The sequence below is a fragment of the Lepus europaeus genome, chromosome 19 (assembly GCF_033115175.1).
Source record: "Lepus europaeus isolate LE1 chromosome 19, mLepTim1.pri, whole genome shotgun sequence".
In the NCBI taxonomy this organism is placed as follows: Eukaryota; Metazoa; Chordata; class Mammalia; order Lagomorpha; family Leporidae; genus Lepus; species Lepus europaeus.
Window position 1 is genome coordinate 15,841 of NC_084845.1, and position 135,659 is coordinate 151,499.

At 53.7% G+C, this 135,659-nt stretch overlaps 9 protein-coding genes and 1 pseudogene across 24 annotated transcripts in view; 6 read left to right on the top strand and 4 right to left on the bottom strand.

Annotated features, from left to right (window-relative positions):
- Window positions 1–216, top strand: part of LOC133748558 (myeloid zinc finger 1-like) — an 8,225-nt gene extending 8,009 nt beyond the window's left edge. For all 3 annotated transcript variants that reach the window (XM_062177445.1, XM_062177446.1, XM_062177447.1), the window contains one exon: window positions 1–216. This exon is cut by the window's left edge and continues 1,926 nt beyond it. The gene's annotated coding sequence lies outside the window, so the exon portion shown is untranslated.
- A 4,553-nt stretch (window positions 217–4,769) lies between these two features.
- UBE2M (ubiquitin conjugating enzyme E2 M) lies at window positions 4,770–7,088 on the top strand. Its single transcript, XM_062177512.1, has 6 exons — window positions 4,770–4,945; window positions 5,673–5,767; window positions 5,899–5,937; window positions 6,038–6,141; window positions 6,421–6,484; window positions 6,572–7,088. Exons 1-6 carry the CDS (start codon window positions 4,837–4,839, stop codon window positions 6,710–6,712), a joined length of 552 nt encoding a protein of 183 aa, XP_062033496.1. The 5' UTR covers window positions 4,770–4,836; the 3' UTR covers window positions 6,713–7,088.
- A 538-nt stretch (window positions 7,089–7,626) lies between these two features.
- Window positions 7,627–10,339, top strand: CHMP2A (charged multivesicular body protein 2A). 2 transcript variants are annotated; one of them, XM_062177508.1, is made up of 6 exons: window positions 7,627–7,758; window positions 8,839–9,052; window positions 9,516–9,695; window positions 9,783–9,913; window positions 9,996–10,057; window positions 10,140–10,339. In XM_062177508.1, the coding sequence occupies exons 2-6, from the start codon at window positions 8,885–8,887 to the stop codon at window positions 10,265–10,267; spliced, it is 669 nt and encodes a 222-aa protein (XP_062033492.1). In that variant the 5' UTR covers window positions 7,627–7,758; window positions 8,839–8,884; the 3' UTR covers window positions 10,268–10,339. The 2 variants fall into 2 exon arrangements, with proteins under 2 accessions (XP_062033492.1, XP_062033493.1); XM_062177509.1 differs by lacking the exon at window positions 7,627–7,758 and adding an exon at window positions 7,766–7,824.
- Window positions 10,340–10,984: 645 nt separating this feature from the next.
- TRIM28 (tripartite motif containing 28) lies at window positions 10,985–16,298 on the bottom strand. Its single transcript, XM_062177433.1, has 17 exons — window positions 15,971–16,298; window positions 15,628–15,740; window positions 15,283–15,415; window positions 14,045–14,180; window positions 13,854–13,970; window positions 13,666–13,780; window positions 13,407–13,553; window positions 13,196–13,310; window positions 13,013–13,119; window positions 12,883–12,919; window positions 12,750–12,795; window positions 12,421–12,673; window positions 12,016–12,335; window positions 11,819–11,942; window positions 11,644–11,730; window positions 11,425–11,562; window positions 10,985–11,340 (listed from the first exon to the last, which is right to left on the bottom strand). Exons 1-17 carry the CDS (start codon window positions 16,296–16,298, stop codon window positions 11,167–11,169), a joined length of 2,490 nt encoding a protein of 829 aa, XP_062033417.1. The 3' UTR covers window positions 10,985–11,166.
- An 888-nt stretch (window positions 16,299–17,186) lies between these two features.
- ZBTB45 (zinc finger and BTB domain containing 45) lies at window positions 17,187–43,896 on the top strand. 5 transcript variants are annotated; one of them, XM_062177479.1, is made up of 4 exons: window positions 17,187–17,498; window positions 29,559–32,617; window positions 39,743–41,021; window positions 41,647–43,896. In XM_062177479.1, the coding sequence occupies exons 2-4, from the start codon at window positions 32,591–32,593 to the stop codon at window positions 41,901–41,903; spliced, it is 1,563 nt and encodes a 520-aa protein (XP_062033463.1). In that variant the 5' UTR covers window positions 17,187–17,498; window positions 29,559–32,590; the 3' UTR covers window positions 41,904–43,896. The 5 variants fall into 5 exon arrangements, with proteins under 5 accessions (XP_062033463.1, XP_062033464.1, XP_062033467.1 ...); XM_062177480.1 differs by lacking the exon at window positions 17,187–17,498 and having other exon boundaries at window positions 29,095–32,617; XM_062177483.1 differs by lacking the exons at window positions 17,187–17,498; window positions 29,559–32,617 and adding an exon at window positions 36,664–36,723.
- On the top strand, window positions 43,600–55,106 carry SLC27A5 (solute carrier family 27 member 5). The gene is made up of 10 exons (XM_062177448.1): window positions 43,600–44,465; window positions 44,795–45,004; window positions 45,322–45,480; window positions 52,094–52,218; window positions 52,996–53,190; window positions 53,280–53,370; window positions 53,918–54,116; window positions 54,323–54,420; window positions 54,561–54,691; window positions 54,774–55,106. Exons 1-10 carry the CDS (start codon window positions 43,694–43,696, stop codon window positions 54,948–54,950), a joined length of 2,157 nt encoding a protein of 718 aa, XP_062033432.1. The 5' UTR covers window positions 43,600–43,693; the 3' UTR covers window positions 54,951–55,106.
- Window positions 55,107–65,824: 10,718 nt separating this feature from the next.
- ZNF446 (zinc finger protein 446) lies at window positions 65,825–71,973 on the bottom strand. 6 transcript variants are annotated; one of them, XM_062177492.1, is made up of 7 exons: window positions 71,487–71,611; window positions 70,506–70,886; window positions 70,230–70,431; window positions 69,846–69,928; window positions 66,756–66,837; window positions 66,470–66,559; window positions 65,825–66,346 (listed from the first exon to the last, which is right to left on the bottom strand). In XM_062177492.1, exons 2-7 carry the CDS (start codon window positions 70,845–70,847, stop codon window positions 65,829–65,831), a joined length of 1,317 nt encoding a protein of 438 aa, XP_062033476.1. In that variant the 5' UTR covers window positions 70,848–70,886; window positions 71,487–71,611; the 3' UTR covers window positions 65,825–65,828. The 6 variants fall into 6 exon arrangements, with proteins under 6 accessions (XP_062033476.1, XP_062033473.1, XP_062033474.1 ...); XM_062177489.1 differs by lacking the exon at window positions 71,487–71,611 and adding an exon at window positions 71,925–71,973 and having other exon boundaries at window positions 65,825–66,559; XM_062177490.1 differs by lacking the exon at window positions 71,487–71,611 and adding an exon at window positions 71,841–71,925 and having other exon boundaries at window positions 65,825–66,559.
- A 3,434-nt stretch (window positions 71,974–75,407) lies between these two features.
- Window positions 75,408–120,549, bottom strand: ZNF324 (zinc finger protein 324). 4 transcript variants are annotated; one of them, XM_062177461.1, is made up of 5 exons: window positions 84,018–84,116; window positions 83,731–83,924; window positions 81,553–81,679; window positions 81,060–81,176; window positions 75,412–79,691 (listed from the first exon to the last, which is right to left on the bottom strand). In XM_062177461.1, exons 2-5 carry the CDS (start codon window positions 83,761–83,763, stop codon window positions 78,241–78,243), a joined length of 1,728 nt encoding a protein of 575 aa, XP_062033445.1. In that variant the 5' UTR covers window positions 83,764–83,924; window positions 84,018–84,116; the 3' UTR covers window positions 75,412–78,240. The 4 variants fall into 4 exon arrangements, with proteins under 4 accessions (XP_062033448.1, XP_062033445.1, XP_062033447.1 ...); XM_062177463.1 differs by lacking the exons at window positions 83,731–83,924; window positions 84,018–84,116 and adding an exon at window positions 120,460–120,549; XM_062177462.1 differs by lacking the exon at window positions 83,731–83,924 and having other exon boundaries at window positions 84,018–84,121.
- On the top strand, window positions 107,227–108,569 carry LOC133748604 (zinc finger protein 79-like; annotated as a pseudogene).
- Window positions 120,550–125,500: 4,951 nt separating the features above from the next.
- ZNF584 (zinc finger protein 584) lies at window positions 125,501–135,323 on the bottom strand. Its single transcript, XM_062177507.1, has 3 exons — window positions 135,085–135,323; window positions 133,863–134,013; window positions 125,501–128,771 (listed from the first exon to the last, which is right to left on the bottom strand). The coding sequence occupies exons 1-3, from the start codon at window positions 135,148–135,150 to the stop codon at window positions 127,780–127,782; spliced, it is 1,209 nt and encodes a 402-aa protein (XP_062033491.1). The 5' UTR covers window positions 135,151–135,323; the 3' UTR covers window positions 125,501–127,779.
- Between the last annotated feature and the right edge of the window lie 336 nt (window positions 135,324–135,659).

A 135,659-nucleotide genomic window follows, 5' to 3' on the forward strand; every position in this document is an offset into this window, starting at 1 on the left:
TGAGTACGGCTTTCTCCCAATTTAGGCCCTAAAGGGCAAAGACTATGGCCCAAGTAATTGGGTTCTGCCACTCGTGTGGAAGACCTGCATTGAGTTCCTGGCTCCAGGCTTCAGAGCCCTGACCTTTGCAGGCACTTGGGAAATGAACTGATGGGAGCTCCCTCACTGTGTGTATGTGTGTGTGTGTGTCTGCCTCTCAAATAAATAAGACAGAGCCACTGCAGAAGTTTAGCTTTTCTGCTAATCAGGTGTTAGATGTCTGATGAGTGACTGAAAATGGTAAATCTAGCTGTGGAGGAAGTGGTGCTCAGGAGGAACAACTTAAAAGCTCCAGTGAGACCCAGACTCCTGAGAAGGAGGGTGTACTGCTGGATTGGTCCAGGGGCCTGTTAGCTGGCAGTGAGGTCCTAAGGGCCTGGAACCACAGCCTTCATTAGGGGGTCGTGTCTGGTCGGTCCTGGGGTCTCTGGGCTCCGAGGAAAGGGCCTCAGGGACACAGGATGAGACTCCTGCAGTGTGGATGTCCGTGAGAGGCCAATGGACCTGTTCTGGTTTCTGGAGGTGTGTAGAAACTGCTGCTTAGGAGGACCCAATGCTGCAGGGTGAAGGGTGCTGCTGCTCTGCTGGAGGAGCCAGTTGTTGGGCAGTCCATCCTGAACAGCTGCAGGTCAAGGCGGGTGTGTTTGTAGAGTGCCTGGCCTGCGCACTTCCAGAGCCCAGAGAGCTTAACCAGCAGCCCAGCCCTTGTCTGGGAGCTCTCAGGCTCTCTCCTTGACACTGAGGCCATTCCCCATGCCGGAGAGAACAGTCTTCTGTTTTGCTCCAAGTTAACACTGATGGTTGCCAGACACCACCACTCTCCACTCCCAGCTGAGCTGTCCAATCACCCCCACCCTAACAGCATCGCACCATTCCATTCCTTTTAATGGTCACAAGCAGTGACGGCTTTCTCCCCTACCAGTGGAAGGAACCACTGGAGCGTTGGTCCTTATGGGGTCCCAGCACTGCCAGCTAAGAGTCCAGGATCCCATTTGGGTCCACCAGGACTGCAGCCAGCTCCCCAGTGTGTGGGTGTGCTGTGCCTGGCTTGTGATGCCTGCAACCTACACTCCTGCTCCCATTCTGGCTGTCCCCTACCAAGCCAACCCAATCCCCAGATGAGAGCCCAGCCAGCCAAGGTCATCAGGTGCAGCAGAAATATCAAACTGGCACAGGGCAAGCCATATCACACCTGAGGATGTGTTTGTAAAAGTCCTTTACACCTAGGAAGCCATCTCCCAGGTATAAATGCTAAAGTTTTATCCGAGAATTGAGATGTTCCAGGATTTTCCTGTTCCCACATGTTTATAGCCAGTAGGCACTCAGGGTAGAGGACCCTGAAGACAGTACCCTGGCTAGTCTGAGAAGCAATGCCTGTGGACTCTGGAGCCAGTTCCCCTCCTGGTGGGTACACTGGGTGCAAGTAGCACAGAATAAAATGATCCTTATGTAGTGAGGTTCAACTTGAGCCTAAACCCCAGTAAAGGTCTCACCCTAGGCAGGTGCCTGGGCCTGGGTGTTTCCAGAAACAGACTTGTAGCCTGTGTGTCCAAGCTTTTCCTGGGGTGTAGCTGGTCTTTCCCCTGCTCCTTTGAGTCAGCTTGACCCCCCCAAGACAGGGGCTCTGGCCTCAGAGAAAGAAGAGAAGGCAACCTTGGCCAGAAGTCTCTGCAAAGTGACACAGGGTAGGTTTCCTGGCCCTATGACGACACCATCTCCTAATCACCAAGGCCAGGATCCAGAGTCAGAAGACTGGGCTCCTCAGCGGGCAAATGCTACCATATATATAACCACTCAGGCCCACACAGCCATAGAAGGAATATTTGAAAGGAACATTCAAGGCCCTTCTCAGCTGGACCACCTACAACAATGTGTCTAGCTAGCCTGTCCCTGAGGTCACAGTGTTCAATCCCAAGCCCATTATTCTCACCCCAACCCCAGCCTCCCTAATTCTGTTTCTCTCTACTCCTGAGCTCTGCTTTGATCCTAACTTCCTATTTGGCCTAGTGACCCACAGCACCTCTCCTCAGCCTCCCTTCCCTGCCTGCTTCTGCCCCCTTCCTTCCAGAACCAGCCCTGTATTCTCAGTGTTCCCAAAAGCTACACTAATGCCTACTGGTGTATCACACCCAGCCCAGCCCCTGGCTTCAGTTCAGCCATCCCCTCCCCCTTCTTCCCAGAACGTACAGTTGATGGTCTTCCCTACTGCCTGGTGAGCCAGGGTTGGACACGGGTCCAACTTTGACTAATACAGCACACCTCTCTGGGAACATTCCTAGGATAGACCAAACTGGCCAGTAGCAACCACCCAAGTCTAGAATAAAACACCAGGTGGCCATCAACCACCATACAAAGATGGCTGTAAGAAACTGGTAAGCAGGGGCTGTGGTGCAGCAGGTTAAAGCCCTGACCCGCAGCGCCCGCATCCCATTTGGGCGCTGGTTCAAGACCTGGCTTCCCTACTTCTGGTTCAGCTCTCTGCTATGGCTTGGTAAAGCAGTAGAAGATGACCCAAGTCCTTGGGCCCCTGTACCCCTGAGCTCTTGGCTCCTGGCTTCAGATCAGCTCAGTTCTGGCCATTGCAGTTATTTGGGGAGTAAACCAGCAGATGGAAGACCTCTCTCTCTGGCTCTTCTCTCTGTAACTCTTGTCTAAATACATAAAATAAATCTTAAAAAAAAAAAAAAGAAATTGGTAAGCATAAGCAGTTAAGATACTACTTGATATGCCCACATCCCTACTAATGTGCCTGGGTTTTAGTCCTGGCTCTGCTTCCTATCCAGATTCCTGCTAACGTGCACTCTGGAAAACAACAGCTGATGGCCCAAGCAGTTGGGTCCCAGCCTCCAGGCAGAAGACCTGTGTGAGTTCCATGCTCCTGGCTTTAGTCTGACCTAGCCCAGGCTGTTGCATGTGAACACAGCAGTTCTGTCCGCCTTTCAAATAAATATAAAAGTAAAATAAACAAACAAGCACAGAGCAGGGTGGCTGGGAAGGGAGACAAAGAAGGGGTCGGAAGGGGCCTTTGAGTCCCAGAACCAGCCAGATGAGAGGCCTGAGGCAGCCGGGGTGGTAAGTCACACTGGCACCAATATCAAGCTGTTTGAGGCTTCTGAGCAGACTCCTAGCCCTGATCTATCGAGCTGTCAGCCCTCACAGGTAACGGAAAGAAAGGATGCTGGGGTCTAAGGCTGAGACAACTACAAGGCTGGGAGGGTCTATAGGGGACAGGTCCGAGATGGACCACTGAACACAAGGGCTAAAAGGAGGACCAGCAGTGGAGCCACGGTTGTGATCAGTTCCTGGGGCCAAAGGTTCCAAGGGTACCCAGAGAGGCCCAGGACCAGGTTGGACAGGGGTCAAGGCGGGTCCAGGAAGGCGCTGGCAGGGAGGGGATGGGGCCCACTCTCCCGCTGTGAGCACAGAGGGTGGACGACAGGCTGAATCCAAAGAGGCGCTGAGGAGAGGGCGTCGGGTGACTTTGCATTTGTCAAAAGGCGGGGGAGGGCTAAGGTCACACCTGCCCAAGGCCACCACGGCCTCCACCTGAGCACGATGCGACGTGGGGGGTTCATGGGCAACGACAGCGCGCGCACGGTGGCCGATGGGCAGTGCCCCGGGAGCCTCGGCCAGTCCACCGCACGCCGGTTTCTGTGGTGACCGAAGTCCCCGATCCGCCCAGCGCCTCCCCTCCCGCCTTCCGAAGCTCACCCCGCCCGCACAGCCGAGGAGCGAGGCAAGGCTGTCGTGCTACGTCCAACCCGGACTTCAAACCTCCAAGGTGCTTATCACTCTGTGGCACAAAACATGTTTTACTGTTAGTTTACCTCAGTCTCCGAGAGCGGAGATCTCTGGGTTTGCAACCGGAAGTGAGGGTCCTCGATCCCGCACCCTCTGAGCAAAACCCCTGGCTCCGCCTCACCTCCGGCCCGCCGTGACCACCCGACCTTTGCCTGTGACCGCTGGGGACAATGACCTTGTCTGACTCACCCCCGCCGCGCTCAGCACGAGTGCAACATCGGATGCACAGACCGTGGGGGAGGCGGCCCCCATCTGACCCACTCAAAGATGGCGGCCAACACTTCTTCCTTCCCGGTCCAGCGAGGGTCCCCGGAAGTGACCGCAGAACCACCGACTCGTCCTTCCGAGACGGAAACACCCGAGGCCCGCCGAAAGAGCACGAACCCCAAACCCCATCGCTGAGCAACGCGTCTGCGGCGGCTGCGCAGGCGCAGAGCGCAGGCCAGGCTGCAAAGCCGAAGCCGGCGGGCGACGGAAACAGCCGAAGCGGCGGGGCGCCCGAGGCCGTTGCCGACCTCCGCGCCGAAGTCGCTGCTGCCGCGGAGGCCGCTCCTCCGGTACTTCGCCGCCGCCCCCGTGGCTGCCGCCTCCTCCTTCCACCCCGCGCCACAGCCCCTCGCGAAGTAAACGGACGAGCGGCGGGGCCCCCAGCCCTCGCGTCCGCAGACGCAGCTGGGCCTCAGGAGACCTGAGCCGGCCAGGGGGAGGAGGGAGCAGCCGGGGGAGGTGGGGGCGGGGCCGAGAGCAGCCGAGTCCGCCCGAACGCCGCCGAGCGAAACCGAGGCCCGGGGCCAGGCCGGAGCCGGACTACGGGAGCCGACGCGGGCCGCGCGGTGGGCGCGGAGCGGCGCGGCAGGCCGGGCGGGCGGCAGCAGCTGCAGAGGAGGCCGCGGCAGCGGGTCAAAGGAGCGGAAGCGGCGCGGGAGGCGGCGGGGGCCGGGTGGCCGGGGTCCCGGGCCCCGCGGCGGCGGCGGCAGAGGCGGCGGCGGCGGCAGGATGATCAAGCTGTTCTCGCTGAAGCAGCAGAAGAAGGAGGAGGAGTCGGCGGGCGGCACCAAGGGCAGCAGCAAGAAGGCGTCGGCGGCGCAGCTGCGGATTCAGAAGGGTAGGGGTTCTGGAAGTGAGGGTGGGGACTCGGAGTCGGAAGTCAGAGCGCAGGGTGGGGTGACGCGGGGTCATGAAGTCGCCGAAGATCAGAAATGGGGGCCGCAGTTGCGTGGGGGGGGTGGTCAGAGGTCAGGGCTTGAGGGTCGGGGGGCCGGGTAATGCCGCCACTGGGCGCGAATCGGAGATGAGGGGCCGGGGAGAGCGTGTGAGCGAGGGGCGACTAGGGTATTCGGGAGGCCTGGGGTCTGGTATTAGGGACCCAGCATCCGAGGGTCAGGTGGTGGAGGGGAGGACGGGGGCTGGAGAATCTGAGGGTTCAGATAGGAATCTGAGTTTGGAATGACAGGCAGAGGGGAGGGGTGGGAGTGGGGGGACTTGGGGTCGATGTGAGGAAACGACTTAGCGTATCAGGTCCGGGGTCCTTGAGTTTGAGCAGACAAGTAGGTACTAGACAGTGGAGGTCATGGTTGAGGAGCTGGGGTCTGGGAGCATCGGACACGCAGGGAGAGGGGTGTTAGCCCTGGGAGCTGGGTTGGGTGGACGCCGGGCCAGGAAGCGGGGAAGCAGCCACAACTGGAGATGTGTGTCGGGGTGTGCTGATTGGGAAGAGCCCCCCAGGGGAGAGCAGGAAGCTGGAACTCAGGACGGGAGGAGGCCGACACTGCTCCGAGTGCCCATCTCTCTCCTCTCTCCCTCTGTCCCCTGTCTCTGCTGTTCAAACCCAGACATAAACGAGCTGAACTTGCCCAAGACGTGTGACATCAGTTTCTCAGACCCAGACGACCTCCTCAATTTCAAGCTGGTCATCTGTCCTGATGAGGTGAGAGCACACGTGGCCAGACTCACAGGAGCCGGGCAAGGATGGCCCCACTGACAGGCAGGAGACCCGCTCTGCTCCCGGGTCCTGCGGGAGCGGGACCTGACTCCTTCCTTCCTTCTCTCCCTTCCCAGGGCTTCTACAAGAGCGGAAAGTTTGTATTCAGTTTTAAGGTGAGTCCCAGGTGGGCAGAGGTGGCTCCATGGACTGGAGGGGCAGTAACTGAGGCCCTGCCAGGCACCTACCCCCCCCCCTCTCTTTTCTCGGAGCCAGGTGGGCCAGGGTTACCCACATGACCCCCCCAAGGTGAAGTGTGAGACGATGGTCTATCACCCCAACATTGACCTCGAGGGCAACGTCTGCCTCAACATCCTCAGGTGAGGGCACTGGCCCTCTGCTGCCCCCCCCCCCAGCCCTCCCTGCCCGGCCCCTCACGGCTTTGTGGTCACTACATCTGTCCCATCCCTCCTCCCATTTCCAAGTCATATTCCCAATAGCCTGACCTTGGCTTCCTCCCTGGCTTGTCCTGCTCCATGCCCACCCCTGGTCTCACATCCTCACTCACCCATGCCCCGGTCCTGACCTGTGCAGTACCACTGGGGCCTGTGACAGCCTCCCACTCACCAGCTCCTGACCCTGATGCTCTCTGCCCACAGAGAGGACTGGAAGCCAGTCCTTACGATAAACTCCATAATTTATGGCCTGCAGTATCTTTTCTTGGTGAGTAGGGTGGACATTTGGGGCTGGTGGGGAGAATGGCCTTCCACCTCTCTGGCCTGTTGACCCCCCCACCTGTACTGGCCACAGGAGCCCAACCCTGAGGACCCACTGAACAAGGAGGCCGCCGAGGTCCTGCAGAACAACCGGCGGCTGTTTGAGCAGAATGTGCAGCGCTCCATGCGAGGTGGCTACATCGGCTCCACCTACTTCGAGCGCTGCCTGAAATAGAGTCGGTGTATACCTGCCCCCGCCAGGGCCACCAGTCCTGGCGTCCCCTGCAGATATTTATTGGGGGGGCCACAGGTTGGGGGGCAGCTAGTGGGGGAATCCCCTACCTTGGCCATGCGTCCCCTCCCTGCCACCTGCCCTTAGTTATTTTTTTTTAACCACCACATGATTATGGTCGGCGCTGCCTCCCCCGACCCACTCAGCGATGGGAAATGAATTGGCTTGTCTAGCCCCCTCCTCCACGCTGGGTGCTATCCAGCCCCCCACTCTGGGCTGCGAGGTGGGTGGGCAAGGGGCCCCGGGTCGCTGGGTCCAGGCAACCCACCCCTCCACCACCAGAGGTCCCACCAGGCTATTAAAGGGGAATGTTACTGCATGGCCTCTGCCTCTTCCTTCAATGGGACGCGGGGGATGGGGGGGCAGTGGAAGGTCTGGGGGCACTGGGGGTACCGCACAATAGGCTGCCCAAAACCTGGGACAGTCCTGGAGGTGGTAGGGATTCTGGGCTCTGAGCATCGGGTTTGGAGGGATGAACTCCAATTTGGGAAGGAGTGAGGACAGAACCCAGTCGTTGGGGTCTTCCGGCCAATAGGCCAGCACAGGGGAAGCTGCTCCTTTATGCCTGGAAGGGCGCACAGGAGGTTCCTGCCTGGAGGCAGGAACCAGGGCCGGGCCCTCAGACGGTATGCGGAACTCCTGGGAGGCTGGCCGGAAGGCGCCCAAATGTGCACGCTCGCCGGAGCCGCAACCCGGGGTTGCGCGGGACTCGAACCGATGGGACATCTCCGGACCTTCCGCAGAGAAACGGGAGCTGGTGCGCATGCGTTTGGGTGCCGGGCCGCTTTGTGGCGCGTGCGCACGCGCGCTCTTGTCACCTCCCAGCATTCCTGGAGAGGGTGTGGCGTATGACGTCAGGTCGTTTGATCCGGAAGCGGCGGCGGCGGCGGCAGAGGCGACAAACCGAGGGGCTGTCGTTGGTGGGCAAGCCGAGGATTCGAGCGAGAGGAGCGTGACCCGGAAACGGAAGCAGGTCCTTCCCAGCTCTGGTGAGTGGCCCTTTGTGGGCCGCAGGTCCCGGGCGGGCGCGCGGGCGGCGGCGCACGGAGACTTGTGTAAGCCGGAGCGTCCGGTGCCGTGCTTCTTTGGGATCCTTTCCTCACCGGGGTTCCCGACAGCGCCTCGCCCTCGCTGTGACGCTCCCAGATCCTTTCCTCGGAGCCTGGGTGCCCTGTTGCCCGCGTTCTCCGAGCCCAACCCCACCCCAGTCCCAGGCTTCAGAGCACCTGCGACCCCCGTGTCACCCTCGTCCTCCCCGCGTCATGGCCACACCACCGCAGCTGGCCTGGGTGCGCAGTGTCCCCACTCAGGTTCCATCCCCCAGCACCTGTGGGCTCCTCCCCGCGTCACGGCCACACCACCGCAGCTGGCCTGGGTGCGCAGTGTCCCCACTCAGGTTCCCTTCCAGTCTGCCTGTGTAGGACTGCAGGGCCTCGTCCCTGACAGGGACCTGAGGAGCTGAACTTCCACCTGTAACACCTGTGGGCATGACCTCCGGAGTTAGGCTAGGATGATGGGGGATTTTTTTTTTTAAGATTTTTATTTGAAAGGTAGAGTTAAGAGATACCGGCCATCCTCTGATTCACTCCCCGAAATGGCCACAAAGGCCCTGGCTGGACCAGACAGAAGCCAAGAGCTCCTTCCCGGTCTCCCACTTGGGTGCAGGGCCCCAAGCTCTTGGGCTGCCCCTGCTGCTTTCCCAGGCACATTAGCAGGGAGCTGGAGATGTGAAGCAGCCAGGACTTGAACCAGCACCCCATGGCTTTACCCACTATGCCACGTCAGCCTCATGGGTTAGCAGGCACCCAGTACCTACTGTCCCCCAGGCTGCACATTAGCAAAAAGCTGGAAATGGGTTCCACGGTGTTACTCGAACCCAAGCACTCTGATGAGGGATGCTGGCATCTCTGCTGTGCCAATGCCCACCAAGACTGACCTTCAGGTCTGCCGTCTGCCCTTCTGTCACTAGGGTTGCCCCTGGCCTTTCATTCATTGTTCCTGTCTTGACCTGCCCCTCTCCTTGCCCTGTGACCAACTTCTGCTTCCTGTCCTCTCCTCACCCCCTACAGCTAGGCTTCACACCTGCCCCGGGCTTGCTGGCAGGCTCCCACTACCATGGACCTGCTGTTCGGGCGCCGGAAGACACCAGAAGAGCTGCTTCGGCAGAACCAGAGGGCCTTGAACCGCGCGATGCGGGAGCTGGACCGTGAGCGGCAGAAGCTGGAGATGCAGGAAAAGAAAATCATTGCAGACATCAAGAAGATGGCCAAGCAGGGCCAGATGGTGAGTGCTTGACGAGGAGCTGGGAGAGAGGCAGACTGCCCAATGGCAGTGAACAGGCAAGACACCAGGCGACAGAAGCTCCCTAGTTGGGCAATCTGGGAAGGGCACTTCTCCACCTCCAGGGAAGTGATGTCAGACAAGGTTTGAGTGATGAGAACGAGCCTGTGGGAGATGGGGGCAGGGAGCAGTCATGTGGAGATCACCTCAGCTTTGTCCAGGCCAGTAAGGGAGGCAGCCAGAACCAGTAGAGAGCATGAAGAGCAGAGCCTTTGATGGTTGACAGGGTTTGGGCCTAGGCAGCTCGGTGACAGCATTGGCAGAAAGATGTCTAAGTCTGAGGTGTGGCTTGTGTCAGATTAAGGAAAATGTAGACCACTTTGGCTGAGGTTGGAAACTGAGGAGTGGGAGTTAAATCCAGAGAATGAGGATAAAGCCTTGCCCTTGGTACCTGTTCATTCTATAGGATGCCGTGCGTATCATGGCAAAAGACCTTGTGCGCACCAGGCGCTATGTGCGCAAGTTTGTGTTGATGCGAGCCAACATCCAAGCAGTGTCCCTCAAGATCCAGACCCTCAAGTCCAACAACTCAATGGCACAGGCCATGAAGGGAGTCACCAAGGCCATGGGCACCATGAACAGACAGGTGTGTCTCATCCAGACCCTATTACCTCCCCTCCCACTCTGCCCCACTCCCATAGGGACCAAATTCACCCTCCCCTCTGATTTCCAGCTGAAACTGCCCCAGATCCAGAAGATCATGATGGAGTTTGAGCGGCAGGCAGAGATTATGGACATGAAGGAGGAAATGATGAATGATGCCATTGACGATGCCATGGGTGATGAGGAGGATGAAGAAGAAAGGTACTGGAGAAGTGGTCAAGGGTGAAGATGGTTGCCTGTCCCTAGCCTGTGTGTGACCCTCACAAGCCCTTCCCTTTCCTAGCGATGCTGTCGTGTCTCAAGTCTTGGATGAACTGGGACTGAGCCTGACAGATGAACTGTCAAGTAAGTACTCCAGACCAGCCTTCCCACTTCCCTTCCAAGGCCCAGTCGTGGCCACCCCTCTACTGCATTCCTCTCCTTGCAGACCTCCCATCCACTGGAGGATCACTCAGTGTGGCTGCTGGTGGGAAGAAGGCAGAGGCTACAGCCTCAGCCCTGGCCGATGCTGACGCAGACCTAGAGGAGCGACTCAAGAACCTGCGGAGGGACTGATACTGTGGAGCTGGGGCAATGGATACCCAGGGCCTTTACTATGATTCCTCTTTAATAAAGATCGGACACTAATTTCTGAGGCTGTGAGATTGCTAACCTATATGGGGCCCAGCTTACAACCCCAAGGGGCTAAGTACCAGCTTTGGTGGGGTTTAGAACAAAGGTGGACAAGCCAACCCTACCTTAGGGGCTGAAAGTCAGCCAAGTGTACAACCCAGCATGCTGCCACAGCTTCTTAACCACCAATACAGCAGTCTTCTTTTTAAACACATTTGGCCTAGTAACTTACCCAGTCTCAGAATCCTAAATTCACTGTGGTACCCCTGCTAGTAAATAGCTAAAGCCCAAAAAACACCCAGGGAACATGCATGAGGTGTGCAATGCAGCCAACACTGCAGGTAAGCCCAGATTTACCCACCCACAGGTTGCATAAGGCCCACAAAATCATTTGGTCAATAGCAGGCCAAATTTTGATAATTTTGTAATGGCTTGTAAATGATATAAATATCCCAAAGGCCCTTGACAGAAAACAGGCCTCCCACCCCTGCTCCTTTCACCCTGTGACCCTCTCAACACCAGGTCCAAGAAAGATGCTCTTCCCAACTCCACAAGCACCCAGAGTAGTTCAGACTGGGGACAAGGTTAATTGATCGGTCAGGGTTAAGATTGAAGCAACCAGGCCCCAGGACCATGGTCCCCCCACCAGCAAGGCCTGAGGAACTGGTGTAGTTTTTATTAAATCCACAGAAGTAAAAACCATTATCGTGAGGGGCTAGGGAATGGGGCCACCAGGGAGAAGGAATCAGGCCACCAGGGGTGGGGGCATGGGGGTGGGCAGAGGGTAAAGGATAGAGAACAGAGCCACACTGGGCTGGCCACGGGGGGGATGGGTCCCAGGCTCAGGGGCCATCACCAGGGCCAGACAGATCCTGGGAACTCAGGCCAGCACCAGGCAGGCTCAGTGGTGGAGGCTCCACCAGCACAGCAGAGAACTTGGTATCACCAAAGGCCTCGTTCATGCGTGTCTCGAAGAAGCGCTGCAGGCCGATGATGGACTGCACGTCCGCCTTGTCCTGTGCCAGACAAGGGTACAATGAATGGTTGGGTTCTGGCTCTTCACCTCCCTCAACCCCTGCACCCCTACTCCAGAAGCTCACCTCAGTCAACTTGTTGAACTGCTTGAACATGCGGCCCACGTCCTGGGCAAATTCCTGGGGGGAGCTGTAGGGGGGCGACAACTTCTCCTGGAGACGGGCACGGATTAGTGTCAGGTCCAGGGTGCCACCAGGCTGGTCCTGTAGGAAGGCCACACGTGGTTAAGGCGAGAAACAACAGTGCCCATCTTTCCAGCCACCCCACCCCTTTATAGGGCTCACCAGGGAGAAGGTGGAGTCAGTAGCCAGCTGGTGCAAGGGACGACAGGGTTCGTGGCAGAACAGGGCCAGCAGGACTCGCTCACATTTCTACAGTGTATGAGAGAGAATGTCAGCTGCATGGGATGGGAAGGTCAGAGCCCCTGGGTAACCACACCCGAGCAGCCTCAGTCCTCACCCGCTGATTGGCTGGGGAGAGCTTCGCCACCACACCAGTGCTGTCCGCGCCATCCAGGCTGAGGCTGCCATCCTCCTCCTTCATATCAGGGAGCACATGACAGAGCGAACAGCTCCACTCCTCCCTAGGGTGAAAAGAATGAGGTGCTGCACAGGAACCTGCCCAGCCCTCTGCACCCTGCCCAGCCCCACACGCACCCTGGCACATCCTGCAGGGCAGGCAGGTGGCAATCCAGATGGAAGCAAAACTCGCACTGGTTGCACATGACCAGGTCACCTGGCTTCTGGCAGACACGGCAGATGGTAGCACTATCATCCAGGGTGCCCGGACCACCAGATGGGGCTGAGGTGCCCTCCGGAGCCACCACCTCCAAGCCTGAGCTGGTGCTGCCACTGGGTGAGGCCAGGCGGGGGCCCTCAGTGCCAGAGCCTTCTGCCAGAGCCATCAGCACAGGCTTGGTCTCCGGGCCCTCAGTGGCAGCAGGAGGTGGTCCAATAGCAGCCTCTGTTTCCTCCTCCTGCAAAGCGGTCAAATGTTCAGTAAGGTAGACACGAGGGTGACAGGTATCATCCTCCAGCCACAGCCCTTGGGGACAGACTCACCTTGACAATAGCCATGCCAGGGAGTGGTGGTGCACCAGGAGTTCCTGGAGGTGCAGTCCCAGGCTGCCCAGCTGCTGCAGCAGCAGCACCACGTTCAATAACGATGAGGTTATAGTCCTCAGTGGTGCTGCCTGGAAACACCTTGAAGACAGGCGGCTGGCTATCAGCTGTGAGGTCCAGGTCCAGACGTTCTAGGCTGACCCGTGGCACCTTGCGCATGAGGCCGCTCACCTCACCCTCACCTGAGCGGGACCTATAAGTGCATGCTGGTGTGAGCTCCCTTTACTCTCATTCTTTCCCATCTACCACCACAGAGAACTCACACTCACCGCTTCACACCTGACACATGAGGCTCTGCACTTGAGTAGGGATCATCTGCTCAAGAGATGGAAAAAGACGGATGAAAGGTTGTTGTGTACCCAGGGCCCTGGGCTCTCCCACCCACCAGGCAGACTCACTCACCTGACCCAAAGCCATAACTTTCCTGCACCTCCATGGGCTGTACACAGAACAGAACATGCAGACCTCAGTGGGGCAGGTACAGCATGGGACTCCATGCACGTCCCCTCCCTGGGTCCATTCCCCTGCTCACCTGGCTACTGCCAGAGCCCTGCTTGCTCAGGGGCCCTGGGGCCCTTGGAGGTGCCATGGGTGCAGGGCCTGTAGAGTTGGTACCAGGACGCTCTGCCACGATCTTGCCTGCAAGAAGAGACTATGTAGGTGTACCAATTAGGGTGGCGACAAAGCAGAATAGGGACAAAAAACTGGGACCCACCAAAGGCCTCAGCACTCTTGGTCCAGGCATTGAGGTCCCACTGAAACTTCATCTCGCCATGTGGCTCCACGGGGTCCACAATCATCTTGAGGGCCCGGTGCAGCTGGAAGTAGATCTGGTGGGATAAGGGGGAAGGGGCATGAAGCAACATGGGAAATGAACAGGGCTCCAGGGTGTTGGGGTTCCCACCTGTGAACCCACCAACACATACCAGCTTCTTAGAAAGCAACAGGGCTGTGTTGTTGTCACTCTCCAGAGCCCAAGAGGCAAAGCGCAGGATGTGCTCCTGGTGCTTCTGGATCTTAGTCATGGTCCAGTGCTGACGCTCCAGACGCTCCTGCTGACCCTCAGTCACCTTCTGCAGATGGAAATGGTCAGCAGAGCAAGAAGACAGGCACTGGGATCCCTGCCCACTCAGGATGGCATCAGCAGCGGCTACCCAAGGACCCTCCCACCCACACGAGGATTACCTGGGCGTCGTTGACCAACACACGACCCCGCTTGTTCAGCTCCTTCATGATCTGCAAGATGGCCATTTTGACATCCACCTGCACACGCTTCTGCACATCAGACACCTGGCGGATCCTAGGAGAAAAGACAGGTCAGGGCAGGCAGGATCTCGCCGAGAGAACCCCTCAGTCTTGGCACCCACACTTACGAGCTGCGAACCTCCTTGGTGCTCTTCTGCAATGTTGCATGTTTGTCCCCAAGGCGCTTCACCAATGAAGCCAGGAGCTTGCGCTGGTTCCTCACTGCATCCTCCAGGAACTGGTACCTGAGAACAACCAGAGAGGCTGGGTGCTGAACCTGGGGAAGGGTAGCACCCCCTACTGTGCCCTGGGGACTCACTGGTGGTCCTTGTGAGCGTTGAGTTGGCAATCCCGACAAGTCAGAGTGTCGCAGCTCTCACAGAACAGCACGAGGGGTTCATGCTTGTGCACGTTGCAATAGACAGTACGCTCACCATCCCGGGACTTAGCTGGCCCTGCAGAGTAGAAACCAGGAGGCTGGACCTTGCTCTTGAGCACCTCAGGTAGCAGTCAGAGCTTGAGGCCTCATTTCCTACCTGTCCTGGGACCCTAGGCCATGTACTGATAGGACCTCGAGAGCCCCGGGTCCTTGCTCCCAGAATCCTCCGCCCCAATCAGGCAAAGATGATGTTATTCTAACTTCTAAAGTGGGAATTCCATCCCCATTACCACTGTTCCCTCTCATGGGAACTTTTACAGATAGGCATGTTCCAGTTACACATACAAACCACCCGCCCCACTGATCTCCCTGTCTCTAATAAAGCTCAACAGGCACGTGGGCCCCTTTCCTCTCCAGTGCTAATCAAATACTGGATGTATAAAGACAAGATGTGTCATATTGGAACACAGCTAAGCCAGAAATTGGATTCCCCAATTGACACTCGCCCATTCCCTCACCCTAACCTTAGCCTAGAACCTCCGGAATCTAGAATCCCTGCAGACCCCATCCCATCCCTCCTGCTTTCTCAGGCCCTAAAGCCACCACCTCTATCCCCCATCTTCCTGAAGTGCTATTCTCTGGGCTTGGAGGAACCTTAGTACCACCACCAAAATATTCCTCATGGGAGGGCTCTGGGCCAAAACCTTGGCTAGATTCAGGAGATTCTCATCAAAGCCAACAAATACCCAGAAAACGTTCAGGAGTCTACACTGCGCATTCACAGAACATTTACAGGTCTCACCAGCACAGACAGCCCAAGGGCCCAGAGCAGCTCATCATGCTGCCCTATCCTGGAAGCCTCCTTTTCCCAACAGTCTCAAGCCAGGTGCCAGAACCCCAAATTCATAGCACCCCCTCTCCCTTACCTTTCCCTGCCTACACACCCTGAAGTCTCCACTACTGGGACTCATGCTCCCCTACTGGATTTCCTTGAAAAGTCCTCAAAAACTCTGTACAACCACGGCATGCTGAGGCCCCTGCATGTGACTTCCCAGCATCCATGCTTTGGAGTCCTGGTGTTTGCAACTTGAAAACCATCTTAAGACCTGTCCACCAAATGGAATCAGCACTACAAGCAACTGAAAGCACACATAGGAAGGCAGTGTCGCCTCATGTACCAGTGGAGCGCACGGTGTGGTCCTTGGTGTACTTCACCCGCTGGTGTGCCTCCACGCATGTCTCACACAGTGGCTCAGAACACTCCACGCAATAGCTGGTGGCTGGGGCATTATCCTCACAGCTAGTGCAGCACTGTCAGGAAAAGACAGGGTCAGAACAATCCAATAGAGCCTGACAGATCTGCATTTGCAACGCAGAAAATACAAACACGTTCATGTGGATACCTTGACCCACCCCAGAGCCTTGAGAAATGTCGAGAATAGTGCCTAATAATGGTCCAGGCTCCTCCACGGCACTGCCCCCTCCCCATGGCCAGAAACCTACTGGGCTGGGGTAGGACGCACCTGGTTTGCATCTTGGGCGTCGGAGGCAGCCTTGCTGCCGCTATCGCGCATAAAGTAATTCTCCACGATGTCTTTGGAGAAGCACTGCTGCTTGCACACAGGACAGTCCACCACTGTTGGGAGACGGGATGTGAGCCCACCGCCGGCCAACATCCTTTCCTCCCTGTGCATTATTCTCTCCAAGCTAAGCCTCCGCGAAACCCACAATGGGTCTTCCACGGAGGGCCCAGAACCCGTTCCTCAAGCCCTACCCGTGGCCTGGCGGGCCCCCTCATCTCCTCCCAGAGTCGGGATAAAAGGCGGCGGGGAGGGGGAGGGGCGCCCCCAGCCACTACGTACTCACCGGCGCCGTCGCCCGCCGCGCCGCCATCTCCAGAGCTGTTGGCGGCGCCGGGCGCCGCGGGCCCGAGGCAGGCGCTGCAGGCCGAGTGCAGGCAGGGCAGCAGGCGTGGTTCCCTCTCCGGCCGCAGGCGCTCCCGACAGACGCCGCAGTGCTCCAGCAGCTCCAGCGCCTCCCCGCCGCCCCCCGCGGGCGACGAGGCCGAGGCCGAGGCCGAAGCCGAGGCCGAAGAGGCGGTGGCGCGCTTCTCGCCGCCCGCCGAACTCTCGCCCGCGCCTGGGCTGCCCGCCGCGGCCGAGGCCGCCGCCGCCGCCGCCGCCGAGGCCGCCATTCACACGCCGCCGGGGGCGCCCAGGGGGGAGGAGGGGCGCGGGGCCCGCCGCGCAGGCGCAGACGCGCTCGCCGCCAACGGCTGGGCCGCCGCCGCCGCGAGACCAAGCGCTGCCACGCGTCTCCTGGGCCGCTGCCCGCCACGCGCGGGGCGGTACCGAGGCACTGCGGGCTGCTGCTTCCTCGCCTTCCCGCTGCAGCACCCGCGCTTAGACCAGCCGCCGCCGCGACCCGAGCCACGCGCCACGCGAACAACCGCCTGCCCGCGCGCCCGCTCTCAGAAAGAGCCGCGGCCTGGGGGCGGGACAGAAATAACTGGCGCCGACGCCGCCGCGCACGCGCGTTGAGAGCCGCACGCCCGGGGGCGGGACCTGGCCGGTCGCCGCGGGCGAGGCCAGGAGTACGCACGCGCCCGCGCCGGGCCCTCCCACCACTGCCAACCTCACCTCGGCCGGTTAGTGAGGTGAGGGGCGGGGCCTCTGTGACGTCATAGTCGAGCCCTGATTCGCGACGGGGCGTGGTCTCGAGTCCTACAAACGTGACCCGCCCCCGCCCCCGCCCCGGACTCCGCCTCCAGAACGCGCCGAGGCGGGCGGCCGCACACCCTGGAGCCGGTGCGGGGCGACCTCCACCTCTCCTGGAGTGTGGTTGTCTTCGGCCGCTGCGTCACCCGCAGTCCCGGAGAGGGCACGGGGTGTGATGGAGTGGGCAAGGCCAAGGCTAGGGGAAGGCTGAGCCCGGGGAGGGGCGAAGGGGCGTCGTGAAAGCTGCGGTTTGAGCGCGGAGCCTTACTCCGGGGTTTTTAACGTTTTATTGTTAAACTTGAGGAACAAAACTTGCTTAAATTGCGAGGTGCAAAGCCCCCAGTTCATAAAATCTCGCTTAGCCTCCCATGTTTTGCCCTGCCGCTGCCCTGACTCCAAGATGTCCCAGGTGGACGAACTGAATCTGAGAAGTGCGGAATCCTCAGAGGGAGACAGGGTCTGTGGGAAGAATCCCGAGAGAAGCAGGGGCGGGGAGCCGGCAGGAAGCCTGTCTGAGGGGGAAAGCAGAATGGGCGGAGGAATCCTGTCTGAGGGAGGAAGTAGAATCGGGAGAGGAATCCTGAGAAGGGAAGCAGGGTGTGGGCGGAGGAATCTTGTCTGAGGGGAGGTCCTGTCTGAGGAGGAATCAATCCTGTCTGAGGAGGGTCCTGTCAGAGGTGAATCCTATGGGGGGGGGGGGCCTGTCTGAGGAGGGAAGCAGGGTGTGGGTGGAGGAATCCTGTCTGAGGGGGGTCCTGTCTGAGGAGGAATCCTGTGGGGGGGGGGGCAAGTCTGAGGGGGAATCCTGAGGGAGGTCCTGTCTGAGGAGGGTCCTGTCTGAGGGGGAATCCTGAGGGGGGTCCTGTCTGAGGAGGAGTCCTGTCTGAGGGGGTCCTGTCTGAGGAGGAATCCTGTCTGAGGAGGAGTCCTGTCTGAGGAGGGTCCTGTCTGAGGGGGTCCTGTCTGAGGGGGAATCCTGAGGGAGGTCCTGTCTGAGGGGGGTCCTGTCTGAGGGGGAATCCTGAGGAGGGTCCTGTCTGAGGGGGAATCCTGAGGGGGGTCCTGTCTGAGGGGGTCCTGTCTGAGGAGGAGTCCTGTCTGAGGAGGGTCCTGTCTGAGGGGGAATCCTGAGGGAGGTCCTGTCTGAGGGGGTCCTGTCTGAGGAGGAATCCTGTCTGAGGGGGGTCCTGTCTGAGGGGGAATCCTGAGGGAGGTCCTGTCTGAGGGGGTCCTGTCTGAGGAGGGTCCTGTCTGAGGAGGGTCCTGTCTGAGGGGGTCCTGTCTGAGGAGGAATCCTGTCTGAGGGGGGTCCTGTCTGAGGAGGAATCCTGTGGGGGGGGGGCCAAGTCTGAGGGGGAATCCTGAGGGAGGTCCTGTCTGAGGAGGGTCCTGTCTGAGGGGGAATCCTGAGGGAGGTCCTGTCTGAGGAGGAGTCCTGTCTGAGGAGGAGTCCTGTCTGAGGGGGGTCCTGTCTGAGGAGGGTCCTGTCTGAGGAGGGTCCTGTCTGAGGGGGTCCTGTCTGAGGAGGAGTCCTGTCTGAGGGGGTCCTGTCTGAGGAGGGTCCTGTCTGAGGGGGTCCTGTCTGAGGGGGAATCCTGAGGGAGGTCCTGTCTGAGGGGGTCCTGTCTGAGGGGGTCCTGTCTGAGGGCGTCCTGTCTGAGGGGGAATCCTGAGGAGGGTCCTGTCTGAGGGGGAATCCTGAGGGGGATCCTGTCTGAGGAGGAATCCTGTCTGAGGGGATCCTGTCTGAGGAGGAATCCTGTGTGAGGGGGTCCTGTCTGAGGGGGATCCTGTCTGAGGGGGAATCCTGAGGGAGGTCCTGTCTGAGGGGGGTCCTGTCTGAGGAGGGTCCTGTCTGAGGGGGAATCCTGAGGGAGGTCCTGTCTGAGGGGGTCCTGTCTGAGGAGGAATCCTGTCTGAGGGGGAATCCTGAGGGAGGTCCTGTCTGAGGGGGGTCCTGTCTGAGGAGGGTCCTGTCTGAGGGGGAATCCTGAGGAGGATTCTGTCTGAGGGGGTCCTGTCTGAGGGGGAATCCTGAGGGGGGTCCTGTCTGAGGAGGAATCCTGAGGGGGGGTCCTGTCTGAGGAGGAATCCTATCTGAGGGGGTCCTGTCAGGAGGAATCCTGAGGGAGGTCCTGTCTGAGGAGGAATCCTAAGGAGGGTCTGGTCTGAAGGGGTTAGCAGAATCGGGGGAGGATTCCTGATGGGGAAGCAGGATGTTGGGGGGAGGAGGAATCCTGAGGGGAGGAAGGAGGGTCTGGGGGAGGGGAGGTAGGAGCTGGGAAGGAGAGCGGAATCCGCCCCCTCAAGACAGAAAACCTGACAGCTGGGCACCTGGCACAAGTCCAACACCCTGTTTCGTGGCCTTCCGATCCCGACGTCTCGGTTCCCAGACCACTAGAGACGGGGCGGGAGGCCGCGAGGGCTGGCGCGTCCAGAAGTGGACACCCCCTGCCGTCTCCCGGGAGCGCACAAAGGTGGCGAGCCGGGCAGCGAATAGGGGAACCAGGCCCGGCACCTCCCACCCCAGCCCCAGGTGCTCACACGTGCTGCAAAACCCTGTCGGGCCCTACAGCCGGGGTGGCCGCGGGACTTTGTCCCCGCCCTGCCTTTGTTTCAAATGCTGCGCGCGGCCCCCCAAATCCAAGCCCCGCCCCCTTCGCGGCGGCGACCTCCGAGCACACCCCTCCCCCTGTGGGAACACGCCCCTTCCATCTCACCACTCCCCCACGGCCCTAGCCCGGGACGATCACTTCCTTCCCTAGAAACTGAAATGAGTGCCTGGCTGCGAACCCAGTGATATGTGGGCGTCCTTTGCTGAGCAGTTTCCACAGCCCCACCCCCTGCTACTCCTCAAAGTCAGTCAGGGTAGAGGGTGTGTGACCCACACCCACCTTGGTCCCTGGGCAGACACTGAGGCATCAGGATCAGAAGATCAAAGTAGGTGCTGGCAAAGAGTGTATAAGTGGCTCTCTTAGGGGCCACCCCCAAACACCTAATAAAGAACAGTTCAGGTAGAAAATGCAAAGACCCTGAGGCAGAATAGGCAACAAAGGAGCCATTAAGTGAGGCATAGTGGGAGGTGCCCAGACAGGTGACTGTACAGCCAACAGGGTCTGGGGGCTGGATCCCTGCATGCCACCCTACCTTCTGCTTGTTACATGCTTTTCCCGGAGGTTTCTGTGGCCTATCAAGGCCTATGCACTCTGCTTTGCAATGGTTGTTGACGCCACCCTTCCTCCCCCAGTGTTCAGGACCTTCATCCTCAAGTAAGAGGCAGCCACACATGCAAGTGCCACTCAATGCCAGCAACAGGCAGTAGAACATCTGTCTCTTCACCACAAGGCCCTACATCACTGTTGGCATCATAGGGAAATGAGGCTTCAGGAAGTACCAGCAGCAATGGGGGGAAGGGTGAATCAATGGCAGCCAGACTCAGACAGACCTAAAGAAAGCCAGGGGATAATCGGACTGAGTAAGATATAGTGGTTATATAGGAGGGTGAGGCCAGGGCTGAATCCTCTTCACTCAGGGGTCCTCTCTGAGTAGCAAGCTCATCCAGTAGTATATGGAGGGCATAAATGTACCTTGGCTTTCCCTCTCCCCACCCCCTGCCCTCGAATCCCCCTGTGTTCCATTGCTAAGTCTTTACAAAGGCTCTACCCAGTTCTAGAACACTGGAAACCATCTATCTTCTGCCTTAGCAGACAGGGCTTGGAGGGTAGAGCAACCTGGTTGGACACCTGTCCACAGCCAGCCACCTTCACCCTGTGTTCCTTCCTCAAATTTCATACCCTATAATCACTTTATCCTGTCCTTGTTGTCACTTCCAAAGCCACTTTCTGAGCAAGTCTTGTGGCTGTATCACTCCAATCTCTCAGGCTCTGTTTTCACATTGCATTCTTTTCTCTGTGTCTTCTGTGTTTTATAAGGACATTTGGGGGGCCAGGATTCTGGAGCAGTAGGTTGGTCCACAACTTGCTGTGCCAGCATCCCATATGGGGAGTCCCGGCTGCTCCTCTTCCAATCCAGCTCCCTGCTAATATGTCTGGGAAAGCAGCAGAAGTTGGCCCAAGTAGTTTGGCTCCTAGCTTTGACCTGGCTTAGCCCTGGTCATTGTGGCCATTTGGGGAGTAAACCAGCAGATGGAAGATCTCTCTCTCCTCTCCAACTCTACCTTTCAAATATATAAATAAATCACTAAAAAATAATAATAATGACATTTGTCATTGGATATAGGGCCCACCTGCGTAATCTCATCTTTTTATGTATGCATTTTGAGAGGCACAGAGACAGATCTTCCATCTACTAGTTTACTCCCCAAATGCCTGTAATAGCTGGAGATGCGCTTATCCCACATCAGAGTACCTAGGTTCAATACCTGGCTCTGGCTCCAGCTTTCTGCTAATGTGGACCCTAGGAGGCAGTAGTGATGGCTTCAGTAATTAAGTTCCTGGCTACCAGTATAGGCCCCATTGGCTGTTACAGGCATTTGGAGAATAAATCAGTAGATAGGAATGATCTCTTTCTCAATCCCCCATCCTCAAGTAAATTTATTTTTAATTAAGATGATGTCACACTGTAGGGTATGGTCCTAATTCAGTGGGGGGGAGGGGGGACAGGCCCTTGGTGCAGCTGCTTGGGATGCCCGTATCCTATATTGCATCCTATATCACAGTGCCTGGGTTTGAGTCCCAGCTCTATTTCTAATCCAGTTTCCTGCTAATGCACACCTTGGGAGACAGCAGGTAATGGCTCAAGTACTTGGGTCCCTGCCATCTACTTGGGAGACCCAGATGAAGTTCCTGGCTCCTGACATCAGCCTGGCCATCTTCAGCTGCTTCAGACATTTGGAGAGTGAACGAATGGATGGAAGATCTTTCTTTGTCTTTGTCTCAGTCCATGTCTCTCTCTTATTACTCTGTCTTTCATATAAAAAATTTTTTTAAATCAAATAATTTTTTAAACTGGAGGAAAAATTAAAATATACACACTAACACAAAAAGACTGACCTCTCCCAAGGAAGAGGGAATTCTGCCAACAAATTGCCTTCAGATTCAAATTGTGATAGCAACTTTTCCTTGGGTCTCCAGCCTGCCAATCTATCCTGCAGATTTCAGTCTTTGCCAGCCCCTCCAGTCATTTACCTTCCAGTGGCCCTATTTAGGTTCAGAATAAAAGTCAGGTTGTTCTGGAATTAGATAACTGATGGTTGCACAACACTGTGAATGTACTTAGTACCACTGAATTATACACTTTCATCTGGATAAAATGGAAAAAAAAAATTTTTTTTGACAGGCAGAGTGGATAGTGAGAGAGAGAGACAGAGAGAAAGGTCTTCCTTTTTGCCATTGGTTCACCCTCCAAGGGCCGCTGTGCTGATCTGAAGCCAGGAGCCAGGTGCTTCTCCTGGTCTCCCATGAGGGTGCAGGGCCCAAGGACTTGGGCCATCCTCCACTGCCTTCCCAGGCTATAGCAGAGAGCTGGCCTGGAAGAGGGGCAACCGGGATAGAATCTGGCGCCCCAAATGGAACTAGAACCTGGTGTGCCGGTGCCGCAAGGCGGAGGATTAGCCTGTTAAGCCACGGCGCCGGCCTTAAAATGGAAATTTTTAAACATAGCTTTAAGTTTGCTCACTTGAAACAGAACAACGAAGAGAAAATTATGTGTGTATGTGTGTGTGAGAGAGAGAGAGAGCTTCTATTTTTTGGTTCACTTCCCAAGTGCCCCAAGAGCCAGTGTTGGACCAGGCCAAAGCGAGTAACCAGGAACTCTATCTGGGTCTCTCACATGGGTGGCAGGGACCCAAGCACATTAGCCATCACCTGCTGTCTCCCAGAATTTATCACTAGGAAGCTGAATTGGAAGCAGAGTTGCCAAGACTTGAACTGGCACTCGATATGCGGTACCTCAAGCAGTAGCTTAACCTACTGTGCCACAATGTCTGCCCCCAAAATATAAATTTTATATATGTTTTGCTGCAAATACAAAAAAAAAATAATACTTACAGTTCGGAAGCGTGCCCTGGAATGTGACTCTGCTGGCCTTTCACATCATCACTCTTTCAGCACAAGAGACACTGTCTGTCCCAGCTCCTTTGTACTTAATATTCCTTTTGCCTAGAATGCTCTCTGCTCTTCTAGTCAACCACTTCTCTTCCCATTTTAACTAGAGAGACTTCTAAGAACAAGAGATCCTAATCGTGCTCACTACTGCTTTCACTATGTCTACCACTAAGCAGGTAGGCAATCAGTAAATGTGTAAAAAGACAAAATCCATTAAGCCAGTGACGATCTTGACCTGGCCAGTTTTGTAGGTCACAAGATGAAAAGATTTATTTGTTTGAAAGACAGAGGAGGCCGGCGCCGCGGCTCACTAGGCTAATCCTCTGCCTGCAGCACCGGTACTCTGGGCTCTGGTCCTGGTCGGGGTGCCAGATTCTGTCCCGGTTGCTCCTCTTCCAGTCCAGCTCTTTGCTGTGGCCCGGGAGTGCAGTGGAAGATGGCCCAAGTCCTTGGGCCCTGCACCCACATGGGAGACCAGGAGAAGCACCTGGCTCCTGGCTTCGGATCAGCAAGGTGTGCCAGCCGCAGCAGCCATTGGGGGGTGAACCAACGGAAGGAAGACCTTTCTCTCTCTCTCACCGTCTAATTCTGCCTGTCAAAAATAAAAATTTAAAAAAAAAAAGAAAGAAAGAAAAGAAAAAGAAAGGCAGAGGTACAAAGCGACAAGGAGAGAGAGAAGTCTCCCATCCACTGGTTCACTTCCCAAATGGCCACAATGGCTGGAACCAGGAGCTTCCTCTGGGTCTCCCATGTGGGTACAGGCACCCAAGCACTTGGGCCATCTTCCACTGTCTTCCCAGGCACATTACCAGGGAGCTAGATCGGAAGTGGAGCAGCAGGGACTTGAACCAGCACCCATTTGGGATGCCAGCACTGAAGGCAGAGGCTTAACCTAAGCCACAGTGCCAGCCCAAGGTTTTTTCATAGAAGGCAGGCTTTTTGGCACAGCAGATTAAGCCTCCGCTTAGAATGCCTGCATCCTGTATCAGACTGTGGGTTTGAGTGCTGGCCTTAGGAGGCAGAGGATGATGGCCCATCCTGGGGTCCCTGCTACCCATCTGGGAGACCCAGATCAGTTCCTGGCTCCTAGAAGCCCTGGCCATTGTGGCCATTTGGGAAGTGAACCAGTAGTTGGGAGTCTGTCTCTCCCCTCTTCTGTACCTCTGCCTTTAAAAATCAATGAATATTAGGCCAGCACTGTGGCACAGTAGGTTAATCCTCTGCCTGTGGCACTGGCATCCCACATGGGTGCCAGTTCCTCTTCCAATCCAGCTGCTCCTCCTCCGATCCAGCTCCCTGCTGCAGCCTGGGAAAGCAGAAGATGGCCCACGTCCTTGGGCCCCTGCACCCGCATGGAAGACCAGGAAGAAGCACCTGGCTCCTGTGCTTCAGATCGGCTCAGCTCCGGCCATTACGGCCATCTGGGGAGTGAACCAGCAGATGGAAGACCTCTCTCTCTGTGTCTGCCGCTCTCTGTAACTCTGTCTTACAAATAAATACATAAAAGACAGAAAGAGAGAGAAAGAAAGAAACAATGACTGTCATTGACACATAATGAATCCACACTATTCATGAGTCCTAACGGTTCTCAAAAATAAAAGAGAGCCAGAAAAATATTCCCATCTGTCACCACATGATGCTACTTTTAAGCCAGCCCCTGACTCTGAGAACTTGGCATCTACCCTGCTTTTTGAAAGGGAACTGTATTTCAAGGGAACACATGGCCACTGTTCTTGCTTATAACAGAGCACCCACCAATAATCAGATGCTAGAATTTGAAAAACATCATTTTCCAACCTGAAGTGAAATCCCTACGCAGGCCAGGATTGTCTGTTTATGTTTGTACTGAGGTTCCTGGAGGGTGGGTAATGTACAACATGGCTGCCTTGGGTGAGAAGGTCAGTCAGGTTGTCTCTGTCCCACAAGATAGTCAACAACACTGAAATTCTACATGACATGCAAGGGGTACCACCCAGCCAGCAGTGTTTGGCTGGAAGTCCAACAAGTATTTAGATATGATTTCCCATCCATGGGAGCTACAGGAACTGTTGGAGAGAGTAAGAGAGGTCACCACAAGGCAACCAATGCACTCGTCTATGAGGGGGAAATAAATCTTAATGTGGAAAATGTATCTATTATATACAATGATGTTTATCATAATATAGACTCATTTTAAATACATGTGTATTATAAAATGAAGTACTGCTATTCACTAGCATGCCAATGTGATTAATTTCTGAGGGACTCAAAGCACTGGGTATGTTGCAAAGTTTAATTCTCTTGAGTCTAAGGAAATGTGATAAATAACTGAGAATATGTCTGTGTAATTGCTTTCTTTTTTATTTTTATTTTTTTTTAATTTTTGACAGGCAGAGTGGACAGTGAGAGAGAGACAGAAAGGTCTTCCTTTGCCATTGGTTCACCCTCCAATGGCCGCCGCGGTAGGCGCGCTGCGGCCGGCACACTGCGCTGATCTGATGGCAGGAGCCAGGTGCTTCTCCTGGTCTCCCATGGGGTGCAGGGCCCAAGGACCTGGGCCATCCTCCACTGCACTCCCTGGCCACAGCAGAGAGCTGGCCTGGAAGAGGGGCAACCGGGACAGGATCGGTGCCCCGACCGGGACTAGAACCCGGTGTGCCGGCGCCGCAAGGCGGAGGATTAGCCTAGTGAGTCACGGCGCCGGCCTGTGTAATTGCTTTCTAAAATAATTGTCTATTTTGTTTTGACATTTGGCAGATGTAGATATTTCTTCTCTTTATTTTTATTAATATGTTCTCTCTTTGTCTTTGTTCAACCATACTTACAATTGTAGTTAACTTATATTGAGACATACTAAATATACCTGCCTTTGGGCTAAGTACTTTAATTATGTTTATTCTGCAGTAGGTGGTATTATAATCCTCATTTTACTGTGAAAGCCACAATCTAGTTAGTGTTGGAGTAGTTCTTCCACCTAGGTTTCTTTGACTAAAATGTCAGTCCTTTTTATACCCATTATTTCCTTATTAAAGATATATGACAAATGACAATTGAGACAATTTCCACAATGTATAATTGTTTTAAAAACTTGTGTGTAGTATTTGTGAGCAACCTGTCCCGGTTGCCCCTCTTCCAGGCCAGCTCTCTGCTATGGCCCAGGAAGGCAGTGGAGGATGGCCCAAGTCCTTGGGCCCTGCACCCGCATGGGAGACCAGGAGAAGCACCTGGTTCCTGCCTTCGGATCAGCGCGGTGCACCGGCCACAGCAGCCATTGGAGGGTGAACCAATGGCAAAAAGGAAGACCTTTCTCTCTGTCTCTCTCTCTCTCTCTCACTATCCACTCTGCCTGTCAAAAAAAAAAAAAAAAAAAAAGAAAGAAAGAAAGAAATGTGTGGTAAATGATTATTCTTTCACTATCTTGTTTGTATTAACATCTGTATTTTTTCACTAGGTTACAACATTCTCATTCTGTGTGTGTGAGAGTGTGTTCAAAAATTGAAAGTCAGTTAGATGGCAACATCAAAAATATAGCTAATATGAAACCTTGTCTACTTCAAAAATTGCCAGAAATAATTAAAACCAGAATTAAGCCAGAGTTGACTTTCAAAAATTAAATATATAGCAGATCTTGAGATGAAGAAATGTCTTATGACATTATAAACAGAGCAAAAGCCAGAGTGAGTAACTTTTGCGGTGATTCTGTGGTGGTTTACAGGGAATATGGTTTTGCAGCTCAATGAAGTTCAAAGCTGGAAGTGTAGACTCAAAACTCTTGATTTTTCCATTAGTATAAGAAAGAGTAGAAATATCATCCTGAGGAATCAACTTGAGAACTTGTCTCTGTGTAGGAAAAAATTCTCTTAGGAGAATTGAAGGACCAAGCCATAGTTGCATACTAGTGTAAAATTCAAATTTCCACTATCCACATAGTGAAGGGGGTCTCAAACTGACCAGTTTATGGACTGGTCTCAGTTGAATGAAACCTGGGGTTTTAACCTGCTGTGCCACAGAGCAGGCCCCATGAGATATCTTTATCTCTTTCCCTCTGCCTTCCAATAAATAAACTTTCTGAAAGATTTATTTATTTTATTTGAAAGGCAGAGTTACCGAGAGAAAGGGAGAGACAGAGAGAGATCTTCCTTCTGCTGATTCATTCTCCAAATGGTTACGATGGCCAAAGCTGGGCCACACCACAGCCAGGAGCCAGGAGCTTCTTCCAGGTCTCCCACATGGGTGCAGGAGCCCAAGTACTCAGCCATCCTCCGCTGCTTTCCCAGACTCATCAGCAGGAAGCTGGATCTGTAGGGGAGCGGGCGCCCATACAGGACGCCTCCCATACAGGACGCCTGCACTGCAGGCGGTGCCTTAACCTGCTCTAGCAGCTATGCCACAGCGTCAACCCTAAATCCTTTTTTTTTTTTTTTAAGTTAATTTACCATAAATTATTGAATTATGCATGTGAAATGGGGAACCTGTAAAAGTAAGTTGGTGTCTGGAGGCGATGAAGGCTGCACCTTGGGCTCACAGCTTCTTTGGGTGGCAGCAGTTCCCAGGGGAGCAGCAGATGCACTGGGTGGGAACTAAGAAAGGCCCTTCCCAAGCTGTCTACAACAACAGAAGGTATCCTTTACTTGTTACAGGTCATTAAATCTTTTCTCTTGCAAACATCCCCACTCCACCCCATTTTGTTGAGGGCTCTTAATCTGCTTCATTGTTACTTTTTTGGTAATTCTTTAAGGCACTTTGCCTAGACCCACGCATTGCCTCTCCAGGACTTGGGTTCTTCGTCTTCCCTCTAGACTTCTCCCTAAGCTAAAGCCTCCGAGGTCTTTCTGCAGTGTAGACAGGTCCTGCCACTGCCCTCTCCCCACTTCCTGTGGCTCCTTTCCTCTTTTCAGACAGGAAAGCTCAGCCCCAACAGCTGTTATCTGCCTTGACACCCCTATCCGCTGGGCAATATTTCTGAGTGTTATGCTTAGTGCCTGCTCTCTGGGCTGAATGGAAGATCCTGGTAGGCTAAGGTGTGTGCTTGTATCCCACATGACATGGGCACCTGAATACTAGTCTTTAACCCAAGAGCAGGGATGGGGAGGGCCATACAAAATTACCAACTTAAAAAATAATTAGCTTGCTACATTTGGTCAAACATTTCATTAACTCACCCTTAATGTGATGGCTGGTAATGCTTTTCTTTGGTGAGGCATGGGATGTTAGCTGGTATTCATAATATTGCTACTTGGCAATTGCTTGGAGCTCAGCTTGACACTTGTGAGGCAAGCCTTTAAAAGAAATGCTCCTCCCCCGCACCCACGTGGGAGACCCAAAGGAAGCTCCTGGCTCCTGGCTTCGGATGGGCACAGCCCTGGCCGTTGGGGCCAAACTGCGGGGTGAACCAGCAGATGGAAGACCTCTCTCTCTCTGCCTCACCTTCTCTCTGTGTAACTCTGACTTTCAAATAAATAATTTTTTTTTTTTTTTGAAAAAGAACTCAAGCAGTGGGAAGTTGTACTTAGCTTTCAGCTCATCATTGCCGTGGAGCTGAGTGATTTCATGTTGTAGGTTATGTTGTAGGTTAAGTTCAGGCACATGAATGGTTCCACATTGGACAGCGTAGGAAAGATGTTAGATTTCACTTGTTTACTTTTCACATCCTGAATCTTTCATGCAATGCCCCAACTAGTTTCACACATTTACCAGCATATTCAAATGTCATAAAAGGGTTTTGTCCCAGAACGTCACTGGGTCAGGTCCTCCACTACCATCTTTACTGCATCTTCCAGGCCTCTTCCCTCAGGGCAGAGACTTCTGAAGCTACCTATGCTCTCTCCTTCCGACCCTGAATCCATCTCCTGCCATTTTTTTGCTAAGATCAAAGCAGCCACTGTGACCTGAGCCTCCTGCATTTGCTACCCCAACAGGTCCACTGTCTTCCCAATTACCTTTTCAAAGATTTATTTGAAAGGCTGAATTACAGAGAAAGGGAGAGATGGAGAGAGATCTTCCTCTGCTGGTTAATACCCCAAAGAACTGCAATGGCTAGGGCTGGGTTAGGCTAAATCCAGGAGCCTGGAACTATCTGGGCAGAGTTTGGAATGCTTAGTGTCATGTTGGTAGCAGGGGCCCAAGCACTTGACCCATCTTTTGCTGCTCTCCCAGGTGCATTAGCAGGAAGCTGGATTAGAACCAGAGCAGCAGAGAATTGAACTGGCATCACAAGTGGTGGCTTGACACACTGTGCCACAACACCAGCCCCTCTTTGCCCTCTGCCCACTGAATTCCATTATGTGGCCTCCATCTTCAAAGGCTCTGTAGTGGAATGAGAAGGCCATGCCAAGGTGGCCACTGGCAAGCGAGCGTCAGTTAGTCAGGAATGGCTTTGAAACTGCCTGGCGACAGGCTGTGATTGGATGGCTCTGGAAACTGCCTGGCGACAGGCTGTGATTGGATGGATTTGAAACTGCCTGGCGACAGGCTGTGATTGGATGGCTCTGGAAACTGCCTGGCAACAGGCTGTGATTGGTTGGGGTATAGACCGCCCCTTGACCAGATTGGCTGGTCTTGGCTATATAAGCTATTGCACCAACTATAATAAATGAGTCTGCAGGCTGCTCGCCTCAAGCCTGCTCTCACCGGACTCCCGGGGTCTGTGTGTTGACTCCGCGCCTCTTGCCCCCACCACGCTGCTCTTCTCAGAAACGAACCCACTGCTACATTGTGGAGAACTCAACGGCAACATCTGGCGCGCCAACGTGACTGGGAAAGAGACAGTGTGTCGGACTCGGCGAGGTCCCCCCTGGATTTCGGCAAGTAGGCCCCTCGGTGTTTGGTGTGCTGTTCGGTTCTGTGAGGGTGAGCACAGAACCCCCTCCTACGCCCCTTTCTTTGTCCTTGTCCTCGGTCTAAGTGACCCCAGGTTAGCACACACCGCCCTGAAGCGTACGTCGCTTCTCGGCTCCTCCTTTTACTTTCGGTTCGCCCGGCGAATTCACATAAGGGACTGATCATCCCAGAATTTGGAACCAAGTCATCTTCCCTCACTCGAGAGAGGTGACGCTCCGGAGACACCGTGTGGGCATACGGCCTTGACCTAACAATCAAGGAAGTCCCCCACTAAGCACAGGACATACGTACGATCTGATACACCACTATCTGTTTGTCTAGCATAGGGAAACCTCCTACAAAATGCCATCCACAGTTGAGGTGCTAGGAATTTGCTTTGTTACGGTAGCAGTGCTATACGTGTCTTTCCTCTGGCTAGAGTTGGCGTACTGTGCCGCTCTTAAGCGCTCAGACATGGGAAAGATACCCCCCTCTCAGAATCCTGTGCAGATTATAAAAGATAGTGAATCTGTGAGTGATAGGAGCCTGACACTCCAGGTCCCTGTCTCACAGACAACGGTTGCTGACTTAGGGAGAGAGAACTCGGACAGTGAAAAAAACAACGTAGCAAACAAGGTAGCAATGCCTAGTCAGCTACCCCCCACATACCCGTGGGATGAACTAAGAGGACCTCTATGCAATAACTCATACAATGTCATCCCATCTGCACCCAGTGAGGATCCCCACATTTGTGGCAGTACTCGGACACCCCAAGCTCTCAGGGCAGCCGCTAGATCCCATGCCATCAGCATGTTTGCTGCTAATGTTGAAGTGTACGCAAAATTCAGACCCTGGATTCCAACGCCTGTAAAAAGGCTTCTATTAACCAAGGGTCGAGGATATGCTTGTGTCTTTCCAGAGAATGCGGAACAGCCCATTTGGGTACCAGCCAGAAACATCAAGCCTGCAATTGACAGCCAACCAGAACCAGCTGAACAAGACCAAGACTCCGCCTTGTTAGCAGACGCACCTGCCCTATCATCCTACCCTGAGAAACTGCCCAAAGCCACATCTGTTACCATTGCGTACCCCACTAGCTCTGGTCAGCCACTCCAATGGCCCACAGCCTGTGTGCGGTCATGCCATTCCTGATAACCATTATTCCTCATTCCTACCCCTATCTGAGCAAGCAATCCTGTGGTCTCTCGATTTGAGCGCTGGTTAGTCAATGACGGGTAAGATCCCCTGGGGGACAACCTAAGACAGGCACAGCTGCGTACGGAGACCACATGGAAACGGGGTCAACAATGGTATGGCCAAGAATCATGCCTCCCGTTGCTCAAAAATAAACGAAAAGGGGGAAATGTAGTGGAATGAGAAGGCCATGCCAAGGTGGCCACTGGCAAGCGAGCGTCAGTTAGTCAGGAATGGCTTTGAAACTGCCTGGCGAAAGGCTGTGATTGGATGGCTCTGGAAACTGCCTGGCGACAGGCTGTGATTGGATGGATTTGAAACTGCCTGGCGACAGGCTGTGATTGGATGGCTCTGGAAACTGCCTGGCAACAGGCTGTGATTGGTTGGGGTATAGACCGCCCCTTGACCAGATTGGCTGGTCTTGGCTATATAAGCTATTGCACCAACTATAATAAATGAGTCTGCAGGCTGCTCGCCTCAAGCCTGCTCTCACCGGACTCCCGGGGTCTGTGTGTTGACTCCGCGCCTCTTGCCCCCACCACGCTGCTCTTCTCAGAAACGAACCCACTGCTACATTGTGGAGAACTCAACGGCAACAAGGCTCTAGACTCTACATTCCAATTCCAGTCTTTCTGCCTTTTTTTATTTTTTATTTTTTTTTTATTTTATTTTTGACAGGCAGAGTGGATAGTGAGAGAGAGAGAGAGACAGACAGAGAGAAAGGTCTTCCTTTTTGCCATTGGTTCACCCTCCAATGGCTGCTGTGGCCAGCGCATCGTGCTGATCCGAAGGCAGGAGCCAGGTGCTTCTCCTGGTCTCCCATGCGGGTGCAGGCCCAAGGACTTGGGCCATCTTCCACTGCCTTCCCAGGCCATAGCAGAGAGCTGGCCTGGAAGAGGGGCAACCAGGATAGAATCCGGCGCCCCAACTGGGACTAGAACCTGGTGTGCCGGTGCAGCAAGGCGGAGGATTAGCCTCTTAAGCCATGGCGCCAGCTGTCTTTCTGCCTTCTTCTACCTTTAAGGAACCTTTTGGATTACTTTGGGCCTACCCAAATAATCCAAGATCATCACTTTTTAAGATCAGCTGATTAATAAACTGTGGAGAATCCCACAGGAGTCCCAAAAGAGTTACAGAGCACCACTAACCCAAAAAGAAAGAGAAAAAGCAAAACCAAAATGGAGTTACTTAAGCAAAGGCCACTAAGCACCAGGAACTGCCTAGACCATCTGTCAGAACAGACTGCTGGTGAGGCTGATAAGGACTGGGGGACATTACATTAGAAGAAGCCAAGCAGCTGGCCACTGCACTACTTCACCCACACTGTGCACCACGATTGGCCACACCCAGAAGACCCCCAAAACACCACTGGTCACACCCAGATACCCATATCTGGTTGGTGACACCCCAAAAGATGAGCTTGTGGATGGTGACACCTCAGGACACCTTCACCGCCCACCTACCTCAGAGCGGGGATGAAAAGGTAAACTTCACAACTGCTCTGCATCCCCTAGGGGACCACAGCTCAGTGCAAGTGAAACTCTGGCCGTGTCTCCACTGCCTGAGCTCTGCCTGCCACCCTGCTGGAGCCACCTCGCCTGGACACCTCAGCTGCCAGACCTGACATCGGACCCAACCGCACCACTCTTCAGGTGACCTCTCCAACCCTTCACCTTGCCATCCATCTTGGAACTTCGAGCCTACTGCCCAACATGCCAGTCATCCCACGACTCCTGCCTGTAAGTACTGTTCAGAGATCCGTCTCTCTGAGTGGTAATGGAGACTTTGGACTCTGGACTTTAGACTTTGACCTTTCGTGACATTGATAGGAACCTTGAGAACGCAGCATTCATATTACACCCTTAGCCATGAGTGTTTAGATTGGTTATACTTTTATGCTTTCTATGTGTTATACTATTGCTGGATATTTCTGGAAGTTGCCTTACTCCTAGATGTGTGTTATGACCTGTGGACTAATGACATATTGAGTGATACTGACCTTTAGATGTGTGCCTTGAATATATGTATATATATATATATATATATATATAGAGAGAGAGAGAGAGAGAGAGATTATTGAATAAATTATATTAAAGACTATCACAATTCTGTGTGATTCTTCCCCATGCTCTGACACGTTGCATTAGACTTGTCAAGCTATGTGACAAGTGGCACTCGTGACATAACCTTAATCACATTTGTCTGTAAAAGCCCCTTTGTGGGGGCCAGCATTGTGACGCAGCAGGTTAAAGCCCCGGCTTGAAGTGCCAGCATCACATGTGGGCACCAGTTCGAGTCCAGGCTGCCCTACTTTCAATCCAGCTCTCTGCTATGGCCTGGGAAAGCAGTACAAGATGGCCCAAGTCCTTGGGCCCCCGCACCCATGTGGGAGACCCAGAAGAAGCTCCTGGCTCCTGATCGGCTAGGCTTTGGCCATTGCAGCCATATGGGAAGTGAACCCTTGGTTGGAAGACCTCTCTCCCTCTGTCTCTAACTCGCTCTGTAACTCTCTTTCAAATAAATAAAATCTTAAAAAAAAAAAAAAAAGCCCCTTTGACTATGCAGTGTAACTACTCACAATTCATTATATTTACACCTTCTAGAGGTCTTGGCATATAATCTTGGAGTGGAAAGTTTTTCAAATTCTGCCTCCCTGGGGCTGGCACTGTGGCATAGGTTAGGCCTCCTCCTGCAGCACTGGCATCCCATATGGGTGCCAGTTTGAGTCCCAGCTGCTCTACTTTTGATCCAGCTCCCATGATGGCCTGAGAGCAGTGGAAGATGGCCCAAGTGCCTGGGCCCCTGCACCCACATGGGAGACCTGGAAGAAACTGTGGTCTCCTGGCTTCGGATTGGCTCAGCTCTGGCCACTGTGGTCATTTGGGGAGTGAACCAGTAGATGGGATGGAAGACCTCTCTCTCTCTCTCCCTCTCAAATAGATAAAATAAATCTTAAAAAACAAAACAAAGAAACAAACAAACAAAAAAAACTGCCTCCCCGTATCAGACTGACTTGCAGTATTCCAGAGCTCTCCTGGGCCAACTTCAGTGGCGGCCCAAGGTAGAGTGAAATCGCTATCCCTGTCTGTGTTGCACAGAAAGTACCAATATGAAAGACACAGAACCCTCCCCTTTAACAAACCTGATGACAGAAGACGGGGGAAGGCACTTGAGGTCCCAGGGTGACAGCATATAAGCTGTGTGACAGGGTACTATACAAGAGGAAACTGCATGGGCCCACCTCAAGGGAGGTACACCAAGGGGCCCACAAGGCTGGAAAGAAATGAACAGAGAAGAGATTGTCAGGGTTGGTGAAAGCAGACCCAGTGGGCCAGAGTACGGGGCTCAGAGTCTAAAAAACAATGAAGCACGACATTAGCTTTGCTTTTTGTTTTAAAACACACACATACACACACACACACACCACACCTTATTTCAGAGAGACAAGCAGAGGGGACAGCACACTGCCCCATCTACTGAGTCATGCCCTCAATGCCCTTATTGGCCAGGGCTGAGCTCATGGGCCAGGAACTCAACCCAGGTCTTCCCCAGGGGTGGCAGACACCAGTTACTTGAGCCATCACCACTGCCTCCCAGTGCCTGCATTCTCAGGAGGCTGCAGTTGGGAACTGGAGCGACACTGACCTCAGTCTAATATGGAACACAAGTGTCTTACCAGCATGCCCCTAGAGTTTTTTTAAAAAGACAGATTTACTTATTTGAAAGGTAAGGTACACAGAGAGAAGAGACAGAGAGATTCTTCATTCTCTGGTTCACTCCCCCAAATGGCCACAACAGCTGGGGCATCTAGGTTTCCCACTGGGTGCAGGGGCCCAAGGACTCGGGCTGTCCTCCGCTGCTTCCCCAGGAGCATTAGCCAGGAGCTGGACTGGAAACAGAGCAGCCTGGACTCGGATCAGCACTCATGCAGGATGCTGTTGTCGCAGGCAGCAGCTTAACCCACTGCATCACTACACTGGCCTCACCAACTTTTAAAAATATTTATTTCTAGGGGCCAGCGCTGTGATGTAGCAGGTAAAGCCGCCATCTACAGAGCCAGCATCCTATATGGACGCTGGCTTGAGTCCCGGCTGCTCCACTTCCGATCCAGCTCTCTGCTATTGCCTGGGAAAACAACAGAAGATGGCCCAGATGCTTGGGCCCCTGCACCCACGTGGGAGACCTGGAGGAAGCTCCTGGCTCCTGGCTTTGGATCAGTGCAGCTCTGGCTGTTGCGGCCATTTGGGGAGTGAACCAGTGGAAGGAAGACCTCTCTGCCTCTGCCTCTCTGTAACTCTGCCTTTTGAATAAATAAATATACTGTAAAAAAATATTTCTATTTATTTGAAAAGCAGAGAGAGAGATCGACCTATCTAATGTTTCACTCCCAAATGCCTACAACAGCGGGGGGTGGGCCAGGCTGAGGCTGGGAGTGGGGAACTCAGTCCAGGTTTCCTATGTGGGTGGCGATCACTCACATCATTTGTCACCTCCAAATGTATGCATGAGCAGGCAGCTGGAACAGGGAGTAGGGCTGGGACACGAACCCAGGCACCCCAACATGGGATGCAGGTCTCCCGAATGATGTGTGAACCACTGTGCCAGACATCTGCTCCTAAAGTTGGATTTTTTAAATTTTTTTTTAAATTTATATAGCTTCATTTATTTTAAAGGCAGAGAGACAGAGAGACATTTTACATCTGCTGGTTCACTCTCCAAATTCCTGCAAAGGGCAGGGGTGGGAGGATGAGCCAGGCCCAAGCCAAGAGCCCACACCCCAATCCAATTCCCCCACGAGGGTGGCAGAGATCCGGCTTCGTGAGCCATCACTGCTGCCTCAGTTTCTCACCTGGCACCCGTGCTCCCCTCCCTGACCTTCAAAGCCCACGTCTGATCTCGTCTCCTTCCCGGGGCGCAGGCATACAGTCCACTTAAGCCCTTATTCCAGCCCCATCACTGCCTGCCCTCACACAGTGGCCACAGGGCAGGCTCACCACCTCCCTGGCCTGGCTCACGAGCGGCTTGGACAGGCAGTCCCACTTCAGGGCCCTTGTGGACCTAGGTTGCTCTGTCTGCTGGGACAGCTCTTCCCTTGTGTCTGGCCTCCACACCCCCTTTTGTTCTAAGTGTTGGCCTGGGGGTGTTGAGCAAGTCAGTGGCCATCTCTTCCTCTGTTGACACCTCTCCTGGGGCAGGTGGGCCCTGCGGTTTGCAGTGTGGGGGTCAGGCTGCTTCCACCTGGCGGTGGGACCCAGGCCCAGGGGCGGAGGGTGGGAGCCAGGGCTAGGGTGGGTCCCCTCGTTCCCGTCCACCCCGCGGACGGCGGTCCTGCGGGCGGCTGAAGGGCCTCAGGCGGGGCTGGGGCCCGGCCGAGCAGGGGTCAGTCCTCCTGCTGCGCCCACCTGCGTTGTGGGGGGAAGGCTGCCGCCCCAGGTTGCAGCGGGGATGAAGCCAGCCGGCGGGGATCGGGGAGCCCCGGCCGCGAGCGGCCGACCCATCCTCCTCCGCCTCCAGCCCGGTGTCCCGCGCTCGGGGGTGTGGCCCGTTGAACGACGGCTCGAGCCCGCACTCCGCCGGGGTCACTTCAGGCTGGGGGAGTCCTCGCGCTGCAGCCGTCGGAGCCTTTGCGAACCTGGGTCCGACTCTACCCAGGGCGGGAAGCACAGCTCGGCGGCCGCTAATCTCTATGGAAACACCGGAAGCGTGCTTTGTCCTAATGCGCCCCCCTGCGCCGCAGCGGCCCCGGACTTGGGTTCCGCCGGCGTAGCGGCCCGGAAGTGTGGCCTTGGCGTTGGTGAGCGGGAGGCGGCCGCTGCGGGGCCTGGTGCCTGAGGAGGAGCCGGAGGTGGGGTCGGGCGGGCATCCCCTGCTGCAGGGCCGCCGAGAAGGCCTGGCCTGCCAGGGGTGTGGCGCCCGCGTTAGCCTCGGAGGTCCTGCGGAGAACGCGAGAGGGCGCTACAGGATCGGGGCGCCGAGCGGGCCAGGGTACCGAGGCGGGAAACCCAGGTCGGCGGGGCTGGAGCGGGTGCTGCGGCAGCGGGTCAGAGGCGCTCTCGGGGTGGGGCCCGGTCGATGACGTAGAGTATTGCACAGGGTGTCTGGAGCCAAGTGCATGGCGTGGGCGAAGCCGTGGCGGCCAGTGTTGGGCGCCAGACCCGGGAGGGTCGATCTCCAAGGTGGGCCTTTGTTCGTAGGCATCCAAGAAGGCCCTACTGTATCCGGACTGTGGGACCGGAGTCCTCCCGGGAGCAGGGCGAGGGAGGGTCAGCAGAGGAGTCCAGATAGGGCCGTGCCCGGCGTCTGGGCCCGGACTTGAAGTCCTTTGGGAACCGGGTGGACCAGGATGGGGAAGGGCGCTGTGGGCAGAGGTCAGTCTTTGCGCATGCAAAGGCTTGGCCGGTTCCAGGAATCAATTCATTGCCATGGAGGCCTCTGAGCCGAGAAGGGTCCAGACCTGTTCCGTCCGGACAGGCTCCCTCTGGCTGCTGCATGGCGAATAGACCCGGATTCGGGGCGGTCCAGGCCTGCGGTAGCCCGGCCACTGCAGGTGTGGGGCCTGCGGGGCAGAGGTGGGACATGAAAGAGGAAAGGGCCGGCTGGGGGCAAAGAGAAGGCGGAGCCGCAGGGACGGAGCCTGAGACCCCAGTGGATCCTGAGGGTTAAGTGGGGCCCCTCGCCGGGGGCCGGGTGGAAAGTGGACCAGTCTCAGGGTGCATCCTGTGTCCCGATTCTTCTCCCTGAGACTGTGGGTACGGGCGTTCTGGGTGGAGGATGAGCCCAGTGGATCCTGAGGGTTAAGTGGGGGCCCCTTGCTGGGGCTGTGTAACTGCACAAGATAGCCGGGTGGAAAGTGGACCAGTCTCAGGGTGCATCCTGTGTCCCGATTCTTCTCCCTGAGACTGTGGGTACGGGCGTTCTGGGTGGAGGATGAGCCCAGTGGATCCTGAGGGTTAAGTGGGGGCCCCTTGCTGGGGCTGTGTAACTGCACAAGATAGCCGGGTGGAAAGTGGACCAGTCTCAGGGTGCATCCTGTGTCCCAATTCTTCTCCCTGAGACTGTGGGTATGGGCGTTCTGGGTGGAGGATGAGCCCAGTGGATCCTGAGGGTTAAGTGGAGCCCCTCGCCAGGGGCCGGGTGGAAAGTGGACCAGTCTCAGGGTGTATCCTGTGTCCCAATTCTTCTCCCTGAGACTGTGGGTATGGGCATTCTGGGTGGAGGATGAGCCCAGTGGATCCTGAGGGTTAAGTGGAGCCCCTAGCCAGGGGCCGGGTGGAAAGTGGACCAGTCTCAGGGTGTATCCTGTGTCCCAATTCTTCTCCCTGAGACTGTGGGTACGGGCGTTCTGGGTGGAGGATGAGCCCAGTATCTCATCCCCGGTCTTTATTTTTATTTACTTACTTATTTAAAGGCAGAGAGAGAGCTCCTTCATCTGCTAGCTCACTCCTCAAGTGCCCATAACAGCCTGGGCGAGGCAGAAGCTAGCCGCTGTAAACGCCATCCCAGCCTCTTATAAGGAGGGATGGGGTGCCCAGGGACCCAGGGACTTGAGACATCATCTGCTGCCTCCTCATGAGTGGAGCCAAGCCAGAGCTCAGCCCCAGGCACTCAGCTATGAGATGTGGGTGGGGTATTTTAACTACCACGCCCACCGCTCATCCCTGCATCCTTGTTGACAAATGGTCGCTTGCTTCATGGGTGAAGAGGCAGAGTTTCCTAGATTGCCAGCCTTCTCTGTGGGGCTTTCCTCTGTGGTGCAAGACAGGACAGTGCTGGGATTACGTGGCCACAGGTTCCCAAGACGCACAGGGATGGTTCAGCCATGCCTGTGGACTGTGCTGCTCTGCTCTTGTCCAGCCAGCCACACAGCCTTGCAAAGTCCACACATGCCCCCATCCACGCCGTGCTCACACCTGGGTCCCGCAGGCCCCATGGAGATGCCAAGCAGAGCTGCCTGATGGACTAAAGCGTGCTCCGAACCATGTATGCCTGCAAGGCTGATGCCCACCCTTCTACCTTAGTCCTTTGTCCCAAATAGCTCTGTCCAGGAGGCAGATGTGTCCCCTACCACCTGTGATGAACTCCATATACCCTAGTTAATGTACCCCTATTTTTTTTAAAAGATTTTTATTTTATTTATTTGAAAGTTAGAGGTAGAGAGAGAGAGAGGTCTTCCCTCTACTGGTTCAATTCCCAAATGGCAGCAACGACGGAGCTGAGCCGGCCTGAGCCAGCAGCGGAGAGCTTCCTCTGGGTATCCCACTTGGGTCATCCTCCGCTGCTCTCCCAGGCGCGTTAGCAGGGAGCCGGATCGGAAGTGGAGCAGCCGGGACTCGAACTGGCGCCCATCTGGGATGCCTGAATCACACAGAGTTTTAGATGCTCTAAGCTGAGAGATGTGATGAAAAGAGACCTCTCCCCCAAAAAAGTCAGGAGCGGCAGCAGTCACAGCTAGTTGGTGGAGATGCGGACCAGTGTTCCTGACATGAGATCTGCTCTGGGTGGGATGGGGCAACCAGCTCTTTGTGCGGGTCCCTGGCCTCACTTAGAGTTGGGGGTGGAGGGGAAGCCCTGGGTGCCCTGAGGGGCCCTGAGTAGGGCTGGGGTTGGGGATAGACCTTTAGTATTCCCACCCTCTTTTAGGGGTTTCGTCGTGGCTGTGGAGATGGCAGGCACTGCAGGGTGGGGCGTGTGTGGGAGGGGTCCTGGTGTGTCCTGTGTTGGGAACTGGGGGTGCTGGGCAGGGATGGGGTTGCTGAGCCAGGAGAGGAGAGGACCCCTGGATCCTCTTCTGTAAGGTCCGAAGGGACGGGAACCTGGGGCGGCCAGCACTGACGTCTCCCCGCCCCACCCCTTCATCCGTGTAGATGGCGGCGGCAGAGGCGGTGCACCACATCCACCTGCAGAACTTCTCCCGCTCCCTGCTTGAAACGCTCAACGGCCAGAGGCTGGGCGGGCACTTCTGCGACGTGACCGTGCGCATCCGGGAGGCCTCGCTCCGCGCGCACCGCTGCGTGCTGGCCGCCGGCTCGCCCTTCTTCCAGGACAAGCTGCTGCTGGGGCACTCCGAGATCCGCGTGCCGCCGGTGGTGCCTGCGCAAACGGTGCGCCAGCTCGTGGAGTTCCTGTACAGCGGCTCGCTGGTGGTGGCGCAGGGCGAGGCGCTGCAGGTGCTCACCGCGGCGTCGGTGCTCCGCATCCAGACCGTTATCGATGAATGCACGCAAATCATTGCTCGCACTCGTGCCCCAGGCGCCCCAGCGCCTGCACCCCTGCCCGCGCCCGTGCCCCCACCGCTTGCTCCCGCGCAGCTGCGCCACCGTCTGCGCCATTTGTTGGCAGCGCGCCCTCCGGGGCACCCCGGCATCGCGCACAGCCGCAAACAGCGCCAGCCTGCGCGCCTGCAGCTGCCTGCGCCTCCGGCGCCAACCAAGGCGGAAGGACCGGACGCCGACCCCGCGCTGCCTGCAGCCCCCGACGACCGAGGGGACGACGACGAGGACGAGGAGGAGACAGACGAGGACAGTGATGGCGACGATGGCGAAGGCGGCGGGCCGGGGGAGGGCCAGGCACCCCCTTCCTTTCCGGACTGTGCTGCCGGCTTCCTCACCGCCGACAGAGCGCGTGAGGAGCCCCCAGCACCCACCGGGCTCACTGACTACGGCAGTGCTGGAAGGGACTTTCTTCGAGGGGCCGCGGCGGCTGAGGATGCGTTCCCGGAGAGCTATGTGACTGCTTGGCACGAGGAGGACAGCGTGGCTGCGGAGAGTTGCCCCGCGGAGACCCCGGTCCCACCCGACTGCGTCCTGACTGCACCCCGTGCTCCCAGCGTGAAGACCCCAGGGCCGCCCGTCCCTCTCTTCCCCTTCCACCTGGGCGCCCCTGGGCCGCCCACACCTACCCCTCCCACCCCATCGGGGCCGGCCCCCGGCCCGCCCCCTGCTTTCTACCCCGCGCTCCAGCCAGAGGCTGCCCCCAGCGTGCAGCTCGGGGATGCCCCAGCTCAGCCTGCCGCTCCGGCTGCCGCCCCTCCAGTCACACCTGTTCGAGCTCCGGGTGCGGAGCCGCCGGCCTACGAGTGCAGCCACTGCCGGAAAACCTTCAGCTCCAGGAAAAACTACACCAAGCACATGTTCATCCACTCGGGTGAGCAGGGGCGGGGGGGTGGAAGAAGCCAGGGAACAGTCCCCTGAGAGTCAAACCTGGGGAAGGGCTGGGGACTGGTGGAGAGACACTTGGTGGAGTTCTCTTGCTTTTGTGGTAACTCCAGGGAGCCAGGAAATGGAATTCCCGATGTGCCAGGCTTATGGGCAAGGAGGAACCCCCGAAGTGGGGTCCTCACTTTTAGGGGGGTATCTTGAGGCTGGATTGGGGAGCAGGAACGTGCTCAGAGCCTTTGGAGAGCTGACGCTGAGTCTTAACAGAGGGATGTGGCTGGGTTGGGGAACAGTGCCCCAGGGAGTCTTCCGGCTCTCCAGGTGCCGGTGGGTCCGGTGGCAGTCAGGGAAGATCCACGTGGGCAGTCTAGATGGGCAGAGATCCCTGCTGGGAGCGTGCCTGTTAGATTGGGGGGGGGGGGAGGCGCTGCCAGTCGGTGTCTGGGAGAGGGGCACCCCTATGGGGGGAGACGCACCGGGGTGTATATGTGTGAGTTCTGTCGGGCAGGGGATCCCAGGGTGGTGGGTGGTTGTGGAGGGAATGGAAGCCCCTGCCAGACGCAAGCTACCCGGAAGAGCCGGGCCGTCTAACGGACGCACGCTGTCATCCGCAGGGGAAAAGCCGCACCAGTGTGCCGTGTGCTGGCGATCCTTCTCACTACGCGACTACTTGCTCAAGCATATGGTCACGCACACTGGCGTGCGTGCCTTCCAGTGCGCGGTCTGTGCCAAGCGCTTCACGCAGAAGAGCTCCCTCAATGTGCACATGCGCACGCACCGGCCGGAGCGCGTGCCCTGCCCAGCCTGCGGCAAGGTCTTCTCCCACCGCGCGCTGCTGGAGCGCCACCTGGCTACGCATCCTGCGCCCTGACGGGGGCCCAGGGCCTGAGGATTCGGTGGGGACTGGCTACACCCACTGCGTGACCTGTCGCCTCGGTCCAGTGGAGCCTGGTTGCTGTAGCAGCGGCTCCTTGACCATATTCCCGCCCGCACACCGCGCCCTCCCCCAAGCGCAGGCTCTCCTCCTCCCCCACCCCTTTCTCTACGCTAGACCTCGAGGTCCAGCCCCCTGGATCCTCCGGGGCCGTGCCGGGCCAGGGCAGGGAATGGTAGGGGCTCCCTCCTCTGAGAACTGGAGCACCTCCCGCGTGAGCTGGACGCTGAGGTCCTTGGACCTGGCCCTGGACCTGTGTGTCTGACCCCGGTTCGCCCTGCACTATCCGTAGTGAGGTGGGATTTGGGTTGCTCCCCTGCCCCCATGTCTGGCGAGGTGAAGTCCCTGGTTCCCCATCCCGAGCTCTACCTGTCCCTCGGGGCGCTTAAGGAGGCTCAGGTGGACCTGCCCTGGCATGGGGCCGGCCTCGGGATTCCCCTCCCTGTAATAAACGATGAGGAGCCATGGGGCACGAGTGTGTGACGTGTGCACTGAGATCAGTGCTGAGCGTGATGATTGGGACTCAATGTCCCCAGCCCTGGGCAGTACCCCTGCCGCCACCCCCACCTCCCTGGGCACCATTTAGGTAAACTGGGCCTCAGTTCCGGGTACTGGGACATGCTACGTGTGTGGCTGGCATTCAGCTCTTTTGGAGCACTTGGTCCTGCGGGAGGGGCAGAGGCCAACTCCTGCAGAAGTAGGTCTTGGAGAGAGACCACAAACCCTAGTCACACTGTAGCCCTCTGTTGCTCACCAAGTCTGTTTCAATCTTCCAACCAGACTCTCAGAATCTGGATTTTAAAACTTCCCCTGCCACCTGCAGATGGGCATGATGGTTGAGCAAGTTACCTTTGGAGAGCCTGCCCTGGCCATTGGTGGCCACGTTCCAGAGTAGGTGGCTTCTCAGTGAGTGACGGCTGCGCCACCTGACCCCTGCTGTGAGCCAGTGTCACAGGGCTCCCTGACCAGCTGTCAGCCCTGGGGAGCCATTCTCCCCATCTGCCCCCAGCACATTCGCAACTCCTGACCCAGGTGCCCTATTCCAAGCACTTGGAGTGGACAGAGAGAACTCTAGCCTGGAGGGCTCATGGGACAGTGGTGACCCCTTTGAAATCTCCCTCTGACTGCCTCCCAGTGGTGAGGGGACAAGGTTTCTCAGTCCAGCTCTGCACATGAAGGCCAGAGTTCAGTCTCCATCAATGCCAAAAGTGGGACAGAGAGAGTAGGCACACGGGAGGGAACAGAGCTGCATTTAAATGAGTAGTTGCTTGGCCCCGGGCAGGAGGTTAGACTCCTCTCATCACTGGGGACAAAGGGGTGTAGCCCGGTCAGGACTGTCCCCGTGGGTCAGGTGGGTGCCAGAGGAGGGCAGAGCATCAGGCGGTGCCTGGGACAAGGATGACCTTGTCCTGTTGCTTTCCTATTTGACTTGCTGGAACATCTCTAAAGTCAGTCTCTCAAGTTCCTGTACAGAATGTGCACAGTTGGAGGCAGTTGCCAGCCCTAGGAGGGGGGACTGGGCAAACAGGACAGCAGGGAGGCTGGTGGTGGTATCCAAGGAGGAGAAAGACCTGCGGGCCCAGAGAAGAGGAGGAAAGACCTCTGGAGAAAGACAGGGCTGATAAGGAAGGTAAACAGCAAAACAGGAGAAGAGCTGGGGGCAGAGTTCTAGACCAGGAGCAGCCACTGCCAGCCGGGCCTGAGCCACCGCCTCCAGGGCGGGGTAGATGGGCTGGACATTGAGGCCAGGAGCCCCGGACAGAGATAAGCCTGTGAATGTGCAGCCATTTGTCCAGAAGGGAGTTGGGGCTATGGGTGGAAGGCAGCAGCTCACCTTTCTACTGCTGCTGTTATTTCTGCTGGGGGCCCTGGGGCAGCCCTTGTGGCCAGCAGCAATGGCTCTGACCCTGCGCTGGCTCCTGGGGGACCCCACGTGCTGTGTACTGCTCGGTCTGGCTGTGCTGGCACAACCCTGGCTCAGCCCCTGGATGCCCCACTGGCTGAGCCTTGCAGCTGCGGCCCTCACACTGACCATGCTACCCTCACGGCTGCCCCCGAGCCTGCGCTGGCTGCCCACAGACATTGCCTACTTGGCCAGGCTCATCCACCTGGGACTGAAGATCAGGAAACGCTTGAATCAACGGCCTCCCGACACCTTTGTGGATACCTTTGAGCGGCGAGCACAAGCGCAGCCTGGCCACACATCTTTGGTTTGGACGGGTCCTGGGGCCTGCTCTGTCACCTTCAAGGAGCTAGACGCCAGGGCCTGCCAGGCAGCGTGGGCTCTGAAGGCTCAGCTGGGCAGCCGTGGTGGCCCAACTCCTGAGGAGCCTGTTGCCCTCCTGGTGCTGACCTCCCATGCCATCCCTGCTCTGAGTCTGTGGCTGGGGCTGACCAAGCTGGGCTGCCCAGTAGCCTGGATCAACCCACATGGCCGTGGTGTCCCCCTGGTGCACGCTGTGCTGACTTCCGGGGCCAGGGTGCTGCTGGTGGACCCAGGTAAGGGCCCCTGGGGCCAGCAGAGGATGGAAGTAAACAGGGGCAAGGGATGGACTGCAGGACAGGAGTCCGGGGTGGGGGTGGGAGCCCTTTGCTCCCACTCATCCACCATCACAAGCAATTAGACTCAAAACGTAACGGGAAAGTAATACTTAGGTCACCAGTCTTTAAATCTTTTCCCCTCACCTGGGCTGTTTCAATCCTTCCTTGACAGAATATGCGGAAGTTTGTCTCTGCTAGCTACTTCTCTGCCCTAGCTCTGGGTCAGGCCCTCCCCCCGTGACCAGGGTGCGCCTTGCCTCAGTTTCCTCTCTAATCCATTCCTGCAGACCTCCGGGAGAGCCTGGAGGAAGTTCTTCCCAAGCTGCAGGAGGAGAACATCTGCTGCTTCTACCTTAGCCACAACTCCCCCACGCCGGGGGTGGGGGCTCTGGGAGCTGCCCTGGACACTGCGCCCTCCAGCCCAGTGCCTGCTGATCTACGTGCTGGGGTCACATGGAAAAGCCCTGCTGTGTTCATCTACACCTCAGGGACCACTGGTAAGGGCTCCCGCAGCTTCAGCCTTTGAACTCTCACCCCGACCTAACTCCAGCCTTGTCCTGTGCTTCAAACGACCTCTGAAACCCACACTGCCCTCTGACTGACAACAAGACTTGAGTGACCAGTGCCAGAACCCTGCCTCTGCCCAGTGAACAGCTACTGAAACCCTTCCTGACCTTTGGTGTTGACTTATTACTTTCCATCCACATCCAGTCTCAACCCAACCACAGATCCCCATGCTTGATGGCCCTCGGAGACTCACTCTCCCCTCTGCAATTCCCTTACCCATCTCAGCTCCCATTCTGTCATCCCTCAGGGCTCCCAAAGCCGGCCATCCTCACGCAGGAGAAGGTCTTGCAGATGAGCAAAATGCTGTCTTTGTGTGGGGCCAGAGCTGACGATGTCATCTACGTAGTCCTGCCTCTGTACCACACGATGGGGCTTGTCCTTGGGGTCCTCGGCTGCTTAGAGCTTGGTAAGCTATTCTCTGGAAATCCTTTCAATTGGGACCACTACAGCAGGTGGCCAAGGTGATGCTGCAACACAACCCCAGCACTTGTTGGAGGAGTTGCTACAGAACCCAGAACTGGGTCTGCTTGCCCAGCTCACAGAAAGTCAACCACTGACGTCAGACTGGTGGAAGAAAGCAGAGTGGAGCTGGGAAGTTACTGATGAATTCCCAGCCTCTCCAAGAGTTAAGGCTGTGAATCTTATAGTCCGGAGTTGAGATGCACACTGCATGATCAGCTCATGTGTGGGACTCAGGCTGGTCCTCAGTGTGTGGCCTTCCATGATTGGTCAGTGTTAGGGGACAGTATGTTTCTTTCAGAATGGTAAAAGGTAGGTTCCTGTCTGTCTGGGTATCCATTTATTTGATCAAGTCTTGAAGTTCCTAGAAATATTTCAATTCAAGTGTAACATGAGGGATGTTAGCAACAGGGGTGACAAGTAGATTTCAAGGTCTGTGATTGGGAGTTCTGCCTGTGGGTTCCTGCAGGAGTTCTCAGAACAGAGGTCAGCACTGAGACGTTGACTATGTTAGCATTAGGGGAAACTGTGCCGTTCCCTTGACTTAATGAGTTAAGCTTTCCAGAGGATTTTCAAATAAAAACTGCCAGGTAAGGAAAAGATACTGAGACCCAGTAAATCTACATCAAAGGCTACTAGGGTTAGGGCATGGTGACAGTAATAACACCCCATAATTTACCCAGCACACTGGGGTCTCACTTAAATTTTTTTTAGAATTTATTTTATTTGAAAGGGAGAGAAGGGGGGAGAGGGGGAGAGAGAGAGAGAGAGAGAATGAATCTCCCAACTGTTGGTTCATTCTAACAGTCAGAGTAAGGCCAGGCTGAAACTATGAGCCAGGAACTCCATCCAGGTCTCCTGTGTGGGTGGCAGGGGCCCAGCTACTTACTGGATCATACTGCCTTCCCAGGAGCATTAGCAGAAGCTACATTGAAAGTAGAGCAGCCAGAACATGAGCCAGGAACTCAGCCTGGTCTCCCACTTGGTCGGCAGGGACCCAAGTACTTGAGCACTCAGAACGAACATTAGCAGAAAACTGGAATGGAGAGCAGAGCCCAGACTTGAACCTAGGCAATCTGAAATGGGATGCAGGCATCCCAACAGTGGTTTAAATGTTCTGCCAAGTGCCTACCCCTGGGATCTAATTTTTGATAAGGGACCGACAGCAGCGATTCCCAGGCCATGTGGACAGAGGCCTGGATGAGAGTGACAAGAGCATCCAGGGAGGTGGTCAGGATGCGGGCCAATTTGTGGCACGGCCCAAGTAGGAGCTGATGGAGGAATGCTCACCATGCACTCCCTGAGGCTGTCTGCCTTGACACCTGACTCAGAATTCAGAGTGGGTGGCCATTGTTGTGGTGCAATGGGTATCTCCAGAGACCCTGCTCTTAATGAGGAGAGGCCAAGGTCAAGTTTGAATACGGAGTGCCTGGGACTGAGTCCAGCTTCTTGCTGATGTGCACTCTGGCAGTGCTAATGGCAGAAATGGTAATGGCTCAAGTACTTGGGTCCTAGTTGCCCACATGGGAGACCCAGATGGAGTTCCTGGTTGTTCTGTTTGTTTTGTTTTTAATTTGAAAGGCAGAGTTACAGAGAGAGAGAGAGAGAGAGAGGAAGACAGAGGTCGTCCATCCACTGGTTCATTCCCTAAATGGCCACAGGGCTGGGCCAGGCCCAAGCCAGGTGCCAGGAGCTTCTTCATGATCTCCCACATGGGTGCAGGGGCCCAAGCACTTGATCCATCTCCCACTGCTTTTCCAGGCCACAGCAGAGAGCCGGATCGAAGTGGAGCAGCTGGAACTCCAATCGGCATATGAGATGCCGGCACTGCTGGCGGCAGCTTAACCCACTTTGCCATAGCACTGGCCCCAGTTCCTGGCTCTTGACTTTAGCCTGCCCCAGATCCTGCTGTTGCAGGCACAATGCAGGACTCCAGGTGGAGGTTTCTTTGGTATGGAGCTTGGCCATTTGTAGTTGTGTATTTCTTCTTCAGCTGAGGTATAAGGTCTGCCATTCCAGTCATTTCCTTGCAGTTGGCTCCTGAAATTGTTAGGCAAACATTATTCACCTGTTTAAATACACATTTGGATGGCTCAAAAGATTAGTCATGGGATAAATCACAAGATGAGTAGTTTTGGCCGGTGCCGCGGCTCACTAGACTAATCTTCCGCCTGTGGCACCGGCACTCCGGGTTCTAGTCCCAGTTGGGGCACCGAATTCTGTCCTGGGGTGCCCCTCTTACAGTCCAGCTCTCTGCTGTGGCCCGGGAGTGCAGTGAAGGATGGCCCAAGTGCTTGGGCCCTGCACCCGCATGGAAGACCAGGAGAAGCACCTGGCTCCTGGCTTCGGATCAGCACAGTGCACTGGCCGCAGCAGCCATTAGAGAGTGAACCAACAGAAAAGGAAGACCTTTCTGTCTCTCTGCCTCTCACTGTCCACTCTGCCTGTCCCAAAAAAAAAAAAAAAAAAAAAAAGAAAGAAAGAAAGAAAAGAGGGGTTAACAGGGGAAGCTGCCACTGCACTGCCAGCATCCCATATGGGCGTTGGTTCAAGTCCCGGCTGTTCCACTTCTGATCCAGCTCTCTGCTATGGCCTGGGAAAGCAGTAGAGATGGCCCAAGCCCTTGGGCCCCTGTACCCACGTGGGAGACTCGGAAGAAGCTCCTGGCACTTGGTTTTGGATAGGTGCAGCTCCAGCTGTTTCGGTCAGTTGGGAATTGAACTGTTACCGGTGAATGCTAGGGTTCTTGTCTTTGCGCAAGAAAGAATTCAGGCTTGAGACAGAGAGTAGTGGAAAGCAAAATAGCAAGATTTATTAGGGAAGGGACATCTGTAAGAGCGGATGGGCACCTCTCCAGACAGAACCTGAGAGAGAGTGCCCAGTGGCTTAGACTAGGGGAGAGCGGGGTTACGTGGTTGAGTGGAGAGAGTACACCTGGGCAGGCCAGGCGGGTGGCTCAGCATAGAGGCAGAGGGCTGAGCGCGCAGTCCGGTTGAGGCCGGGGTTTTTTTTAAGGGGATGGGTCTTGCCTCCTCACCTCTATTTCTCCTGGAACTAAGGACTTCTTGGATGTAAATAGAAAAATTCCTATCTGAGTTTTCCCCTGAAGTTATCAGACAGGGGGAAGCATGGTTGGTACTGCCCCAGTTAGAGGAAGGGTGGGCAGGACCCCCTGGAGGATCAGGATCCAGAGCAGGATATTTGAAATGCAGATACTGGGCTGCACCTGAAGATTATCAGGCAGAAGGGGCGGGATCCCCACCTGGCAGGCTATCGGGTAGAAGGGGCAGGCAGGATGCAGATACTGGGCTGCCCCTGGAAGGTTACTGGGATGACTTTCAGATGCATATGCTGGACATAGATGTCCCCTTACGCCTTTGTCTCACACACACATAAGCTCATATCTGACTTCCTAACACAGCCAGCAGATGGAAGACCTTTCTGTCTCTCTGCCTCTCCTTCTCTCTCTGTGTAACTTTCAAATAAATAGTCTTTTAAAAATATGTAAAAAGAAAGGGAAGATACATTTGTTACCTTACAGTTTCAACAGGCATTACCATGTTGCCGGTTTATTACATAGGCATTCCCCTCTTTCTTCCTGTATTATTTCACAGCAAATCCTAGAAATAGTTTTTTTACTGTAAATATTGCAGTATGTACCCCTAACATATAAGGACAAGAAAGCTATAACTGCAATGGTTATCACACCAGACTAAATTAACAGTAACTCTGTAAGATCATTTGATACCTGGTTCATGTTCCAATTTCCCCACTGTCTTTTTGCAAAGCCTCCACACTCTCTTTGTTGTCAGGTCTCTGCTCCTCTTTCCGCTTGCATTTTCGGTTAGATTGGAAATTCCTCATAGAGGTGTTGTCAGATTCAGTTTCTACTGTTCTTGGGAAGAACTGTGTTCACAGAGAGGCTATGTTGATTAGGGAACCTTCTCATTGACCTTCCTCCTATTGGTTTGAGCAGTTTTTTTTTTTTTTAATTTATTTTATTTATTTGAAAGAGTTACAGCGAGAGGTAGAGCCAGAGAGAGGTATTCCATTCTCCTGGTTCACTCCCCAAATAACCACAATGCCAGAGCTGAGCTGATCCCAAGCCAGGAGCCAGGAGCTTCCTCCAGGTCTCCCACGTGGGTGCAGGGGCTGAAGGAGTTGGGCCATCCCCACTGCTCTTCCAGGCCACAGTAGAGAGCTGGATTGGAAGATGAGCTGCCGGGACTTGAACTGGCACAAATATGGGATGCTGGCACTGCAGGCTGGGGCTTTAACCCACTGTGTCACAGCGCCAACTGGGCAGCTCTTGAAGATCTTCCTCAATGAAGGAAACGTTTCCATAGAGATTAGAAACAAAGCAGACACTTTCAAGGCCCTAGGATTCCTTTTCAATAGAGGGCATTACATGTTATCTCCTCACCATAAACAGACACAGCATCAAAGAAAACACCTACTTGTTGTCTCACCAAGCACATGTGCAGGGATACTGACATTTAAGTTGGCAGGGTTTAAAAAAAATATTACTTAAATTTGAGAGAGAGAGAGAGAGATCCACCTTCCATCTGCTGCTTCACTCCCCAAATGGCCACAACAACCAGAGCTGGGCCAACAGAAACAGGAGCCAAGAATGCCATCCTGGTCTCCCACTTGAGTGGCAGGGATCCGAGTACTTGCACCATCTTCTGCTGTCCTCCCCTGCACACTAGCAGGAGTAAGATCAGAAGTAGAGTAGGCCGGCGCCGTGGCTCACTAGGCTAATCCTCCGCCTTGTGGCGCTGGCACACCGGGTTCTAGTCCCGGTTGGGGTGCTGGATTCTGTCCCGGTTGCCCCTCTTCCAGGCCAGCTCTCTGCTGTGGCCAGGGAGTGCAGTGGAGGATGGCCCAAGTGCTTGGGCCCTGCACCCATGGGAGACCAGGAGAAGCACCTGGCTCCTGCCATCGGCTCAGCGCGGTGCGCTGGCTGCAGTGCGCCTGCCGCGGCGGCCATTGGAGGGTGAACCAACGGCAAAAGAAGACCTTTCTCTCTGTCTCTCTCTCTCTGTCCACTCTGCCTGTCAAAAAAAGATGTAGAGTATCCAGGACTCAAACTAGCATCCCAATTTGGGATGCTGGTGTCACAAGCAGTGGCTTAACACACTGTGTCACAATGCCAGCCCTGGGCCTTAAATCTTATTAATCCCTGTGTCCACCCACCAGTTCTCCCATCCATCTATTCACCTACCTTCTCACTCATCTATCCATCCATGCCACCATCCACCCATCCACTCATTCATCTGTCCATCTACCCCCTCACCTTTCTACCCACCTACCCAGATGGATATTCATTTGTCATACTCAAGAATGTTTAATATTGGCTGGCGCTGCGGCTCACTTGGCTAATCCTCTGCCTGCGATGCCAGCACCCCGGGTTCTAGTCCCGGTTGGGGTGCCAGATTCTGTCCCAGTTGCTCCTCTTCCAGTCCAGCTCTCTGCTGTGGCCTGGGAGGGAAGTGGAGGATGGCCCAAGTCCTTGGGCCGTGCACCAGCATGGAGACCAGGAGGAAGCACCTGGCTCCCGGCTTCGGATCGGAGCAGTGCGCCGGCTGTAGTGGCCATTTGGGGGGTGAACCAACGGAAGGAAGACCTTTCTCTCTCACTTTCTAACTCTGCCTATCAAAAAAAAAAAAAAAAAAAAAAGAATGTTTAACATTCACAGTCCTATGGCCAGCACCATGGTGCAGCTGATTGAGCTGGGACTTGCAACACTGGCATTCCATATCAAAGTGCTGATATCAGTTCAGCTGCTCCCCTTCTGATCCAGCTTCCTGCGAATGCACCCGGGAAGGCAGCAGAACGGCCCAAGTATTTGGGCCCCTGGCACCCATGTGGGAGACCCAGATGGAGTTTCTAGCTCCTGGCACAGATCTGGCTGTTGTGGCCATTTGGGAATGAACCAAAGGATGGAAGATCTTTCTCTCTTTCTGCCTTGAAATAAATACATGAATCTTTTTTTTTTTTTTTTAATTGCATCCACAGCTCTTAGCAGTGCTCACTTTGCTCCAGGCACTGAGCTTTCTGCATATTCTGCAGACAGGATTTTAACACAGGCCTGACTGTGTTCTCCTTAGGGCCAGGGGCACAGTTCAACATTCCACTGCAGTCTTCTTTTTTCCTTTTCACTTGTTTGAAGGGTGGAGAGACAGATAGAAATGGGGCGGGGCGGGGGGGGGGGAGGGATGGTGGGAGGGAGGGAGAGAAGGAGATCGAGAGAATCGTCCAGCTGCTGTTTTACTCCACGAATGCAAACAACGGGCTGAGCCAGGCTGAAGTCAGGAGTCCAGAACTCCATCTTGGCCTCCCAGGTGGGTGGCAGGGGTCCAACTGCCTGAGCCATCACCTGGTGCCTCCCAGTGTGTGCATTAGCAGGAAGCTGGAATCGGAAGGGGAGCCGGGACTGGAACCCAAGTAGCATCTGAACTGACGTGCTAAGTGCTCTCCCCAGCTTGTGTTTCAATGAACTGCCTTCTCACAGCCCCTTGGAAGCATAACCTGTGAACCCCTCCTCTCCTTCCTCCCAGGAGCCACCTGTGTCCTGGCCCCCAAGTTCTCTGCCTCCGCCTTCTGGAATGACTGTCGGCAGCACCGTGTGACAGTGATTCTGTATGTGGGCGAGGTCCTGAGGTACCTGTGCAATGTTCCCCAGGTGAGGCTCTGCATGGTGAACATCTGGGTATGAAATCCCAGATGACATCCTAGGTAAAAGTCTCAATTCAGGTTCAGAACCCCAGCAAGGTCCTCCACCCCAGTTAAGAACCCCAGATAATGAGTTCCACACAAGCCCTCTATTAGGTTTTCCTTTGATCAGCTGTGTTACCGTGGGCAGGTGACATCTCTCACCCTCAGTGTCCTCATCTGGAAAACAGGGATAGAAACGGGTACTTTCTGTGGGAGTGACACGAAAACTGAGTTACATGTATGTAAAGTGACTCAGGATAAAGTCATTAGAGGTGAGCTGATCTCATGCCTATAAAGCAGTGAAGTGCTGTCCCCAGTGAAGGTCCTTGGTATCCCTGCAGGGAAAGCGCCAGGTAACTACCCCCAGGTAAGGCCCTCAGGCAACACCTTAAGATAGGGCTGCAAGTCACTCCAGGGAACTTCCAGGAAAAGACCCCCACATAACCCTTCTAGGTCAGGCCTGCAGGCAACCAGGTCAAAGTTCCAGGTTGCTGAGGTAACTCCCCTGGGCCAAGCGCTTGGGCAGCTTCTGCATGTAACCCTCCAGCTAAGGACTCTACTCTTAAGACTGAACCCCAGATAGATCCCTTAGGTGTCTAAGGATCCCTTAGGATCTAAGGTAGATCCCTTAGATCCCATAACTCTCCAGGGTAACTCCAAGGTGGGAAAGCCCCTCCTCCCTGAGGGAAGGGCTCCTGGGCATGCCCCAGGGTGCCTCCTCCTCATCCTTGGGGTGTCCTTGTAGCACCCAGAGGACCGGACACACTCGGTGCGCCTGGCGATAGGCAACGGACTCCGGGCAGATGTATGGGAGGCCTTCCAGCAGCGCTTCGGGCCCATTCGGATCTGGGAAGTCTATGGCTCCACGGAGGGCAACGTTGGCTTCGTCAACTACCCAGGGCGCTGCGGGGCCTTGGGCAAGATGAGCTGCTTTCTTCGAGTGAGTGGGTGGGCTGCCCGGGCTAGCGCTGGTCCTGAGTCTGGGCCCATGGGACCTCTGCCAATGCTCCCCGCCCTCCTCCGCTCTAGTTGCTGTTTCCCTTTGAGCTCGTACAGTTTGACACGGAGGCAGAGGAGCCCGTGAGGGACAGTCAGGGATTCTGCATCCCTGTGAGGCCAGGTAGGAGGCCGGGGCACTTCCCTGGGTGTGGAAGGGGTAGAGACCCTCAGTGCACCACCCAATGAGCGTCTCTATAGCTCCCATCTGGAACCCAGCCCCTGGCCTGTTTGACCGCTCTCTGGCGCTTGTTTCCCAGCTTCTTGCCTCTGCCCAGCTCCTCTGCCTCCCATCTTGCTGTAACCTGCCAGGTCTCTGGGTGTCCACCTGAGTTCTCCCGAGCTTTCTGTGGGGTCGCAGCCTCCCAGGAATCAGCCCCTTGTCCTGCATTCTCTTCTCCTGGGACCTGGCAGGGTCTAGCTGTATCCAGCCTTTGTTCCTCCATTCTTCCTTATCCTAGGCTCCTGATGTCACATTCTCTTCTCCTGGATTGATTTCTGTCTCCCTGTCCCTGTCCCTTAAGGTCTCCGCCTCTTTCTCTCTGGTTTCAGTCTCTGGCAGGCGGCTGGGTCACCAGCCACCATGTTGGAAATCTCCAACAGAGGCCTGGCAGGCTCCTGGGGCTCTTGCTCATCATTCATACCCTGCTCCTACTCCGATGCACCCCCAGGGGAAGCGGGGCTCCTGCTGACCCAAGTACTAGGCCGCAACCCCTTCCTGGGCTACCGCGGACTCCGAAAACAGTCCGAACAGAAGCTGGTGCGGCGCGTGCGGCGCGAAGGGGACGTCTACTACAACACAGGCGACGTCCTGGCCATGGATGAGGAAGGATTCCTGTACTTCCGCGACCGCCTCGGGGACACCTTCCGGTGCGGGGCGGGGCTCAGGGCGCTTCCAGACCCTCGCGGGGGGTGGGGGGGTGGGGGCTGAAGAGGCGGGGCTTCCCATCCCGAAGTGGCGGGGGGGGGGCTGAAGAGGCGGGGCTTCCCATCCCGAAGTGGGCGGGGCTGGGCGGACTGGGTTCCTGGTCTCGCTCCCACCGGGGCGTGGCCACTGTCTGGCTCCACCTTCGCAGCTGGAAGGGGGAGAACGTGTCTACCCGGGAGGTGGAGGGCGTGCTGTCCTCGGTGGACTTTCTGCAGGAAGTGAATGTCTACGGCGTGGCTGTGCCAGGTGAGGAGGGTGTGCCCCCTTTTACGCCTCCGACAGCTCCGTTTGTGGGGAGACAGACGCGCCTGCCGCTGCGCCGGGCGGGAAGGGGCGGCTGTGGCGCTGCGAGGTGGGTGGCCACGAGTGACCGGTGTGCCCCGCAGGGTGTGAGGGCAAGGTGGGCATGGCTGCCGTGCAGCTGGCCCCCGGCCGGGCCTTCAGCGGGCAGGAGCTGTACCGGCACGCCCGCACGTGGCTTCCAGCTTACGCCGTCCCCCACTTCATCCGCATCCAGGTGAGCGGCGGCGGCGGCGAGGGGGCAGGGGCGGGGGCGGGGGCGGGGATCGCCGCCTCGGGCTGACGTCACTGCCCTGCAGGACACCCTAGAGATCACGAGCACGTTCAAACTGATGAAGTCTCGGCTGGTGCGTGAAGGCTTCGACGTGGGGGTCATCACTGACCCCCTGTTTATCCTGGACAACCGGGCCCAGGCCTTCCGGCCCCTGACGGCAGACACGTACCGCGCTGTGTGCGAGGGAACCTGGAAGCTCTGACCCCCGGGCCAACCCCGGACAGCGGAGCGCAGGGGCCGAAGCGGATCGCCACCCCCGCGCGCATCTGCCCGGGGTCACCGGGCATCCGGCCTGGCCACGTCCCCAGCGGCAGGTAAATGACACTGAGGCCGTTGGCAGCGCGACAATAAACTCGCATGTGTACACAAACATTGCTTGCGTGCGTGGAGACACGAGAGGGGCGCGCAGTCCCGTGCCCCAGGGCTCGCTGTCTCCCTGCCAGGACCTCGCCACCCCGAGGGCGTGGCCGTGCGGGCAAGGCCAAGGGCGCCGCGGGAGCTGGCCGGAGAGGAGCCTGTGCCTCCACGCGTGTCTCGTGGCCTCCGGGGCGGCTGGGCCGGGGTCGGAAGGTCACGGGGAGACGCCTAGCAGGCGAGGGCAAAGGCGGGGGCAATGGCGGTCTGCCTCACTTTCCGCCTCCGACAGTCCTGTGGAGAGGGGTGCGTGTGTTTCTTACTTCCCGGGAGGGGCAGCTGACGGGCACACGGGGGAGGGCGAGCAGAGCCCGGCCGGGCGCGAGGTTCACTTACGGTCCCCGCACTGCCTCGGGGGCTGACGGGCTCCCCGAGCGTCGTGGCCACAACGCAGGCAGGGGCTTGCGGACGCCCAGCTGTCCGAGAAACGGAGTCTGCAGCAAAGCGACTCGCAGAAGCGCGCCTGGACGCCAAGCCTCGGAGCAGTTGGAGCCGGCCCAGGGGACGAAGCACTGCTCGCGGCTTAGTCCTGGAGCGAGCCGGTCCCAAGGCCGCTGGGAACTGTAGTCTGCACACTCGGGGCGGAAGTGCCTCCCAATGCATTGTGGGAGCTGTAGTCCGGGAACGAGCTTGTCCCCACGCCACTGGGGGCTGTAGTCTGCGCACACTCGGGCCTCTCAGTGCCTTGTGGGAGCTGTGGGGAGCGAATTGTTATCACCTTTGGGAACTATAGTCTGCGCAGACCCTAGTGGAAGTGCCTCCCAATGCATTGTGGGAGCTGTAGTCCGGGAACGAGCTGATCCCAACTCCACGGGGGGAACTGTAGTCTGCGCAGACTCGGACGGAAGTGCCTCTCAGTGCCTTGTGGGAGCTGTAGGCGGGGAGGGAATTGGTATCATTACCTTTGGGAACTATAGTCTGCGCAGACCCTAGCGGAAGTGCCTCTCGTTGTATCCTGGAAGCAGTAGTCGACGCGCGAACTGGAAAGTGTAGTTTGAGCCGGCCCAGGAGCGGCAGCACTGCTCTCGTCACCGTGGGAGCCACACGCGAGGCAGCTCGCGGGCCAGCTGGGCTGCTATCAGTCCCGCTGTGAGTCTGGTCGCACCCCAGGGGACGTGGTGACGATGTTACCCACGGTAGTAACACCTGGATAGGCCATGCCCAGGCGGTGCTGTAGGCCGCGCCCACACGGCCCTCGCCAAGGTCCTCGGGGAGCCGGTGATGCTTGGCTTGGCTTTGGTAGGAACGGAGTCTCTCAGAGCTACAACTCAGGGTGGACACTGCCCCTCCAGGTCGCCTGTTTAGAGGCTGGGTCCCACTATGAGAATGTGTTCATCTTCGGTGGCAGCGGTGCCGTGTTAGGCATGCCCCTGTGAGGAATGCTGCATTCCTGTGGTGCCCAGTTTGAAGGGCCCTGGCCAGAGAGGGCCAGAGAGTCACTGTCAGGCAAAGCCAGCAACTAGGATGTGGGTTAACGAACTCTACTCAGTCAACGAGTTTCCTTGGGGGCAGATATTGTGGCTCCTTTGTGAGTTAAGCCACCACTTGGGATACCTGCAACCTATTATCAGCATGCCTGGCACTGGGTCTTGCCTCCACTTCCAATCCAGCTTCCTGCTAACGTGCAGCCTGGGAGGCAGATGATGATGGCTCAAACAGTTGGGTACCTGCCACCAACATGAGAGATCTGGATGGAGTTCTAGGCCCAGAACTTTGGTCTAGCCCAACCTGGCTGTTGAGGCATTTGGGTAGTGAGCCATTAGGTAAGGCATGGGGGGGGGGGGGTGTGTGTGTGTGTGTTAAAAGTTCAAAAAATTCATTTGAAAGACAGAGTGACAGAAGGGGGAAGAAAGACCTTCCATCTGCTGGCTCACTCCTCAAATGACTGAAATGGCTGGGGCTGGATCAAGCTGAAGCTGGGATCCTGGAACTCCATCCAGGACTCCTATGTGGGTGGCAGGGGCCCAAGCACTTGGGCTATCTTCCACTGCTTTCCCAGGTGTATTAATAGGGAGCAGGATTTGAACCAGTGCTCTGATAAGGGATGCCAGCATCACAGGCAGCGGTTTAACTCGGTGGGCCACATGCTGACTCCTCACTTTGTTTCTCCCACTGTTGCTCTGCCTTTCAGATAAAAATACATAAATAAAGGACTTTCAGGGGCTGGCCTTGTGGTATAGTGGGTAAAATCACTGCCTGTGATGACAGCATCCCTTAGGGCACTGGTTTGCATCCCCACTGCCCCATTTCTTTTTTTTTAACTTTTATTTAATAAATATAAATTTTGAAAGTACAACTTTTGGATTATAGCAGCTTTCCCCCCCATAACCTCCCTCCCACCCACAACCATCCCATCTCCCACTCCCTCTCCCATCCCATTCTTCATCAAGATTCATTTTCAATTATCTTTATATACAGAAGATCAATTTAGTATATACTAAGTAAAGATTTCAACAGTTTGTACCCACACAGATACACAAAGTGTAAAGTACTGTTTGAGTACTAGTTATACCATTAATTCACATAGTACAACACATCAAGGACAGAGATCCTACATGGGGAGGAAGTGCACAGTGACTCCTGTTGTTGATTTAACAATTGACACTCTTATTTATGATGTCAGTAGTCACCCTAGGCTCTTGTCATAAGCTGCCAAGGCTATGGAAGCCTCTTGAGTTTGCCAACGCTCTTATTTAGACAAGTCCATAGTCAAAGTGGAAGTTCTTCCTCCCTTCAGAGGAAGGTACCTCCTTCTTTGATGGCCCCGTTCTTTCCACTGAGATCTCACTCACAGAGATCTTTCATTTAGGTTTTTTTTTGTTTGTTTGTTTGTTTGTTTTGTCTTTGTTTTTTTTTGCCACAGGGCCTTGGCTTTCCATACCTGAGAAACTCTCACAGGCTTTTTACCTGGATCCGAATGCCTTAAGGGCTGATTCTGAGGCCAGAGTGCTGTTTAGGGCATTTGCCATGTTATGAGTCTGCTGTGTATCATTCTTCCCATGTTGGATTGTTCTCTCCTTTTTAATTCTATCAGTTAGTATTAGCAGACACTGGTCTTATTTATGTAATCCCTTTGACACTTAATCCTATCATTATGATCAATTATAAACTGAAACTGATCACTTTAACTAGTAAGATGGCATTGGTACATGCCACCTTGATGGGACTGAATTGGAATTCCCTGGCACATTTGTAACTCTACCATTTGGGGCAAGTCAGATTGAGCATGTGCCGAACTGTACATCTCCTCCCTCTCTTATTCCCACTCTTATATTTAACAGGATGACTTTTCAGTTAAATTTAAACACCTAAGAATAATTGTGTGATAAAGAGTTCAATCAATAATATTAAGTAGAACAAAAAAAAATACTAAAAGGAATAAAGTACTAAGTGTTCCTCAACAGTCAGGACAAGGGCTGATCAAGTCATTGTTTCTCATAGTGTCCATTTCACTTCATCAGGTTTCCTTTTTGATGCTCAGTTAGTTGTCACCGATCAGGGAGAACTTATGATACTTGTCCCTTTGGGAATGGCTTATTTCATTCAGCATGTTTTCCAGATTCCTCCATTTTATTGCAAATGACTGGATTTCTTTCTTTTTTTTTTTTAACTGCTATATAGTATTCCATAGAGTACATGCCCCATAATTTTATCCAGTCTACTGTTGATGGGCATTTAGGTTGATTCCACGTCTTAGCTATTGTGAATTGAGCTGCAATAAATATTGAGGTGCAGACAGCTCTTTTATTTGCCAATTTAATTTCCTTTGGGTAAATTCCAAGGAGTGGGATGGCTGCCTCACTTCTGATCCAGCTCCCTGTTAGTGGCCCAAGTATTGGGTCCCTGCCAACACATGAAGATCTGGATGAAGCTCCTGGCTCCTGCCTGATCCAGCCCTCGCTGTTGCAGCCATCTGGGGAACGAACCAGCAGATAGATCTTTCTCTGTCTCTCTCTCTCTCTAATTTTCTTTTAAAAATTTATTTATTTGAACGTCATAGTTACACAGAGAGAGGAGAGGCAAAGAGAGAGAGAGAAAGTGAGAGTGAGAGAGAGAGAGAGAGACAGAGAGATCCCCCATCTGCTGGTTCACTCCCCAACTGGCCACAATGGCTGGAGCTGCACTGATCCGGAGCCAAGAGCCAGGAGCCTCCTCCAGGTCTCCCATGCGGGTGCAGAGGCCCAAGCACTTGGAGCATCTTCTACTGCTTTCTCAGGCCATAGCAGAGAGCTGGATCTGAAGTGGAGCAGCCAGGACTCGAACCGGCGCCCATATGGGATGCTAGCAGGGCAGGTTCTGGCCCCTCTCTGTAATTCTTTCAAATAAATATATATATATCTTTTATTAAAAAGTAGCTTGGGCCGGCATTGTGGCGCATCAGGTTGAGCCACAACCTGCAACACCCAGCAACCCATGAGTGTCGGTTTGAGTCCCAGCTGCTCCACTTCCAATCCAGCTCCCTGGAAATGCACCAGGGAAAGCAATGGAGAATGGCCTAAGTGCTTGAGCCTCCCTCACCTGTGTGAGAGACCTGACTGGAGTTCCTGGCTGCTGGCTTTGGTCTGGCCCAGCCCTGCCAGTTGCTGCTGGGAAGTGAACCAGCAGATGGAAGGTATCTCTTTCACTCACTCTGTAACTCTGCCTTTCAAATAACATAAATCTTTATATTAAAAAAGTATCCTGCCAGCGCTGCGGCTCACTAGGCTAATCCTCCGCCTGCAGCGCCGGCACCCCGGGTTCTAGTCCCAGTTGCTCCTCTTCCAGTCCAGCTCTCTGCTGTGGCCCAGGAAGGCAGTGGAGGATGCCCCAAGTGCTTGGGCCATGCACCCACATGGGAGACCAGGAGGAGGCACCTGGCTCCTGGCTTCAGATTGGTGCAGCACCGGCTGTAGGGGCCATTTGGGGGATGAACCAATGGAAAAAGGAAGACCTTTCTCTCTATCTCTCACTGTCTAACTCTGCCTGTCAAAATAAAAATAAATAAAAAGTATCCTGATTTTCTGGAGGTTAGGGGAAAGTGGGGATTCAAACCTGGGTCTTCGGATCCCAGAATTTGCAAGAGAGGTAGCCATTTTTTTTTTAAAGATTTATTTTATTTAAAAGGCATTTAGAGAAATCTTCCAGAGCTTCTCCAGGCACATTAGCAAGGAGCTGGATCAGAAGTGGAGCAGCTGGGACTCGAACTGGTTGCCATATTGGATGTTGGTGTGCAGGCAGTAGCTTAACCCACCATGCCACATTGCCAGCCCAAGAGGCACCACTTACAGGCAGTGTGACCTAAGGCAAGTCCCTAGAATCACCTACCTCTCAAGCCACAATGCCGACCCCCACCCTATTCTTTAATCAATCTGCAATGCATTATTGAGCATGTGTGAGGTGAGAATCGATTCTACTCTGAGTGGGAAGCCAAGTGTTCTAATGTTTTGTGAAAGTCCACCTTGTCTTTACTGAGTCATTTTCACAGACCAAAGATCTGTTCTTGTATGGATCCACTTTGTTCACTCGTGCACCAATACTGTCTTCTCTTAGCAATTCTTTCGATTTTAGAATCATTTTACTAAATTACATGAAAAAAATTATATTTCTGATGTTTCATTTGATTTGTAAGTTAACCTGGGAGGAACTGGGGTGAGACAGACTCCTTATACTGCATTATGATCCATGAGCACAGGACACAGCTCATGAGCGCCAGGTTTGGTGTGTGTTCTGTGCTGTGATACATGCAGACTGTCACTAAAGGTTATTAATTATTTGAAAGGAACAGAGACAGAGATCGCTCATCCACTGGATCACTCCTCAAATACCTGTAACAGTGAAGGCTGGGCTGGGCTGGAACCAGGGTCTGGGAACTCACGGGTGGCAGAGATCCCATCGCTTGAGCCATCACCTATTGCTTCCCAGGAGGTCTATTGGGAAGACTGAATTGACAGCAGACCCAGGCCTTGAACCAGGCCCTCTGGTACATAAGCATGTGTCTTATGTCCTAATGCTGTACCAAATGCCTGTCCCTGCCCATTGCTTCTTTCCATAGGAAGTACTGAAATCATTTTTTTGAAAACACATTCTCAGGGCTGGCGCTCTGGCACAGTGGGTTAAAGTCCTGGTCTGCAGTGCTGCAGGCTCTTGGCTCCTGGCTTCAGATCAGCGCAGCTCTGGCTGTTGCAATCATTTGGGGAGTGAGACAGCAGATGGAAGACACACCCTCTCACCAGCCTCTCCATAACTCTGCATTTCAAATAAGTAAATGAATCTTAAAAAAGAAAATAGCTTCTTGTTGCAGGTGGGGGCTGTGGCTCAGTGGATTACATCTCTGCTGGGAAGACTACATTCCGTGTCAGAGTGCTGGTCTGTGTCCCAGTGCTCTGCTCCTGACCCAGCTTCCTCTGGTCTGTGTCCCAGCTGCTCCTGGCCCAGCTTCCTCTGGTCTGTGTCCCAGCTGCTCCTGACCCAGCTTCCTCTGGTCTGTGTCCCAGTGCTCTGCTCCTGACCCAGCTTCCTCTGGTCTGTGTCCCAGTGCTCTGCTCCTGACCCAGCTTCCTCTGGTCTGTGTCCCAGTGCTCTGCTCCTGACCCAGCTTCCTCTGGTCTGTGTCCCAGCTGCTCCTGACCCAGCTTCCTCTGGTCTGTGTCCCAGCTGCTCCTGACCCAGCTTCCTCTGGTCTGTGTCCCAGTGCTCTGCTCCTGGCCCAGCTTCCTCTGGTCTGTGTCCCAGTGCTCTGCTCCTGACCCAGCTTCCTCTGGTCTGTGTCCCAGTGCTCTCCTCCTGACCCAGCTTCCTCTGGTCTGTGTCCCAGTGCTCTGCTCCTGACCCAGCTTCCTCTGGTCTGTGTCCCAGTGCTCTGCTCCTGACCCAGCTTCCTCTGGTCTGTGTCCCAGTGCTCTGCTCCTGACCCAGCTTCCTCTGGTCTGTGTCCCAGCTGCTCCTGACCCAGCTTCCTCTGGTCTGTGTCCCAGTGCTCTGCTCCTGACCCAGCTTCCTCTGGTCTGTGTCCCAGTGCTCTGCTCCTGACCCAGCTTCCTCTGGTCTGTGTCCCAGCTGCTCCTGACCCAGCTTCCTCTGGTCTGTGTCCCAGTGCTCTGCTCCTGGCCCAGCTTCCTCTGGTCTGTGTCCCAGTGCTCTCCTCCTGACCCAGCTTCCTCTGGTCTGTGTCCCAGTGCTCTGCTCCTGACCCAGCTTCCTCTGGTCTGTGTCCCAGTGCTCTGCTCCTGACCCAGCTTCCTCTGGTCTGTGTCCCAGTGCTCTGCTCCTGACCCAGCTTCCTCTGGTCTGTGTCCCAGCTGCTCCTGACCCAGCTTCCTCTGGTCTGTGTCCCAGTGCTCTGCTCCTGACCCAGCTTCCTCTGGTCTGTGTCCCAGTGCTCTGCTCCTGACCCAGCTTCCTCTGGTCTGTGTCCCAGTGCTCTGCTTCTGATCCAGCTTCCTGCTGATGCATCCTGAGAGGCAGCAGATGATGGCTGCAGTGCTTGGGCCACCCCCACCCACATGGGAGACCTGGTTGGAGTTCCTGGTTCCTGGCTTCAGCCAGGCTTAGCCCTGGCTACTGCAGGCATTTGGGGAGTTAATCAGCAGATGGAAACTCTTTCAAGCAGTTGGTAACAACAAACATTTTAAAAAGCAATAAAGGAGTTGTTAGGGTTTCATTTCTTACTTAAACTCTAGGAGACAGGCTGGCATGGTACAACAGTTTAAGCTGTTGCTTGTGACATTGGCATCCCAGGAGTGCTGGTCTGAATCAATGCCCTAGGAAGGCAAATGATGGCTCAAGTACTTGGGTCCTTGCATCGACATGGGAGACCAGAAGAAGTTCCTGGCTCTTGGCTTTGGCCTGGACCCAGCCCTGGCCATTGTGGCTACTTGGGGAGTGAACCAGTGGATAGATCTCTCTCCTTCTTTGTAACTCTTTCAAATATTTAAAAAACAAAAGACCTGTGTGTGTGTTAAGATACCTGTGCTGGGGCCAGCGTTGTAGTGTAGGGGGTAAAGCTGCTACCTGCAATGCATCCCATGTGAATGCCACTTTGAATCCTGGCTGCTCCACCTCTGATCCCACTCCCTGCTAATGGCCTGGGAAAGGCAGCCGAGGATGGCCCAAGTGCTTGGGACCCAGAGGAAGCTCCAGGCTCCTGGCTTTAGTCTGGCCCAGCCCCAGCTGTTGCAGTCACCTGGGGAGTGAACCAGTGTATGGAAGCTTGCTCCGTCTCTCCCCTTCTTTGTAACTCTGTCAGATAAGTTTAAAAAAAAAAAAAATTAACAATAACAAAAGATGCCTGTGTCCTGCACTGGAGTATGTAGTGTCCATGCCCAGCTCTGGCTCCCAAACTGAGCTATTTATCACAACACTGACACACATCAGGGGTTTGGAAGAAACAGTGCAGGACCACTGCTGTGGTGCAGGATAAGCCTCCACCTGCGGTGCCAGCATCCCATATGGGCACCAGTTCCAGTCCTGGCTGCTCCTCTTCCCATTCACCATCCAGCTCTCTGCTGAGGACCTGGGAAAGCAATAGAAGATGGCCCAAGTCCTTGGGCCCCAGCAACCATGTGGGAGACCTGGAAGAAGCTCCTGGCTCCAGGCTTCGGATCAGATAACTCCGGCGTTTGTGGCTATTTGGAGAGTGAACCAGCAATGGAAGACCTTTCTGTCTCTTCCCCTCCCTTTTTTTCTTTTTTAAAAATAAATGACAGTGTCATACAGAAAACGGAATTCATCTAAGCACTTAAAAACATGCTGAAATTTTAATAGCATTGGAGAATGAGGGAGTGAGAACAGCATGATTTGAAAGAACACAGCCTCCTAAGAAGTCCGTAAATGTGAAACCTGGAATGAGCACTGCTAGACACACTAGCACTATGGTCATCTTCATCTTTGTTCTCTTATATATTCCGAGTTGTTCTAAGATAAATTACACTTAAATATGAAAAACCTCATTTAGAAGCTGTTCACTCCCTCAGCACAGTGCTCCCTGTCTCTAGCCTTCCACGTGGTCTAGCATATAGTGCCTTTCACACCTCCGCTCTCTGCTGGGGTGAGGGCCTGGATTTGAGCCTGTGGGTACTGCTCTGCCATCCCCAGTACCTGCTAGCATGCCCTCTTGGCAACCCTGGAGCACATCCCAAACCCTATGGGCTAAACATAGTTAAGATAGCCTGCCTGTTATCTGATGCAATGCCTCTTACAATGTTAATATTTATTGGAAAAGTCCAGTGCATTCCAGTTAACAACAGCCTAACTGTCTATGAAGCCATTTTTCTGCTGAGTGGAGAGTCGTGTTTTCTGGCTGCCTGCCAGCCAAGGTCATCCCAGGCCCTATGGCCTCAAAAGGTAAGATAACCTATCTGTTTTCTAATGGATCATCTCTTACAATGTCAGTATTTCTTGGAAAAGTTCAGGTGCATTCCACAGACACAGGCTACGTTGTCGATGAAGATTTTTCTGCTGTGTGGAAATGTTTTCTGGCTGCCTGCTGCCCAAGAACATGCTTTTGTCCCTAAGTCACCCATATAAACTGCACTTTGTATGATCCTGGATTTACCGGCGTGTCTTCAGTCTCTGCCAACCTTTGCCAGTTCTCCTCCATGGAGTTTTCCTGAGGCAGCCCCCGAAGATTCTTCACCCTAGTCCTCTGACAAGTGTTTCACATTGCCAAAGAGACCCTGCAGGCACAGTTAAGCTTAAGGATCTTGAGATGGGAGATCATTATGAGATGCTAGGTAGGGCCTCAATGTAACTACCAAGGTCCCATAAGGAGGCAGGATTAGAGCCAGAGAGGAAGCCCAACAAAGACCTGACCACACAGTGCTGGCTTTGGGTATGAGCACCCTCCAGGAACTGGACAGGCAACAAGACGGGGTCTAACAGGAAAGTCATACAGTGCACTGCTGGGCCCAGGCCACCACACAAGGCTCCAGGAGGCACACTTGTCCTGTGTGGCCCTGTTCCTTGTCCAGCCATGCTGTGAAATGAAGTCCCCTCACCACCCACCCCAGCCAGGCTCAAGAGTTCACAGGTGACTGACGAGAGCAGCCACAACAGCAAGGCAGAGCAGGAAGGCCGGCTTTACTGGGCTCAGCTGCTCTGTGGCTACAGCTGCTGGTGAGGACAGCACATCGTTCATCTGAGCAGCTGAAGCCAGAAACAGGGATTCTTATTCAAAAACTCCCCCTTATAAAAGTTGAATTTTATAATTCAACACTCACAAGGTCTGAGGTTCCTATGGAGTGGGACAAACAGAAGCCAGCTGTGTTTTCCTGGGGTTCCTGCCACTTTCCAGGCCAAGATCTCAGGCCCAGGGCTGCAGGGTGGGCAGCAAAGGCAATTTCTCAACAGGCACCAGGGCTAGGAGGTCCCACGGCAGGGAGGACGGTCAGCCTGCAGCACGCCACGGGTGGGAGCCTGCACTAACACGAGGTCACTGTCAGCCACTGAGTCCAACCCAGGCCTCTCCCAAGAAGGCAGGGAGCAGGTTTTTCCCTCACACCCAGAAGGCCTTTCAGGAAAGGCTGACCGTGGGGGAGGGAACCTTTTGGGACCCTGGGTTCCTTTGGTGTCCCCTGCTGACTCCAGTCTCCCACGCTGAGGCAGACAGCACGGGCTGCTGGTGCTGGGAGCTGCAGCTAGGCCCAGTGGACTCTGAGGCCCCCAAGGCAGGGCCAACCTTTTGCATGGCTCAGGGGACCTCCTGCCGGTGGCTCTTCCTGTGCATGACCAGCTGTGACTTCCAGTCAAAGCCACGGCCACAGTCACCACAGAAGTGACGCCGCTGGCCAGCATGGCTCTTGCGATGGATGACCAGCTGCGACTTCCAGCTGAAGCTGCGCCCACACTCCTCACACATGTAGCTCCGGGGACCGGTGAGCGCGCGCCGCAGGAGGCGTGGGGCAGTGGGCTCCCGGGGAACCTGAGGCAGCTTCTCTGTGCTCTGCTCGCTGGCATGTGACCGGTGGTGGATGACAAACACCGACTTCCAGTCGAAGCTGCGGCCACACTGCTCGCACGTGTAGGGCTTCCTCTGAGGAGCACCTGGCTCTACACTGGCCCCTGGGGCTGTGGGTGGGGGGCATGCGGGGGGTGTCCCTGGGCTGGGCCCAGAGAGCTGGGTGGATGTGGTGGCCCTGGACAGGCCCTGGGGCAGCTGGGCCTCTGGGCAGCCAGGTGGATCCTCACGGAGGCTCTGGCTCTCACTTGCTAAGGGAAGGAGAAACGGGCAGAGCCAGGTGAGCCCTGGCACCTGTGATGTGGGCTTACCTCTCCTCCAGACCTGTGGAGTGGCACAGTTCCTCCCCTCCTGATGCAGGAAGGACTGCTCACCTGGGTGGTGGCTTCCACGGACCTCTGACTCCAGGTGCTGCGGCCCAGGCTGCGACTCGGCTTGGGCCTCCGGCTGGGGAGGCGGTAATCCTGTCGGTGCAGGGTAGGAGCTGGTCAGGCACTGAGCAAGGGGCTGGCCTGAGGGAGGGTTGGGAGGGGGCTCTGATGACATGGGTGCCCCTTTGGAAGGAGGGAGGATACAGCAGGGCACAGGAAATGGCTGCACTGTGGATGCACCACCCGGCGGTGGGGGGGGGGGGGGGAGGCAGGCAGGGGCGTTCCTCACCCAGCGAGACCACAGTGCCGTACTTCTCCAGCATCACATCCCAGTACAGCTCCTTCTGCAAAGGGTCCAGCAGCCCCCACTCCTGCAGGGACGCTGCCCGTCACCATGGGCACGTGCTGCCCACCTACTCCCACATCCTCACTCTTTACCTAAGCCTCATCTACCAAGCAAGCAGAAGGAGAAGTCAGATGGGTACTTGTGGGCGCTGGCAACATCCTTATCACACAGCAGCCCCTGCCCGCTCCATTGCTCCACTCCACATTCTGGCTCAACAACTGAAACTGCGGGTGGGCCCTGGGGGAGGCCTGGCAGGGAACGTGGCCATTGTGCCCTGGACAGTGGGTGCTGAGGGAGAGCAAAAGGCCAGGGGACGGCCACGGATCCAGTCACAGCTCTGGTTACAGGAACGTCCTTCCTGGAGGCCCAGGTTAGGAGGTGCAACAAGGCACCTGGGGCCTCACGGAAGGAGCGACAGTGGTGGCAGAGGCGGCTCAGGGGTCAGTGCTGCCGGCTCCTGTGCGCGACTTCAGCCAGGGCCTGGACAGTGAGCTTGGTGGCACCTGCACTGCCTTCACCGAGGAGTGGGACTCCCTCCCCAGGAGGTCCGCTTTTCTGCAGGTCCCAACTCCTATCACCCTGGGACCTGCTAGGTTCACAAAAATAATTCTGGAGAAACTGCAGCAGACTCAGAGGCAGCAGCCATGAGAAACCACAGCGGGGAGGGTGCTGGCCAGACGTGCAGATGCTGTGGACAGTGCAGCCTGCTCACCCCACAGCGGGGAGGGTGCTGGCCAGACGCGCAGATACTGCACCCTGCTCACCCCACAGCGGGGAGGGTGCTGGCCAGACGCGCAGATACTGCAGCCTGCTCACCCCACAGTGGGGAGGGTGCTGGCCAGACGTGCAGATGCTATGGACAGTGCAGCCTGCTCACCCCACAGCGGGGAGGGTGCTGGCCAGACGTGCAGATGCTATGGACAGTGCAGCCTGCTCACCCCACAGCGGGGAGGGTGCTGGCCAGACGCGCAGATATCGTGGAGGGGCAGCCTGCTCACCCCACAGTGGGGAGGGTGCTGGCCAGACGTGCAGATGCTATGGACAGTGCAGCCTGCTCACCCCACAGCGGGGAGGGTGCTGGCCAGACGTGCAGATGCTATGGACAGTGCAGCCTGCTCACCCCACAGCGGGGAGGGTGCTGGCCAGACGCGCAGATATCGTGGAGGGGCAGCCTGCTCACCCCACAGCAGGGAGGGTGCTGGCCAGACGCGCAGATACTGCAGCCTGCTCACCCCACAGCGGGGAGGGTGCTGGCCAGACGCGCAGATATCGTGGAGGGGCAGCCTGCTCACCCCACAGCGGGGAGGGTGCTGGCCAGACGCGCAGATACTGCAGCCTGCTCACCCCACAGCGGGGAGGGTGCTGGCCAGACGCGCAGATATCGTGGAGGGGCAGCCTGCTCACCCCACAGCGGGGAGGGTGCTGGCCAGACGTGCAGATGCTATGGACAGTGCAGCCTGCTCACCCCACAGCGGGGAGGGTGCTGGCCAGACGCGCAGATATCGTGGAGGGGCAGCCTGCTCACCCCACAGCAGGGAGGGTGCTGGCCAGACGCGCAGATACTGCAGCCTGCTCACCCCACAGCGGGGAGGGTGCTGGCCAGACGCGCAGATATCGTGGAGGGGCAGCCTGCTCACCCCACAGCGGGGAGGGTGCTGGCCAGACGCGCAGATACTGCAGCCTGCTCACCCCACAGCGGGGAGGGTGCTGGCCAGACGCACAGATACTGCAGCCTGCTCACCCCACAGCGGGGAGGGTGCTGGCCAGACGCGCAGATGCTATGGACAGTGCAGCCTGCTCACCCCACAGCAGGGAGGGTGCTGGCCAGACGTGCAGATATTATGGAGGGGCAGCCTGCTCACCCCACAGCGGGGAGGGTGCTGGCCAGACGCGCAGATGCTATGGACAGTGCAGCCTGCTCACCCCACAGCAGGGAGGGTGCTGGCCAGACGTGCAGATATTATGGAGGGGCAGCCTGCTCACCCCACAGTGGGGAGGGTGCTGGCCAGACGTGCAGATGCTATGGACAGTGCAGCCTGCTCACCCCACAGCGGGGAGGGTGCTGGCCAGACATGCAGATATTATGGAGGGGCAGCCTGCTCACCCCACAGCGGGGAGGGTGCTGGCCAGACGTGCAGATGCTATGGACAGTGCAGCCTGCTCACCCCACAGCGGGGAGGGTGCTGGCCAGACGCGCAGATATTGTGGAGGGGCAGCCTGCTCACCCCACAGCGGGGAGGGTGCTGGCCAGACGTGCAGATATCGTGGAGGGGCAGCCTGCTCACCCCACTTCACACTGCTGACTGCCAGCAGGCCACAGGGAGGCCCTGCACAGCCTCCAAGTCACCAACAACCCTGCTGTGGACGCCTAGGTGCAATAGCTCAGAGCGGAGGAGTTGGGGGAGGACAAGGCCCCATGACCCATCTCCAGAATCCAAGAGCTTGAGGTTAAACGGGCCTAGAGCTGAGCTCACAGGCCCAGCCCCTGGAGAGAAAGGACTCTGGGGGTCTCCCTAGTTGTACGTCTCCACTGTGTCTCGGGTGTGGGAGTCAGGTCGCAGCTGGTCGCCATGTTCCCTGCCCACCTGTACATGCATATTCAAATCCCCGGGTGTCAGCCCTGAGCCGCAGACCTCCTGACTGGCTTCTCCAGAGGTGAGGAAGCCACGTCTACCAGGTCCAGCCACTCAATCAGGCTTCCCTGGCCTGAGGCCTGAATCCTCCGCAGTGCTCGCCTCTTTACCTCTAGGATTGGGGGGTGGGGGGTGGGGAGGATGGGGGTTCTGCTGCTCCCGACTTCTGGGCAGCAAAGAGCACAAGAGCCACTGGCTAAGAACCTGGGAAAGCAGACGGCAGGAGCAGGCTATGCCCGCCTGCACCTGGGCCTGCACCTGGGCCACTGGCTGAGAAACCTGGGAACCCAGATGGCAGGAGCAGGCTACGCCCGCCTGCACCTGGGCCACTGGCTAAGAACCTGGGAACCCAGACGGCAGGAGCAGGCCTGCACTTTCCTGTCTGGGCGGAGCTGCTCACCTGAATCCTGGATGTGGAAGCTTGTTCTCCATGTCCAAGGTGCCCCTTAGGGGACTGGGCTGGAATCAGGGTGCTGTGGGGTGCTGGGAAGTGGGACAGACAGGAAGGGGTGTCAGGGGCTGCCCACATGAGCCATGACAAGAGGTGCTGTGTCACTGCTGTGGCCCTGGCCCTCTTCCGCTGTGGGACACGGTGGGCAGTCAGCCCCTGACGCTCGCCTCCCAGAGATCCTGCAATCCCTCTAGGGTCCTCACCCCAGTTGGGGAATCTACACTCCTTCCAGGGGTCCCAGCCTTGGCGCAACTGCTCCTGAGACCCCTGCCCTGGCCAGGGAAGTGCACGCCCCCTCAAGGAGGCCCCTGGCCCTGGGTGGCCCCCCCTCACCCATCTCCTGCCCATCGGCATCAGGCTCCTCCTTCACAGCGCAGCTGAGCTGGGCAGACCTCTGCATGGTGGCGTCCTGCGGACCCTCCCCAAGGGCCGCCCCAGGGGGCTCCACTGTCCCTGAGGGGCGGGGGCTTCCCGAGGACTCCTCTGTCTTCTGGGCTGCAGGGAGCAGCTCCTGCTTCAGGACGTGGGCTGTGATCTGAGGAGAAGACGCAAGTCACAGGGGCTCCAGCCTAGAATGCCGCTCCGAGGGGCGGTGCCAGCCACACTCACCCAGCCCAGCAGCTGCCCAGGGTCACGTTGCAGCCCCTCAACCAGGGCTACAGCCTCCTCGGGGCTGCCAGGTCGCTGAGCCCGCACCCAGGCCTGGATCTCGGGGGGCAGCGTGCCCAGGAACTGCTCCAGCACCAGCAGCTCCAGCATCTGCTCCTTGGAGTGCGTCTCCGGCTGCAGCCACCGGCGGCACAGCTCTCGGAGCCGTGCCAGGGCCTCTCGGGGACCCGCCACCTCCCGGTAGCAGAAGCCCCGGAAGCGCAGGCGTGCGGCCTCGGGCTCCTCATGCGCGGTCTCAGGGTCCGTGAGGGACAGGGGCGGGGGACCCAGTGGGGATGGCATCTTGTCTCAAGGTGTCTTCTTGGAGCCGCCGAGAGGGACCTACAGAAAAGGAGAGATCAGGGTAGCAGCTCCTAGGCCCAGCCTAGGGGCAGAGGCCAGGGGCAGGTGAGGTCATGGGAGCTGACGGCTGACGCGAACCGAGAGCAAAATCTAGGGACAAATGCTGGCAGGCAAGGTGTCCACGGGGCTTTTCAAGGAAACGGGAGATGATGGCTAGGAGGGGGGCGAGGACGCAGCAGAGGGTTCCGGGGTCACCCTACGAAGCCGCGGGGGCGAGGGGCGTGCTGAGGCCCTGACCCAGTAAGCAGCAGGCAGGAGGCGAGCCAGGGAGGGCTGTGCCGGGGCACACCTGCGCCCACAGTCTGCGACATCTGACGGAGCGGGAACACCCTGAGCGGCTGGAGGCCTGGGTGCACTCCCGGGTGCGCTCTCCCGACGGGCGCACCAACTACCGCCCAGGCCCGTGGACGTAACTATCACAGGCTGCGTGGAGCCGTGCGCTGGGGGAGGGGGTCCGCTGTGAGATGTCCCCACGGGACCTGTCAGACCTGACAGATCAGGCCTGACACCGCCTGTCCAGAGGCCTCGGAGCGATGGGGCAGGTGTGCCAGGACCTGGGCACCGGGAGGGAACAGAGACCTGTGCAGACCCAGCGGCTGGGGAACCAGGGCTCCTTAGAAGGGACGACTGGGCGGGCCGGGTTCCGGAGGGCGACCCCAAGCCCTAAGGGGCGCAAAAGGCCGCGCCGCGCCCCGCCCCGCCCAGCCAGGCTCGCGCTCACCTCCGCCGTCGCCCGGAGCCGCGAGGCCACTTCCGGAAGTGACGTCACGCCGCCCCGCCAGCCACCGCGGGATGCGCCAGCCCCCCGCGCGTTGCCCTGACGACGCCTCCCAGGCCCGCCCCGCGCCTGCGCCGAGGGCATCGCCCCGCCCTTCGGACTACGTTTCCCATGAGCCCCAAGGAGCAAGGGTAGGCACGACCCCGGCTTCTTACGACGGAGGGGCGCTCCACTGCCCTTAGAGGAATCCGCCGTGGCGTGGATTTGACGGCCCCCTCCCCTCCGGCCACAGGACTCACCCACTACCTGGGCGGACCGCGCGATGCGAGCCTGCGCATGTGCACAGCGGGTCTAGTTCCTATTGGCCAGAGGCGAGGGGCGGGGCGTACGATCCTTCGGCCAATCTGAGGCGGAGCTCCGCCCCAGCGCCCATACGTCCCCTAGGCAACAGCTGGAGCACATCCGCCGGCCTCCAGCCGTTTCCACGGCAACAGCAGGCGTCGGCAGGCCCTGCGCAGAGGCCGGAAGTAGCGGCTCGGTGGCCGGCTGGGTGCTGCAGTTGGAGCGATATTGACCGCCAGTGGTCCTGGGAGGTGCAGGGAAGACTGGCCTGACCCGTGGGCTTTCTTCGCCACCCCGGGGTCCTCGGTTAAGCCTCCCTGCAGAAATACAGAGGACTCGGGTGGGCACACTTCTATTGAAAAGGTAATTCTCGGCGCCGCGGCTCACTAGGCTAATCCTCCGCCTTGCGGCGCCGGCACACCGGGTTCTAGTCCCGGTCGGGGCGCCGGATTCTGTCCCGGTTGCCCCTCTTCCAGGCCAGCTCTCTGCTGTGGCCAGGGAGTGCAGTGGAGGATGGCCCAAGTGCTTGGGCCCTGCACCCCAGAGGTGACCAGGAGAAGCACCTGGCTCCTGGCAGCGGCCATTGGAGGGTGAACCAATGGCAAAAGGAAGACCTTTCTCTCTGTCTCTCTCTCTCTCACTGTCCATTCTGCCTGTCAAAAAAAAAGAAAAAAAAGAAAAAAAAAAGAAAAGGTAATTCTCATGATTACCCTCTTCCATGCCTTTGGACATCAGCACCGAAAAGTGAGATGGAGGTGTTCAACATTTCACTACACAGGGTGACCTGTATTTAATTTCTCCCAATGGGCAGTGTTATTCTGTAAATCTGTGGGAGCTCAAATTGTCTCCCACACACCTTATTCAATTCTAAATTGCATTTGCCGGCTTTAAATTTACTTGGATGTCAAGAGTTACAGAGACAGGGAGACAGCGTTCCACTAGTTCATTCCCCAGGTGGCTGCAACAGCAGGTCTGGGCCCAACGGAAGCCAGGAGCTTCACCCAGGTCTCACATGTAGGTGGCAGGGGCCCAAACACTTGGCCCAGCTTCTGCTGCTTTTCCCAGGCCATTGGTGGGGAGTTGGATTGGAAGTGGAGCAGCCGAGGCACAATCCAGCGCCCGTATGGAAGCCAGCCGCTGTTTTAAGATTTATTAGAAAGCCAGAATGAGAGAGTGATCTTCCATCTGCTGGCTCATTCCCCAAATTGCCACAAGGGCCAGGCCAAAGCCAGGAGTCAGGAGCTTCATCCGGGTCTCCCATGTGAGTGGCCCAAACAGTTGGGCCATCGTCTGCTGCTTTCCGAGGCCCATTAGCAGGGAGCTGGGTCGAAAGTGGAGAAGTTGGGACTCGAGCCGGCACCCATATGGGATGCGAGCACTGCAGACCTGGTGGCTTAACCAGCTGCGCCACAGCGCCAGCCCCCTAGTTTCTTCTGATGCTTGGGAATTCCTGAGTGCCCGCTCTGGATGAAGAGCAGTGGGCTAAAACACTGATTGGTAGCACTGAACATGTGTGTGGGTGTGTCAACTCTGAGCTAAACAATGGCTTCATCAGGTTGTGCTGCTAGGTCTTCTCCTTTAAGACAGTGTAGATTACCTAGAAATAATTCTTTCACCATCTACTGGGATGGGAAAGTGCTGGGGCTTTTTAAAACATTATTTTTAGGCTGGCGCCGTGGCTCAATAGGCTAATCCTCTGCCTGTGGCACTGGCACACTGGGTTCTAGTCCCGGTTGCCCCTCTTCCAGGCCAGCTCTCTGCTATAGCCCAGGAGTGCAGTGGAGGATGGCCCAAGTGCTTGGGCCCTGCACCCACATGGGAGACCAGAAGCACCTGGCTCCTGGCTTCGGATCAGCGTGATGTGCTGGCCGCAGTGCGCCGGCCATTGGAGGGTGAACCAATGGCAGAAGGAAGACCTTTCTGTCTCTCTCTCGCTGTCCACTCTGCCTGTCAAAAAATAAATTAAATACATAAATAAAATTATTATTTTTTAAAATTTTTATTTGACAGGCAGTTACAGAGAGAAAGGTCTTCCTTTCACTGGTTCACTCCCCAAATGGCCGCCACGATCCGAAGCCGAGAGCCAGGTGCTTCTTCCTGGTCTCCCATGTGGCTGCAGGGGCCCAAGCACTTAGGCCATCTTCTGCTTTCCCAGACCACAGCAGAGAGCTGGACTGGAAGAGGAGCAGCCAGGACTAGAACCGGCGCCCATATGGGATGCCGGCGCGGCAGGCGGAGGATTAACCTCGTGCGCCACAGCGCCGGCCCCACATTATTTATTTGAAAGGCAGAGTTAGGGTGTTGTGGCCTAGTGAGTAAAGCTGCCTCCTACAATGCCAGTATCCCAAATGGATGCTGGTTCAAGTTCCAACTGCTCCATTCAGATCCAGCTCTTTCCTATGGCCTGGGAAAACAGTAGAAAATTGTTCAAGTCCTTGCGCCCCGGCACCCGCGTGGGAGACCCAGAAACTCCTGGCTTTGGATCAGCCCAGCTCTGCCATTACAGCCACCTGGGGAGTGAACCAGCAGATGTAAGACCTTTCTCTCTCTCTCTCTGCCTCTCAAATAAATATTTTTTTTTAAAAATGAAAGGTAGAATTAGAGAGAGGAAGATACATATAGAGACCGCTTCCATCCACTGATTCACCCCACAAATGCCTGCAAAGACCAGGCCAAAGCCAGGAGCTTGGAACTCCGTAAGTAGCAGAGGCCCAAGTAATTCATCTGCCTTCCAGATGCAATAGCAGGGAGCTGCATTGGAGTGGAACTCATATGGGATGTCAGCATCACAGGCGGCAGCTCAACCAGCTGTGCCACACTGCGGACCCCCAGTGCCAGGGCTTTAATGGTTTCTCAGATGGCCTTCCCCAGGCAACTCTGTTCTGGGTCTCCTCTCCCTGGGCTGTTAGTTCTCAAGCTCTCTGGTGTTCTGCAGGCTTAGCCTGGTGGACCTCTCATTACCTCCAGTACTAACTCAGCATCTGGTTTCCTCCATGTCAGTGACAGTTCCCCCGGTGTTATTACCATTAACTCCTCTTTTCCCACTTTTTTAAAGATTCTCTTTTTATTATTTGATAGCCAGAGAGAAAGGAGGAGACAGAGATCTTCCATCTGCTGGTTCACTCCCAAAATGGCTGCAACAGCCAGGGCCGGGCCAGGATGAAGCTAGGAGCCAGGAGCTTCTTCTGGGACTACCACCTGGGTCTTGGGGCCCAAGTACTAGAGCCATCTTCCATGGCTTGCCCAGGCATGTTAGCAGGGAGGTGGATCAGAAGCAAGTAGTCAGTTCTCGAACCAGAGCCCATATGGGATGCCTGCATCACAGGCAGAGGTTTAACCTGCTGCACCACAACACTGGTCCCTCACCACCTTCTTACTCCTGGGTTTATGTTTTAAACACATCTCTGTGGTATCAGAGGATTTCCAAGCCAAGTGAGATGCATGTCTCTGGTCCAACACTTTTTTTAAAATTAATTTATTTGAGAGAAAGAGGAGAGGAGGAGAGACAGGGAAGAAGGGAGGCAAAGAGAGATCCCATCTGCTGGCTCGCTCCTGAAATGCCTACTATAGTCATGGCTTGAGATGGAGCTGGGAGCTGGGAACTCAGTCCAGGTCTCTCACCTGCTAACTCAACTGTTTGAGCCATCACTGCTACCTCTCAGGATATCAGCAGGAAGCTGGAATCAGGAACCAGAACCAGGAATTGAACCCAGGTACTCTAATTTAAGGGCATCTATGTGTATCTTTACTGCTAAGCCAAACACCCACCCTTTGTTCAACATTTTGGCCCAGAAAACTTAGGAACACTTTTAGCATCAGGGCTACTTCAGGATTAAGAGCAGAGTAGCTAGCCCAACCTGACTAGAGAGGCTGGCATAGGGTAAAGGAGAGGACAAGCCACAGGAGGATGGAGCCCAGGTTGGGTCCATTGACAAGTTCCGAGTATTGAGAAGGGCAGATCTGGACAGTGGAGGAGCTGAGTTGCCATCAGTGGCAAAAGCACAGGTGGGAAGTAGCTTGATGGAGGCAGGCTGGTGGGGAAATCGTACCCGGCACGGAGCTCAGCCTGAGGGCTCAGAAACAGCTCTGGAGCTTCTGTTCAAGGATGGGGAGAGTTCCATGTGACTCTGGGTCTACCCTTGTTCTCCTGACTCCCAGACTCCCCCAGAAGAGTCCTCTGTCGGGCAGGATAGGGAATCTGTCTGCATTTCACAACTCTGCAGACTGAATATACAAGAAAGGTGGAAGTGGCTCAGGGCCTGCAGGCTATTGGGCCTGGCTTGGAGGACCTGCCTTTGCAGGGTCTTGAGAAGCCGGGTCCTGCATACTTCCCTACCTTGCAGGAACTTCTGAGGCGCAAGGGGCAGATGATTAATTTGGTCCCAGTGGTGGGCAGGTGGGACAGCCATGTCTGTGCTGTATTTCCCTAGGAGGTGACGGGAGTGAAGCACCCGCTGGGCTGGACTCAGCTTTGGCAGGTCACTACATGTGGTCATGCCCACTCCGCCTCAGCAGCAGGTGGTACACAACCTTCTTTTGGCTTCCCCAGCCACCACTCCCCAGTAGCTTAGATCCACAAAGGCTCAGCTTCTAGCAGAGCTGCATGCTCCACCCAGGTCTCCTGGTCGCACCACATGCTGGCCATCAGATGCAGGTGCCCCAGTCCCTCATCAGGCCTCGTGAAGGGACCCAGGTTGAAGCTAAATCCCCAAACATCTGTAACAACACCCTGATGGTATATCTGCATACATTCATTTAATATTATCTGCATTGTATTAGAGTGTAACGGGCTACAGACTATTACTGTTCACAAAAATCTTTAACAACAGATATTTATCAGAGAGCCTCTGAATTCTTGTGAGAATCTGGACCAAACCCTGGAGTTGAGAGAGGAAGCTACAGATTTCCATGCTGCTGCAAGAAATTACAACTTACCTCCATTCCACGTTGTAAATGCTAGATTTTTGTCCAGTAAAACCATTAACTTCCCTGGAGGTGAGGCCCCAGGTTGGGATGGGGCTTGGTGTGCTGAAGGCCATAGGAAGCAAACTGGACCCTACTCCATTCTTCTGTTCCCTAATCTGGAAGCCTCGCGCGGGGGCATCTCAGAGGGGTATTACACAGGGTCTTAGGTAACAGCAAGTCCTCCTTGTTCAGCTCTGTCCATCTTCCAGTTTAGCTGGGAGAACAGGCGGGCACGTGGCCACCAAACCCAGCAGTAACGAGCAGCTTTCCCTTGTCTCCTCCGAGGTTACAATCAACACCTTGGATGTCAAGGTTCCTCGTAACACTGACTTTGGCAACAAGAGGTAGGATAAGGGCTTGTCCATCACAGACGCATGCATGAAAATGTGAATCAGCGCTACTGAAGCCGTCATTCTGGATTTGCCTTTCCAACGCTGAAGAGTCACACAGTCCCTTGAGGGCCTCCACCTCTTGAGTCTGTGGGGAGCCAGGCCAGGGTCTCATACCTGGCAGACTCAAGGAGGGACAAGGCTTCCAGATGCTGGGCCAGTCCACTTGGGCTCCTCCCCTCCCTTCTCTGTGCCTGTTTCCTCCTCTTTGAATTGGAGATACACAGCCACAGCAGCCACCTCACAGGGCTGTTAGGAGGAGATGCCCAGAAGTCAACAGGGGCTGCAGCAAACACGTTTTGGCCCTTAATAGGAGCCTGCCCAGCAGGGTGTCTGCCAATACGCTTGGTGGGCTCACATCTTTTTCTCAGAGGAGGAAGCCAAGGCTCAGAGCCCAGCTCCTTGCGCCAGGCTCACCCCTGACCTGCATTCCCCTGGGGCCTCCTGTCTCCTGGGCTGGCCCCCAGGGAGCCTTGGATGAACAGAGGCCCTAGAGGAATATCCCCAATTTCTTGCTCAGTGTTTGTGTGGAAGTGTCAGAAATTCCTCTGGGTTGCCCCCTCTCTGTACTGGCATTCCCCCTCCTTACCTTAGCATCCAGAGTCATAATATCCGAAGTGGCACCATCAGGCAGGGCTGCCTCTGTCGGCCTCCCATGGCTCCAACTAGTCTCCCCCTCCAAAGCCCCAGCAGCCAGGTGCATGGCCTTGATGTTGAATGACCTCTTTGGAGACAGAGGTGTGACCTGTGGCTAGAATGACAAGTCCTCTCACAGCGTGCAAAAGGAACCACACGGAGTCTCTCTCTCACCCCAGGCTCACGTGTGCAAGGCTTCTTTCCATGGTGGATTTGCAGAGCACATCTGCCATCTAGCCATGGAAGGGATTCACACAAGGCAGAGACCTGTGGTGCTGCGACCTCAGGTCTCAGCTGGCTTTGGAACGGCGGGTGGGCCCGAGGAGGGAGTGGCCTCAGCTTCTTTCCTGGATACACTGTCAGAGGATACCCCTGGAGGAGGCCTAGCCTGGGTGCGCAGGCTGCCCCTGGGCCGCCGCACGGCCTTCTCCCCCGTGTGGATCCTCTGGTGGTGGAAGAGGGCTGGGCGTTCGCGGAAGGCGCGGCCGCACTGCGTACACACAAAGGGCTTCTCCCCGGTGTGGATGCGCCGGTGGCTGAGCAGCACAGCGCCCTTGGCAAAGGCCTTGCCACAGTCTCCGCAGCGGAAGGGTCGCTCGCCAGTGTGCAGCAGCTGGTGCTGCGTCAGGTTGGAGCTGTGGCTGAAGGCCCGGCCGCACTGGCCACAGGAGAAGGGCTTCTCGCCGGTGTGCACACGCTGATGCTTGAAGAGTGACGAGCCCTGGCTGAAGGCAGCGCCGCAGAGTGCACACGCGTAGGGCTTCTCGCCTGTGTGCGTGCGCTCGTGCTGGATGAGGTGGGAGTTGCGGCAGAAGCGGCGGCCACACTGCGTGCAGGCATAGGGCCGTCCGCCTGCGTGGATCTTGCGGTGTTGGCTGAGGTTGGAGCCGTGGCTGAAGGCCTTGCCACACTCACTGCAGCGGAAGGACTTCTCGGCCGTGTGGATGCGCTGGTGCCGCACCAAGGAGGAGCTGTGCCGGAAGGCCTTGCCGCACGCTGTGCACGCGTAGGGCGTCTCGCCACTGTGGATGCGCTGATGCTGTGTCAGGTGGGACGTCTGGCTGAAGGCCTTGCCGCACTGGGCACATTCATATGGGCGCTCCCCGGTATGTGTACGCAGGTGCTTGAGCAGGTCTGAACTCTTCACGAACACTTTGCTGCACGCCCGGCATTCAAAAGGCTTGTCTCCAGGGAGGGCACCAGAGCCGGTATGGAGGGCCTCACCCAGCTCATTCCAGGCTGGGGGGTCCTGGCCACTTGGGAGCCTCTGAAGCTCGTGCCAAGCTGCACCCACCACTCTGTGTTCCCCTTTAGCGTGCACAACATCGAGGTCTGGAACACCAGGGAAGGGTCTCCCGGAGCCTTCCCGCGTGCATGACTTCTGCCGTTCGGAGGCCCTCGGCGGCTTCACTGGTGTGGTGCTGGCCGTGAGGGCCTTCGCCGTGGACGGGCTGCCTTCAGGAGCCCTCAGGGCTGAAGTCAGTCGCAGGCTGACGCTCCCTTCGCCACTGCCGGAGCCTAGCAGAAGCCTCTCCCAGTAGATCACGGACACGCCCGTGGGTTTCCTCTCCTGAGACAGGGGGGCACCTCGTCGTTCCTCCAGGCATTCTGCAGTGTGGCAGGCACCAGCAGTAGGGAGGACACTGGCAGAGATCCCAGAGGGGCTGTCCAGGAAGGCTGCTGGTGACGCTGCTTTTCCAGAAACATCTCTGCTCTCTGCTAGGCGCCGGGAACCTGAAGGCAGACAAACGGTGGTTGTCTGAGTGGGCAGACGAGGAGGGGCGGGAAGCTCCCAGAGACTGGGTATAGAAGGGGAGGGAGGAAAGCAGAGCCCTAGGCTGGTCCTGCTGGAGTGGGAAGCATCTGTCTTAACAAGTGTGGACAGGCTGGTGCTGTGGCACAGTAGGTTAATCCTCCACTTATGGTGCCGGCATCCTATATGGGCACCAATTCTAGTCCCGGCTGCTCCTTTTCCAATCCAGCTCTCTGCTGTGCCCCGGGAGTGCAGTGGAGGATGGCCCAGGTCCTTGGGCCCTGCACCCGCATAGGAGACCAAGAAGAAGCACCTGGATCCTGGCTTCAGATTGTCTCAGCTTCAGCTATTGCAGCTATTTGGGGAGTGAACCAATGGAAGGAAGACCTTTCTCTCTGTCTCTCCCTCTCACTGTCTGTAACTCTACCTCTCAAATAAATAAATAAAATCTATATATAAAAAAAAGAACAAGTATGGCATTTACTGTGTCGGGGACCCCCTGGTCAAGACACCAGCTCCGGGACACCTAGAATGTGCCGGTGAGGGACGCTGTGTCAGTCTCCCACACACACTCTGCCAACGGCACACTCCCAAGCCTGCTTTTGCTTCTTGTGCTGATTTCCATCTGTTTCACTTACGAATCCTGTTCACAAGATGCTCTGCCCCCAGCATCAACCCCACCAGTATTCTGGTCAAGGCTGTGGGTGTGGCCAGGGTGAGTGCTCACTGGCGTACTCACTGGAGTACATGAATGCAGGGGAGGAGGAATGACCCAACAAATGTGCCAGCTACACAGGCAGAGTCTGAGCAGGTCCTACACAGCCTAGAAGTGCCCTGTGTGAACCCAGCTCCTGTCTCCTTGAAGCTCTCCTTTAAAAAAAAAATTCTTGGAAAGTCAGAACTACAGAAAGAGAGCGAGAGAGACCTTCCATCTGCTGGTTCATTCCCCAGATGGCCTCAATAACAAGGGCTGGGCCAGGCCCAAGCCAGGAGCCAGGAGTTCCATCCTGGTCACCCATGTGGGTAGCAGGGGCCCAAGTACTCAGGCCATCTTCTGCTGCTTTTCCCTGGCCATTAGCAGGGAGCTGGATCAGAAATGGAGTAGCAGGGACACGAACTGACACCCATATAAGATGCCGACATCGCAGGCAACGACTTAACTCGCTGTGCCACAATGTTGGCCCCAGGAGTTCTCCTTTTAAGGGCAACCAAGTCTACCACCAGAAGCTCAGAATGGACCAGGGGAGAAGGGTGGGAGGCAGGAAAGGAGGCTATGTCTGGGTAGTCTGAATGGGGAAACACGCTTACCACCAGTCCCAAGTTCACCCCCACCCTGAGCCCCAACTCACTGAGGCTGGGCCTTCTGTGTCCGTTCCTGGCTGAGGTCACGTCCAGCCCACTGGGAACCCAGGGCTCCTCCCCACGCTGAAGCTGGACGACCACATGAGGTGGGGAAGCAGACAGCCCTGTGTGAGAAGGGAAGCAAAGGAGCTGTTTACCTCCCCAGACAGCAGGGGTCAGGGCTTCCTGACGAGATGATGCCATCTCTGCGTCAGGAGAACCCGAAGGTCCGATCACAGACGGGCTCACAGGCCCAGTCCACAGGCCCCAGGAGCAGCTGTAACCGCAGTGCGAAAAGGAGTGGGCAGAGCCCAGGCACAGAGACCACAGCCAGCCAGCAGAGCTAACGGGGAGTGGCTGAGCCAATCAGATTGCATACTTCCTGGCCCCAAGCCCTGCCTCAGAGGCCCCAGGCAGGTGAGTCTGCTTCTGGGCCCCTAGGGAGGTGAGAAGGCAGTCCTGGGGGCTCAGCCTGCACCAGCTATGCTTCCATGGCCTTACCCAGTGAGGCCACAAGTGCGAAATTCTCCAGCATCACATGACGATACAGGGCCCTCTGGACTGCATCCAGGAGCCCCCACTCCTCCTGGGAGAAGTACACGGCCACGTCCTCGAACGCCATCAGGCCCTACAACAGTGGGTAGGAGGAGACAGTCTGAGGTATGGCTCTGTGACCCAGGACCCAATTTTCCATCCCAACAGCCACCTCCTCTGATGCGTCTCAGATACCTACCCTCCTTCCTCAAGTTCTGCCCCAGGCCTGTCTTTACCTGACATGTCCCTCCCCTGTCTGGGCTCCTCCCCTCCCCCATCCCTGTTCAGGCCAGGGGTGCCTGCCTCCTCAGCCCCTGCAGTGCTCACTTCACCCAAGCAAGCTAAGCCCCAGGACCATCCAAGGGCAGCCCCAGCACAAGCAAGCACTCCACCCTTCTCAGATGCCCCTCCTGCACTTGCACCTGTGTGGTTCCCAGCTGTGGACACCCGAGGACATGCCCATCGCTGGGACCCTCCCCCCTGTGCCTGCCACACATTTCAAGGCTGGGCCTCCAGCCTGAAGATCTGGAAGATGCCCCAGGTGCCCCAGTGGAATGACCCCAAGGACCTGGTGGACACTCAGGAAGTTAATTCCCTCCTCTCCTCACAGTGGTGCCCGACTGCTTCTTTTCCTCAGCCTCCCTTGGCCTCACCTCCCTCAGCCCCTGCCAGACTCTCCCCTGCACAGCCTCAGGTCCCTCAGCCACCACTCTTCCTCATTCTCAAGCCAGAACTGCCCAAACTTGGCCAAGTCTTAAAGATCACCCCCTCCCCCGTCCAACTCCCAGGTCCCACTTTGGCCAAGGACAAGCAGGACCCTGCCCATTAGACATCTACACCTTGCGGTCCTTGGTGCTGCCACTCTGCAACACTGCAGAATCCTGATATTTCCCTGAAGGAAACCTGTTTTCCCTTCCAAATCTTGTTTGTCTACAGCAGCTCCATTCTACAGGTCGTTTCTTCAAACACAACCCTAGCTCACACCCCATTCCTGATACATCAGCAGATCTACCTGGAATTAAGTCACCTTTCCTGTTACTACTGCCCCATCTCGGCCAAGTGCCGCCACGGCTCAGCTGGACTGCGGCAGTAGCTCCTTCCTTCAGACCGACTCCTCCCTGCATGTCTGTACCCAGCAACCAGTTGGATGTTTTTAAAATCCCGAGTGTCGGCCGGCGCCGTGGCTCAACAGGCTAATCCTCCGCCTTGTGGCGCCGGCACACCGGGTTCTAGTCCTGGTCGGGGCACCGGATTCTGTCCCGGTTGCCCCTCTTCCAGGCCAGCTCTCTGCTGTGGCCAGGGAGTGCAGTGGAGGATGGCCCAAGTGCTTGGGCCCTGCACCCGCATGGGAGACCAGGAGAAGCACCTGGCTTCTGCCTTTGGATCAGCGCGGTGCGCCAACCGCGGCGGCCATTGGAGGGTGAACCAACGGCAAAGGAAGACCTTTCTCTCTGTCTCTCTCTCACTGTCCACTCTGACAAAAAAAAAAAAAAAAAAAAATCCCTAGTGACACTGGCGTAGAGGGTTAAGCCTCCTCATGCAGCGCCGGCATCCCATATGGGCGCTGGTTCGAGTCCCGGCTGTTCCACTTCTGATCCAGCTCACTGCTATGGCCCGGGACAGCAGTAGATGGCTGAAGTACTTGGGCCTCTGCAGCCACGTGGGAGACCTGGAAAAAGCTCCTGGTTCCTGGCTTCTGCCTGACCCCAGCTCTGGCCTTTGTGGCCAGCTGGGTTGTGAACCAGTGGATGGAAGACCCCTCTCTCTGCTTCTCCCTCTCTCTTTCACTCTGCCTTTTCAAATAAATAAATCTTAAAAAAAAAAAAAAAAAATCCCGAGTGCCCAATTTCTATTCGAAGCCTTCCACGGTTCAAATGCCCTCAGGATAAAGTTCCAACTCCCCGGACACTGATCAGATCCACACATCTCCGCGCCCTGAGCTCCACCTCAGGAATGCTCATCCCTCCCCCACTCCCGCACGTGCCGGACCTTCCCCTTGGCGTTAGCAGGGAGGGCCCCTCGTGCACATGAGGCAGGACACCGGAGTTTGGAGTGCCCAGGACAGCGAGAGGAAGGTCAAGTCGTCTGGGCCACGTCCTTCTCCCAGGAAGAGCTCGTTTCCGTGGAAGGAGACCTTCTACTCACCGGTAGGAGGTGGCTTAGCGCCGCCGCCGCCATCGGACCCTGCAGCCTGGGTGTGGCAGAGAGGCGGACGGCCCAGGGACGCCGGTCCCAGCCCAGTCAGTCGAATACTCAGGGAGCTGACCGCGGGCTGCAGCAGGGGCGCGGGGCGCGGCCCACCGCCCCACACGGTCACCCGTGCAACACCGAGGCCGAGGCTGGGGGGGAGAGGGAGGCATCAGCCCGCGGTCCCTACGCGTGCGCAGGCGCGGGCGCAAATAAGGCCCTCCGCCCAAACCTTCCTCACCCACCTCGCCTCGGGTCTCCAAAACCCCTTGGAAAACAGACCCCGGAGCCACGCGACCCTCTCCCAATCGCCCGTGCGGCTCGACGCCGGGCAGCAAAGTGACAGTCTCAGGCGCCGGAAGTCCAGTCGCCCCAAACTCCCATTGGCCCAATGCACGCTGCGGACGTACGCGCAGCGCCTTCTGGGTGATGTAGTTCCCTCCTGACTTCCCGAGCAGTAGGCGGCCCTCTTCCCAATCTCCATGGCAACGGCCGTCTTACGCACGGAGCTCTGGGAAATGTAGTCTCGCTGCCGTCCCCCAGGTGCGACTAAGGGTTCTGGAATCCACACCGGCCCTGAGGCTAGACGGTGAAGGCGCGAAAGCAGAAGCTGCGGAAGTTCCTGGAAGCCACACTAGCCGCGATCACAATAGAGAATACTTAATGGGAATGGTAGGAAATGAGGCAAAGGAGCTTTAGCACAGAACTCAATGCTCAAATCCTAGCTATGTGGCTTGGGGCGAGGGGTTTTTTGGTTTCTTTTAAAGATTTTATTTATTTATGTATTTATTTGAGAGGTAGCGTTAGACAGAGGGGCAGAGACAGAAAGGTCTTCCATCCGCTGGTCCATTCCCCAGATGGCCGCAGAGACGGGAGCTGAGCCGAACCGAATCCAGGAGCCAGGAGCTTCTTCCAGATCTCCCAGGCGGTTTCAGGGGCCTAAGGACTTGGGCCATCTTCTACTGCTTTCCCAGACCATAGCAGAGAGCTGGATCAGAAGTGGAGCAGCCGGGACTCGAACAGGTGCCCATATGGGATCCTGGCTCTGCAGGTGGCGGCCTCATCTGCTAAGCCAAGCGGCCCCTAGCAGCAAGATTTAAGGGGGCAGTGCGTCTGCAGAAAGCTGGGCACCCTTCCGGACCGATCTGAGAAGTGCGCAATGTACATTCAGAGCTGGGTTTGCAACGGTGTAGGATCCACTTCTTCCCCCCTCCCACCCTCTAATCCTGGACAAAGCTTTGCTGGGTATCAAATGGGTGAAATTCCTCCCAACAGAGAGGATTCTCCTGGAGTGCTTTCCTTGGTGAGAAGGCCGGGGCCAGCCACGTAAGTATTAGGGTACAGGCAGGACTTTGTAGTGTGGAAATACTGGTCTGCTTCCAATGTGTTCCTTTCCTCTGTCTTCTTGTTAGGTCGGAAGTCAGAAATGAGCTTGTGTGTGTGTGACAAAGGCCTAAGGCATTGACTTCCACTTCCATCACAAATGCCTTCCAGGTGCAGCCCAGCATCTGCACTTCAAACGTCCTTCTACCGGATAACCACCCTTCCTCTAACAGGGGGGCGGTACCAGCCAGGCTTCCCCCTTTCTGATAACTTCAGGGGGCACACTCAGAAAGGAATTTTTCTTATTTACATCCAAAAAGTCCTTTGTTCCAGGAGGAGCAGAGGCGGAAGGCAAGACCCATCCCCTTAAACCCTCCCCATCCCCCACCCCGCCTCAACCGACTGCGTGCCTAGCTCTTTGCCTCCATGCTGAGCCTGGCCAGGTGTAAGCCCACTCTCCCCGTCAGAGTGACTGGACACCCTCTCTCAGGTCCTGTCTGGAGAGGTGCCCATCCGTTCTTACAGATGTCCCTTCCCTAATAAACCTTGCTATTTTACTTTCCACTACTCTCTATCTCACACCTGAGTTCTGCAAGGTGTCCGGCGCGTAACAAATCTTCCCAGGCAGACGAATCAATTAATTCACAGGCTTTTATTGGGGTTCTGCTCCCGGGCGAGGTTCCCCGGTCCCAACAGAGCAACAGAGCGGGGGCCGGGGAAGTCGCAAGATTGGGAGGGCTCCTTTTATAGATTCAGGGCATAGTGGTTAAAGGTTTAGGCGGGTCTGATCCTCATTGCTTGACCTTTAGGCACCCGCAGGGACCTTGGCAAGGGCTTTTCTTCCCTGGAAGTACAGGTAGGGACTTTCCATTCCCGGAAGTGTAGGCCTTCCCTCCTGCAGATCTCAAAGCTACGAAATTCTTTCTTGCGCAAAGACAAGAACCCTTGCTTCTCCGGTAACATTCTTAGGCCCCCTTCACACACACAGGCTAATTTCTATTTCCCACCTAACACACCGACAGGAGCTAGGAACTCCAGATGGCAGGAATTCAACCACTTGGGCCATCATTTGCTTTCGCCCAGGGTACACATCAGCATGAAATTGGGCACTTCGATATGAGATGGGAATGTCCCAAATGACAGTTTAAACTGTTGTGCCACAATGCCTGCCCCAAACTCTTAATCTGGGGTGGGCATTTAGCCAATGAGTTAGGATGCTGTTTGAAGGGCCGGCGCTGTGGCATAGTGGGTAAAGCTGTCTTCTGTATGACTGGCAACCCATATGGGCGCCAGTTCAAGTCCCAGCTGCTCCACTTCTGATCCAGCTCTCTGCTGATGGCCTGAGAAAGCAGAAAATGGCTGAAGTACTGGACCCCTGCATCCACATGGGAGACCCGGAAGAAGCTCCTAGTTCCTGGCTTCAGATCAGCCCAGTTCCTGCCACTGCAGCCATTTGGGGAGTGAACCAGTGGATGGAAGATATCTTTATCTGTCTGTCTCTCTGTAACTCTGCTTTTTAAATGAATAAATCTTAAAAAAAAAAAAATGCTGGCATTTGATGTCTGAGTGTCTTGATTTCAAAAAGAAGAAAAAATACAAAAGAATTTTTAAAAGTGCCTTGGCTTCATACCCAGTTCCAGGGCCATTGGGAAATTGCCCAGCTTTCAGATGGTAGCAATGGATTTGTCTTCTAAATTATGTATTTTTAATAATTCTTTTAAATGTATTTACAAATTTATTTTTGTTTACCTTAGAGGCAGAAAGAGAGAGATTTAGAGCTCCTATCTGCTGATTGTTCCTCGCCACCACCACAGCTTGCCTGGACCGAGTAGGGGAAGTGCACCACCTGCCATTCAGCCTTCCCCAAATCTGGGGGACAATCAGGCGCGGTGTGGAGCCCAGTCGAAGCAGGGTCTCACTTTATTGTAAAAGGGAGGTATGTGTATAGCTGAGGTACAGAGCGGATGATCAGATGAGTGGATGCGGGCAAGGGGTGGGGTGATGTGATGCAAAAGGGTCTTAGCCACTCCTATTATACCACCTCAATGATCATTAGGCAAAAGCGCCCTGGGGCTGGGACGTTTGCTACCAGCGATTTGAAACTTTTTTTTTTCTTTTTTTCTTTTTTTGACAGGCAGAGTGGATAGTGAGAGAGAGAGATAGAGAGAAAGGTCTTCCTTTTTGCCATTGGTTCACCCTCCAATGGCCGCCGCGGTAGGTGCGCTGCTGCCGGCGCACCACGCTGATTCGATGGCAGGAGCCAGGAGCTTTTCCTGGTCTCCCATGGGGTGCAGGGCCCAAGCACTTGGGCCATCCTCCACTGCACTCCCTGGCCACAGCAGAGAGCTGGCCTGGAAGAGGGGCAACCAGGACAGGATCGGTGCCCCGACCGGGACTAGAACCCGGTGTGCCGGCGCCGCAAGGCGGAGGATTAGCCTATTGAGCCGCGGCGCCGGCCGGATTTGAAACTTAAAGACAGGTTTTCAAATTCCAGGCAGGCTCAGGAAGTTTCCTCTAGGCCTCTCCGGATTTAGCCTTCCTCATAGATTCTGTTGAAAGCTGGGAACGTAGTCCAAGTCTCCCACATGGGTGGCAGGAACCCAAGTACTCGAGCTGTCACCGTGGGCTCCCAGGGTCCACACCAGCAGGAAGCTGGTGGAGCGGATACTCAAACCCAGCATTCCGATGTGGCATGCAAGCATACCAGCTAGTGTGTCAACCACTAGGCCAAATGTCTAGCCCATATTTTTAGTAAATCCTGTGGGAAGTCTTGACTGTCTTGACCTCTGGCTGGTGCTAGATTCCCAGGATGCCCTGGTTGGAGACGGGGCTCCAGGGCTGAAAAGGTCCCGTCCTGAGGGCAACAGAAACCACAGGCTAGAAGGCTAGCTCCTTTCTGGGAAGGGCCCTTGGGCTGCAACACAGAGTAGATGAGAATGACTCCCTGACCTCCTGGTGAGAGGGGGTGTTCTCGGCACTACAGTGATCACAGATGCTTCTCCAGCTCTCAAAGTCCAGGACGAGTCAGTGCAAATGCAGGGAGATATGTGTGATTAGTTGGGACTGCACCAAACGAGCAGCCATGATGAGGCTTCCGCTGTCAGAGGGTGGCTTTCATGAGGGGTGATTATCCCAGTTCAAGTCCTGCCTCACTCTTGTCTCTGCCTCCTGGCTCACCTGCTGGGAGCGGCTTCCTCACTCACCACGACCAGCCTCCACAGATGCCAGTTTTAATGAAATGCCCTTTGACACCTAGGTGGAGGCCTCAATGTGTCCACGGCCCAGTTGACAGTGACAGTTGGGTTCTTGGACCCTCTAGCCAAGAACTGAGAAAGGCTCAGACACATAGCCAGAAAAGGCAGCAAAAGTTTATTGTGACAACTTAAGGTACATGCTTGAGAACAAGAGGAGCCAGCCACTGGCTGAGGAAGGGTCTGGGGCACCATTGTTGGGGCTGGGGTTTTAAAGAGGCTCCCCTCCTGAGGCATGAAGGGGTGTTGTCAGGAAACTGGCGTAGTTTTAGCCAGGTGGCCACATGGCCCAACCTCTTTGGTCAAGCTCCACTCCCATCCTAGTGGGATTTGATGCTCCTGCTTCCCTGCCCACCCTCGGGCAAAGTTTTAAAAGGGCCTGTTCCTGAACACATGCTCTCTTGGTTCTTGGCCCCTCTCCTGCTCTCGGCTCTTCTCTCCTGCTCACCCTCTCTAGCCTTCTCTCTTCTCTCACTCCCCTCTCTCTCTCCTCTCTCCTCTTTCCCTTTGCCACCCCTTCACTCTGGTCTGTTGGTTTTCCCCAATAAACCCTTTCCCTTACTCCAGTGTTCAGTGTGTTTTGCGACGGCGCACATTAATATATAACAGGTGTTGCCACAGAAACTCTCACCAGGAGGCTTGTTCTTTTTTGATGTGGCTTACCAAGAACTAAATTGTCCCTTTCTCAATCTCACTTGGGCCATTTGCCTTTGACCTTTGCTGTGTGGCTTCTGCGAAACATCTCTATGGAAACACAGAGGCTTCCCCACCCCCTCAGTTTGGCTGTTGTTCAAACCCATAGGTTGTTGTTGTTTTTATTTTTGGCAGGCAGAGTTAGACAGTGAGAGAGAAAGGTCTTCCGTTGGTTCTCCCCCAAAATGGCCGCTACTGCTGGCATGCTGCACCAATCTGAAGCCAGGAGCCAGGTGCTTCTGTTAGGTAGGAAGTCAGTTATGAGCTTATGTGTGTGTGACAGGCCTAAACAGAAGATATCTATATGCATCTGCATCTCAAAGTCATCCTAACAATGTTTCAGGGGAAGCCCAGATTTCGCATCCTGCCTGCCCTGCCCCCTTTTACCTGATAACCTGCCAGGTGGAGGCCCTCACCCCTCCTGCTTCCTGCCTGATAAATCTTCACAATCTCCCAGGTGCAGCCCAGTATCTGCATCTCAAACACCCTGCTCCCTTCCTCAGGTCTGATAACATTTGCATCCATAAAGTCCTTTGTTTCAGACCTTCAAGAGAAGTTTTTCTATTTACATCCAAAAAGCCCTTTGTTCCAAGAGGAGCAGAGGTGGGGAAGCAAGACCCATCTCCTTAAAACCCCCAGCCTCAACTGGACTGCGAGCTCAGCTCTCTGCATCTTTGCTGAGCTGCCCACCTGGCCTGGCCTGGCCTGGCCAGGTGTACTCTCCACTCACCCATGCAGCCCCCCCCTCCCCCAGTCTGAGGGACTGGGCACTCTCTCTCAGGTCCTGTCTGGAGAGGTGCCCATCCGTCCTTACAGATGTTCCTTCTTAATAAACCTTGCTATTTTGCCTCCCACTGCTCTCTGTCTCACGCCTGAATTCTTTCTTGCGGGAAGACAAGAACCCTGCAATTTCTCCAGTAACACTTCCTCCTGGTCTCCCATGCGGGTGCAGGACCCAAGCACTTGGGCCATCCTCCACTGCACTCCCGGGCCACAGCAGAGAGCTGGCCTGGAAGAGGGGCAACCAGGACAGGATCGGTGCCCCGACCGGGACTAGAACCCGGTGGGCCGGCGCCGCAAAGCGGAGGATTAGCCTAGTGAGCCGCCGCGCCGGCCCACCCATAGGTTTTAAGCAAGTGGTATTTTAACCAGCTTCTTAACCAGCTAATCATCAAACAAACCAGCAATTAAGGTTTTTAAGGTCTGGGAATTCTTTTCTGTCAGCTTCCCTAATGAACTCAGCTGTCTCCTGCCTTGGCTCTGTTGGTGTTTCACCCACATTTCTGCTCTCTGAGGTCCGCTGGGGAAGCCTGCCACACCATTTAGTTTGTTCTTTTGTTTATTTTGTGGTCTGTTTCTCTTTGCAGATATCTCACATCACTGGCCCCTCTACTATTTTGGAGTTTCCTCTGCAGCTCCACTCCCACAGCTGCATTACTACACAAGGCCCCACACAAGGGCTGGAGCCCTGTAGCACCATTCTGCCTGGCCTCCCAGGCTTTCCTTTGAAATCTCTGTGGAAGCTTCCCTGACCCCAGACTTTTGCATTCTACACGTCTGCGAAGTTGGTACCACATGGATAATGCCCAGAAGATCTGCCAGCAGCAGGCACTTGGCCTGGAGCTCCTCCGTGAAAGGACTCCACTTGGAAGATCTTTGAAATATGTCTGCACTTCTGTGCTTCTGAAGCAACAGTAACGGAAGGGTATGCCTAGAGGATCTTTGAAATGTCTTGTTACCAGGTTCTTGTCTTTGTGCAAGAAAGAATTCAGGTAGGAGACAGAGGGTAGTGGTAAGAAAGGTAGCACGTTCAACGAGGGGAAACACACCTGACAGACCAGGCGGGTGTCTCAGTAAAGCACTGAGTGCCCAGTGTGCGTTGAGACTGGTCGTGACAGAGCAGGTGGGCATCTCAGAAAAGGACCAAGAGCCCAGGCTGTATTCAGACTGGAGGTTGTTTTTTTTGTTTGTTTGTTTGTTTGTTTGTTTTTAAGATTTATTTTATTTATTTGAAAGAAAGATTTACAAAGAGAGGTAGAGACAGAGAGAGAGGTCTTCCAGCCGCTGCTTCACTCCCCAGATGGCCACAATGGCCCGAGCTGCGCCGATCTGAAGTCAGGAGCTAGGAGCTTCTTCTGTGTCTCCCACGCGGGTGCAGGGACCCAAGGACTTGGGCCATCTTCTGCTTTCCCAGGCCATAGCAGAGAGCTGGATTGGAAGTGAAGCAGTTGGGCCTCGAATCAGTGCCTACGTGGGATACCGATGCTTCAGGCCAGGGCGTTAACCTACTGCGCCACAGTGCCAGCCCCCAGACTGGAGTTTTTATGGAATGAGTATGGCTCCCGGATTTCTCCTCCCTACCTCCTTCTGAGAATTTGTGGGTGGGGGTTTTCTGGATGTGCTATTGCTAAAACTCCCCCTACGACTTTATCAGCACAGTTATTGGGCTTACTAGCCCTGTTCATGCAGGGCAGAGGGGATTCCCCTTTGCTGCCCCCATGGAAAGGGCTGGAACACATCTAACAGGGTGCTGGAACAGGAGCAACTTCTTTAGGTGTACTTGTTGGTCTGCTTGTAGGGCTTGTTTCCTCATTCCATTGCACGACAATTCAGTTTCTGAAAATTTCCCATCTTCTTACCATTCCCATTTTCTTTGGCCCCTTTTACACACATAGGCTAGTGTCTGTCTAGCTACCTAACACCTTCAGGATCTTTCCTCCATTTTCTTGCTCATTAACACATGGTTCCCTTTTGCCTAAACAAATCTCTTTAGCAGATAGTTCATGGCTTTTTTTTCCTGTCTAAAACATGCTGCTTTGTCTTCATTCCTTCTCTGGCAGAGTTGCAAATTTTCCAAATCTCTGCTCTGTTTCCTTTTGCTCCTGAGTCTCACTGTAAAACTTATTCAAAGCAGCCATTAACACCCCTGCTGCAGCCTGAACATTTTGCTGCTTTGAAATTTCTACCATCTTTAGGCCGGCATTGTGGTGGAGTGGGTTAAGCTGCCAGCATCCCGTATGGGACTGGTTCAAGTCCTGGCTGCTCCACTTTCAATCTAGCTCCCTGCTAGTGCGCCTAGGAAAGCAGCAGAAGATGGCCCAAGTGCTTGGGCTCCTGCACCCATGTGGGAGACCTGGATGAAGCTCTTGGCTCCTGGCCCACCCGGGGTCATTGCAGCCATTCGGGGTGTGAGTTAGTAGATAGAAGATTTCTCTCTCTTTCTCTCTCTCTCTCTTCTCCTTCTCTCCCTTCCTTCCTCCTTCTTTCCCTCCCTATCTCCCTCTCTCTGTCTCTGCCTTTCAAATAAATAAAAAATTAATCTTTAAAAAAAGAGAGAAACTTCTTCCATCAAACAACCCAGCCCAGCACCTTTAAGTACAAGCCCCCACAAACTCTCAGGAAGAGACAATGCAGCCAGATTTTCTGCCGCCATGTAACATGGGTGGCCATTAGTTTAGTTCCCAACAGGATTCTCACCAGCATGGTCTTTATCATCCACATTTCCACCAGCTCTAGCCTGATCCTCAAAATTCTTCCAACCTTTCTCAGTAAACCAATTCCAGAGACTCCTGCACATCTTCACGTATAATTGAACAGTGACACTGCCGCTTCTTGTACCCATTTTCTGTATTAGTCTGTTCTTCGTTACCTTAACTAAGACACTGAAAGGAGCTTCAATGTGAAAGGGGCTTCCTGGATGGGAAATGTTTCCCTCATCTTACAGTTTGGAGGCTACAATCAGGATCGGACAGCCCCATAACCCGGCATCTGTGGAGGCGCTTCATAGCGGGTGCAAGCACTGAACACACAGTGAGCCAGGAAGTGGCGAGAACAGTGAGCAGAACCTGAATAATCAACACTATCTTGAGAATCACCCTCCAAGGACATGCCTCTAGTCACACACAGACCTCTCAGGAGACCTACCTCGCAGATGTCATAATTAGATTAGCTCTCCACCCCTTAATTCATCAACCATTAACATTAAGACACCAGAGTTTAGGGGTCGGCGCTGTGGCACAGTGGGTTAATGCCCTGGCGTGAAGCACCGGCATCCCATATGGGCACCGGTTCGAGCCCCAGCAACTCCACTTCCAGTCCAGCTCTCTGCTATGGCCTGAGAAAGCAGTAGAAGATGGCCCAAGTCCTTGGACCCCTGCACCCATGTGGGAGACCCTGAAGAAGCTCCTGGCTCCTGACTTCAGATCGGCCCAGCTCCGCCTCGTTGCAGCCAACTGGAGAGTGAACCAACAGATGGAAAACCTCTCTCTCTCTCTGCCTCTCCTCTCTCTGTGTAACTCTGACTTTCAAATAAATAAATAAATCTTTAAAAAAAAAAAAAAGACATCAGAGTTTAAAAAATCTGCATGGATTTTGATGAGACGAGTCTTAATCAACCCATAATATCTTACATAGGCTCAGAAAGAAAGAAAAACATTGCCAAAGATGCCAGTTCCCTGTAATGCTTGGTCCCACTCACACCAAAAAGGACAACAAAGTGAGGGAGGCATTTAGTGCAGTGCCTTAAATCACCACTTGGGATACCGACATCTGAACTTAGAGAGCCTGGTTCTTTATATATATATTTGACAGGTAGAGTTATAGACAGTGAGAGAGAGACAGAGAGAAAGGTCTTCCTTCCATTGGTTCACCCCCAAATGGCCACTATGGCCAGTGCGCTGCACCAATCCGAAGCCAGGAGCCAGGTGCTTCCTCCTGGTCTCCCATGGGGTGCAGGGCCCAAGCACTTGGGCCATCCTCCACTGCCTTCCCAGGCCACAGCAGAGAGCTGGATTGGAAGAGGAGCAACTGAAACTAGAACCCGGCGCTCATATGGGATACCGGTGCCGCAGGCAGAGGATTAACCAAGTGAGCCACAGCGCCGGCCCCAGAGTGCCTGGTTCTGATGTGAGCATGAGCATATTAATTTTTATTCCAGGTCCTTGTAACACACAGAAATAAAAATTCTAAGTGGAGACATAGCAGCATACACAGGAAGGAACAGGATTTACTTAACAGGGAGAGAGAAAACATACATTTTATATATGAATGTGAGCTGCTGCACATGGAGAAATACCTGTGAGTAGGTCAGAGGATTGACCAATGGCAGGGGAGAGAGAAAACCTGAGTAACATCTCCAATTGTGGTGTGTGGTAAAAGAGAGAGTTCTTTCCCATATTCAGTTCATTTTATGAGGTGGGGGTGGTACCTTTATCTGCATGAAGCTGTTTGGGAAGTTTATGACACCTCCATAAACTTCATGTGGCACTGAATGTATCCTCATGGTTTCTCCCACTTCTTGGTCCTGGATGAAACACATCTTGGCATCTTGGGAAGATGGGCATCTTTGGCAGATAAAGATATAATATGTAAGGATTCCAGCTCACTCAGACCTATCAAGCTGCTGGCCTATCCATGAGTTCAAGTCCCAGCTGTTACACTTCTGACCCAGCTTCCTGCTAATGTGCTTCCGAGGAAGGTAGCAGATGATGACTTAAGTACTTGGGTCCCTGCCATCCACACTGAAGACCCAGATTCAGTTCTGGGCTCCTGACCTCGGCCTGGCCCAGCCTTAGCTATTGTGGGCATTTGGGAAATGATTCAGTAGGTAGAAGTTATTTAGTGTGAAAAGGCAGGCAACTAGTCAGGTGGCTGGAATTCTTACTAGCCTGCAATATAATGTTATCTCTATATATCATTCTAAAACACCCACCTTCCCAGGATGCACCAGTGCCTCATCTGGGACCAGGAAAGAGGAGATGCCATAATGACCACATGGATATTAAACTCCATGTGGGAGTGTCGTAAAAATTCCAGTTGGGGGCTGGCACAGTGGCATAGTGGGTAAAGCCACTGCCTGTGGCACCAGCATCCCATATGGGTGCCAGTTCAAGTCCCGGCTCCTCCACTTCCAATCCAGCTCCCTGCTAATGCACCTGGAAAAGCAGCAGAGAATGGCCCAGTACTCTGGCCTCTGCACCTGCATGGGAGACCCGTAAGAAGCTCCTGGCTCCTGGCTTCGGATTAGCTCAGCTCTAGCCATTGTGGCCATTTGGGGAGAAAACCAGCAGATGGAAGCTCGCTCTGTTTCTCTCTCTCTGTAACTCTGCCTTTCAAATAAATCTAAAAAAAAAAAAAAAAAAAATCCAAGACATCTTCATGCATACTAAGACACCCCCCCCCCCCAACACCTCATAAAAGAGGCTGAGAATGAGGGAGAGCTTTCTTTAAAAAATATTTATCTATTTATTTGAAAGTCAGAGTTACAGGAAAAGAGACAGAGATATCTTCCTCCTGCTGGTTCACTCCTCAATGGCTGCAACAGCAGGAATGGGCCAGGCCAAAGCCAGGAGCCAGGAGCTTGTTCCTTGTCTCCCACATGGGTGCAGGGGCCCAAGGACTTGGACTATCTTCCGCTGCTTTCCCAGTGCATTAGCAGAGTGCCGGATCAGAAGTGGAGCAGCTGGGACTGCGGTCACATGGAAATGGAATCAGCACCCCTACGGCTGCAGGCAGTGGCTTAACCCACTGGAACATAGTGCTGGTCCCACAGGCAGCAGCTTGGCCTGCTGTAGCACAATGCCAGCCTCACCTTAAAACAGCTTTGTTATCTGCAGTTGTAACCTGAGGGAGCAGAGATGAGGCAGGAAACCTCTTCCCTCATGGGAAAATGGGAGGCAAATATAAAAGGTAGCATGACAGCTCCACGGGGGAGACAAGGAGACAAGTGGGAGATGGCTTCCCATTGTCTCCTGACTTGGGAGGATCAGAAGGCATTCTGCTAGGATTCAGGTAAGCTGCATGGTCTGTATGGACACAGGTGGGTCACCAGGGCCCTAGGGTGGAGCTGTTCTGCACGTGTTTGCCTTAATGACTGCCAGCTTCATGGGCGGGGGGATCCTTGTGTATTTGGTTTACCAATGGGTTGTTGCACTGCCCAGCACACAGTAGGTGCCCAAGTAGTATGGGTTAAGTAAGTGAATACATGGGCGTGAGATACTTACTTGAGTGCTTCAGGATATAGAGCATTTCAAACTCCCCCAAAAGTTCCCTGGTACCCCTCTATAGTCTATTTCCTTTGCCCCAACAGGAAATCATGGTTGTTTAGTTGTCAGGATGGATGAGTACATCATTGAAAAATTGGCTCTTTAGATCTAATGGAATTTTTAAATTATTTATTTATTTATTTGAAAGAGAAAGAGAGAGATCTTAGATCCACTGGTTCACTTGCCAAATGGCTGCAAAAGCCATGACTGGGCCAGGCCAAAACCAGGATCCTGGAGCTTCCTTCGGGTCTCCCACGTGGGTGCAGGGGTCCAAGTACTTGGATTATCCTCTGATGCTTTCCTAGGTGCATTAGCAAGGAGCTGGATCAGAAGTGGAGCAGCTGGGGCTCAAATCAGCACTCAGGATGCTGGTGTTGCAGGCAGTGGCTTAACCCACTGTGCCATGATGCCATTTCCTGATTTCTTTCTTTCAAAAATGAATTTTAAAAAAACATTTAATTTTATTTGAAAGGCAGAGAAACAGAAAAAATGGAAGGAGAGAATCAGAGAGACAGGTCTCCCATTTGCTCATTCACTCTACGAATGCCCACAACAGCTAGGGCTGGGACAGACAAAAGCTGGGAGCCCGGAACTCAGACCGTGTTTCCCATGTGAGTAGGAGAAACCAACAACGTGAGCCATTATCATCTCAGGGTTCACATAAGCAGGAAGCTGGAATTGAGGGCTGACTTAAACTCGGACACTCTGAGATAGGATGCAGTTATTCCAAGTGGTGTCTTAATTGTTATATACAAATGCACATTTCTTTTGCACATCATTTTGTTCATAATTAGAGTTATCCAACATTGCTGCACATTCAGCTTTGTTGCTGGGTAGTATTTCATTGTATGAGTGTAGCGGTTAATTTTTCCATCCTCCTGGTGGACATGTGGGCTGTTTTCAGATTTTAGCCATTAAATAAAATCACTGTGAACATTTGTGTAAAACTTTGGTTTAGACATATTTTTCAAATTTAAGTTTTTGATGTAATCTGATTTATTGACTTTTCTCTCTTTTTTTTTTTTTTTTTTTTTTTTTTGACAGGCAGAGTGGACAGTGAGAGAGAGAGACAGAGAGAAAGGTCTTCCTTTTGCCGTTGGTTCACCCTCCAATGGCCGCCGCGGTAGCGCGCTGCGGCCGGCGCACCGTGCTGTTCCGATGGCAGGAGCCAGGTGCTTCTCCTGGTCTCCCATGGGGTGCAGGACCCAAGGACTTGGGCCATCCTCCACTGCACTCCCTAGCCACAGCAGAGAGCTGGCCTGGAAGAGGGGCAACCGGGACAGGATCGGTGCCCCAACCGGGACTAGAACCTGGTGTGCCGGCGCCGCAAGGCGGAGGATTAGCCTGTTGAGCCACGGCGCCGGCCGACTTTTCTCATTTTTTAAAAAAATAGATTAACTTCTTTATTCATTTGAAAGACAGTGGCAGAGAGAGAGAGAGAGAGAGAGAGAGAGAGATCTTTCATCCATTGTTTCACTACCCAAATGGTTGCAACAGCCAGGTCTGGGCCAAGTCAAAGCCGGGAACAGGAAATCCATTCTGGTGTCCCACATGGGTGGCAGGAGCCCAAGAACCTGGGCCATCCTCTGCTGCCCTCCAAGGACGTTGGCAGGGAGCTGGATCAGAAGTGGAGCAGCTGGGACTCAAACAAGGATGTTGGCATTGCACAGGGTGGTTCAACTTGTGCCTCAATGCTGGCCCCTAGACATAGGTTTATATTCTTCCCAGGTAAAAACTGAAGGAAAATTGTTGTGTACTATGGAAAGTACATGCCTGACTTCATGAGAAACTGACAACTATTTTCCCAATTTGTATTATTTTACATAAGCAGTTAACAGCAAGGTCTGAGGGTTCTAGTGTCTCCACATCCTTGTCAACACTTAAAGCATGTTTAAAATGGTATTTGCTTATTTATCTTTCAGAGGCAGAGGGTAGAGAGCAGGGAGACCATCCATAGCAGTAAGAGAGACTTGGGATCTTGATGTTGTTGGAGGTGATTGTTATGCCCAGTTCAGTCTTTCCTAAAGACCACCAAGGAGCTGATACCGTTGTAAAGCACAAGAGAGTTTTATTACAGGTCTGGGCCTGGTCTCTCAATCAACACCGACGCAGTGGGTCTGAATTGAGAGCCCCGACCCTTCAGTTAACAGGGTTTTTATAGGGTTTTCAGAGACATTCTATACATCATGGTACCATTTAGCAAATCATCTCATCCCGCAGGAAATTCAAAGGAATCTCCTAGAATTGATTAGTGCATCCAGTGGTGGGAACGGACCTACTAAAGGTGGTTGGATGGCTTTGGGGTTGATGCCTTTTGAATTGATTGGCCGAAAGACCGGCGCCGTGGCTTAACAGGCTAATCCTCCGCCTTGTAGCGCCGGCACACCGGGTTCTAGTCCCAGTTGGGGCACCGGATTCTATCCCGGATGCCCCCCTTCCAGGCCAGCTCTCTGCTATGGCCCGGGAAGGCAGTGGAGGATGGCCCAAGTCCTTGGGCCCTGCACCCACATGGGAGACCAGGAGAAGCACCTGGCTCCTGGCTTCAGATCAGCGAGATGTGCCGGCCACAGCGGCCATTGGAGGGTGAACCAACGGCAAAAAGGAAGACCTTTCTCTCTGTCTCTCTCTCACTATCCACTCTGCCTGTCCAAAAAAAAAAAAAAAAAAAAATTGATTGGCCAAAGCATAGGGTCCGAGCTCCTGGGGTGTACCTACCAGCCTGCAGGTAGCTATCAATCACCTTATCTGCCCTGAGAAGACACCAGGAACTCTAGGTATTTCTCTGTTATCTGTTAATCGGCTGTTGCTAGGAGAGTTTATCGCAAGGTGAATTCATTTATTTACTCCTGGCTTAGGGTTCAGGGCCTGGTCAGGCCCAAGTTACAAGATGGAGGCCTAATTTAAAATAGTTACACCTTGATTCAGGCTCAGGTGTCACAGTGATGATGTTCAGTACTCTCACATGTTTAGTACTCTCACATGCTTAATACTATGTGCTTTTCCCTGTGCTGAGCACTTTTCATGTTATCTCTCAGAGGAAGGTTGTAGTGTTATCCAAACATGTGTTACTGGACTCTGAATTGCAGCCAACCTGAATGGGAATCAGAGCCCCCGCAGGGCTCCTGAAAGCACAGAGATCTCAGGCCCATGCCAGAGCTTCTGTAATTGGGACACTTGCATTTCTAGCAGTTTCCCCAGTGAGGCTGATACTACTGGCTCAGGGACCAGTGAATCAGAGGGACGTCAGAGAGACACCATAAGGAAAGCATTCACGCTCTTCCACATCCTCGGAGAGTCGTTCTGTAGGGCCTCACCAGGTGTGCGGCCAGGAGCCTGGGACACCAGTTACTAAGTGGACATCTTTAACGGAGGAAATCCGAGAACAGCTCCTTTAATAGGAAGATAAGCCAGGCACCCCCGCTTAAAAAAGGGGGGGGGGACTACATTTCCCAGAGGTCCTCGCGATGCCGCTTGGGCGTTGCCATGGAGATCAGAGCGCGCCTGCCGGCCGGACGCTCAACAAAAACCAGAAGACCCCGGGGGCCGGCTGCTGCTCAGCAGTTGGGGCAGGGACTTCCGGCGCTGCCATACTGCAGGTTTGTTCTGCTCTGGACCGGTCGTTCCGTGCCGTCCTTGGGGACCGCTTCCCAGGCGCCTCCTAGGGACCGCCGGGAAGGACGTGAGGGTGATGGCCAGGGCCTCCGGGACCTCATACACGCACTCGCTTCCTGTCCCTGCAGCCCAGAGGCGACGCCCAGGGTCCTAGAAACACACACAGTGGAGACTGAGGCTCCGAGCTCGACAGTCGGCCCGCGGTCACCTTGGAGTGTGAGATCTCCGACTGACCTGGCGCGGGTGAGTGAAGGGTGCCCGGTGGCCCTCACTGGTAGCTCCCCCGCCTCACACAATGTCCTGGAACCCCTTCCTGGGAAGGGAGCGTCCCCAGACTTCTCTCCCTTTGCTCTCCTGCCTTGCCACTGGGAACCCTAGGGGTATCTTAGGCCCGTGGCCATGGGCTATAAGGAAGAGTTCCCGTTTCTGAAATCCATTGAAGTGTACAAAGCGGTTTCAGTCCTAGAAATCAGGATGATGTGTGAATGCTGGAAAGTGAGGCTGACAAGACCAGAGCCTCAGGTGACCACTGACGTCATAAATAAGATGTCAATTGTTAAATCAACAGGAGTCACTGTGCACTTGCTCCCCATGTAGGACCTCTGTCCTTAACGAGTTGTACTATGAAAATTAACGGTAAAACTAATCTTCAAAGAGTACTTTATACTTTGGGTGTGCAAACTGTTGAAATCTTTACTCGGTATAGAGTTGGTCTTCTGTATATAATTAAAAGTGAATCTTAATGAAGAATGGGATGGGAGAGGGACTAGGAGAGGGGGTGGGAGGGTGGGTAAGGGGGAAAGAACCACTATATTCCTAAAGCTGTACATAAGAAATTTATTAAATAAAAGCTTTTTTTTTTTTTAATTTTTGACAGGCAGAGTGGACAGTGAAAGAGAGACAGAGAGAAAGGTCTTCCTTTTGCCGTTGGTTCACCCTCCAATGGCCACCATGGCTGGCGCGCTGTGGCCGGCGCATCGCACTGATCCGATGGCAGGAGCCAGGTGCTTCTCCTGGTCTCCCATGGGGTGCAGGGCCCAAGGACTTGGGCCATCCTCCACTGCACGCCCGGGCCACAGCAGAGAGCTGGCCTGAAAGAGGGGCAACCAGGACAGATCGGTGCCCCGACCGGGACTAGAACCCGGTGTGCCGGCGCCGCAAAGCGGAGGATTAGCCTAGTGAGCCGCCGCGCCGGCCAAATAAAAGCTTTCTTAAAAAAAAAAAAAAAAAAAAAAAAAGTGCGGCTGAGCTGTGAGTATTCAAGGAATGGCAGATACTCCTTATGTTTGGGGAAAGAGGGGCAGGTTGGCTGGAGTTGCCCTGAAGAGGCAGCCTGAGAGCGTGGCCTGTCATCTGAGTGTGGTGGGATCAGCCAATTTGTTCTTTCTTTTTTTTTTTTTTTTAATTTTATTTATTTGAGAGGTAGAGTTACAGACAGTGAGAGAGAGGAGACAGAAAGAGGTCTTCCTTCTGCTAGTTCATACCCCAAATAGCCACAACAGCCAGAGCTGGGCTGATCCAAACCCAGGAGCCATGAGCTTCTTCCAGGTCTCCTACGTGGGTGCAGGGGCCCAAGCACTTGACCCATCTTCTACTGCTTTCCCAGGCCACAGCAGAGAGCTGGATTGGAAGAGAACCAGCTGGGACTCGAACCAGCGCTCATATGGGATGCCAGCACTGCAGATAGAGGATTAACCTACTGCGTCACAGCGCCGGCCTCTGTCAACTGTTTCGAGTACAGTAAAGATGTGATCTGACTCAGATGTTCCCAGGCACCCTCTGGCTGCAGAGGGAAAGAAGATGGGGTTGGAGTGAGAGGGAGGCCCGTAAGGATTTGATTTTAAATTGGATGAATGTAGGTGGTGACTTGGCCAGAGTGCTGATTGTGGAGCTGGAAGAAGTGGTTAGATTTTGGTTCTGATTTTTTAACTTTAAGATGTGGAAAGTGAGAGAAAGAGGGGGAGGAGGTAGGGATGGCTCCATGGAAATTGGCCTCAGCAACTAGCAGCTGGCCTGCAGTCCAGAGATGCGGGAGACAGTGGGTGGGCAGGTTTCAGGCCAGGAGGTGGATTTTGGCCATGTGAGTCTGAGATGTCCTGGAGACTCTGGAGTGGAGGTGTCAGATGTGTTGCTGGACATGCAGGTCTGAGTTCTGCTGAGGGACTCAGCTTGTAGGTGTTTGGTTTGTGGCAACCAGGCTATAACAGGTGGAGCTCTGGGTCAGGTTAGGAAAGGGTGTGTCTTACGTCAGCAATGGATTCCCTGTGGGAGCAGAAGAGACTAGGTGACTGGCCTGGGCATCTGGTCATGGGTTGTGTATATTACAAAGTCAGATAAAGGAAGTAACAGCCTCAAGGGAAGGTAAGTAGAAAAGAGGGGTCCAGAGCTGGCATTGTGGTGTAGTGGGTAAAGCCGCCACCTGCAACACCAGCATCCCATATGGGCACCAGTTCAAGTCCCAGCTGCTCTACTTCCAACCCGTCTCCCTGCTAATGCTCCTGGGAAAGCAGCAGCAGATGGCCTGAGTACTTGGCCCCTCTACCCATGTGGGAGACCCAGAAGGAAATTCTGGGTGGCCATGTTGGGGGGGAGGTGAGCCAGCAGATGGAAGATCTCTGTCTTTCCCTCTCTGTAACTCTGCCTTTCAAATGGATGGGTAAACGTAAAAAAAAAAAAAAAAAAAAAAAAAAAAAGGAGGGAGGGAGAGGGAGAAAAAGAAGAAATAGAAGAAGGAAGGCCAAGGCCGGCGCCGCGGCTCACTAGGCTAATCCTCCGCCTTGCGGCGCCGGCACACTGGGTTCTAGTCCCGGTCGCGGCACCGATCCTGTCCCGGTTGCCCCTCTTCCAGGCCAGCTCTCTGCTGTGGCCAGGGAGTGCAGTGGAGGATGGCCCAAGTGCTTGGGCCCTGCACCCCATGGGAGACCAGGAGAAGCACCTGGCTCCTGCCATCGGATCGGCGCGCTGCGCCGGCCGCAGCGCGCCTACCGCGGCGGCCATTAGAGGGTGAACCAACGGCAAAAGGAAGACCTTTCTCTCTGTCTCTCTCTCACTGTCCACTCTGCCTGTCAAAAATAAAAAAAAAAAAAAGAAGAAGGAAGGCCAGGTGATTAAGGTCCCCAAGGAGGCAGCTGGGACAAATTGAGGTGGAGGTAGGATGACAGTGGGGCTGGGACTTGTGTTTATTGATCCCTCTAGAATGAGGTCCAGTCACAAGCAGCAAACCACTGCTCAGCTGCTTCAGGAAAACCCCGCTCTTGCCTCTGCGACACCCAGTGAGGATAAGGAGAGTGGCTCAAGTGGCGATGCTGGCCCCAGTTTCCTCAAATGATAACTGAGGGGCTTTTTGCTGTGGCTCAACAGCTTTCAAGGCACATCTTCGGTGGGATAGTGTGTGGGCATTTTGCCAAACTTAATGACCTTGCTGCCACCATTCTTGTCACCACCAGCTGGTTTTGTGATACTAGCAAGAACCTTCTCTTTTTTTTTTTTTTAATTTTTATTTTTGACAGGCAGAGTGGATAGTGAGAGAGAGAGAGAGAGAGAGAGAGAAAGGTCTTCCTTTTTGCCGTTGGTTCACCCTCCAACGGCTGCTGCATCTCACTGATCCGAAGCCAGGAGCCAGGTACTTCTCCTGGTCTCCCATGCAGGTGCAGGGCCCAAGCACTTGGGCCATCCTCCACTGCACTCCCGGGCCACAGCAGAGAGCTGGCCTGGAAGAGGGGCAACCGGGACAGAATCCGGCACCCCGACCAGGACTAGAACCCCGTGTGCTGGCGCCGCAAGGCAGAGGATTAGCCTGTTAAGCCACAGCACCGGACGCTCCTTCTTTTCAATCCTGAATTTGGGAGCCATGTGCTTCCTCTTATACAGGGCTTCCCTGGGATCCATGGCTGACCGGGAGTATCTGCCAGTCCCTCTCACCAGGACAGGTTTTGGTGCAGTGGGGCTTCCCCTTCTTTGTCTTTTTATCCTTGAGTTTCTTCTTTTTAGCTCTGCATTATCCACCTTCTTGGCTGGAGATTTCTTCTTAGTGTCTGGCTTTGGAGCTGGAGCTTTTTCACCCTCCATCTTACAAGATCTTTATGGACTTTTAAAGCAAATACTGCCGGCGCCATGGCTCAACAGGCTAATCCTCCGCCTTGTGGCGCCGGCACACCAGGTTCTAGTCCCGGTCGGGGCGCCGGATTCTGTCCCAGTTGCCCCTTTTCCAGGCCAGCTCTCTGCTATGGCCAGGGAGTGCAGTGGAGGATGGCCCAAGTGCTTGGGCCCTGCACCCCATGGGAGACCAGGAGAAGCACCTGGCTCCTGCCTTCGGATCAGTGTGGTGCGCCAGCCGCGGCGGCCATTGGAGGATGAACCAACGGCAAAGGAAGACCTTTCTCTCTGTCTCTCTCACTGTCCACTCTGCCTGTCAATAAATAAATAAATAAATAAATAAATAAATAAAATAAAGCAAATACTTATCAGTTACATCGTTGTTGGTGTACTTTGGTTTTACTTTTGGTTGATTTGGTGTAGAACCATGACAGGAATGTAACATCCCATTCTACCTTGCCCATTATGATAGTTCTTTTTTCCTCAGGGATTGGGGCTGAAGTCCACAAGGGGTCACTTTCTGAAATCAAGCCTAGTCAAATGTTAATATATAAAAGCTACGCCTATTCATTTGTAGTTACAATCAATTATAAAAGATATATAAATCCAAAATTTAAAACAAAAATGCAACATCTGACATATTAGGTAATTATACATATTGTTAAAGAGTTACCTGCATTGAATATTGACCCCTCTATAAGATCACAGATTTTTCTTGGCTGTTTATGTGGGGCTTGGGGTTTTAGTTAGATTGGCACAGTACATCAGTGCAGACAGGGTCCACTAGGAGAGTTATAAGCTTCCAGGCTTGGGGCAGGGAGTGTTAGAGATTGGCTTTGAACATGCATTAAGAGGTATACTGTGGGGGCCGATGCTGTGCTGTAGCAGGTAAAGCCACCACCTGCAGTGCAGCGTCCCATATGGACGCTGGTTTGAGTCCCAGCTGCTCCACTTCCGATCCAGCTCTCTGTGATGGCCTGGGAGAGCAGTGAGTATGGCCCAGGTGCTTGTGCCCCTGTACCCAAGTGGGAGAGCTCCTGGCTTTTGATTGGTGCAACTCCGGCCATTGCAGCTTTCTAGGGGAGTGAACCAGTGGATGGAAGACCTCTCCCTTTCTCTCTGCTCTGCCTCTTACATAAATAAATAATTTTCTTTTTTTAAAGAGGTATACTGTGGCTGAGAAGCCTGCAGGTCCTAGAGATTGTGTGGCTCTGGAAAACAAGGTTGAATGTATGAACAGGACCAAGTGGAAATCCATGAAGAAGGGGCTGAGTGCTGCCTCTCCTGACAGTTGGGACTTTCAGAGGTCTGATGCAGGAGCAGCCAGGCTCTGGATGCTGTTTGCAGAGGCGTGTGGAAAGGCAGGGAAGTGCTGGTTGTGTGGGGTCTGGAGATGGAAGGTTCAAGGAGTGATGTGCATATCAGAAAAAGTGTGAACCAGTGGGTCAGGACCTAAATAAAGAAAGTGAGCACCAGCTTGGTGTTTCTGGAGACAGAATTGGGGGACCAAGAACTTAGGTATCATCTATCTGTCTACCTGCCTGTTTTTGAGGGGCAGGTCAATGGGACATTTTCCATTTTTTCTGCCATCTGTTGGTCTGGTTGACTTAGCTGTTACCATCATGGCAGGGCCAGGTGACCTTTGAGGACATGGCTATATACTTCTCCTGGGAGGACTGGGGCCTCCTGGATGAGGCTCAGAAGCACCTGTACCGTGATGTGATGCTGGAGAACTTTGCACTTGTGGCCTCTCTGGGTAAGGACCTCATACCCACCCCAGCATCCTTTCCCATTTTTCCCAAGAGCAGCTCTGTTTTCCCATAGCTGGAGCATGGGAGCTGTGGACTGACTGCTTTGTATGTGTAGCATGACCTCCTCTTCTTGAGAAGTCCTGACACTGTCTGCACTACAGGGAAGCACCCAGGGTCAGCTACCCGAGTCTGTCCATGTCAATGGCACCTCTGTTCTACAGGGTGCCCCCCTCCCCCACTTTTTCTTTTAATCAAACATTTCCAGGAGCCTGGCTGTGCCGGGGACCATGGGCACCAATATGGTCACTGCTGGTGGGGACCATTGTGTTGTTCTTGTGAGGTGCTCCTCAAAGGTTTATTTCTGAGTTTTCTTCCCAGTTGCAAAAATGAGATGAGTTCTCTTTGGTCGGTCATCACATGGGTTGCCCTGCATTAGGGCCAGCCAATTACCTGTTCTACTTTTTTCTTTTTTTGTCAGGCAGAGTTAGACAGTGAGAGAGAGACAGAGAGAAAGGTCTTCCTTTTTCTGTTGGTTCACCCCCCAAGTGGCTGCTATGGCCGGTGTGTTGCGGCCATTGTGCTGTGCTGATCCAAAGCCAGGAGCCAGGTCTTTCCTCCTGGTCTCCCATGCGGGTGCAGGGCCCAAGGACCTGGGCCATCCTCCACTGCACTCCTGGGCCACAGCAGAGTGCTGGACTGCAAGAAGAGCAACTGGGACAGAATCCGGTGCCCCGACCTGGACTAGAACCTGGGGTGCCGGCACCACAGGCAGAGGATTAGCCTAGTGAGCTGCGGTGCCGGTCATGTTTTACTTTTTCTTAGGTCTTGTATCTTCCAAATCCTTTGTGGTTGCCTACCTGGAGCAGGGTAAAGTGCCTTGGGTACCCAATAGGGTAAATCTGTGTCCAGTCACAAGAGAGGCCAAATGGGAGCCTAGACCTGGTGAGTGGAGCTGGTGGCATGGATTATATCAGGGTTAGAGTTCCATTATGTGAGAAATGTGTTCTGCATCCACCAAGAGCCCATTTCATCTTCTTGCCATTTCTGCTTTGACTTTTTGCCCCGTGGATGGTTGATGATCCTACTGCCCTGACCTCCATGTCTTCTCTGGTCCCCTCCACTATTCCTTTGTAGGCTTGCCTGCATTGACCTACAATGGCATTAGCCTATACTTAATATGGATTGTGCACATATCTTTATGAGACTCTGAGAACCAGATGCCCAGTTGCAGCTGGACTTTCCTGGGTTTGTGCACACCCCAAGATTTCCTCTTGCTATCAGAGGTCTTCTTGAGCTGCCTGTATCAGGTCCTGCTGAGAGCTGAGGTGTGAGTTGGAGTCCCTGCCTCTTCTCCCTGTTCTCCCATGTTCTCCCATCTGGTGAGTGCCCACCTTCTGTGGCCTATGCAGACCCAGCCCTGTGCTGCTAGATCTTGCTTACCCTGCCTTCAGTCTTGCATACATCAGGCACATCTGTGAAGAGGCCCCTTCCAATAAAGTCCATGTGTACTTTTTCACCAGCACTTCTGTGCTTTCAGGTTGCTGGCCTGGAGCAGACAAAGCTTCTTCCGAGCAGAGTGTTTCTGTAGAAGGAGTGTTCCAGTTTGGGGCACCTGAGGCAGGTCCTTCTACCCAGTATGCCAATATCTGTGATATGTGTGGCCTGATCTTGAAAGATACTTTGGACATGGCTGAGCACCAGGTACCATACCCTGGGCACAAACCCTACATGTGTGAGTCATGTGTGAGAGGCTTCAGCAGCCCCAGAAAGAACACAGTGGCAAGAAGCCCTTCAAGGTGGTAGGAAGAACGTCCTGGATAGCCAGAGCCAGGCCACCACCAGAGAGGGGAAGCTACACGGAAGCACTGTACATAGGGCAGCCTTCTCACCCAGCTGCAGTCTTCAGCAGGTCACAAGAAGCCTTTCAAGTGCAGTGAGTGTGGGAGGGCCTTCCTGAAGACCTTTGCTCTCCTTGACCACCTGATAACTCACTCTGAAGAGAGATGCTTCAGATGCCCCACAGGTGGAAATGCCCCCAAGGAGAACTCAATCCATGTTAATCACCAACAATTACATACTGGGGAAGCATCTCATGTGTGTAAGGAATGTGGGAAGGCCTTTAGCCACCTGTTTAAACTGAGGTTGCCTCAGAAAATTCACGCGGGGAAAATATATCATAGTTGCCGTGAATGTGGGAAAGGCTTTACCCGCAAACACTTGCTAGTTCAGCACCAGAGAGTCCACACTGGAGAAGGCCTTATAAGTGTGTCAGTGCGGCAAAGCCTTCACTTGCAGTTTCCACGTTGTTCGGCACCAGAAAGTTCACAACACAGAAAGGCCATACGAATGCAGACAGTACCACCAAGTCTTTAGCTGTATTTCCAACTTCACTGAGCACCAGAAAATACACAATGGAGAAAGACCGTATGAATGCAGGGAATGTGGGAAGGCCTTCATGAACAGCTCTCATCTTGTTCGACACCAGAAAGTTCATAACACAGAAAGGCCTTTTGAATGCAGAGAATGTGGGAAAGCCTTCCTGCAAACATCCAAACTTGTTCTGTACCAAAGGAGCCATACTGGGGAAAGACCTTATAAGTGCAACCACTATGGGAAGGCCTTCAGTTGCTTCTCTAACCTTGTTCCACACCAGCGAATTCATACTGGAGAAAAGCCTTACGAATGTTCAGCATGTGGGAAAGCCTTCAGTCAAAGCTCTGCCCTCATTCAGCACCAGAAAGTTCATACTCGAGAAAGACCTTATGAGTGCAATGAATGTGGGAAAGCCTTCAGCTATAGTTCTAACCTTGTTAAGCACCGGAAGGTTCACACTGGAAAGAGGCCTTGAGTGCAGCCAGTGTGGGAAATCCTTCAGTGAAAGCTCCATCCTCAGTCAGCACCAGAGAGTTCACACTGGAGAAAAGCCTTATGAGTGCAACAAATGTGGAAAAGCTTTCCGCTACAGCTCTAACCTTTCTAAGCACCAGAAAAGTCATACTGGACTAGGGCCACCTAAGTACAGGAGGTAGGAGAATGCCTGCAGCCAAAGCCAGTCTTATCCAGCACCAGAAAGGCCTTAGGAGTATGGTCAGTGTGGGAAAGGATTTAGCTGGAGCTTTTCCTTATTAACCATAAAAGAACTCACTCATGAGAACACTTCTGTGGAAGGAATCTTTGTGAAGCAGCAGTCGAAAATTGAATCTTGTGTACCACAGCACCCTTGGGGAGACTACCTGTGAGTGTCAGGTATATGGGAAGCTTTCAGGAGCTATGTCACATTTTTCATCCTGTCTAGTGCGTTTGTCAGATTATATCACTGCCAGCTACAATCTCACTTCTACCAGCTGGCAGGCCTCCACAGTGTGTACTTGTCATACTCAGGGAAGTCAGACCTCTGTACTCTCATGTGGTAGAAAGAATATGAGTGATGGGCACTTTTTGGGGTCATCTCATTCCCACCTTTCCTTTCTCCAGTACGTTGGCATTGCCCTAACCTAGTTTTCACTGAGGCTGTGGACTTCCAGGAATTTCCCTTTTCTTGCTTGACACCTGCAGTGCACTTGTTTAGCCTTAATATCACCCAGCTTTGGAACTGCCTGCCTACAGTGTGTGACAATAAAGGCCTCGATGGGGGCTGGCACTGTGGCATGCCAGGTTAAGGACAGCTTGCGACACTGGCATCCCATATTGGAGCAATGGTTCGAGTACTGGTTGCTCTGCTTCTGATCTAACTTCCTGCTAATGTGTCTGGGAAAGCAGATGATGGCTCAAGTGCTTGGGCCCCTGTCACCCATATGGGAGACCTAAATTTGTCACTTGTGACAGTGAGCTTGGTCACAAGAGACTCAGCTCTGCAGAACCTGAGAGGTCTTGCACAACCATGATCTTTAGAACAAATGCAGGTGTCTCTTTAGAGTGGGCAGCATGCTGGGCACCGGCAGTGCAAATAATCTAAAGATTTGGTGTCCTGCAACACCTCTGGGGTGTTCACTTCGGGACCATCCTGTGTGGGCAGGAACTCCAGGACTGAGAGAGGGATCCTCTAGTCCCGGAATGTCGCCATTACCTTCATCTGCTGGTTTTACTGCCCCTGAGGAAGAGCTGTTCCAGGGCACAAAAAACAGAGATGGTGGGATAAACATGCTTGCCCCATTTTCTTGGTTCCCAAGGGATAGAGGCACATTTTTATGTGGAGGCTTTTGATTTTATAAATATTGGAAACCATTCCTGAAAACTTCTACATGAAGTCGTTTCATAAGAACCCATGTACATAAGGTCTACACATGTGTTCCTGGGCCAACAGTTCTGACTATCAGGAAACAAATCAGGCCCAAAGGAGCCTGTGATCTCCAGACATGCTACCCTCTTTGGCCGACAATGTCTACAGTGGCATGTAGCAGCATTAATGGCACTGTTGCCACTTCATCCAGAATGACTCTCCCCCAGGATCTTGCAGTGGAGAGAGATGCTAACCACCTTAAGACCAGCATCCAGGAAGACCTGTGCTCAGCAAGCATGTGGCAGGTCTGCATGAGTTCTTTCCAGAGTTCTGAGGTATGAGGACAGCACCTAATCTCAGGCCATCCTTTTCCTTTCTATTGTCTTCCACCCACATGGTAGGGCTGCTTGGGATGACAAAGTTCAGTTGAGCCATGTGGACTTCAGGGTAGGGCAGGTATTTGTTGCCAGAACTCAGTTCTTTGAATCCTGAATGATGAGTTATAGGTAGGCCATATGAAAGGATGCTGTCCCCATTGGTAAAGAATACCTGACTAATCTTTATATTTGCCTTCAGGTCTCCTCAATAGGGCTCTGTGAGGCATGTGGCCTGCTATGTGGGTGCACATGTGAATGGGTATATGTGGGAATGTCTGAAGCAAAGCTCACATGGCTCAAGACATCTATGAGTTGGGGCTGCTGACATTCATCTTGAATCTCAAAAGACCTTCCTGTGAACCGCCACATAGCAAAGCACTGTGGAGTGACTGCTGAAGACAGCCCTTTTGATATCATTTGAACCCCAGATCTTTGAGTCCCTAAAGCCAGATGCTAAACAGGCTTACTGGTTTCCATGCACCAATAGATAATGCCTTTTTGCTGAAACTCATCAGAGTGAGGTATACGACACCTGGGAGAGGTCTCCCTTTGCAGTTGTGCCCACAACATCAGCCACCCCTTTTAGCTACTGGAGAAGCAGTACCAGAGTTGAGCTGCTTAGAGCCCAGCCCAGAATCTTCTACCAGTTCCTTGGAAAGGGTCAGAAATGATCCTGGATCTGGAAGACAGCAGCAGCAGTGGCTGCAGTGGGCTTAGATGCTGTCGAAGCTCCTTTCTTCTCAGTTGTCTTCCATGCATCCAAAATTCAGCCTCAGCCCATCTGACCCCTTATATCCCTGGTCTCCCTCACAGCAAAACTTGTTTTGTGGATTCCCATCCTACTTGGAAGAAAATGCAAACTTCCAGCTTGCAAGGCTAGCATGATCTGGATCCTCAAACAAACCTTCATTACTGCCTAGGGCATCTACAGTGCAGTTGTTTCTGGGTGAAAAACTCTGTAGTCACCTACTCAGAGAAGTCTTTCTGACTACTAATATGAATTGGCTTCCACTGCTCTCTGTCACCTCTCTGTTCTCTCAGTGCTCTATCAAAAATCAGGAATTACCCTGCAATTTTCTCTGCTTATACACTATATCTCTGTACTCCCCATTAGGAGATAACCAGGTGAAGGCCATGTGTGCTGTATCACCTCATGCCTTTGTTTACCATAGGACTCAGCAAAGGGCCTGGCAAACAGTGAGCACCTTCCCTGTGGGGAATCCTCCTTCACATCAGATCAGACTCCATAACGTATCCTTTGCACTTAAGGAACTTGAGTCTGCTTATTCACTTATTTAACCCATGCCATTTGAGCAACTATTGTGTGTTGGAGACTACACTAGTATAATAGTAAACAAAATACACAGACTATCTTTTGTAGAGTTGACATTCTATTGAAGAGTCAAGTATTCATTGTGGGAGGGAGGAAGAAATCACACAAATATGAATTATAAAACTGCTCTCAGGCAAGATGGAGTGATAGGGACCAGATCTACCCTTTCACCTGAAACAATAAAACAACCAGAAAAAACAAGAAACAATGCTTTTCAAACACTGCAACAGACTGCATAGACCAGAGAACCCTGAGAAGGGAAATAAAAGGTGAGCACTATGATTGCCTACAGCTACTTCCTGGAGAGAGTTTCTAGGCCATAGCACAGGGATAGGAACCCATGTAGGACCTGGAGATTTCCCTCAGTTCAGGAGACCAAGTTGGCAATCCAGGGAGTCCAAGGAAGCCAGAGCTCACAGGACTCTGGAGAGTCCTCTCTCAGAGGAGAGAGCTGCATAGAAAGCTCTAGAAATCAGCACTATCCACTTTGAATCTCCATCTCTGGACTGATAAACAAATGCATGTAAGGAAACTGAGGCCAGGGAAAGAACTGCCCACAAGGAGCAAAAAGAACAATCCCCAGCATGGTGTTAGATATTTTCATTTTCCCACTAGCCAGGGAAGAAAAGCTCATAATTCACAGTGTAGAGTATTCTGATGAGTACTGTCTTAGTAATGGAGACTATCAGCCTTAGATTATAGATTGCTCTGATCCAAACTCCAGAGCTTGAAAAGAAACCTCAAAATTATCTAATGGTAATAAACATCAGAAGCCAACATTTAAAAATAATTTAGCAGGGGTCGGCCCTGTGGCACAGTGGGTTAAGTTGCTGCCTGCAATGCTGACATCCCATATGGGCACCGGTTCATGTCCCAGCTGTTCCACTCCCAGTCCAGCTCCCTGCTAATGTGCCTGGGAAGGCAGCAGAAAATGGCCCAAGTGCTTGGGTCCCTGCACCCACGTGGGAGACCCAGATGAAACTCCTGGTTCCCGGCTTTGGTCTGACCCAGCCTTGGCCATTGTGGCCATTTGGGGATTGAATCAGCAGATACCTTTCAAATAAAATTTTAAAATCTTTTTTTTTTTTTTTTGACAGGCAGAGTGGACAGTGAGAGAGAGAGACAGAGAGAAAGGTCTTCCTTTTGCCGTTGGTTCACCCTCCAATGGCCGCCGCGGTTGGTGCGCTGTGGCCGGCACACTGCGCTGATCTGATGGCAGGAGCCAGGTGCTTCTCCTGGTCTCCCATGGGGTGCAAGGCCCAAGCACTTGGGCCATCCTCCACTGCACTCCCTGGCCACAGCAGAGAGCTGGCCTGGAAGAGGGGCAACTGGGACAGAATCCGGTGCCCCGACCGGGACTGGAACCCGGTGTGCCGGCGCCGCAAGGCGGAGGATTAGCCTAGTGAGCCGCGGCGCCGGCCCTAAAATCTTTTTTTTAAGATTTATTTATTTATTTGAAAGTCAGAGTTACAGAGAGAGAAGAGGGGCAGAGAGAGAGAGAGAGAGGTCTTCCATCCAATGGTTCATTTGCCAATTGGCTGCAATGGCTGGAGCTGCGCCAATCCAAAGCCAGTAGCCAGGAGCTTCTTCCATGTCTACTGCTTTTCCAGGCCATAGCAGAGAGCTGGATCAGAAGTGCAGCAGCTGGGACTTGAACTGGTGCCCACCCATATGAGATGCCAGCACTGCAGGTGGCAGCTTTACCCACTATGCCACAACACTGGCCCCAAATTTTAAAATCTTATAAAGAATAAAGATGTGGCCGGCGCTGTGGCTCAACAGGCTAATCCTCCGCCTAGCGGCGCTGGCACACCAGGTTCTAGTCCCGGTCGGGGCATCGGATTCTGTCCCGGTTGCCCCTCTTCCAGGCCAGCTCTCTGCTGTGGCCAGGGAGTGCAGTGGAGGATGGCCCAAGTGGTTGGGCCCTGCACCCCATGGGAGACCAGGAGAAGCACTTGGCTCCTGCCTTTGGATCAGTGCGGTGCACCGGCCGCAGCGCGCCAGCCATGGCGGCCATTGGAGGGTGAACCAACGGCAAAGGAAGACCTTTCTCTCTCTCTCTCACTGTCCACTCTGCCTGTCAAAAAAAAAAAAAAAAAAAAAAAAAGAATAAAGATGTGTCTCATATCAGAGTTGGTTTTATTCCTGACCTGGGCTTCTGATTCCAGCTTTCTGCTAATACAGACCCTGGGAGGCAGTAGCAATAATGCACATAGTTGGGTTTCTGTCACTTACGTCTACATTCCCAGCTCCTGGATTTGGCTTCTGCCCAGCCTTAGCTATTGCAGGCATTTGGGGAGTGAACAGTGGGTGGGAATGAATGGTCTATCCTTCTGCCTCAAATAAATAAATACACTGTCTTTGTTCACAGATGACATGATCATTTATGAAGAAAATCTGAATCAAAAGAAAACCTTGTGAAATTAATAAGCAATTATTACCTGGTTAATATCCAAAGTAAATTACTTTCCAGTGCACTAATATTGTACCAAAGTACACTGTACCAAAAATAAATGCAATTTGAAATTAAAAGCACAATGCTATTTATACTAGCACCCCAAAAATCAAATAAGTATACATTTAACAAACTATGCTCAAGATCTACATGAGGAAACCTAAAAAAGATCAAAGAACTAACTAAATATTGAGATATTTTATATTTATGGATAGATTCAATACTGGGACCAGTGTTGTGGTATAGTGGGTAAAGCTGCCACCTGCAATGCTGGCATCCACCTGGGCACTTGTTTGAGTCCTGGCTGCTGCACTTCTCATCCAGCTCCCTGCTAATGCACCTGGGGAAACAGCAAAAGATGGCCCTAGTGCTTGGGCCCTTGCACCCATGTGGGAAGGGAGCTCCTGACTCCTGGCTTCGGTCTGGCCCAGCCTATTGCAGCCATTTGGGGAATGGAACAGCAGATGGAAGACCTCTCTGTCTCTGTTTCTCTCTCTCTCTGTAACTCTTACAAATTAAAAAAAAAAAAAAAAGTTTTTGGGCCGGCGCCATGGCTCACTTGGTTAATACTCCGCCTGCAGTGCCGGCATCCCATATGGGCTTCGGGTTCTAGTCCCAGTTGCTCCTCTTCCAGTCCAGCTCTCTGCTGTGGCCCGGGAGGGCAGTGCAGGATGGCCCAAGTGATTGGGCCCTGCATCTGCATGGGGGACTAGGAGGAAGCACCTGGCTCCTGGCTTCAGATCAGCATAGCTCCAGCTGTAGCGGCCATTTCGGGGGTGAACCAACAGAAGACCTTTCTCTCTGTCTCTCTCTCTCTCACTGTCTAACTATCTGTCAAAAAAAAATTTTTTTTAAAGACTCAATATTGTAAATATGTCAATTCTTCCCAACTTGATCTATAGATTCAATGTAATCCTAATCAAAATCACAGCAAATTGTTTTGTGGATATCAACAAATTGATCTAAACTTTATATGGAGGGGCAGGTGATTGACTTAGTGGTTAAAAACAAATCTTGGGGCTGGCGCCGCAGCTCAATAGGCTAATCTTCCACCTTGCGGTGCCGGCACACCGGGTTCTAGTCCCGGTCAGGGCACCGGATTCTGTCCCGGTTGCCCCTCTTCCAGGCCAGCTCTCTGATGTGGCCAGGGAGTGCAGTGGAGGATGGCCCAAGTGCTTGGGCCCTGCACCCCATGAGAGACCAGGATAAGCACAGTGCGCAGGCCACAGCATGGTGCGCCAGCCGCGCCAGCCATTGGAGGGTGAACCAATGGCAAAAGACCTTTCTCTCTGTCTCTCTCTTTCACTATCCACTCTGCCTGTCAAATAAAATAAAATAAAATAAAATAAATCTTGGGATGCCTGTATCCCATATTAGAGTGTCTAGGTTTGAGCCATGCCTCTACTTCAGATTCCAGCTTCCTGAGGGGGAACAGGTGACTGCTCAAGTAGTTGAGTCCCTGCCATCAACATGTGATACCTTAATTGAGTTCCCATCTCCTCTATATGGATTGTCCTAGTACAAGCTATCATAGGCATTTGAGGAGTATACATTAGTGAATGAGAGCTCTCTGCCTCTTAAATAAACGAAAAATTAAAAAAAAAAAGTTTTTATGAAGAGACAAAAGACCCAGAATAAAGGAAGAACAAAGTTGAAAGACTGCCAAACAACTCAACCTCAAGACTACTTGTTAAGCAACAATAACAGTGTGGTACTGACAAAAGAACAGGCAGATCAATGGAACAGAAATAGACTCCCATAAATATATAGCCAACTGATCTTTGACAAGGAACAAAAGAAATACAGTAGTACAAATACAGATTTTTGTTTTCAGAAAACATGCTGGAACAGCTAGCATCCATATATGAAAAAATGAATCTAGACATAGACTTAAAATATTTTAAAGATATTTATTATTTATTTATTTGAAAGAGGGAGAGAGAGATCAATCTTCCAAACACTGGTGCACTCACCAAATGCCCACAATAGCTGGGGCTACATCAGGCTAAAGCCAGGAGCCAGGAACTCCTTCTGGGTCTATCACAGGGGTGGCAGGAACCCAAGCAACTGGGCCATCATCTTCTGCCTCCCAGTTGCATTAGCAGGAAGCTGATCAGAAGCACTGAGTAGCTGGGACTCTGATATGGGATGTGAGTATTAGAAGCAGTGGTTTAACTTGCTAATTCACAACACCCACCCCTAAAATTATTTTTAAATTTTTAAAATTTATTTATTTAATTTCAAAGGCAGAGAAACAGAAAGAGAGAGAGACAGGTAGAGAAAGATCTTTTATCTACTGGTTACCTCCTGAAATGCCTACAACAGCCAGGGCTAAGCCAGGCTGAATCTGGGTGCCAGGAACTCAATGGTGAGGACACAGCTCTTTGAACCATCACCTGCTGCTTCTCAGGGTTTGCATCAGCAGGAAGCTAGAATCAAGAGTGAAGGCAGGAGTGGGTGTGGGTGTGGGTGGGGAGGTGTGTGGGGGGAGGTTGGCACCTATATCCCAAATGGGCACCGGTTTGAGTCCCAGCTGCTTCTCTTCCAATCCAGCTCCCTGCTAATGTGCCTGGGAAAGCAGTGGAAGATGGCCCAAATACTTGGGCCCCTGCACCCACGTGGGAGACCCAGAAGCTCCTGGCTCCTGGCTTCAGATCAGCCCAGCTCTTGCCGTTGCACCCACTTGGGGAGTGAACCAGTGGATGGAAGACCTTTCTTTCTGTCTCTCCCTCTCTCGGTCTATAACTCTGCTTCTCAAATAAATAAAATCTTAAAAAAAAAAAAAAAAGAGTGAAGGCGTGATTCAAACCCAAGTACTCCGATAATGGGATGCAGGCATCCCAAGCAGCATTTTAACTACTGCACCAAATGCCTGCCCCTTAAAAAATTATTTATTTGTGGCCGGCGCCGTGGCTTAACAGGCTAATCCTCCACCTTGCGGCGCCGGCACACCGGGTTCTAGTCCCGGTTGGGGCGCCGGACTCTATCCCAGTTGCCCCTCTTCCAGGCCAGCTCTCTGCTATGGCCCGGGAAGGCAGTGGAGGATGGCCCAAGTGCTTGGGCCCTGCACCCGCAAGGGAGACCAGGAGAAGCACCTGGCTCCTGGCTTCGGATCAGCGAGATACGCCGTCCGTAGCGGCCATTGGAGGGTGAACCAATGGCAAAAAGGAAGACCTTCCTCTCTGTCTCTCTCTCTCACTATCCACTCTGCCTGTCAAAAAAAAAAAAAAAATTATTTATTTGCAAGACAGAAAATGAGAGACAGATCTTCCATTCACTGGTTCATTCCCAAATGTCCACAACAGCCCAGGCTGGGCCAGGCTGAAGCCAGGAGCCTGGTACTCAGTCTGGATCTTCCTTGTGGGTAGCGGTAGCTCAGTACTTAGGTTATCACCTACTACCTCTCAGAGTATGCAGTAGCAGGAAGCTGGAATTGGAAGTGGATCCAGAGCTTGAACACAGGTAGCACCTTAACCAAACACCTGTTCCTAGACATAGACTTTATGCCCCTCCCAAAAATCACCTCTGCCTTGGTCTTGCAACAGATCAGGAAACATAACAAAGTCCCTGGAAGCTACATGTGACACTCCGAGAATGTTCTCAGTTGAGTGTTCTGGTGCATGAGATCACACGACTGTGGCTGAGAGGTTTGAGAAACTGGTACACAGTATCTCTCAGGTGTGATCAATTTTTAAACTGACAAGGTCACAGCAGCAGTTGAAGGAGTTTCTAGATTCACTGCCTTCATTTGCCTTTTCCTTATGAGCAAAAGATCTGAATAGACATTACATCAGTTAAACAGATGATTAGCAAGAATATGAAAAGCTGCCTAACATTATTACTCATTGGGAACCTACAAATTAAAACTCCCTTGAGATTACTATTTAATGGGTACAGAGATTTAGTTTGCACTGATTTTAAAATTTTTCTGGAGGGGTAGGCATTTGGCATAGTGGTTAAGATGCCTCTTGGGATGTTTGCATCCCTTCTCAGGGTGTCTGGTTTGAGTCCCAGCTCCTCGCTTCCAATCCAGCATGTTTTGCTAATGTGTAACTTGGGAGTACAGGTGATGGCTCAGTTAGTTGGGTCCTTGCCACCCGTGTGGGAGACCTGGAGGGAGTTCCTGGCTCCTGGCTTCAGGCTGGCCCAGCCCTGCCTTTTGCAGCCATTTGGGGAGCAAACTAGCGAATGGCACCAGGACAACAGAGGGCACGCATCAGGTACCAGGCGAACCACATGCCCACTGTTAGTGACCCTTTCATACCTGTCTTGAACTCCCCAGATCAATCCCCACATGAGGCCTCTCTGGCCATTACCTGATTGGAGCTGTCTACCAACCAAGTCTCCTCACTTGTTCCGGCTGGGTGACCACACGGGTGGAGGCAGTGATTCCTATAGAGGATGATGTGTTTTGTGAGAGGTCACCCTAGATCTTAGTAATTCAGCCAATGGCGGTCCACAGTAACTGAAGAACATCTACGCACTTGTATAGCTAAGAAGAACTGAACCAATCTCATGAAACCAACGCCCAGGGAAGATCTCATTAGAAAAACTTGATGGCTCCATAATCAACGATCATGTTAGGGCCCATGATGCTGGCAGGCATATTAGCAAAGGCAGTCAGCAGAAAACTTTGGCTGAAGTAAGAGAGTACAGCAAAGGGGATAGAAAAGCCACAGATTTTCACAGGGTTACCTGATCAAGAAATAACTCAGCTAGACACAATAAGTTACATGGGTTGTGAGAATACTTACAGTGGACCATGGCTGTCAAGGACTTAGGGCAGAAGGTATGGGGGTTGTTCATGCAGCAGCCATGAGAGAAGGTAGCAGGACCTAGGCTTGTACTAGGGTTAGCAGCACTTCCCATGGTGAACATAGGAAAAGCAGAGGGGAAAAAATCTACATTTCAGGTACGGGGGGGAGGGGGGGAGGGGGATACAAAGACCTGACCTAGTCAAGCAGGAGTACAAACTCTCCAGCAGTGTGTCACTGGGGAAGCCCCACTAGGCCTCAGTAGAAAGTCCCACTTTTTCTAACAGAGATACATGGCCTTGTCTTCAAAGGTCATTGGGACCTTCTATGCTAGGCTGCCAGACAGATGTGACCGAAGCACTGGGCATAGCGCTGGTCCGCATTTTGCCAACCACCTCCCATTTATGTCTCCCAGATCTTGATCCCTGATAGACTTGCTCACCCCTTCATATGAGAGTAGAGACTTCCCCTGGATGTGTACTCTCCCCATGCCCACTGGTCTTAGGCAGGGCTGCACTAATTTTTCTGCCCCCAGGGCCGGTGTTGTGGCTTAACAGATAAAGCCACTGCCTGCGATAATGACATCCAGCTCCAGACCTGCTGCTCCACTTCTGATCCAGCTCCCTGCTAATGCACGTGGAAAAGCAGCGAAAGAAGGCCCAAGTGCTTGGGCCCCTACACTCATGTGGGAGATCCAGAAGAAACTCCTGGCTCCTGGCTTTGGCCTGGCTCAACCCTGGCCATTGCAGCCATCTGAGGAGTGAACCAGCAGATGCAAGATTGATCTCTCTCATTCTGTGTGTGTGTGTGTGTGTAAAACTCTTTCAAGTAAATAATTTTTTTTTCTGTACCCACATCCACCCAGCCACTGATCCTCAGCCTTGACCTACTCACCTTAAGACCCATCTGTAACTACAGTCTAAGACTGTCCTTCCCAAATCCCATCCTCAGGCCTGTACCTGGTCCAGGCCACCAGCACACCACTGCCTGGCTCTCCAGAGGCCACACCAGAATTCCTTGAGAGGCTAAGGGCCCATGCGACACCTCTACTCAGATGTTTCCAGACAACTCCAACTTTACACCTGCAGAATCCAACTGCTAATCTTCATTGAAGTATTCTCTTCCTGCCAGCCTTCAATCTCCAGGGGCAGCGTCCTCGTTCTTCCTATAAACAATGGTCCTTCACCCCTGCTCAGTCACTCCCCATGTCTGAATCAACAGGATATCCCATCTGCTCTAGCCTGGTTATCTTATCGCTTCTCCCCCTCCTCACTTAACCACGAGGCTCTCTGCTTCCTGCCCTGCCACAACCCTTCTCCCACCGGTCTGTTCATTTTGCAGCCCCTGGGGTATTTTCAAAATGTTAACTCAGATCTTTCCTCTGCTCAAAATCCTCCATGGTTCCCCACCCTCAGGCTTCCAACAGAAGCGGAAACCTCTCGCGCTCTCGTGCCCACGCAGTGGAAACATGAACGCCCTAGTCAGTCACAACGCAAGCCCAGGCACGGGCAGCTCCCACTGCGTTTACTCCCCGCTCCCTGCCTCCATCTCCCCTACGGGATTCTGAGATGGTGTCCCCACCTGTGGGCGCTCACGGACCCGCAGGAACGTCAAAGCCTCCCCAGGTACTTAGCGGGGGCCTTACGACCTCGGATCTGGCGGCTTTTGGAGCCTCCTCCTCCCACACAACGCCAAGCGCGACGACAGGGCGCCGCGAGCCCGGGCCCCGGAGGACCGACGCGCCGAGGGCTCCCAAGAGACATTCACCGCAGTCAGCGCACCTGACAGTCACGAAGGCGAGATCGCACTGGCTCTCCTTCCCCGCTCCGGTTTCCGTGGGCCCGGAGGGCCTCCTCGACGCCGGCAGTCGCTCGGGGAGGCGCTGACAGAACAGCGAATTGCCAAAGGAGCCGTCAGCGAACGACGCCGGAAGTCCCGCCCCCTCCGGCGCGCCCCTAGGCCTTCATTGGACGAGAGTCCGTTAGGCCTGCCCACAAGCGCCCTTCCTGGGTTCCCATTGGGCGCAGTGGGCTCTGTGTGAGGTAGGCAGCGGGAGCGCGTTTCCTGATCACCTTGGCAACGAGCAGGCGGCTCCCAGGCAGGCTCGGGGAGTTACGGTCGGCGGCGTGCACCGAGCCGCTGAGAGCTCCGACCGGGTCTCCCGCCCCGCACCGGGCAGGACTTCGGCATCGCCACTGCAGTCTCATATTGTGTTTGGTGGGTTGTCCTCCAGTGGGCTGCTGGTTCCCGACGAGGGGGAAGGGCGAGAAGGGTCCCCACGGCTAATAGCTCTGCCTCGGTTTCCCCGAATGTCGGAGCAGCGCCGTGACTCCGTGATCCCCGCTGTCTGCTCCTGGAGCACATTTCATACCTGGGGAAACTGAGGCCCCGAGTGTGGCCGTCAGCCCGCAGTCACCCCGCCCAGCGCACGGGTTCCGTCGGAGCCCGCGGCGTTGCTGACGGACCTGGCGCGGGTTCTCACCCACTGGGATCCCAGCCCTCACGATCTTGGAATCCCCGTCTCCTTTCCTTGCACGTTCGTCTGGGACCCTGAGCGGTGCTCCCCCTAGCACCCTGAATCCAGGCCGGGGGCTGCCGGGAGGCGATGGTGTCCCGTCTCGTGAGTCCTACGGGGTGAAGTCTGGACAGCCGTCCCAGGCACAGGGACTACCTTGAATGTGACGAGGTGGAAAAATCAGGGAAACGCAAGTCTCTGGCGTCTGCTAGAAACAGAGCAGTGAGACCAGTTAGGCCGGCAAAGGCAGGCTGCTGAGCTGGGCCTCTACTGTGTGAGATGTGCAAAGTTAGAGGAGGCAGGAGCTGGTGGAGGTGCTCCGAGTGTTGTTGTTTTTTTTTTTTTAAGATTTATTTATTTTACTTGGAAGTCAGAGTTAGAGAGAAGGATGCAGAGAGAGAGAGAGGTCTTCCATCCACTGGTTCACTCCCCAGACGGCTGCAACAGCCAGAGCTGGGCAGATCTGAAGCCAGGAGCTTCTTCCGGGTCTCCCACGTGCGTGCAGGGGCCCAAGCTCTTGGGCATCTTCTACTGCTTTCCCAGGCCATAGCAGAGAGCTGGATTGGAAGCGGAGCAACCGGGCCTTGAAATGGCACCCATTTGGGATGCCAGCACTGCAGGCAACAGCTTTTCCCGCTACGCCACAGTGCCAGCCCCTATAATTTATTTTTTAGAGAAGTATCCTCCTGTAAGCAGAGGGTCCATATCTCTTTTAGTTTATTTTTATTTAAAGCCAATCAGAGTTACAGAAAAAGAGAGAGGGAGAAACACACAGAGAGCAGGCTTCCATCCACTAGTTCACTCCCCCAAATGGCTATAATGGCTGGAGCAGGGTCAGTCTGAAGCCAGGAGCAAAGAGCCTCTTCCACGTCTCCGAAGCAGGTGCAGGGGCCTGAGTACTTGGGCCATCTTCTATTGCTTTCTCAGGCACATTCGCAGGGAGTTGGATCAAAAGTGGAGCAGCTAGGACCCAAACCGGTGCCCATATGGGACGCTGGCACTGCAGACAGCAGCTTTATCCACAACTCCACTGCACCAGCTCCAATTCAAAATTCTTATTCTCCAAGTTGGAGGGAACCCCAGACTCCTGGAGAGTTGGGGGTGTCTTTCAGCATGTATTGTACTGAGGATGAGGCTGCTGGGCATGGGCTTGCACAGGTTCAGTTAGAACAGTGCAGGGGCCGGCGCCACAGCTCACTAGGCTAATCCTCCACCTGCGGTGCCGGCACACTGGGTTCTGGTCCTGGTCGGGGCGCCGGATTCTGTCCTGGTCACTGCTCTTCCTGTCCAGCTCTCTTCTGTGGCCCAGGAGTGCAGTGGAGGATGGCCCAAGTCCTTGGGCCCTGCATTCGCATGGGAGACCAGAAGCACCTGGCTCCTGGCTTCGGATCAGAGTGGTGCGCCAGCCACAGCGGCCACTGGGGGGTGAACCAACGGCAAAGGAAGACCTTTCTCTCTGTCTCTCTCTCTCACTATCTACTCTGCCTATCACACACAAAAAAAAAAAAAAAAAAAAAAAAAAAAAAAAAAAAGTGCAGGGGCCGGTGCTGTGGCGTAGCAGGTAAAGCTGCCACCTGCAGTGTCATGCATCTCATATGGGTGCCGGTTCATATCCCTGCTGCTCCACTTCCAATCCAGCTCTCTGCTTATGGTCTTGGAGAGCAGTGGAAGACGGCCCAAGTTCTTGGGCCCCTGCACCCATGTGGGAGACCCGGAAGAAGCTCCTGGCTCCTCGCTTCGTATCAGTGCAGCTCTGGCCATTGCAGTTACTTGGGGAGTGAACCAGTGGGTGAAAGATCTCTTTCTTCCTCGCTCCCCTCCCTACCACTCTGTAACTCTGCCTTTCAAATAAAGTAAGAACACAGTGCAACCCAATAACAAGGCAGAATTTGTCCATGTACCCTGTTCCATGCATCACAAATTATGAGGTTTTCTGCTCAGAGTTCTTGCATGAACCCTGGTGATATATATATATATATATATATATATATATATATATAGGTGGTGATATATATATATATATATAGGTGGTGATATATATATATATATATATATATATATATATATATGTGGCAGGGGCCCAAGTACTTGAGCCATCTTCCACTGTTTTCAAAGGTGCATTAGCAGGGAGCTGGATAAGAAGTGTAGCAACCAGGACTCAAACCAGCACTCATATGGGATGCTAGTGTAACAGGCGGCAGCTTAACCCAGTGTGCCACAGTGCCAGCCCCCACTTCTTCCATATTTTAAATTCTCTCAGCAAATGCTTTATTCAATACAGGTACACATGTATGTATTGCATATATTTCAAATGTCTTAGTACTTGATATTTCATAGTATTTTTTGAGATGCAGAGAGAGTACACTTCCATCTGCTACTTCACGCCCCAAATGCTCATGATGGCTAGGAGTGGGTAAGGCTGAAGACAGGAGCTGGGAACTCAATCTGTCTCCCATGTGGGTGGCAGGAGCCCAGATATTTGAGCCATTACTGCTGCTTCTCAGGGCATTTCTTAAAAGGAAGCTAGAGCTTTTAGAGCTAGAGCTAAAAGCAGCCAGAGCCAGGAATCAAACCCAGATACTCTGATGTGGAAGGCAAGCTGCTGCTGCCTTTTTTTTTTTTTTTTTAATGTATTTATTTGAAAGGTAGAGTTCAAGAGAGGGAGAGATAGAGCAAGAGGGAGAGACAGATTGAGAGATCTGTCCACTGGTTTATTCCTCAAATGGCTGCAATAGCCAGGGCTGGGTCAGGCCAAAGGCCTGGGTCTCCCAAGTGGATGCAGCAACCCAAACATTTGAGTCATCTTCTGCTGCTTTCCCAGGAGCATTAGCAGGGAGCTGGATTGGAAGTGGTCAGCAGACACTTGAACTGGAACCCATATGGGATGCTGGTGTGGCAGGTGGAGGCTTAACCTGCTATAGCACAATTCCAGACCTGAGGCAAGCAGCTTAACTGGCATTAGGGATAGACATATAGATCAGTGGAAAACTATAAAAACATGTACACACACAGGCCCAACTGAGTTCTGACAATGCTGTAAAGGGATTGAGAAGGGCTTCAATCAACACCTGCAAGGATACCCATTCGTAGCTCTTATTAGGACTGCCAACTGAGCGGTTTCCTAAGGAGTGTTTGTGCAGTAGAGTGCAGCTCCATGAGGGAGTGAGGGAGGTCCCCTGTGCACTTTATCTCTGCTGCGGCAGTTCAGTCTCCAGCACACAGCAGCAATTTTTTTTTTTAACGATTTATTTATTTGAAAGAGTTAGAGAGGGGCAGAGGCAGACAAAAGATCTTCCATTCTCTGGTTCACTCCCCAAATGGCCGCAACAGCAAGAGCTGAGCCGAACCAAAGCCAGGAGCCAGGAGCTGCTTCTGGGTCTCCCATGTGTGTACAGGGATCCAAGGACTTGGACCATCTTCTGCTTTCCCAGGTGCATTAGCAGGGAGCTGGCACCCACATGGGATGCTGGCACTGCAGGTGGTGGCTTTACCTGCTACACCACAGCACTGGCTTCACACAGCAGCAATTTTTATTTGCTCAAGCACAGGGAGAGGCATTTGCTAACCCTCTTTCCCTAGGTGCCCTTCTTTCTCCCTTGCCGGTTAGCTCTGATGATGGGGCTGTGGTCTTGGCCCAGCACAAGTTATGCAGAGTAGCTACTCACTCAACAACTGATAGCTGCAGGCAAAATGGACCCAGGGTTAAATGAGATTAAAAGCAGTCTTTAAAATTTTATTTTCACTTTATTTGAAAGACAGAGGCAGAGACACAGACTTACATTAGTTTGTTCACTTCACAAATGTCCGCACCAACTGGGGCTGGGCCACAGCCAGGAGCCCGGAACTCAATCCCACATACTTGACCTGCCTTCTCCCAGGGTGCACATTAGCAGGAAGCCGGAATTGGAAGCAAAAGAGAAAGAACTCGCATTGCCAGGAAGCTAGAACTGGAAGCAGAGAAGAAAGGACTGGAACCAGATACTTTGATACAAGATGCAGACATCTCAAGTAGTGTCTTAACTGCTGTGCCAAATGTCCAACCTAAGGAATGCCTTGGTGTCACTCACCTGTCTCATTTGGTTTGGTTTGCAGGCAGATCTGTCTTTGAAGAGGAAAGACGGTTGCTGAAGATACAACTCCCAAATCTGGTACATGAACTCCTGGGGCCAAGATGGCACCTTTCTTCATAACTCCAGCAAGTCCTTTGACTCTCCTTAGCATAGCTCAGGTCACATGAACACCCATGCCCCATCATTACAGCTTCAGGCTGAATACTATGATGACCAGGCCCGAGGCATGTGCCTGATCAACACTTGATGAATAAACAAGTAGATGCATAAGCAATTAATGAGTATACTTCCTTTTCCAGTTAATAGCAAAGTCTTTCTCAGGCTTTTTTCCACTTTTCCCACCAACCCTGGTCATTAATGATTACGGCTGCTAACTTATGGTAGCTAATGATGATTAAATTATGGAGTTTGGCTTTAAAGCTGAAAATCTTCCACATCAAGGGAACTGTTTTCATTTGTGTCCTCCCAAAATTCCAATTTTGAATCCCTAATTCAAGAAGTCTGAGCGGAAAGTGATATAATTAATGAACCCCACCCAAACTGGCACCCTAGGCAGGTAAAAGGGCCAGTCACCAGGCTTTGTTCTAGCTTTCTTCTACAAGGGAAACATTACCTTCCACCTTCTCCTGGGCAGGTTGGCTGCTCTATATGTAGCCCAGCAGGACACAAGGCAGCAGCTTCATGGGAGGTGGAGAGGACCCATAACCCATATACTGGGGTGGGGGGGCATTTTATGATCTCTAACCACAGCTAATCATATATGGTACAAAGGATTGAGCTGTAATCACCAGTGTCTACCCTATACCCTACATAGCTCAGCTGGACTTTAATTCTGCTCCCACACAGACCCCTAGGTTGGAAGTAAATAATTATTACACCTCAGGAAGACCAAAGCAAGACTAGGGGTAGGCATATATCTTTATGGTGCTGGGGAGAAATGGAGCAGACTGGCCCCAAACTCCCCTGCCTGTAAGCCTGCTTGTCTGGGTGTGGTCATCAATAGAATGAGTAAGAATCACTCTGGGCAGAGGCAGCAGCAGCAGTTGTGGTTCTTATCCCAATACATGAACTGATCACTATGGTCCAAAGCCTCTCCATCTGGGATCTCCTGCTTTCACCCCAAACATGACTCTCAGGAAATGTTCTCCTCAGGAAGTGTAATTTTGGCATAAGAGATACAGTGACATCCAACATACAAGTTTTGCTGAACTGACAATTTACCTTTTAGGGAAATAGTTTCTAAAATCTTTAAAATCAAAGGGTCCAAGCCGGCGCCGTGGCTCAATAGGCTAATCCTCCCTTGCGGCGCCGGCACACCGGGTTCTAGTCCCCGTCGGGGCGCCGGATTCTGTCCCAGTTGCCCCTCTTCCAGGCCAGCTCTCTGCTGAGGCCTGGGAGTGCAGAGGAGGATGGCCCAAGTGCTTGGACCCTGCACCCCATGGGAGACCAGGAGAAGCTCCTGGCTCCTGGCTTCAGATCAGTGCAATGCGCCGGCCGCAGTGCACCGGCTGCGGCGGCCATTGGAGGGTGAACCAACGGCACAAGGAAGACCTTTCTCTCTGTCTCTGTCTCACTGTCCACTCTGCCTGTCAATAAATAAATAAATAAGTAAAAATAAAATCAAAGGGTCCAACAAATCAAATCTGGATCCACACACTGAGCTTCAGAGGGTGGCAGCAAAAGCTAGGCAACAATAAAGGACACACTGTCCACAGACACCAGGGGCAGGGGCTGGGTTACAAATGCCATGTCCCAGGACTACAGGATCTTCTTTCTCAGGACCTTGAAGAACATCCACCCTACCAGTCCTTCTGAAGGACAGACACCAGTGCAAATTAGGTCAATCTTAACTACACCTAGTCTTTGCTACCCTGCTGTCCCAGGGCAGGAAAAAGTCAGAGACACCCTTCCAACATACAAAATCTAGGCCCTCTATGCCTGGTGACAGAGGCCAACTCTGTTCTCAATCCCTCAACACAAAGGAATTAGAACCCCCAATATTAAAGGTATCTTTATCACTACACATCCCAGAGCAATCATGGTCTGTGCCACAGCATGACAAATACTACGTGTATCCGTGATAATGGCAAACCTTCCATAGAAGTACTCCTACCCTTCCCCCACCAAACACTCGCTCAGCTCATCTTAGCCAGACTGGGTCATGCTTTCTCCTAGACCAGTTGAGGGGAGAAAATAAGGTCACCTATAGGCTCCGCTAGTCACAATTCTCTCCTGTTTAGAAGAAGGGAGCATGAGGTCTGCCACCCCTGAACACATCATGGTGACTGCCAGGGGATGGAGGTGGGATGGCTTCTGTCACAGAAACTGGCAGTGATGTTAACAACCTTGGGCAGGCCAGAGAGTGCAACATAGCTCCCCAAAACTTCCCACACACCTGGCAGGCATGGGAACAAGATATAAGGTTCAGCTTCTTTCAAAGGGCACTCTCACAAAGGCTGCTCTCAATGTCCTCCTGAAAGGAGACGTCAGCCACAGGCTCTCCCACGTGCCCTGCTCTAAAGCCTTTCTCCAGTGTGGACTTTGTTGTGCTGAAGGAGGGTAGAACTATGTTTGAAGGCTTTCCCACATTCTGTACATTTGTAGGACCTCTCTTCCGTGTGGAACTGCTGGTGGCGATTGCGGTAGGACCTGGTCGTGAAGGTTTTTCCACACAGGCTGCACTCGTAGGGCCGCTCCCCAGTGTGCAGCTTCCAGTGCTGATACAAGCCAGAGCGGGTCACGTAGGCTTTACCACACTGCTTGCACTCAAAAGGCCTTTCTCCCGTGTGGACCCTCTGGTGAAGAATGAAGCTGTTGTTGTATTTGAAAAGCTTGCCACATTCCCTGCACTCATAGGGCCTGTCTCCAATGTGAACTTTCCGGTGCCGGATGAGGGTGGACAGAACACTGAAGGCTTTCCCACATTTGCTGCACTCATACGGCCTTTCTCCAGTGTGGATCCTCTGGTGCAGAGTCAGTGCATCTTTGCGGTTGAAGGTTTTCCCACAATCACTACACTGGAAAGGTTTTATGCCCGTGTGAACCTTCTGGTGCTTCCTCAGTTTAGATGGGTAACTGAAGGCTTTCCCACACTCGTTGCACACATGGGATGTTTCTCCCATTTGAATTTTTCTGTGATTAATACGAGTTGAATTCTTTCTGAAGGTTCTTCTCCCTGCTGGGCATCTGAAGGGTCTTCCTCCAGAGTGACTTATCAGGTGCTCAAGGAGAGCAAAGGTATTCCGGAAGACCTTCCCACATTCACTGCACTTGAAAGGGCTCTGTGTATCATGCACTACGTGCTGCTGCTCACGATCAGAGCTGAGCGGGAGAGCGTCCCCGGGCTCGGTGCTGCTGTGTGGCTTCCCATCTGTAGGGATGGCCTGGTGCTTGATGAGGTCTAAGGGGACCGGGTCATCCTTCTCAGACTCTCCACACATAAAGGGCTTCTCGGACAAATGGGCTCTGCAGTTCCTCACCTGCTTATCCTTCAGTCTACTCAGGCAACCTGAAAGCAGAGAAAAGTCAGTTATTGAGAGTTGAGACAGAAGGAGCAAGACCTTCATCAACAGTGCATGTCAGATATACCTAGAAAGGTCTCCAGGTCATTACCAGGTTTCTGAAAAGGTCTAGACGAGGAAGGGCTGGCCCAGCAGAACAGGGCTCCGCCAGACCAGAGAACAGGGAAGACCTCAATAGAGATGAGGACACAAAATGGGGTGCAGTAGAGGGAGGATGGCTGGGGTCTCCAAGTCGGTCATCTGCAAAGGGTTTCAGCACAACATTAGCTACTAGTAACACCCAAGCATTGTGAAGACATGTCTACTGCAGCTAAATCTGATTACAAAATAGTAGCTGATATTGAAATATTAAGCATTATCTGGTGTTCAAATATTATTTAAAGATATATGCACATTTCAAATCACATGCAAGATGGTCACCAGACAGAAAGAAGGGAAAATGGTGAGACACAGTTCAGACAGTAGGCTCACCCAGGGCTACAGGGTCATGATAGACAGAGACGGCAAGACTGCATAGCAATCAGAAGGGAGAAGAAAAGGGGGTATAAAGTGTGGCCACTGACAACAAAACACAACAGTGTACATAGGCACTTAACATGCCAGGAGCCCACTGATAAAACCAAGGAATCCCCTAGCTACACTCACCAAAATCAGGACCCCTTCCAACCTCTGCTCTGCTGACCAGTCAGATCTACCCACTTGGGCATATAGAGTTCTTTATCACCCTCCAATTGGGCAAACACATGGGGTCTGAAGATGCAAGTCCTGGGGGTAACAGGTAGTAAGAAGCTATCCCACGTCAAGACTGACCCACCCTGCTACACACTATAGGAAGCATGGCTTCATGGCAACCAGGAAGGAAACTTGAATATTAGAAAATAAACCTCTTTTATATGCTTAGAAATTTATTAAGAGGGTAGATCATATATTATGTGTTTTTAAACAACAAAAAGCTCTCATATGAAGCAAAACCTACATAACTGAAGTAAATATAAACACTTCAACAATGGTTAGACTTCAATAATGGACAGAACCACTGAGAAGAAAACGAACAAAGAAACAACAGCCTTGGCACATACCACTTGGGGCCAGCATTGTGCTGCAATGGGTTAAGCTACCGCCTGTGACCACTGGTATCCGATATTAGGTCTGCTTTTAAGATTGATTTATTTATTTGAAAGTCAGAGTTACACAGAGAAGGAGAGGCAGAAAGAGAGAGCGAGAGAGAGGTCTTTCATCCGCTGGTTCATTCCCCCAATTGGCTGCAACGGCCGGAGCTGCGCTGATCTGAAGCGAGGAGCCACGAGCTTCTTCCCGGTCTCCCACACAGGTGCAGGGGCCCAAGGACTTGGGCCATCTTCTACTGCTTTCCCAGGCCTTAGCAGAGAGCTGGATCAGAAGTAGAGCAGCCCGGTCTCAAATCAGCGCTGACATGGGATGCTGGCACTGCAGGCGGCGGCTTAACCTGCTATGCCACAGTGCCGGCCCCTCAGGTCTGCTTTTCATCCAACTCCCTGCTAATGCACCTGGGAAAGCAACAGGAAACAGTCCAATCACTTGGGCCCCTGCCACCACGTGGGAAACCTGGATGGAGTTTCCAGTTCCTGGCTTCAGTCTTGCCAAGGCTTAACCATTGCTGCCATCTGGGGAGTAACCAGTGAATGGAAGATCTTTCTGTCTCTCTCTTTCCCTGTCTCTCTCATCTCTCTCCATCTGTCCTCCCCTCATTTATCTATATCTATATATCTATATCATGTATATAAATTTGGCTTATTAATAAGCATTTTTTAAAAAGAACATGTCAGGGGCTGGCACTGTGGTGTAGTGAGTAAAGCCACTGCCAGCAGAGCCGGTATCACATATGGGCACCAGAGTTTGAGTCCTGGCTGCTCTACTCCTGATCCAGCTCTCTGCTATGGCCTGGGAAAGCAATAGAAGATGGCCAAAATTCTTGGGCCCCTGCACCCACGTGGGGGACCCAGAAGAGGTTCTTGGCTCCTGGCTTTGGATCTGCTAAGCTCCAGCTGTTGTGGCCATTTGGGGAGTGAACCAGCAGATGGAAGACTTCTTGCTCTCTCCCTCTCTCTCTGCATCTCTGTAACTATGCCTTTCAAATAAAATCAATCTTTTTTTTTTTTTTTTTTAAGAACATGTCAGGGGCTGGCATTGTGGCAGAGTAGGTTAAGCCTCTGCCTGTGATGCTGGCATCCAATAAGGGTGCCAGTTCAAGACCTGGCTGCTGCACTCCAATCAAGCTCCCTACTAATGCACCTGGGAAAGCAGGGGAAGATGGTCCAACTGCTTGGGACTCTGCACCCAAATGGGAGACACAGAAGAGGCTCCTGGCTTCTGGCTTCAGCCTGCCGTTGTGGCAATTTTGGGGGTGAACCTGTGGATGGAAGATCTCTGTCTCTCCTTTTCTTTCTGTAACTCTTCCTTTCAAATAAATAAAAACTAAATCTTAAAAAAAAAAGAACACGGAGGCTAGCATTGTGGTGTAGGGGGTAAAGCTTCCGTCTACAGTGCTGGCATCCCATATGGGCACCAGTTCGAATCCCAGCTGCAGCTGCTCCACTTCTGATCCATCTCTCTGCTATGGCCTGGGAAAGCAGTAGAAGATGGCCCAAGTCCTTGGGCCCCTACACCTGCGTGGGAGACCCGGAAGAAACTCCTGGCTCCTGGCTTCAGATTAGCTCAGCTCTGGCCTTTGAGGCCATTTGGGGGGTGAACCAGCAAATGGAAGACTCTCTCTCTCTCTCTGCTTCTGCCTCCCTATAACTCTTTCAAATAAATAAATAAATTTTTTTTTTTTTTTGACAGGCAGAGTGGATAGTGAGATAAATAAATCTTTTTTAAAAAAGTCACTTAGTAATAAGAGGTACATATTCTTTTCATAATATGGAACATTCTCCAGAACATATATTTTGCTAGGAAAACAAAACAAGCTTCAACAAGATTTCAAAGCACCGAAATCATACAATGTATGATGTATGTTTTCTGTCCACAAAGGAATTAAAACATAAATTAACAACAGAAATAAATCTGGAAAACACAAATTTATAAAAGTTAAACAGGCCGGCGCCGTGGCTTAACAGGCTAATCCTCCGCCTTGTAGTGCCGGCACACCGGGTTCTAGTCCCGGTTGGGGCGCCGGATTCTGTCCCGGTTGCCCCTCTTCCAGGCCAGCTCTCTGCTATGGACCGGGAAGGCAGTGGAGGATGGCCCAAGTGCTTGGGCCCTGCACCCGCATGGGAGCCCGGGAGAAGCACCTGGCTCCTGGCTTCGGATCAGCGAGATGCGCCGGCCACAGCGGCCATTGGAGGGTGAACCAACGGCAAAAAGGAAGACCTTTCTCTCTGTCTCTCTCTCACTATCCACTCTGCCTGTCAAAAAAAAAAAAAAAAAAGAAACTTAGACAAAACATTCCTAAACAACCAAGGAGCCAAGGGGGAAAAAGTTACTTTGAGATGCACGAAAATAAAACACAACACATCAGAAGTTCTGGGATGCAGCAAAGCAGGGCCTTCGGGGAAAATTACAGCTAAAAACACCGATATTTGAAAAGATTTCAGGGAAGCTGTTTGGCACAGCAGTTAAGATGCTGCCTGAGATGCCTGCATCTTACATGGTGTCTGTTCAAGTCCTGGCTGGACTTCCAATTCCAGCTTCCTGCTAATAAGAACCCTGGGAGGAAGCAGGCGATGGCTCAATATCTGGGACACTGCTACCCACGTGGGAGACCTGGACTGAGTTCTGGGCTCCCAACTTAGGCCTGGCCAACCCCCAGCTGTTTTAGGCATTTAGGGATTGATTCAGCTGATGAAGGATCCATCTGCCTCTCCTCTTTCTGTCTTCCAAATAAAAATAAAAATAAAAATTTTTTTGTTTAAAGATTTATTTGACATAGAGATTTATTTTACACAAAGAGAGAAGGAGAAGCAGAGAGAGAGCAAGGTCTTCCATCTGCTGGTTCACTCCCCAATTGGCTGCAACGGCTAGAGCTGCACCAATCCGAAGTCAGGAGCCAGGAACCTCCTCTGGTCTCCCACGTGGGTGCTGGGGCCCAAAGACTTGCACCATCTTCCACTGCTTTTCCCAGGCCATAGCAAAGAGCTGGACTGGAAGTGGAGCAGCTGGGACTTGAACTGCCGCCCACACAGGATGCCAGCACTGCAGATGTTAGCTTTACCTACTATACCACAGCATCAGCCCCAAAATACAGATAATTTTTTAAAGTTCTACATAAAGAGTTTAAACCAATAACCTTACTTTACACCTCAAAGAGCAAAAAAAGAAAAAGAATCTAAATCTAAAGCTAGCAGAAGAAATGGAATAGATTAGATATAAATAAAATAGAGATTAGAAAAAATAGAATAAAATTAAAATTTAGTTCATTGAAAAGATCAATAAAATTGACAAACCTTCATCTAGTCTAATGAAAGAGAGGGAGGAAGGAAATGAGGGAGGGAGAGAGGGAAAAAAAGGGGGGTGAGAAGACTCAATTTACTACAAATGGGAATTATTTTGTCTGGCTGAATCTGAGGTTGCAGCTGTCCCCAAAGTGGCAGCAAAGTTCCCAGGGGGCCGGCACCGTGGCATAGCAGGTAAAGCCACCGCCTGCAGTGCTGGCATCCCATATGGGTGCAGGTTCGAGTCCCGGCTGCTCCACTGCTGATCCAGCTCTCTGCTATGGCCTGGAAAAGCAGTAGAAGATGGCCCAAGTCCTTGGTCCCCTGCACCCACGTGGGAGACCTGGAGGAAGCTCCTGGCTCCTGGCTTCAGATCGGCGCAGCTCCGGTTGTTGCAGCCATCTGGGGAGTGAACCAGCAGATGGAAGATCTCTTTCTCTTTCCCCTTTTCTCTCTGTGTAACTCTTTCAAATAAATAAATTAATTAAAAAAAAAAAAAAAAAAGTTCCCACAATGGAGTATCCTACAAAGTCCGAAGATGGTGGCCAGGTGACATTCCAAAGAATCACTGAACACCAGGGTCCAACGAAGCATTTGTTAGGAAACTCAGGTTAGTGCCACGTGGAAACTTAGGTGGATAGAGAGAGAAAGGAAGGCTGTGCAACTCACCCAGTGAGCTAACCAGTGCGAAGTTCTCCAGCATCACATCATGGTACAGGCTCCTCTGGGTCTCATTCAGGAGCCGCCACTCCTCCTGCGAGAAGTACACAGCCACCTCCTCAAACCGCACCAGCTCCTGCAGTGACGGGATCCGCCGAGCCTGAGGTCCACGGTGGCCGGAAAACAAGGACAAAGGGACAGTTAGGCACATTCGGGCTCTGGACGTCTGTCTCCGGGCTCTGTCACACATTCACCACACACACACACACACACACACGCTCATAACCCCGTTCTCCCAGGACCTCAGGCGAACACCTGGACACTGCGTCCAGCCCACAACCGCAGGCTGGTGCCCGGAGAGGTGCCATCTGTGTGCTGCCCTAATTCTTGCCAGCCAATTCCTCCGAGTCCCAGGGCTCACACCTCTCAGATACAAACCCAAGCGCACTCTTCTCCCTTACGTCCCCGAGGAACTGGCTCCAGAGCCTCCAGTTGGCCCTCCTGCCCGCCAGGCATGTAATTCTTTTGAAGAACCAAAGTGACTCCATTTTAAAACAATAAAAAAAAGCAGCCTCCGTTTCCCATAGCAGACCCGAGTCCTTGTAAAAGCAGGCAGACATTCCGGAGATGTCAAAGCTCACCAGGGACAGCTATCTCGGTAGACCAAGGACAGCACAGTAGAGATTGCAGAACAAAGTAACTCCCTGTGCCCAGAGCTCCCGTGCTGTAAGCCCCCACTGTAACTCCCTGTACCCAGAGCTTCCATGCTGTATGTAACTCTTTTCCTGCTGATGTAGCCCTTTTTTCCTTTAAAAACTCTCCCAATCAAAGACCGGGGCCTCACTCCTTCCTCCGCTGTGCCGCTTGGTTGGATGGGGTCCCTGTCGCGGCTTGTACTCCCGAATAAACCTTGCTTTTGCAGTTCGGTGTGATCGACTCTCTGGGGGTCTCTGCGGGGATCTAACGATCTGGGCACAACGTATTTTTTGGTGCCCAACACTTCCCGGCTTACCACTCTCACCCTCGGCACCACCTCGCCAGCTCGTGCCATAGGCAGCGCCCTGGGCTCCGGACATGTTCTGCACAGGGCGTCTCCAGGGGCCAACAGCGCAGCTAAGACCCCAGCCTGCCCAGACCAAGCATCCCCCAGCCCCGGGAGGACCTCGCCGTCTGCCCCGGCGGCCTCCGCCACGGCCCCTCGTCTGACACAACCTCCCCTTCCTGCGCCTACCTGCGCCTCCTCGGCCATCGGAACCTGCGGGCAGCGCGGCCCCGCGAGACTCGCCGACCGGGACATGCAGCCGAGGCGCGGCCGTCTGCAGCCCGCAGACCCCCCGAGGCCCGACTGCCCCGCCGAGGATCAGAGAGCCGCCTCCGCACGGCCCCGGGGAGGCGCGGCCATCCCCCAGCTGGGAGCCGCGGGCCGGTAAAGCGACGGTGACGACCCCCGCCCCTGAGCTGCGGCAGCCGCCGGCGCGGACGGCCGCGGACGCGCCGGGACCCTCTCTCCGACCGCCCAGCTACAGCCAGGGCAACGCCGGAAGTCCCGCCCAGCTCCCTCAGCGGCTGCCTCGGTTACCGCAGCGCCCGCCTCACACTGTGACGTCATTTCCCGGCTCCGCTCGCTATACCGCTTGGTCGTTGTCAAGGCGACGAGGGGCGGGGCGAGCGTCTGGGGCTGGGGTTTCTGGGCGGGCCGCGCCGGCGGGGGCGGGCCTTCCGGTGTCCGCGGCCGCCGGTTGCCTCGTAACCACCAGACGGGCTGGTACAGCATCCAGTAGGCGCTCCGGGTCCGCGAAAACCCGG

Bases quoted from the DNA above. Each gene is read 5' to 3' on its own strand.
- UBE2M (XM_062177512.1), top strand. From the start codon at position 4,837: ATGATCAAGCTGTTCTCGCTGAAGCAGCAGAAGAAGGAGGAGGAGTCG. The intron at 5,768-5,898 runs GTGAGAGCACAC...CTCCCTTCCCAG, and splicing joins TGGTCATCTGTCCTGATGAG to GGCTTCTACAAGAGCGGAAA. The intron at 6,485-6,571 runs GTGAGTAGGGTG...TACTGGCCACAG, and splicing joins GCCTGCAGTATCTTTTCTTG to GAGCCCAACCCTGAGGACCC.
- CHMP2A (XM_062177508.1), top strand. From the start codon at position 8,885: ATGGACCTGCTGTTCGGGCGCCGGAAGACACCAGAAGAGCTGCTTCGG. The intron at 9,053-9,515 runs GTGAGTGCTTGA...TTCATTCTATAG, and splicing joins TGGCCAAGCAGGGCCAGATG to GATGCCGTGCGTATCATGGC. The intron at 9,696-9,782 runs GTGTGTCTCATC...TCTGATTTCCAG, and splicing joins TGGGCACCATGAACAGACAG to CTGAAACTGCCCCAGATCCA.
- TRIM28 (XM_062177433.1), bottom strand. From the start codon at position 16,298: ATGGCGGCCTCGGCGGCGGCGGCGGCGGCGGCCTCGGCCGCGGCGGGC. The intron at 13,311-13,406 runs GTATGTGTTGGT...TTATCCCACCAG, and splicing joins TGTTGCTTTCTAAGAAGCTG to ATCTACTTCCAGCTGCACCG. The intron at 12,674-12,749 runs GTGAGTGTGAGT...ATGCACTTATAG, and splicing joins CATGTGTCAGGTGTGAAGCG to GTCCCGCTCAGGTGAGGGTG.
- ZBTB45 (XM_062177479.1), top strand. From the start codon at position 32,591: ATGCCAGTCATCCCACGACTCCTGCCT. The intron at 32,618-39,742 runs GTAAGTACTGTT...TCATCCGTGTAG, and splicing joins TCATCCCACGACTCCTGCCT to ATGGCGGCGGCAGAGGCGGT. The intron at 41,022-41,646 runs GTGAGCAGGGGC...TGTCATCCGCAG, and splicing joins GCACATGTTCATCCACTCGG to GGGAAAAGCCGCACCAGTGT.
- SLC27A5 (XM_062177448.1), top strand. From the start codon at position 43,694: ATGGGCTGGACATTGAGGCCAGGAGCCCCGGACAGAGATAAGCCTGTG. The intron at 52,219-52,995 runs GTGAGGCTCTGC...GTGTCCTTGTAG, and splicing joins ACCTGTGCAATGTTCCCCAG to CACCCAGAGGACCGGACACA. The intron at 54,117-54,322 runs GTGCGGGGCGGG...CCACCTTCGCAG, and splicing joins CGCCTCGGGGACACCTTCCG to CTGGAAGGGGGAGAACGTGT.
- ZNF446 (XM_062177489.1), bottom strand. From the start codon at position 70,847: ATGCCATCCCCACTGGGTCCCCCGCCCCTGTCCCTCACGGACCCTGAG. The intron at 69,929-70,229 runs GTGAGGGGGGGC...CCCACTTCCCAG, and splicing joins TGCCGATGGGCAGGAGATGG to CACCCCACAGCACCCTGATT. The intron at 66,560-66,755 runs GTGAGGAACGCC...CTGCACCGACAG, and splicing joins CGGCACTGTGGTCTCGCTGG to GATTACCGCCTCCCCAGCCG.
- ZNF324 (XM_062177461.1), bottom strand. From the start codon at position 83,763: ATGGCGGCGGCGGCGCTAAGCCACCTCCTACCG. The intron at 81,680-83,730 runs GTGAGTAGAAGG...CCACTGTTGTAG, and splicing joins CGCTAAGCCACCTCCTACCG to GGCCTGATGGCGTTCGAGGA. The intron at 81,177-81,552 runs GTAAGGCCATGG...CTTCTCACACAG, and splicing joins CGCACTTGTGGCCTCACTGG to GGCTGTCTGCTTCCCCACCT.
- ZNF584 (XM_062177507.1), bottom strand. From the start codon at position 135,150: ATGTCCCGGTCGGCGAGTCTCGCGGGGCCGCGCTGCCCGCAGGTTCCG. The intron at 134,014-135,084 runs GTAGGCGCAGGA...CGTGGACCTCAG, and splicing joins CGATGGCCGAGGAGGCGCAG to GCTCGGCGGATCCCGTCACT. The intron at 128,772-133,862 runs GTGAGTTGCACA...CTCTGCTTTCAG, and splicing joins CGCACTGGTTAGCTCACTGG to GTTGCCTGAGTAGACTGAAG.